General features: G+C 44.1%; 1 protein-coding gene across 1 annotated transcript; it reads right to left on the bottom strand.

Annotated features, from left to right (window-relative positions):
- Window positions 1-3,748: 3,748 nt before the first annotated feature.
- Window positions 3,749-52,411, bottom strand: SNX2 (sorting nexin 2). Its single transcript, XM_066603117.1, has 15 exons — window positions 52,254-52,411; window positions 35,366-35,483; window positions 31,697-31,860; window positions 30,192-30,258; window positions 27,763-27,806; window positions 25,986-26,127; window positions 23,528-23,606; window positions 21,373-21,448; window positions 16,916-17,029; window positions 16,592-16,685; window positions 13,582-13,787; window positions 11,580-11,723; window positions 6,409-6,489; window positions 6,241-6,312; window positions 3,749-4,245 (listed from the first exon to the last, which is right to left on the bottom strand). Exons 1-15 carry the CDS (start codon window positions 52,359-52,361, stop codon window positions 4,195-4,197), a joined length of 1,560 nt encoding a protein of 519 aa, XP_066459214.1. The 5' UTR covers window positions 52,362-52,411; the 3' UTR covers window positions 3,749-4,194.
- Between the last annotated feature and the right edge of the window lie 69,485 nt (window positions 52,412-121,896).

Here is a 121,896-nt window from a genome sequence, read left to right as displayed (position 1 = left end):
CACCATACCAAACTTTTTTTTTTTAAATTAAAAAACACACTTAATCCACTTTTGGTTTTGCCTTCCAAAGCTGCATCTAAAAAAAAAGAATAAAAAAAAAAAACAAAAAAAAAAAACACCTGTGACAATACTAACATTTGGCATTGAAGATATTACTTTATGTTCACACAAATCATAAGTTAACTAGTGTTTAACCACTTCATGACTGCCTATAAATATTTTGATAGCAGCTGCTAAGTGTTGCCTCCTTGTTTAGATCATGATCACCCAGGTTCTGATGATGTATATAGTTTAAAACCAATTATTATAATTACTTTACAACTTCTCAGAAGAGGATTTTCCTGGATAAGAGATGCATCTCTCTGGGACAGGGGCCAACAATATTCTATTTTTCCAGAAATATCACATACATGTAGGAAAAGTAAAGAAGTAGAAACTTATCAGAAGGGGACAAGCAAAAACCCTTTTGGATTTTTTGTAGAAACACTTTTTGAAAGGCACCTGTCATTACTTGTGTGGACAAAACCAGTTATACCGGTAGAACAATGGAGTATTGTACTTTACAAAATGTAATAGTAAATACATGGATCAACTCATCCCTTGAAAAAGTTGGTACACTTTTCCTGTGCCACATGTAAACTCATGATGAGCAGTCCAGCGGTTGCGCCGGACCACGTTCCCCAACACCACTCCTCACTGGCATTGTGACCTGATGACCTAGGAGATGTCAGTGCAGTCAATCATAGATCAAAGTAGGGGGATTAGTGGTGCATGTGCAGTTCAATATAGCGAATCTGCCCTCAAAAGGACCAGACGTATACGCAGTCTCCATCGTCCATGGCATAGTGTCAGAGTTGTGGTGTTAGGAGACCTAGTTCGGCTTACCCATTGGACCCCTCGCCATGAATTGACATGCAGCTTTGGAAACGCTTTCGAGTTATGAGTTGATCCAAAAAGTTTACAAAAGTACCTTGGAAAGGAACAATGCTTCATTGTTTTACTGGTACAGCCGGTTTTGTACACACAAGTGATGCCAGGTTCCCTTTAACCAGTGCAACAGATTTCAGTCAGCTGTATAAAGTTATCTAGAGCTACTCTTACAGCCAGTAGATGGGCTACATATATTTATAGCCCTCCTGCACCGAGCACTAGTTCGTCTACATATTTCAGCCAAAACAGACTTTCATGCTCGTTAGGTCATTCAGGATATTTCTCATATCCAATTACAGTCCTCTAATTTTAATTAGCTTGAAATAGCGGATAAACCCAAGCCGTGCGTGCCTGCTCAGCAACTGCTCCGCCACTAAGGGGGTTGTCTGATTTATAGTTACCAGAATAAGAGGCCATGCAGCTGTCTTATACGTGTAGTTAGAAACCTGCTCACATACTGTATCCTTCTCCAATTGCAGGTGACCCCTATCTGCACAGTAGAAGTATATACCGTAGTCCATAGGGCAATCCTGTATAATGCAATAAATCAGCTTACTGATCAAGACTGAACATGGCATTGGGCCGATTATTGCACTCACTCATGTGAAGGTAGCCTAAGAAACCAGATAATCGCACTTGTCAATGCGTGTTTTACCAGTGGATGCAAAGAGTTTTAAAATGCAAAAAATTCCTCACATCACTTTTGTGAAATTCCGATCCTCTGGAGCTTGCATCACGCACATTGGCCGATCGGCAAGCGTCTCCAATAGGAAACATCGCAATAGCATGCACATCACACGGCATGCAATGTGTTTGACCATCTCATTGAAAACAATGGACAATGCGTTGAAGGACATAGAAAAAAAAAATAAATTAGGACATGCAGCGATTTACCTCGCAGCATTGCTGTGAGGAGGAAAGAAGAAAAATTACTAACGTGTACAATTCCATTCAAAAGAATGACATTCATATTCGAACGAGTTGTGCATCTTGCAAAGCACAAAGCTTGTGTGAATGTAGCCTTAGTCATGTGACTGGCATTCAATTAAAAAGGGTTGTCTGGTTAACGAACAACATCCTTTTACTAGAACTGGCTATAGTAAAATAAACTGGGCTATACTTACCTTTCCACCACTGCTGGCATCCAGCTCTATAGTCCCAGTGGCAATCAGAAGTGAGGAGACTGCTGGCAGCATCATGTTGCAATCCTCCTGGCATCATGGCGCTCAGGATGTAAGAATGAGTGGTTACGCTGAAGCCTCCAATTGGCTGCAGCGGTCACCTAATGTTTGGTGGCAGTAGCTATCACAACAAATGCTGGGACAACAGCACTGGATACTGGCAGCAGTTCATTTTACTACAGCCAGTTCTATTAAAGGTATGTTGTCTGGTAACCAGACAACTCATTTAATAAGTTAGGCAACATCCATAGGCTAGAGGCCCCTCAACACCAAACGGTTATCACTGGATTTTGCAAAACTGAACGATATAATTGACGTATAATTTGTTGAACATTTACACTGAAAATTCAGTCGCTGGCAGTTTGTGCGAATGAATGAAGAATCTGTAGCAATAAGGGCGCCTGCACACTGGCGAGAGAGATTTCGTGCCATGATTCAGGTCTGATATCGCTCTCGCAATCTATGGGAAACCCCTAGATAAGAGTGCTTTTCATGTGAAGACAACCTTGCATCGCTATGGGGAATCCCTTTATCCCATTGCTTTCAATGAGGCAGCAGGGGAATCCTTCATTCCCTTGGGGAGTCCCCTCATCACCGAACACCCTGCCACTGCTGTCACAGTGATGAAGGGACTCCCCTTGGGGATGAAGGAATCCCCTGCTGCTGCTTTCACACCAGCAGCAGAGGATCGCAATGTTCTCCCTTTGTTTTCAATGCTGCCAGCGCTGCTGCCCCTGGCCCCATTGAGAATAAGGTGAAACCCCTGGATTTGACAGAAGGAATTTCCTGCTGCAACTATCACAGCTGCAGCAGGGGGTCACAATGTCCTCCCATTGATTTCAAACCGGAAACAATGGGTGATAGCACAAAAAATGGACATGCTGCGATTTTCTTTTCATGCAGCATCACAAGAGTGAAAACATCTCAAATGAGAATGAAACCATTGAAATTCATTGGTTCATAATCATGCGTTTTCACTCACTCTTGCAGCTCAAGAAAACAGCCCGATTTTCTCGCCAGTGTGAAGGCGCCTTCACAGTAATAATTCCATGATTATTCCTAGTATTCATTTACTGGCATGACATGGTCGTGGATTAATACACCAGTGTGCCCGAGGCCCTACAACTGAAAACCTGCCGACATGCACTGAACTTCTAAGCTGCCTGGGCTTTCCAAAACTGTAAAAGCGACAAGGCCGATTCTGAAGAGTGTACAAATTGTGGTTTCCCACCATGTGGACTGCTATGCATCTTCTACACATGTGAATATATCCCAACTCCAAATCATAAATAAAGGTAGTGGCAGCATAAATGGTCTAAAATGTTTTATTTGTTTATTCCTCCATTCCCAATACAGGCGACGTTTCGACCTCCTGCGGTCTTCATCAAGCCTGTATTGGGAATGGAGGAATACAGAAAACATTTTGCACCATTTATGCTGCGACTACCTTTATTTATGATTGACTCTGTATCGAGCCGTGGCTCAGGTTCCTTAGTGGCGTGTCATACGAATTTTTGTAAGCCTCACCCTTTTGGGTTGATTCATACTTGTGTGCCGCTGACAGGACTGGATTGTATATATCTAACGTCATCATAGTTCCTCCAGACCAGTAGTAACACAATCCAGGCACAAAGGAGTGAGCATTTCACAAGGAATATACCTTTATTATAATAATCACAAAATCATATCATCTGTACAGGAATGTGTAAGTGAACACTTATAAATGCAACAATAATTTGCTTCATAAAGATAAGGTAAATATCATTTGACGGAACTGATTTTTCAAAGAAAATACTTCAAAATAAAACTTTCTTGCTTTCGTATCTGCACTTGATAAATGCAAAATAGTAAGACACATTAGTGTTCAATTCAGCAAAATATTGCAGAATATCATGCCACAGTCCATTGGAATGGGTCAGGACATGCAGCACTCTTATTAAAAAGCAATAGTATATAAAAAGAAGCCACATGTTAATAAAATATAGAGTGGTTTATCTTGATATTTTCTTTGATTTGAAACACAATTTTAATTGTGGAATGGGTGAATGTCAATTGAGGATCTGAATGTGGAATAGTCTTCATTCTAGGCTATGGCTTTGGCTTCAGGTAGAAATGCTTCCCAATACTTTATAAGCTGAAAGAGGTAATGTTAAGAGGATTAAAACAAATTACTGCAATATGTAGAGTTTACGGTAATAGACACACTTACTACTCATGACAGTAAAAATATTGCATTTCAAATCCTTCTTGTGTAATTGTCAGTGCTACACTAACTAATGAGAACGCCAGCAGCTGAATATAGGCTGGACTACAGGAGGATTGTCACCGCTCATCTCTGCTCCCAGAATCACTGCATTCAACCTGCAGAAAGGTTATAAGTCCCCAGATATGTTTAACCCCTAAGGGCGGGGCCATTTTTTCTTTATTTTCCTCCCCTTTTTCAAAAAATTATAGCTCTTATTTTTCAGTCGAAGTAGCTGTCTAAGGACTTTTTTGCAGAATGAGTATTTAAATGCACCATATAATGTGATGAAAAACATTTTCTTAAGTAGAGTAAATAGGGGAAAAAGCAAAAACATGCATTTTTCCCTTGTTTTTACAGTGTATACACTGACAAGACATAACTTTATTCCATGGGTCAGTACAATTCCAATACCCTTTTTATATAGGTGTTTTTTTGCTGTACTACTTTAAACATTTAAAAATATATAATTTGCCACAATTTTCTGACTGCCACAACTATCATTCCATGGATGGGGTCGAGTGAGGGCTTGATTATTGCAGGATGATCTGTGGTTGCTAATGGTACCTATATGACTTTTTAATGGTTTTTAATTAATTTTTTTCTTGGAGATATGGGTGTTTTGCCGAATCTCTGCAAAATATGAATGAGGTTTGTTCATAATTCATCCACAGGGCTTTGGATTTTAAATGCTGTGGATTCTTTGTGCAGAAACTGCATCATTTACTCTGGGTGTGGACATACCCTGTTGGGGAGGTCTGCTGAAGAATATGAGCCTGTCTTCAGCTAAAACCTACCTTTCCAAGGACGACTGAGCGATACTGCTCCTGAATTTCACCAAATTGGCAGGGGCCTTAGCGCCTGGACTCTACTATTCTGACATTTAAAAGGGGTATTTCGGGCACAGACTACCAATAAACTCTAATGTAAATCCTCATCATGAGTCATTTTGTAGTAGGTCCACTGTCCCGGGTCTAGCTACTTTCTTCATTTTATGTCTGCACGAAAAATCCCTGCTTCCTCTGACATTGTCTGCATTTGCTAATTCCTTCCCTGCCCATAGCATCCAACTTCCTGTAAACAGTGCATGGTGGGAGGACAGGAGCAGAAGCACTGCACTGTATTGTGCGCATGCAGTTCAGAGTGCTGAAAAGTCCTGTCTGTCTGGTTTTCTCTGGCACACCCATTGAGGGAGACTGGTGTTAGTAACTTGTAGGACCTGTGGGTGGAGCTACAGCGCTGGTAGGTCAACATGCTCTGTGCATGCTGGAAGATGTAGGCAATAGAGATGAGCCAGCCTACTCGGCCACGCCCCTTTTTTGCCCGAGCACCGCGATTTTCGAGTACTTCCATACTCGGGCGAAAAGATTCGGGGGGTGCCGTGGGTGAGTGGGGGGTTGCAGCGGGGAGTGGGGGGAGAGAGCTCCCCCCTGTTCCCCCCCGCTCCGCCACGCCTCCCCCACCCCCCGGCACCCCCCAAATCTTTTCACCCGAGTACTGAAGTACTCGAAAATCACGGTGCTCGATCAATTACTCGAAACGAGTAGGTTCACTCATCTCTAGTAGGCAACAGTCTGGTGTGCTGTTTACTGCAGAAGTGATACATGTAAACAGCAGCAGAATGGTGACTGCATGGGACAGAGAAAATTGTCCAGAGCAGCAGATGAAAGGTGCAGGTTGTCACTATGCAATTGTACCTCCTAGATTTTAGCATTTTCAGAATTTCTATTTTGCGCCCTGAAAACCCCTTTCAGAGAGGACAGTTCTTCATTAAGGGGATTACAACACTGATGGAATGTAACTAAGACGTTTATGACCCCTATATGTGATACATTTTCCACTGCATTTCAGAGCACTATTCCATACATTAATGAGCTTTATGTTTACCTGTTGTTGTGTTTGTACTAATGATTCTAAATACTTGATAATAACAGTTTTAAAGTCTTTCACACGCTGTTTCTAAAAAGGGAAAAAGAAAGGAGATGAATTGTAAAATCCTTTATGTTAAATGCATATGCTTAAGAGACAACACACGGTCTATAAACTAGGGTATACCTCAAATCTGCCTACTTCCTTCCGAATAGTTTTAGAGATCTGTTCAAAATCTTTTTCTCCCTGCTGGACTTTTTCTTCCAACTGTCAAGACAAGAAATGATATGAGAAAAATAAGCTTTAGGATTAAATATTAGAAAATAGTTTGATCCGGGATTTGACTTAAAAGACTTGCCACAATGACTGCGCTTGTGGATTCAAGAGCTCAAGGTTACCCTCCCACCAGCCTACCCCTATTTTTTGGCTAGAGGTGTTAATTTCTGCATCTATACCTATTGTCTATGGTAGCATAGTTGTTGATGCTTGACCTTATACGTACACACACACTATATACATACAGAACATACATTTGTAGGCACATATAAAACAAAGCTTAACATGTTTTTATGCATATTCCTTTCCATCGGTACAGGTAGGAGCCTAATAAATTCTTCGGTGTGATACAGAGGCATGCGCTAAGGGTCACCGAGCTAAAGAGTGCATTTACTTTTGGAAGGAACAAAATGTAATTTCTTGTATAAAATGTCATAGGGCTGCTCAGCAATCTTTACCTCCACTGTACACATTGCTACAAGTTATAAATTAGACAGTTTGGAGCTGCTTTTATTTACATACTATATAGATGGTGTAGGTACAAGAGGAACCAGCAGCACCTCCTTTTCAAGAATAGCAAAATGTATACAGCATATACATGACACTCAATATTGTGGCTTTGGAATACCATTCCAAAGCCACAATATTCGATTTAAACATCTATACAAAAAGCAAACAGCCACAAACAGCAGAGGACATAACAGACACCATGTAAATGGACTGTAGGCGATGGCAGCAGAGCTATCAGGTACAGGCTGGGAATACAACATTTTATTCTAGTTGTCAGGTTGAAATAGACACAGAACAGACGATGGACAGAAGTTTAACACATCTGAATAGAACAGAAGCCAACAAAGGGAACACAGACAATTCTTACAGTCCACTAGAGAATAAATCATATCCTACCTCTTCAATCTCCTTTACGAAGCATAGGGGAAGAAATGATCAGAAATTCATTGTTTTAAGCTTTTTTTTGTTTTCAACAATCATAAATGCCACATGTATCATATCCAGCCAAGACCACTGCATACACACACAAAAGTTGCAAAATACTATTAAAACAAGGGGAAAATAATGTATTTACTTGAAAACATGTTTTTGTTACAGGACTGCAGATGGTGACCAAAACAGTTGCCAATGCACACTAGAATTTGCAAATAGTGTTATGAATTTACACCAACGTCTCCATTTAACCCTTTCTAATCCAGGTTCCCTGCCACCTGCACTCTTATTTATTTGGGGTTGGAAAGCATGTTGTGGATTCCTTGGAATTATTCAACAGAAATACATAAAATTATCATGACCGTTCATTCTTATTAGCAATTGTTTGAAAACTTAAAACAATTTTCAATCCAGTGTCAGCCCTCGTCAGAGGCTGTTCCAGATATTTATGCTGGCCTGTATACTGTAACATACATATGCAGAACAGCCTCCGAGATTGGAGTGCTGTCCTGCATAGTGTTAGAAACATGGTCGGCCCTCATCAGACACTGGAGCTATGCAGGGAAATCTTAATGTTGGACGAGGGCAGACATTGGATTGGAAAGGGTTAAGAATAGACAAACCACAGCTTTTCTGTGGTTGTAACTTTAAACAAACTGCATTTCACTCCCCTGCAAGTAGCAGGCATACTTGCGTGTCTGCTAGACCTGCCTCTGACACACCTGACTACCAAAACCTGTCACATGGAAAGTATTCTAGTTGTGGGGTCGCCACAAATGCTTGTCAGCAGTCTAGTTATCCCCATCATGCCCAACCTGTTTCATAGTGGCTAGTGCCACACTTCAGCACTCTGACTTTTACACTGCTCTGCCAGGGGAAGATCATAAAACCACCTTAAAAGTAAACTCTGGAGGCCATGGACTCCTTGAGATACATGGAGCTCAAATGCAGCAATCTCGAAATAGAATACTCAGTTTTATGCTACTTGGGCTGTATGTTTGGCGTTCCGAGATGACACTTCTCACTGAGAAGTGGAACGGTCTCGTGAGAAACAAACCAAGTGGCTTTATACGGAAATTTGGAGACACCCCTATAAATGAGTACGGTCTATGATCATCCCCCCCCCTCATACATACATATATATTATTATACATACATACATAAAATAACATTATTACTACTATATATAATAAACGTTTCACAGCTTTCCTAAGCCGTGTCCGATGAATACCCATCTGGTCAGCCCCCGCAGCCACTGGGCTGTGAGGACTTCCCAGACAGTGCCCAGTGGACCCAACACTATCCCCTTCAAATACTTATTCAATCCAAAAACAAACACACACACGAAAGTGAAACATTTGCTGCAACGGAAGAGGACAAAAAATCCAGTAAGGTAATACATGACTGTAAAATGTTCTGTTAATTCACAAAGTTTAATTCAATATCCTACTTCAATTCAGATTGTAATTTCTCTATGAAAGACCCGTCTGATGCACAAAGTAGCTTGCAAATATTTCATATGGTTTCACCTTAGGGAGAGCATCTAGTGAGGAGACTTCTAAGGCCATGCATGCACCTCTGGGCAAAGTTCTGACATTGACTTGCAAGAATGCTGCCTACCAATAGGTGGTGCTGTAAAGGCATTGTCCCATCCTTAGAGGAAAGTGGTATATGCCGCTGTAGGCGCTCTCCTCTATCATAATCCATGATGGTGTACCAGATGGAAAGAGATCTACCATCTAGCAAACATTTTTCTAAAATGTAATTTCTCATTGACTTCTTGGAGAGATGATGTTTTATATACATCTCTCCTGGGCAAAGTGATGGAGAAACACCTAGAGCAGCATAGGTCATAGATCATGAGGCGCCATCTTAAAGGGAGAGAAGCAGCTATTATTTGAAAACATCGTTTCCCGTTTATTTCCTGTAGGACATGTGCAACTTAGGCCATGTTGACACACTCAGGATTTAGGAGTGGCTCCCATGCCCAAATCCTGAAAGAATCCACTGATCAGCTACTGCAAGAAAATGAGGCATTTCACACTCTAGTCACATGCAGCAGGAAACAATCCACAGCATCTTCCTCATTTTCTTAATCCTGCACGGAAATGCCACAGATTAGCCCCAATGAATAATGGGGCTAAGCCATGTGCAAAAATTTTAGTTTCCAGGCTTCAAATTTTGCCGTCAGGTCTCTTTTTTTTTTTTTTTAAACACAATAGGCGAATACTGAACACTTCAAGGAGATTTGCAAAAAACTTAAAGCTACGCTGAAGTGATGGACCAGAAACCAATGTAAACCATAAAAGGTCCTGTATTCCGAGTATACTACTGACTGGCACAGGGATTTTTTTTACTCTTCTCATTTATTTGTATGTATTAGCATGGTGTATATATTTTATTTATTATTGCATTAGTCAGTTCTCATTTGCACATTATTTATCATGAGGTTGTCTATTGATTTACCGTATATACCGGCGTATAAGACGACTTTTGAACCCCGAAAAATCTGCTCTGCAGTCGGGGGTCGTCTTATGCGCCGGTAATACAAAAAAAAAAAAGTGTAAAAAAAAAAAATTTTATTACTCACCTCCCACGGGGTCCTGTCGCGCTCCGGCAGGATGTCGCTCGCTCCGGCAGGCTGTCGCTCGCTCCTCGTCCCCGCCGCAGCATAGCTTTCTGAATGCGGGGCTTGAAATCCCCGCTTCCAGAAAGCTAATACACACGCCGGCAGCCATGACAGCATTGAATGGCTGTGATTGGCTAAAGCACACGTGGCTTCAGCCAATCACACTATTCAATGACATCATTGAATGGCTGTGATTGGCTGAAGGCGCACGTGTTAGCAATCACACCCATTCAATGATGTCATTGAATAGTGTGATTGGCTGAAGCCACGTGTGCTTTAGCCAATCACAGCCATTCAATGATGTCATGGCTGCCGGCGTGTGTATTAGCTTTCTGGAAGCGGGGATTTCAAGCCCCACATTCAGAAAGCTATGCTGCGCCGGGGACGAGGAGCGAGTGACAGCCTGCCGGAGCGAGCGACATCCTGCCGGAGCGCGACAGGACGCCGTGGGAGGTGAGTAATAAAATTTTTTTTTTTTCTCCACTGAATACCGGCGTATAAGGTGACAGTTGGGGGGTCGTCTTATACGCCCCGTCGCCTTATACGCCGGTATATACGGTATGTTTTTGTGTTGTAAGACATTGAGTCAGGTGACTTTCCATATGACTTTTCCTTTTGCTCTCCTTACTTGTATGCGATGTCGGATGGGTGCAGCCATCTCCTAGTATCTTAGGGTGATTTAGAGCCTTGTTTGCAGAGACGGCAACATATTTTCTTAGGGCATAACCCCCTTTACTATTTAAGGGAATAGCACACCTATGATGTAATTTGTACTTGATTGTGTGGTAGATCAATACCCACCTATGTTCAATGTGCAGTGACCCCTTGAGAAAGCAGGTGGTGAAACGCGTTGGGCCTCAGGACTACAAATATTCCAGTAGAGTGCGTTTCTAAGTGTTTTCTTTATACATATTGTGTTTGAAACCTATATACACATGGACTGACTACTATTTTTATGCCCATGGATTGGCTTACTTAAATGTAATATTACCAGATTGTGTGAGCCCGTTTGTATGGACACTGCATACTAGGTTTTTAAAATTTTTTTAGAATGGTGCAGGGATCACTCGGCCGCTCGCCTCCATTCACAGAAAGCAGTCAGTTCATAAATGAAGGTCAGTTTACATGGGCTGGCCAGTCATTCAGTTTTGTGCATGCAGAAACTGAATGACAAATCAGAAGTAACAAATTCTCATTAGTTGGGGCATGCATTTACACTGAGCGATCATCATCAGACTCCTGGCTTAATGTGGTAATCTGAACAATTTATCGGCCCATCTAAAAAGGCCTTTTGTAAAATAAAGCAAATCACTACACAAGAAAACTCAAATTGTATTTACGTCTAATACACATGAAGGTAAGTGATGTTACATTCACAGGTAGGTCAGCAATCTGGGGTGGTGCTGCTGGCTGCTCTTGCACATAACTGCATAAACGTCTAGTGAATTACAGAATGGAGGAGTAGTAGTTAGAAGTACTCCGTGCCATCAGCGCTTTGGGGATAGCATACCTCTCGGATTTCATCTTTTGCTTGCTGTAGTTTGTCGGGTTTGTTAGCGATCTGGAGCTTGGCCTCTGCCTCACGTTTCTTCTGCAGGTTAACCTGGGTATCTTGCCATTTTTGCCAACACTTCATTCGTTGATCGAACACACCCTAGAAATAAAGAAGAAATGATTCTGCATTTCTGCCTAGTATTCCAAATTATTCCTAGAGACACTTCAAATGCATGAGAGAATAAACAGTTCTAAAAAGATTTTGGCAACCCAGCAATGATGACAGGTTAGGTCACCTTGTATGTAATAAGGTGGGGGGTGATCTACAGTTAGGATCTATTCCCACCCCATATAAAGCCAGTAATGACTATTACCTCGCACCGAGCTAGGATCTAATCTGTAAGATTAGGGTTATGTATTTTTTAACTAACAGAATGCCATAACTTGCCACTTTATTCTGTTGCCAAGTAACGGAAATCTGGCATAAAAGATCCACCAGAAGTGTGAAGAGAGAATTATATTCTCGGTCAGAAGCAGAAAAGTTACTTTATTTTGTACAACTCAAACAGATATTTCCATAAATTAAATAGTGAAAACTACCCCCCTTCCCCCTTGACTATAACGAGGGTCCGTTCAACTTCTGGCAAGCACTCCGTCATTTTGCTGAAACCGACAGGATGAGATATCACTGCTTGCAGCGTTTAGTCCTGTCTTCTGAATAAACAAACGTCAGGCAGCAGGTTTTCAGTGCAGGTAAATTTATGTATCCACAGGGGTACAAAATAGACGCTTCTGCATCACACAGAAGTAGCGACGTTTCGACCTTCTCTGCTGGTCTTTGTCAAGCTTGGATCTGAAGAGGCATGGATATTTATACATACTTATAACAAGGCACAGATATGGATGTGATTGGTTCGCACTTAAAAAAAAGTTTGTTTGCTGTTGCAGAATTCCTTTTGTCTAGGCACTGATAGCGGAGTGAAAGTTTTATGGTCCCTGAATTACTGTTGGAGGGGGAGGGGGTGGGGGGAAGGTAGTCAGGTTAGAAATGCTACAAGAGGTGCACAAACATTTTTAGCCAAACACTGATAAGGGAGTGAAAGTTTATGGTCCATGCCTCTTCAGATCCAATCCATAAGCCTGAAGAACCACCCTGCGTTGGTTCGGAAGCTTGCTGTAACATCATGTTTTTTGTTAGCTATTAAAAGGGATCATATCTACAAGATTACATGGTTTTATTGCTGAGAACAATCACATTTTTCATAGATCTGACTTTTACAGACGCAGTGATAACAAATGCATTTGTTCTTTTTTATATTCTTTTATTACAAATATGGCAAAAGGTTTTTTTTTTACTTCTACTTTTTTAAAATTAGTAAAACTTTATTCTTTTTATTTTTTTTAGTCCCCAGAGGGGACAACAACTTGCCGTGCTTTAATTGCTCCTGCAGTATGATGGCTGGATTTTGAAGGCCCCCGTGCATATTGTATTCCACAAGACTTCTGCTCGATTCGCAACCCGATTGGTTGTTTGGGTTGGCTGATTCACAATTCCAGCAACCTGATTGGTTGTCTGGTGAGTCAGCCAACATAAACAACCTATCAGGTTACGAATAAAGCAGAAATCTTGTGGAATATAATATGTGGCCCCCGGATGCCATAACACCTGCCTGGCTTCCTGCGATCTGATTGCAGGGGGCAGTATGGGACAGTGGCATTTAAAAGATTAACAGCTTCAATGAGCCACATGTCTCATCGGAGATGTTGCTGCCGGGTGTCGGCTGTAAGAAATAGCCAGCACCCAGGATGTATGAAAAGAGGTCGCCCCATGATCTCAAAAAGTGTATCGGCAGTCACTAAGGTGTTAAATGTTACACCTTAAGAATGAGATGTATGACATAAGAATTTGATATTTAGGTGTCCATATACTTCCCGTCACACAAGTATTCACAGTACAGTGTATAAATCTGCATCACAAGGACATTGTGCTAGTCTAACAGATGGCACAAAGCACTTACTTTCACAGCAGCAATAAGTCGAATGTAGTCACTGAGGAGTTCAGAAAACACATAAAAATCAGCAAATGCCTGGTCCTGATGTAACTGGTCTATCTTTTCTTCTACTTCTGCCAGCTGTGATAAAGCTCGGGACAGCGCAGTGTGATCCTCAGAATTGCCCAGCATAGCAGCACTCTTTGCAAACGCAGCTGTGTTGGCCGACAGCTCTACAAACAAGATACAAGGGACATGTTAATTTCATCAACAATCATTGTAGATAAAATAACTATACAGAGCACAATATAAAGTGTCAATCTCCAAGTGTAAGCAATCTGAGTAGTACTACAAAACAAACTTATTGGAGACAGATACTTAAGGGGTTTTCCAAGGAAATACTATTGACGACCTATCAGGATAGGTCGTCAACAGTTGACGACCTATCAGGATAGGTCGTCAACAGTTGACCACCTAACAGGATAGGTCGTCAACAGTTGACCACCTAACAGGATAGGTCGTCAACAGTTGACCACCTAACAGGATAGGTCGTCAACAGTTGACCACCTAACAGGATAGGTCGTCAACAGTTGACCACCTAACAGGATAGGTCGTCAACAGTTGACCACCTAACAGGATAGGTCGTCAACAGTTGACCACCTAACAGGATAGGTCGTCAACAGTTGACCACCTAACAGGATAGGTCGTCAACAGTTGACCACCTAACAGGATAGGTCGTCAACAGTTGACCACCTAACAGGATAGGTCGTCAACAGTTGACCACCTAACAGGATAGGTCGTCAACAGTTGACCACCTAACAGGATAGGTCGTCAACAGTTGACCACCTAACAGGATAGGTCGTCAACAGTTGACCACCTAACAGGATAGGTCGTCAACAGTTGACCACCTAACAGGATAGGTCGTCAACAGTTGACCACCTAACAGGATAGGTCGTCAACAGTTGACCACCTAACAGGATAGGTCGTCAACAGTTGACCACCTAACAGGATAGGTCGTCAACAGTTGACCACCTAACAGGATAGGTCGTCAACAGTTGACCACCTAACAGGATAGGTCGTCAACAGTTGACCACCTAACAGGATAGGTCGTCAACAGTTGACCACCTAACAGGATAGGTCGTCAACAGTTGACCACCTAACAGGATAGGTCGTCAACAGTTGACCACCTAACAGGATAGGTCGTCAACAGTTGACCACCTAACAGGATAGGTCGTCAACAGTTGACCACCTAACAGGATAGGTCGTCAACAGTTGACCACCTAACAGGATAGGTCGTCAACAGTTGACCACCTAACAGGATAGGTCGTCAACAGTTGACCACCTAACAGGATAGGTCGTCAACAGTTGACCACCTAACAGGATAGGTCGTCAGTTGATTGGCTGGGGTCTGTTGATCAGGACCACGACTGATCAGCTGAGCAGGAGCATGTTGTCAGCGCCGCAACAGAGGTCTGATCAGAAGCCTGTGCGCTAACCTCCCAGGTAGTGGCCGGCGCTTGAAACTGCAGGCACGACTCTCATTGATATCAATGGGAACCAAGCCTGCAATTACAAGCACCGGCCACTACACATAGGAGGCTTCTGCTGCAACCTCTGTTATTGCGGCGCTGACAACATGCTCCTGCTCAGCTGATCAGTTGCGGTCCAGAGTGACGGACCCCAGACGATGAACTATTGATGACCTATCCTGATGATACGTCATCAATAGTATTTCCACAGAAAACCCATTTTAAAGCTAATGTAAAATACGTAGAGAAAAAAAAAAGGGGGTAGGGGATTTGAGTGGAGCATGTGCCTGGGGGCTCAAAGTCTATTAACTGGTGTAATGGTTTAGAGTTGCTCCCTTCTCTTAATACGGTAGCGAGAAATGCTTTGTTTTTGATGAATATGAAAGGGTGCAGCCAGACCATAAAATTTCACACCTTTCCAGAATAAAGTGGGAATACATGAAGTGAATGTAAGAAAAAAAGTGGTTGTAGGTGCAATCCCTTTTCTCTCCTATAAAGAGGTACGAGACATGTATTGGCTATCCAGGACAGCTGAATACAGGATTTCCTGCAACTGGTGGTCCAGAGGATCAGTAGGGGAGTACAGTTGCAGGCAATATTCCCTCCTCAGTCTCTAGAATAGGATTTTGTCCTGAAACTGAAGGGCCGCTCAAAGTCCTGCTCATACCTTATAGCAGAGAATCGATGGCTTTGTGTTCCTTTACCAACATTATCTAATGTGTTGTCCATGGAAAGGGAAGGATTTTTACAAAATCAAAGAGCTGCGCATTTGGCCATATGGTTTAAAGTTAAAAAAACAAACAAAAAAAAACCTAAGGGAAAAGATCACACATGACAACATGGATTCACGCCAGAAGCCATGTGTGCATTTTGCAGTGGTAGATCACTGGGGAATTCAATTGTATTGCAATGCGCAACTCCACTGTGAAAATCTGCAACAGGTCCACAACTAATGGAACATTCTGTGTATCCGAAAATCCAAAGCATGACTAGTTTTCACTGTAAGTGAATGGTGTTAAGACACACCACTTATACGGTTGGTACATTACTGCAGAATATTGGCCCACATTCTGCTGTGTGCACTCACCCTAAAAAAGGTTCACATCCAACAAAAATCAGTTTTCATAATTCTTATAGTTCTGAAACAAGATCTTCCTCACTTCTTAACTAATATTACATTCTGGGGAAAGTGGAGCATGTACTGAGATGGTGACTACCTGGCTGCACCACAGACATTTAATACCGCAGCAAGGTGCATGTGCAACCCCTGTTCCATTTACACCTCACTGCACAAGGAAAGCAGGAGGAAGGGGCAGCTTGGGACCCCAGTGGGAGTCCCAACGATCATTTATGACCCATCCTGTGAATAGTGTGTTTTCGGGGGGTACATTACCTGGTTTATGTTCAATTAGAATTAAAAGTCCAGTTTAAAAAAATGTTATTCTTTTATTTAAGTTTTTAAAGCATCAGTATTACAGTTTGCAAAAAAACCCATTCATGATCCAAACCTTTACGGTGACAGACCAAGGCTTCAACATTGCCATGCAGTTTCCTAAGTTGTTGATCTAGATTCTCAAACTGCTGCTGCTTTTCTTCAAACCACTGACAGGGAAGAAAAATGAAAAAAAAGGCCAATTTATCAAGGTACAAAAACTATGTTATATTAGATTTACTAGTGGTTGACAAGCTACATACAACAGTGCTGCTCAATAGGCCAAAAAGAATGGAGTCAATAGGGAAATTATCTTACAATCTGCGTCTATGAGCTTAAAATGCGATTGTTTAACCTCCAATGGCCATCATTATACAATTCAAAAAAAATCAGCTCTTACGGCATCCGATTCATTCATCTTGATTGTCATTTTGTTGACAGCGTCTGCAGCCTTGTTTACCATCCTCAATAATCCTGCTCCACTCAACGCCTGGGTGCTAACCGCTCTCGGCAGCTGCAATTGAATGACAAATAAGGGCAAACAAAGCGGTTAAAGGTTAGAGTCTTAGAAGAGTAAGAAAGCGCAAAGAAAAAGGATGTTACATTTTCTCCCTTATATTACATTTCAATACAGAGTAAACTCATTTTTTCTGATTTACTGCCTTTCCCATTGCGGTGGAAAACATGAAAAAGCAGAATGTAATTTACCGCTTTTACATATAGATGAACAAATGTGGCGTTTACCAAAAGGTCAATAGAAAGAGGGCCCCAAAGCTGAAGACTGCTAAATCACGTAGCCAGCATTGGTCTTCCATCACTTTGTGTTAGAAGAATCTTGGGGAAGAAATACAAGGGGGAGGAGGGACAAATGGGGCACTATCTAGTATGGTCATTTTATTCAGAGTGATCAGATTAAGGCTATGCAGATGGTGGTTGTTGAACCTGGTGAAGTTGGGCTAGATAGGAGCACAGCTAGGAACACTTTGAATAGGGGAGAACTATACAAGGCCCTCTGTGGTAGGAAGCTCTAAGTGTCTGCCAAGGCTCAAAACCTGATGCAGCTGGTGGTTCGTTCTTGTGGACTTTGTAGATCAGTGCCTATTGCAAAGTACACCGATAGACGGAGTGCCAGACTTGCTCCAAAGCAAATGAACTTTTATTCAGAAAAATTCCAAGCTACATGTTCCAACTCTGGAATTGAGGCTTTTTCTAAGCTTTCATGACTATTAAAAGGGTTTTTCTAAGGAGAATACTATTGCTGACCTATCCTTAGGATAGGTCATCAATAGTTGACCAAATGGGAGAGGCGGAAGGAGGTTAAAAATGTAAGCTTATTTGGAAAAAGCATTAAAAAACCTCCATTAAAAAAAAAAAAAAAAAAAAAAAAAAATTGCTTGGATGTGGCTTGTCGTTTGGGACCCTGACCGATTAGCTGAGCAGGCGCATGCTGTCCGTGCCGCAAATACAGAGGTTGGAGCTGAAGCAGCAGAAGTCTCCACGCCGACCTCTCTGTAGTGGCCAGCCCTTGTAACTGCAGGTACGGCTCACATTGAAATCAACGCGAGCTATGCCAGCAATTACAAACGCCAGACACTCCTTGAAAAGCCCTTTAAGGTCTCTTCATCAGGCACAACACATGACAAATTACACTGTCATAACAAAAACTGGGCCATAATGCAGAAGTACCGTGCGCGCCTTCAATCAATAACTTTTATAGTTTAAAAAAAAGCTAATTAAGATATATTAGAACATTTTACTTATTCATTATAAGCTGTTCCTTCTTGATCTCTCCTAATTTTATCAAACTTTATCCCATTTTTTAAAATCATATTTTATCATATTTGCTATATACATTTTTCGTATCCTCAATCCATTCAAACTTTGGCTACCCTTTGAATACGTTGATTTTAATGCGAGAGTCCGATTATATATTTTATACGCATTATAAATGCTATTTATTGTTCCGATTTTATACCCCAACTGAAGATTTTTTATGGTGGACATAATTTTCTACATTTCATATTCTGATTATAGTTTATTGCATACTTGCATCGAGTTTACATATTGTTATTCAAATTATTCACAGAAATGGTTTTTAATTTTACACTCAGGTACATGGCGTGTATAGTGCGGTCACTTCCAGCTTTTGGCGCATATGCTGTACGCATAATGCCGTTAATCCGCACAGCAGGGGACATGCGTGTGCCACAGCGTAGCGGTCACTTTCAGTTGTTGGAACAGACACCTTAAGTTGGTGCTCTAATTATATAAACAAACTAGGCCAAAATGCAGAAGCAGTGTATGAAAAACAAGGCACACCCTTATTGCTTCCATAGGACTAAGGGTGCCTTTACACTAGCGATAAAATCGTGTTAAATTAAAAAAAAACCAAAAAAACCCCATAAAATTGTTAGAGAGCGCTGCCAGGAAAAACCTCTTCCTAACAAAATGCCAGCACAGCCAAAGTTTACAAAGCTGCCTCTGAACAACCCCAAGACTTCTGCAAGAATGTCGTTTGGACAGATGAAACCACAGTGGAGACATTTGGTCGTAACACCCATTGCTACGTTTAACAAAAATCAGAGAGTATATCAGCACAAACACCTCAGACCAACTGTCAAGCATAGTGGTGGAGAGGGGGAGATTTGGGTTTATTTTTTTAGTCACAGAGCCTGGGGTTCATGCAGCCATTGAGTTGATCATGAACTCCTCAGTATACCAAAGTACTCGAGTCAAATGTAAGGCCATCTATCCAAAAAGTTAACGCTTGCTGAAACTTCGTGGTCATGCCAGGTTTTAACTAACAAGATAACGATGCCACGCATACCAGCAATTCTATATTAGAATGGCTGAAAAAAAAAAAAAATCAAGGCCAATCAAAGTCCAGACTTCAAACCAATTGGAACCTTAAAAGGGTACCTGCCTTTTAATAGGGCAACTCATATTTTGTATGTTGTGTCCTTGGCTACAAAAATGTTCAATCACAGGTAAATTATCTTGGTAAGTGTGTGGCAACGAGGCCTCATCCTTGCTTTAAGTTTGTCTCATTTCTCCATCATAAATCCCCCGAACAGGACATTCAGTGAACAGAATCAGGTACCAAATGTTGGATGTAGAACATGTGAAGGTCCTAGAAATGTTATAGTCCTGCTGCGTGTTGAGGATTTGTGTCCTGTGATCAGCGTATGTGAACCCCCCCCCCCCCGAATCTGCTCGGACCAGTATGCAGTAACTCGGGAAGAGCGATGCTCGCTCGAGTAACTGCAATAACCAAGAGTGCTTACTGATCTCTAATTGTGGTGCCCTTTACTGCCAGTGGGCGGTTCCAGTGAGTCGAAGAGACATCTCTTCGACAAAGAAGAAATAATTATGCTTAAGGATAAATTTCGTGAGTTGAAACACGACACAGAAGCAATCCCATTAACCTCAAGGTGTGTAGGATGTTGGAATATAAGGATTCTACATTCATGTTAGCCAGGTTGGCACCATTGGAGAGGGGACTAATAGTTGATAGTTTGTTCAGTAGGTTGGTGAAAGCAGCAATTACTGTAGCTGGCTGACTTTCTTACCTGGAGTTTGATGACACCCTCTACCCATTTTGAAATCTCTTTAGTGAGGTTCCTGCACCTGAAATGATTGGACCTCACCGAGGTACTAGGTTTGTTTGTTTTGGGAAGCATATAGAATATTCCAACTCTGGGATTCTCAGGTATCAAGTCCAATAGTTTTATAGACTTCAGAGACTTCTGAAGACCCTTCTCAGCTCCCACATTATTTGTTTTGAGTTGGGACTGGATCCAGTTTGGTGCAGTATCTTGTCAGTTGTCGGGATTCTTTCATCCAGTCTGATGTGTGTGTGAGGACTATATAGCACCACCTTTATCTGCAGGCTTAAGGCAGTCTTCACAAAGGCTATAAATGCTGAAGAATTTCGACAATGCATACGCAGCTAACTGCAAAAGGTCAAATCCACAACCAAATGTTATGGCTTTTGCGGCAGGTTTTAACCTGCTACATAACTTGACATGTTGCAGATTTAGAATCTAGTGCCTTTCAAATACGCTGAGGATTCTGCATGGAATTTTTCTGCTCTATATTCTCTCTGATAAGTTACTGCACCCCTTGGTACACAAACCTTGTCCAGAGGAGTGATCACAGTAACAGACTGTTCTTTCAGATTTTTCTTGCAGCTCCACTAATTGACTATCTTACACACCAAAAAGTAACATTTCATCTTGTTTTTTTTTTACATTTAAAGGAGTGCTGCCCTTCTAAGAACTGATCTCATATTCTAGTTGTGGCAGTAGTTCTAGGGAGAGGGGGGGGGGGGTGTCACATTGCGACATTTTTTCAGCAGACTGTTTTTGCAGGGTGGTTTGCCATTGCCTTCCCCAGTCATCTTTTTTACCCCCCAGCAAGCTGGGTACTCATTTTACTTACCTCGGGAGGATGAAAGGCTGAGTCAACCTTGAGCTGGCAACCTGAACCATTAGTAGTAAAAGGGGTTCGTTTTAGTCTGTATTCAGCCAGAATAGCAAATGCAATATTTTGCTGGTTGTGGGTTACAAGAAATCCGCCCATTGTGGGGACAGACATTTGATAAATGGAGCTAAACTGGTGGGTCACGTCTGCCTTTGGATCACTAGCTATTTATGTCCATTCTGCTGTCAATCAGCTGAACACATTGTGAGGAAAGAAGCACTACTACCCTTACATGAATAATGCTAAACTGCAGTACCAGACCTCAAAAATGAAGAAGAGTAGTGCAGTTTCTGTGGAGGAAAAAAAATATATAGATCTAGAAAACAGGTACACACAATACAGAGACACAGACTGCTGTATATTTAGAATACTAACCTCGGAGCTTTCCAAGAATTGTCTAACATCTGGATCTTGCAGCAGTGCAGGGTGTTTAACAGTTCGTTGCAGATATCTTTTTAGAAATAAAATACATTTATTAAAGCCTGGCTGAGCTTAGTAGAGCCTTGTACTTCAAATTCCAAAGCAAGCGTAGAACTATTATCCGTATAAGGCACTTCTCAACTACTGGAACTTTACGTGTTCTTCACACAGTGCAAACTTGGCACAAAGAACTGCAACAAATCTGCACTGTGTAATCAAGGGGTGACAAGAGGGCTGTGCACTCTATAGTTCAAGTTTCTCTACACAATTGTATTCTTTTAACCAGTCAGTGTATTTTGGGCCTTCAGACCGGACATTGCTCAGCCACATTTAGTGCACAGTAGGTTAAGCCACAGCAGACTATTATCAAAGTGATTTTTCAGAGTTCTGACCAATGTAGGTACTTCTTTCTATACACATTCCTTATTTAGAACATTCAGGCTAAATTAAAAGAATAGGCTTTATTTTTTTGTGCTAACCATAAAATAGATTTTTGAGTACATCATAAACCATTATCAATTTGACACATTACACATTTATTTTAGGATAAATGGGTCAGGACTAGTGTACTTACAACACTTGATGGGACTTTCGGGGAGGGTTAAGAGAGTCAAAAAAAACTTGCAGAATTTTTATTTTTAAACCCCTCCATACACAGAGGACGCCAGCTGTTTCTTCCAGGCGACACTTGGCAAGCAACAGCTCCAGTCAGCCATGCAGCTAATTGCAGCGGTTAACCCTTTAAATGCCACTGTCAATACTGGACAGCGGCATTTAAAAACTCCTAGAATGATGCTTGGGGGTCCTATACAGCCCCCCTGCAATGAGATCGCAGGGAGCTGTGCGGGTATCATGGCAGCCGGGGGCCTTTTGAAAGGCCTCAGGGCTGTGATGGCACAATGCCAATGAAGCCATGCCAGTGGGGTGGCTTGACAGAATGCCTGCCCGATCATAGTATGATGTAATGCATCGCAAGTTGTTGTTCTTGATGGGGATTTAAAAAAAAAAATGAATAAAAAGTTCAACCCTCTCAACCACCTTTTGCCATATTTATAATAAAAGAATCCAAATAAAACAAAAATACATTTGGTATCACTGCATCCATAAAAAGTCTGATTTATCAAAGTAACGCATTATTTACCCCGCAGAACGTACACAAGAAAAAAAGCTTTTTCTGTCTCCAAGAAAAAAAAACTTGAAAAGCAGCAATCAAAAAGTCGTATGTAATCCAAAATGGTAACAACGCAGGGAAAAAAATCCTGAGCTCCTGGATTATGTAGAAGATACCAAAGACAATATCAAGAAGCAAATGAAAGAACGGTACTTACTCTGGAGGAGGGATTATGATCATTTTAGTTGCAGTTTCTGCGCCGTAGAAACAAGATGCAACAAAAGACAGTGGAATTATTTTTTCCCCATCTCTATCCGCGTTGTGTGTGTGTGTGTGTGTGTGTGTGTGTGTGTGTGTGTGTGTGTGTGTGTGTGTGTGTGTGTGTGTGTGTGTGTGTGTGTGTGTGTGTGTGTGTGTAAATCAAAAGTTGAAAAACTAAACTGAAAAAAAAAAAGCTTGGTCACTAAGGGGTAAAAACACCCCCCCACTACAGGGAAATTCAGCCCTGTTACATTGCCAACTGTCATGGTTAGGGCTCAGCTGAGTCAAGTTAGACCCAACAGCAGCCTACTGCTGCAGGCGTCCGAGTAATCATATGATCAGTAACAGGATCATAAGAACCAACAGAAGCTGCAGTGCTGTCACCATTGGCTTGACAGCCTCAGGATGGTACCTATAACTCATCTGCTCGGGCAGCGCACACAAACACCGGGCCACTGCCACATGTCAGTATGAAGCGGGTTGTCCATAAGGAGTTAAGTTGTAACCTGTATTTCCATTTATATTGGCAGCATAGAGCGACTACAGAACTCAGCTGAATAGTTGACAGACATGAGAAACTGGTTATTAGGGATGCCATGGCCAACCGCCACAAACACACACATGCAGGGTTTGTCAGGCAGCAGGTCAGCAGCTACACTAATGGATTTGTATCAGCATAATAAAAAGTTTGCCCAAACTGCAAAATCTACAAAAACTATAATGTCACCCTTATATTACCTTTCCAAAGCAGCTCTTCTCTTTTCAACAAACTCATTGGATGAAGAGTCTTCCTTTCCCACTTTAACTTTAGTCATGCCTTTAGAAGAAAAATATTAAGTTACTAATATCATGAATACCAACATCTGCATTGCTTTTCTGTTGACATGGCTTATTCATATGGTGCATGTATAGGAGAGAGCTGTATACAAGTCAGGCAATGGTTAACATCCCATACAGCCCGCAAGGCCTTGACTGTTCGTCCCAATGTAGTGTGTGGCAGAGTATAGTCCACTGTAGCATCTCGGTGAATGTTACTCACATCATGTATTTACCCTTGTGTTACATACTGCATCCACTGATCATGACAAAGATCCAGATTGGATCCAAAAGGTGAAAGCAGTCCATTAGCATGGCCCGTGTATATTATCCAGCATGCAGTGGATTATATTTTACCCCATATGCAGGTCTGAGACCCTTTAAACATGCAAATAAAACTTGAATTCTAGAAGAAAAATACAAAAAGGCACATTATACTCCCAAGGCCAAAAATTTCCAAAAGGTAGACACCAGGTATATTATGAAAAGGACTCAGCACTTCACAATAATGTGCGCCTTCATGCAATTTTGCATCAAAAGTGTAATGCTATATAAAAGTCTAACACAAATAAAGCCAAATATGTACAAAAGATACTAAACATAAGAGGAGCAGAGTTAATCCATCCCACTTATGTCTACATCTACATTCACAGGTCTTTAAATATTCACCCAAACTGCTACAGACCAAACAATATAAGACTCAGGTACCAGTATACATTGGAGTCAACAATCGCTCAGCCATTAATGAAAACTGCTGAAGCAGATGTCAATGGATCTCCGTTTTTGCAGGTTTCCATCAGTTTGTCAATTTGTGTCAGAAAGAAGGTGGTCCACCATGTTATCTGCCACCACAAAATGCTAAAAAATAAAACAGAAACCTGCTAAACTGGAGGCCTTCATTTTACAAGTTTTCATTAACCCCTTCTCGCTCCAGGGCACAAGTTGACATCCTGGCAGCGGGGTACTTCCCGCAACAGGGTGTGAACTTGCGTTCTGGGGATAGCGCGAGATCATAAGCGATCTTGCGCTATCCGGCAGCAGGAGCTGGCTGTCAGTGATAGCTGGCCTCCCGCTGCAACAGCGGGGGTGCAGCAGAAATGCGACCCCTGCTGTTAACCCCTTTCCTGCCATGATCTATGTAGATCACAGCATGGGAAGAGTTCACAGAGGGAGCACGCGGCTTCTGTGACGTCAGACTCTTGCGATAACCGTGGAGAGCCCAACTGGTTTCAATGGCAACAGGATGCCAGATACCAGCAACCTGCATTGCCAGTGCCTGTGATCACTGTAACAAGCAATAAGGCATTGCAATGCCTTATCATAGCGATCATTGGTGCTATGGTGAAAATCCCCCACAGGGACACAATGTTATAAAAAAAAAATAAAAAATGGGCCATGTCCTTAAGGGGTTAATGGCCAAGAGTTTCCATTCCGGTATCATTCAGGGGTGCCTTTGCCAAAACAGAATGTAAACAGGTCCTAGCTGTGACAATCAGAGCTCATGTCTTCTCCACTGGTAAGAGGGGCAACACCACGAAGAAAGGTTCCTGTATGTCTAACAGGTGGTGGTCTTCCTTCCTGATGCCACTTGCAGCTTCCCCCTTCCACATGCAACCACAGAACCAGGGAGCAAAACCCTTCATACAGGTGCTGCACCCCAAATACTGCACTTAGAGGCTGGCATCATTTAATGCGAACCCTCACATTCTCCTCACTGGAAGCATTTACAGGCAGGATGCGTGACATGAACTCTTCATGGCCAAGGATGTGGCAATCAAACTCACAAAAGGAAAAAAAATAGATCTGAAAAAAACCATGATCTGCTCAACCTTCAGGAAAGTCCAAACACGGAGTGTCTTTCACGCAGCTGCTTTTCCTGCAATTGTGGCTTTAGACCTCATACACAGATTTTGTATCCCTACTGTCATACTTAAGTTTTTAAAGCTTTTCTCCCCCACATAGGATACTAATGAAATACAGCTATGCCAATCAATCTACATTAATGATCTAATGAAAAAGAGAAAAAAAAAAGGAAAAGTGGTAAAATTCCCTGTCAGCTGGAGAGAACACAATCTCAGCTGATATGTATTTTGTATATTAAGTAATGTTCTAGCAAGAGTTTCGCTTGAAAGGAAAAGGAAGAAGCTGCAGGAAGTTACTTTGTTGCATACAGCCTTAGTGCCTTTATATAACCCAATACATTGTTTAAACAACATTTCGATCACATGGCACCCGTTTCCTGCGTGTGGAGAGAAAGGAGATTTCTAAAGAAATCCTACTTACAAATATTCACTCATAAGCTGACTGAGAAAGCATTTCCATGGAAAATGAAATTAATTCTATGCAGTCAACAAAAACCTAAATCAATCAATAACCTTACCTACAATACTTTTCTCTGGAGCTGGAGGCACAATATAGCCAAAGTGCATGTACTTTGTTGCTAATTTACTATGAAGTCCAAGGAAATCACTAAACCTTCTCTTTACAGAGAACTCGTTCTTGTTGAACATGGAGAGAGAAGTCTAGAAAGATTAAGAATATATATTGTTATCATGCCGTTAATCTATCTAGATCTGAGGTGCATATAGCTTAATTTGACACTTCCCCTATATTTAACATTCATAGGTGGAATACCTAAGCCATCCCCTGTTCACATGGTTGCTTTACAGACAACTACGCAATAATCGGGCTGCCTGTCCCTGCAAATAAGACAGTCATATTAATTTTTGCCCCCAAAGAGTTACTAGGTCTTATTTTCAGGTGGTCTTATTATACTTTCCTAGCAGGCTTGGTCCAGGTCCCTACCCGGAGCACCAACACACTTTTTCTTGCAGTCCTCGGCCGACCCGAGTATAAGCCGAGACAATTAGTTTTACCACAAAAAAACTGGGAACACTTATTGACTCGAGTATAAGCCGAGCTATACTCCAGTATATACTAGGTAAAAAAAAAACAAAAAAACCAAAAGCCCTTCATACTCACCTCCCAGCCGGCATCTGTGTGACAAGCTGCTTGAATTCTCCCCGCTGTCATCCCCCGCCGTCCTCTCTGCTCGGCTCTGTCAGTGCTGTGTAAGTAAGCGCTGTGTTTGGATTGAGCACCAACCAATCACAGCGCTTAGTTACACAACACTGACAGCAGGGCATTTGAAAACCGAGCAGGGAGATGACAGCAGGGAGAATTCTAAGGCAGCTTGATTGGCTGTGAATGATCGAGCACCGGCTGTGATTGGCTGACACTCGATCCAATCACAGCTCTTACTTACACAGTGCTGATGGTGGGGGATGACAGAGCCGAGCAAAGAGGACGGCGGGGACTGACAGCAGAGAGAATTCAAACAGCCTGCCGCACCGCTGCCAGAGACACAGACTTCCGCTGGGAGGAGAGTATGGAGTTTTTTTTTAAAGCCTTTCCTGACTTGAGTATAAGCCGAGGGGGGCTTTTTCAGCGCGAAAAAAAAAAAAAAAAGTGCTGAAAAACTAGGCTTATACTCAACTATATACAGTAAATCCACTGGAAAGTAAACCTCAGATATAATAGCCCAACATTAAAGGGGTATCAGAATCACAGGTTATTCTTGCTGACCAGTGGTGGCCTTACCGCTGTAACCTCCATCATTTCTGGCAATGGGGCCTCGTGTCCCCCGCTGTCCTCACTGCAGGCTTGCTGCACCCCTTGCAGGAGTGTGAATAGAGTGAGTGTTGCTCAAGCGTGGTGCCACTCCGTTCATTTCAGTGGGGCTGACGGAAATATCAGAGTGCTCATTTAAAAATGAGTGGAGCACCAACCACACATGCTTGGGCAGTGCTCCATTCACTTTGGCATCACTGGGGGTGGGAGCCGAATCCCCACAGTGAAGAGGAGGGAACAACGGGACCCCCATTCTCAGGCTCGGTGGGGTCTCAGTAGTCAGACCCCCACTGATCAGCAAGCTACCCCCAATCCAGTGGTAGGAGATAATTTGTAACCTTTAAAAAGTTTAACAGAAAACATACCCCCGTTTTCTAATAAGAGGCGTTTCTCTGACCAGGTTTTGTGAAAATGACATATTACAGTTATATGCCCAACTATCAAACTTTCTGGTATAAAGAGATCTTGCCGTATACATTTATTGAAAGTGTGCAATTCGTGACAGGAAGACCAAGAACAGAACTGACCTTGGTTGTTACTTTGTAGGCCATGTAAGCATTCATCCCATCACCTACAATAAAAAGAAAGCCTCGTTATTTGTCAACCCACAAGGTGCAATTACTTGTTAGTTACGGTTATTAGCCCATTACTGAGCCACCAACACATCTTTCTACACCAGCCATCAAGACGTCTTATTGTAGAGCCCAGTGTGTACCACATGTGGAGAGGATGTTCTCAGATCAGATGACTGCATAGTTTCTGCTATAATAGCCGTGTTGGAGGAGCCTCCTGATCCCAGCCTTTCAACCCGTTAGATGTCTTAGTCAATCTACTTTTCCGCAATAAAAACCTTTTATAAAAAGGTCCTATAACGGTTATTTTTCCATGGACGGAGCTCTGTGAGAGCTTATTTTTTGCGTAACGAGCTGTAGTTTTAATGTACCATTTTGGGGTACATACTACTTTTTTAATCACTTGTATTGCTCTTTTTGGGAGGCAAAATGGAGGAAAAAAAAAAAAAATAAAGCATTTTGCCTCCATTTTTACGGGTTTTTTTTTACGCTTTTTGCCATGCAGTTTAAAAAAGGTGTTCAATTTGTTGTCCAAGTCATTCCGAATACAACGATCTCAAATGTGGGATTTTAATGTAAATTTTTTTTAGACTAATTTGGGGAAAAAGCACAAAGGGTTTTTCTTTAACTTTTTTTTTTTTTTAAAAACACTGTTTCTGTGGGGGACTTGCACCATAGCACCTATGATCACTATTATAAAGCATTGCAGGACTTCTGTCCTGCAATGCCTTATTGCTTGTTCTAGCGATGACAGGCACTGGCAATGCAGGACGCCTGTATCTGGCGTCCTGTTGCCATGGCAACCTGATTGGCTCTCTGCGATTACATCGCGAGAGTCTAGTGACGTCACATAGGGAGCACACTCCCTCTGTGAACCCTTTACATGCTGCAATCTACAGGGATTGCAGTGTGTAAAGGTGGGAACAGCGGGAGTGGCAGCACCGCTGTTGCAGCGGGAGGCCGGTTATCAGTGACAGCCAGCTCCCGCTGCCAGATAGCGCAAGATCAGAGGAGATCCTGCGCTATCTTAAGGGCGTAACCATGTCCTGTTGCGCTAAGTACCACCCTGCCAAGATGTACAGTTACGCTTTGTGGCGTTATGAGGTTAAGGCCCTGCAATTTTATTCCTTACAAAGTTGTATAGGACTAAAAAGAAAAAAAAAAAAAAAACTGAGAAAAAATAAAATACATTATTGGTAGATGTATGGATAGCGAACTGTATTATTAAGAGAATAAAAAAGCCAGAATTGCCATTTTAGTTGTTGATCTCTCTTTTGCAAAAAATGAATAAAATGTGATTTAAAAAAAAACAAAAAAAAAAAACAAAACAAAACACAAAAACACATACATAATCCAGAATTGCACAGTGAAAGTCAACTCCTTCCACAATAAAAGAAGCAGTCATACAGTCACGTTAAAGCAACACAAACTATTTGCAATCACCAAAATCCTACTGGGGCTAGGAATAAAGTAACAATACCACACCCCACGCTAGACACCTTAGAACCCAAAAGAGAAAAAAAATAAATAGTAGAATAGTGAATTCTTGTTTTATTTAATTTTTGTTGTTGGAATGGAAGACATGTGGAAAATAGTTATACAATACATTATATATAACCCACCCCCCGCAAAAGAAGAAAAAAAAAAAAAAGAAAAGAAAGAAGCTGTCATAGCCAGGCTGCATCCACACGGGCTGCAAAAATTCGCTACAAAACAATCGCTCATGTAAAAAAAAGAGCCCATTGGAAACCATGGGCTTCACATTGTAGCAATGATTTTGTAGCCATGCGGATGCAGCCCGAGGCCGCCTGCAGACGGCAGGGTCGGATCCGGCTGCGAGAATTCTCACAGTGGGACCCGAGCCCCTGCAGAGAGCAGCACGTCACTCACCTGTTCCCGTGGCCCCGGATCTTTCATGTGCCGGCTGCCAGGCAGCAGGCACATGCACAGACTGTAGCCGGCGGCCGGGGAGTGACATGAGCCCCGCACAGAAATAGAGCATGCTACGATTTGTTTTCTGCGCGTGATTTCACGCAGACAAATCGCGGCCGTCTGCATAGGATTGCGTTTTGTAATGCAATCCTATGTAGGAGCGTACGGGCGGAAATTCTGCGGGGAATCCCGCCGTGGAATTTCCGCCCGTGTGCAAGAGGCCTGACACTGAGAAAACTGGCGTGGAAAAAAAAAAAAAAAGGAACAGACAAGACTACCGTCAGTTGTGCATTCATCAGAGTCATCACAAGATGAATGTCAATTGAATATAACTGGACCATATGTATCCAATAAAGCAAGAACGAATATGATAAGGACTCAACCATGAAGACTAAGTAAGCATTTGTCGTTAAGAATTAGAACTCCAAGTCTGTCATGCTGTTAGTACTTACCAACTTTCTCAGGGTCTGAGACACCAATTTCTATATCAAAGTAATCTCCATTTGCTTCCTCCTCAATCTGTATATAAAACAGATTACATTAGGGTTCTCATTTATAAAAGGACAATTAAAGATCTAAGGAGTCACTATAAGGAAACCTATAGATACGATCGACCTACACTACTCAAAAAAACCGCTACTAGTAGCGACAAGGACACTTACATTTGGTAAGCGCAGCGTTTTTCCTTTTGCTTTCAGCCGCAGGAAGCTGCGGTATTTAACATACCTCAACATTGATTAGGTGTGCTAAACGGGCAAAAATAGAGCAGACACCGCTCGAAAATCGCTGCGATCGAGTGGCTGTCTAAGCGGAAAATAAACGTATGTGTGAGAGAGACCTAAATGAAGGCAAAACTAGACAAGAATCAGTCCGAAAGGATAAGGAGAGAGTAATTGTCTGTGGCCTCCACCTGCAAAACCATTCCCTTGTGGGGGTTGTCTTGCTGTTGAATCTGACTTATAATCACTTATCCTTCGTTAGGCTGCGTTCTGGAATCGGAGAGAAAAGAAAAAAAAAAATAAAATCACATGCAATTTTCAAAAACAGAAGGCATTGGTAAATACCGCATTTTTATTTATTTTTTTTTAAGAAAACCACATGTGGGTTTGGAAAAACTCATGCAATGCTTTACTGCAGTTAAAAAAACCGCAGCAGAAAAGGCCAAGTGTGAACGCTGCCTAACCCTGAAGTTCTACTGTGATGCTTTAGCGCCCCCTTCATTTTTTGAGCACACTAGTTACACACCAATTTTTTATTTTAATGTTACGATTCCAGAGATGAGCAGTGCTACAAGGTCTGCCTGTCACTCCTGCCGGGAGCTGCTCCTCCAGTCCTCTGGCAAAGGAAAAGGAAGTTGCACACAAGCAGCCTGCTGTAGACAGCAAACCTACTACATCCTCAATAAATGAGCCCGGACTAATAGTATACTGCTGTGTATACACTGTATACATCTAAGGCTATATTCACACAATGTTCAGAACTCCATTTGAAGGTTTTGTCCCAGGGCTCGCTCTGGATCACCAAAAAACGTGTCCAGACTGAACCTGGGTGGCTCCATAAACTATTAGTAAAACGGAGACAAAAAGCTGCAAGTGAGACAGCCATTGCTCTGACCCCACCATACACATACATGCTGGGGTCGATGAGTGCGCATGTGTTTTCAATAGAGGGGGGGGGGGGGGGGGTGTAAACATGGTTAGGCAACTCACGTATATAGAGGTGCGCAAACAATTGCATCATGTGCTCTATTTGGTGTTTGGCACTGATGACAGTTGGTAAGCTGCATAAAACCTCTGAACATTTTTTATTTTCTTTAGGAATTAAAAAAAAAAAAAAAAAAACATTAACAGTTACTGGAGGTTTTATGTTGCTAACTTATTGTTGTCAGTAGCAAACACTGAATGGAGCACTTGAGACCATTTTTTTTTTTTGCACACCTCTGTATCTCCATCCTTACCTCATCCCTAGAGCGATCATAAATAACCGGTGCAGAAATACTGATAGCCTCCATCCGTGGGGTAATGAGTGATGTGGGTGTTACAGGAGTGATGGCGGGGCTGGGTTCTGATGAAAGGATGAGGTCCCTCTCTGGACTGTCCAGGGAAACTTCATCTGTAGCTTCTAAAATGAGGAAATATAACATTCAGTGCCATGTATAGTTTAAAAGTACAAATGCAAAATATTCTTAAAATGGGCATATCCAGCAGACATCGCTGGCAGAAAACGGACTATAAAACAGTCAAATAGAAAATAAAGTCCTTTCAAGACCAAACAGGATCAGTGAAACTGGGCAGATGTACATTTATGTGAAAGCACAGGAGTGATAGTTGCCCAGTGGAAAAGCACCCTTTCACACAAGAGTGATAGTCGGCTAGTGAATGAATATGAAGAAAAGAACAAAAAAGATCCAGCGCTCCAAAGCAGACCTTTTTAGCCTAATCAATAAAAGGCTCCTTACATATCAAAAAAACATTTGGATGCTTTTATTGAAAATATGTCCGACGCGTTTCGTCGCATAACAGCGACTTTTTCAAGTGACATAAAACACAATTACTGACCTTATATACTATCATAAACTAGGTCTTACCTATGTGACAACTGCTACTCGTTCCGGCAGCCGTAGCATGACTTCCGGTACACGGGGGAACCTGTGGAGGGCTTCTGGTTCATGTATAATACTTCCGGATTTAATCCCCACACTCGGTTCCTACCAGTGTAATGCATTGCTGATTTGGTCATGTGACAACGCTAGTCACATGATCTCCCAGCGTCGGACGGAATGACGTCAAGACGCTGGGAGATCATGTGACTAGCGTTGTCACATGACCAAATCAGCAATGCATTACACTGGTAGGAACCGAGTGTGGGGATTAAATCCGGAAGTCCTCCACAGGTTCCCCCGTGTACCGGAAGTCATGCTACGGCCGCCGGAACGAGTAGCAGTTGTCACATAGGTAAGACCTAGTTTATGATAGTATATAAGGTCAGTAATTGTGTTTTATGTCACTTGAAAAAGTCGCTGTTATGCGACGAAACGCGTCGGACATATTTTCCATAAAAGCATCCAAATGTTTTTTTGATATGTAAGGAGCCTTTTATTGATTAGGCTAAAAAGGTCTGCTTTGGAGCGCTGGATCTTTTTTGTTTTTTTCTTCATATTCGTTTATACACAGTCGCATACCCACCCAGGGATGTGACAGATCCTTGCATGCTCTCTGCATCGTTTCCTTAACTCCGGATTGGAGAGAAAACTTGGATTAAGCCTTCCAGGAATAACTGCATTTTACATACAACGCCTACCAGGACGTGGAGGTGTAAGGTGGGAGGTCTCATACGAGGTCCACCCACCTACGCCGGGTAAGTCCCGTTTCTTCATTTACTGCAGCATTATTGTATTGGAGTGGGTGGAGCGCCGTCTTACATCGGTTAGTGAATGAAGGTGGAGAGCGCCAGAGATCTCTCCCAGCTGCCCGCCTCCACTCAATGTGAACAGGCAGGTATTCATAGAGGACGACTGCCTGTTCACACAGAGCCAGAAATCTCTGTTGCTTCATTCCAATGAGCTGAGAAGACGTAAAACTAGTAACTAATGAGCAATTTCCCCACTGCTACTCAGGACAGACTGCTGTTAAAATTGCTAGTTTGAGCGATTTTTCGGCCGATAGACTGTGTAAATGTGCCACAGGGTTGGCAAGATACAAGGCAGAAAGAATAAAGATATGATATATAATGGAGTGGAGTAACCACCATACTTTTTAAACTAAAATGCAAACCGCTCAGACCTCGGCAACAAGATGTGTCAGGCATCCAAACTACAAGTTCTGCCCTTTGGTATGCTAGTAAAATGTAATCCTGCTTTTAACCAGTAACCACTGAAGATTACTATGTAACCCAGGGTAAAGTACAGGACTCCGCTGTAACTAGAGCACAGTCACCAGCTATATTAGGCAGGGTGTTTGAGTTTTTAAGTTGAGATAAAGAGATGGTCATTACGGCCTTACATGAGGGGGTACCCAAAAGAAACAAGAATCTCCTTCTGGTGGGCGAGGCATTGGGCATTGGGCAGTACAGGCTTGGGTTGCTAGCTAGTTGTCTGCTGACCCTTCTCAGGCGGTACATCAGCCCACATTGTTGGGGAAGGTTGCGTTAACTGCAGCGATTTTTTTTTTGGCCTATATTGTGATGGATGATTCATGCAATCAATGTATGAACAATACTCATTGTGTCTTTGATGTGAGAGGGGCAGTGCACTCAGGATTGGTCAAACAGCCAACCAAAGTTTTTATGTGAAAGTTTTGTAAAGGTTGTGTCATGATGTACGGAGAGCGTTAAGCAATGTTTGATGAAAAACGACATGACACCCTTGTGATTTTTTTTTCCTACATTTCCTCGGGTTAAATTAGAGCTCAAAAAGGGAAACTTTTTTTTTGCTGATGTTGAAGAGGGGAAACAAAACGGCAGGTACTAAAAGACACCAACAACTAGTTTAAAAAAGGCTTAGAGCAGTGGAAAAAATGTTTGAATAGATGTACTGCTTCAAATGGAGAGTACTCTAAAAAGGAGAATAATGTTTCTTTTTGGTACCCCCTCGTAACCCTGCCCTATTATGATCGGCATAATGGAGCAAACCCAAGAAGTTTGAGAAATCTACCTCTTCTTTCGTTCCCAAACACTGCTCTGTGTGGGCTGTGCAGCTTAGACAGTCCCAGCACTCAGAAGGACTGCCACTGTGCAGACTTCCTAAGCTGTGCCCTTAGAGACCAGGCAGAGTGCTTAAAACACTCTGCCCAATCAGAATATCATCAGTGGCTGGAGAAAACAAGAATCTGAACAAGCTGTCCAGCCACCTGTTACAGCAAGGACAATGCTGGAAGTCTGGAGACACGAGTAACCTACCGGACATCAGGCATGAAGGATTAAACCACACACTGCCCTAGATGAGTAGGACTCTTGATATTATCCCTATCTCTGCACTTGACCTCCAGGGATTGTGTTAAACGTCATAGGAATGCAAACAGTATCCCCTTCTCAGTCCTAGACTACCTGGGTTGTCATTAACTCTTTCCATGACCTACAGCACCAGCAAAGTTGATAACCCTGTTCTGTGCCTTAGACCAGTGTATCTCAAATCCAGTCATCAACTACCCCGACAGATCACAATATGAAGGTATATCACAGGTGTTCTGTCTATGGAAATCTCTGAAGCACTGACAAGTACGTCACTTGTGCAACATTAATGAAATCCTGAAAACATGACTTGCTGGGTAGATCAGACTAGAATTGAAAACCACGGCTCTGGCAGAAATCCCTTCTCTGCTACAGACTACCAGAGTTGGACATTAACCCTTTTACTGCTCTAGATCACCAGGGTAAGGTGTATGGAGCACCAGGATCAGCACAACGAAGGAGCAGAGGTAATTCCTAGTGCAGCTGCTATACTCCAGCGAGCAGCACCAACCATTCAACTGCTTGTAGACAGGGAATCTGGTGATTAGGCCACTGATGACCTAGCCTAAGGCTAATCAATGGAAAATCCCTTTAAATGGTTCTGTAATATACCACTAGGTTGCTCCTTTATTTTCCTATATGTATAATCACTTTAACAACAAAGTATTTAAAAAGTTACCAGCAAAGAGATCTTCCCGGTCATCACTTAGAATAACTTCTGTCTGTTTGGGGCCATTAGAATTTGTACTAAGATCTTCTGTAGGAAGACTGGCAGGCTCAGGAGAGGATGGACTGGACTAGAGAACAAGAGAAAAAGAAGAAGAAAAAAAGTTAACACACTATTCCATGGAGGTTTGTGCCCATCAAGCAGCTGAGTCCATGCTTTTCATAGTAGCAGCAAAAAGGAAATCATGTTTAGTGTCAGCACTTTCCATTTCCTAAACATGAAATTGTAACAATAAGCAAGGAAACGTTATCAGGTCACAATCACGACACCAGCTAAAAACAACACCGCTCCCAGCAGCATCTACAGAACACAACTGCAGCGTAGGATAGACCCCATGCATAACATTACCGACTAAGGAGCCAATAAGTCACGTACATCATATCTGCTTACAGTGGCATCCCCATCTGGTAAAGTGTCAGTATACTGCTAGGATATGCCATCACTGAGGCACCCCAACCACTGGCTGTAGAAGCTTGGCGCTGCTCTGCAGGGAAAACCTGGTGAGCGCAGCAATAAAACGGCAAGATAACAGAGTGCCAGAAGTCAGATCCGCACCTTAATGAAGCAATGGCGGAGCATAGTGATATGGCACTCTTAAAAAGTTGGGAGTAATGCTTTTCCAAAACTACTGTGAAAGGCTGAGCAAAACCTGGCATGAACAAATCCTGCAGTATTAAATCATTCATAAATGTAATGGGCATGGACCTTCGTTGGGCTGGATTCACATAGCATTTAGGTCAAGGTTATCCCGACAATTGGTGGGTATGGTATTGTTTAAGGCCAGCTGGGCTCCTATGAATGGGTTGGTGTATATCCGCTCCGAGAAGAGCCGCATGACGCGCCGGATCCAGAGAGATGAGTATAGGGTCCGATTCCGCTGCGATATTTAGCAGCCGGATCCGATCTGACCATGGACAGGAGGCTTTATTCTTCTGGAAGAAGAGCCCAGAAGAAGCAGTGGAGGTTGCAGCCAGCAGTCTGGATGGGGTGCTGCTCCCCGGACTCTGTCCTGTATTGTCTGCCCACAAATACCTGCTTTTTATATTTATCTGGTCACCTAGCAAAATGCAAGTGAATCCGCGTCCATATGCAATGTAATTGCGCACGCACTGCAGAACGAAAACATCCATAGTGATCAATGGAGTGCATACAAGCGGAATAGGTGGTAAAATAGAACATGCCGCGTTTTTTTTTTTTGAGTGAGCGAATTGGCGAATGTCAATGTATTTGAATGACCGCGTATCACCATGACCGCGATTCAGATCTGTTCAGGTCAAAATAGCCTAAGCCATACTGTAGATGTGACCTCTGGTGCAGTTTAAGGGTTACTAAATGGAATAAAGGAATAGATGGCATGATTAGTTAGATTAAACTGTAGATTCCGATTTAGAAGTAAAAAGTTTAGCAATGTAAGTAGAACTCCATAACCCAGCCGAATCTACGATAAGAGCACAGCCTACACAATAGGATGCACTGAGACTCCACAGATGGATTGTGCTATAAACATACTGCAGATAAGGCAGCGTTTGCATTATTTTTAATCAAACTTGGAGCAGATCCCAAGAAGAAAAAGAAAGGAAGGGTTTTGGCATCGGTTCCAGCTTGCCTTATGCAGTTTCACTACAGGAGGTCACAAAACCCAGGCCTCATACACATCCTAATTGCACTTTAGTGTTTAAGTTGCATTTTTAAAACTTTACTTCTTGGGTAATCATTTTTTTTTTTTTAGAGAATATCAGGCAATATCCCAAAAGCTACCTAAAGGCACAGTACATTCCTGCTTAAACAAAGTCTTTGGTGGGGTGTAAGTGAGCGATCTTAACTATTGTAATTGTGCAACTTCATGAAAACTTCTATTTTCCATGGAAAACAGCCAAAATTGCAAATTTGACAAATTCTGCAGAATCTAAAAAAATTCTGAATCACAAAAAGCAGACAAATTCGTCTTAGACTGACCACTGGAGGTCATGTCTTACTCCCTGCTGCTGACCTAGAGATCATCATGTACATCAGTCCACATCCTCAATGGGACTGAACACCATTTCTCCATCTCACATATACATTAGCACCAATGTTCTATAAGGGCAATTAACCTATTAGTAGATCATGTGTGTGTGTGTGGGCAAACAGTGGTGAGGGGCAGAGAGGGGGCAGGAGCCCAGTGCACTGCTCCTGTCCTGCCTCCTCCCCTTGCAGAGAGGGGCAGCGTATATCGGCCGGGCGTGAAAACCCAACCGATATACGCCCGTCTGAATAAGCCCTAGGTTTGGTCTCTTAGACCTCAGTAAATAGGAGTGTGAATTTAGAAGAATTACAATGCCCTTGGTGCATGGGGACGGCAGATTTTACCTGTGGCATCACCATGAAAGAATACCAAACTTTCTGGAGAGTTTCACAAAGTTTCATTCTGGACACTAAACATATCAGTGCAGATACCCAACAATCTACTGTACCAAGTGTAATTCAGAAGGAAAAGGTTGTCCATGTTGGAGGTGACCACAAGACTGTATATGGCACTATAAGAATAATCGTGCAAACCCCAACCCCACTGGGCAGGTTACATTCCACGGCTAAACTCCACGGTATGCATTGAGTATAAGTCACCTTCCATGTCCTCCAAACACTTGTTTGGCCATCAGCGACTCCTCCGGACCTCTCTGCACTCCTACATGCCTGACCGAGTGTGCATGCCCTTTCAAAAGGGAGAGGGGGAAATCCACTGACACAAACCACTGGCAGCCAATCATCAAGTAGGAGAACAAAAGGACCAGTAGTGTTAAAATCCAATACACTTGCCCTTTCTGCCCCCCTACATCTGCCCTCAGAGGTGTTCATGTAATGTGTATGGCCACTGTTTAAAACCCAACACAATTTACTGTCTTTTCTTTTGCGTTTTCCAATTAACACTAATTAGCGCCACTGTAATAAGTCGGGGGATTTCCAAAACTTTGTTAGTGAGGACAACTTAATATTGCAAAAAAAGATAGGCTTTCACTAGCGAAGAGCACAACGCAGTCCCCGAGCCTGAATATTTAATTATCAATTAAAAAGCAAGCAGCTTTCCAAACATTTGATTACTGGAGGATTTCTGCAGCGTTAATGAGCTGTTATTCTGGGCCGTTACTTAGTTTTTCTTCCATTTGTGAAAAATTATTAGTTTAAAGTGTATTGTTTGTCAACATGTACAATTTGTGTCTTGTACATTAGGATTAGTTCATTAGGCGGGGCTCACGAGAGCGTTAGTTAATAGTGTATTACATGTGCCGTGTACATGCGTATAATACGCGGTGAATGGAGTCCGTGAAACTACATTCATTTCATTCATCCCTTCACACCTGCATATATTCATTGCCTATAAGATGCGCATAAAAAAAAAAAAGAACGCAGCTTGTTCTATTTTAACGTGTATTACGCATGTTAGAGCCATATTGTTCTCTATGGGCATGTAATAAATGCTGTCTATATGCAACTCCACTGCATATGTGCGGTGTATATCAGCAACAGAGTGGGAAATAAAAAACAAACAAGGCGTTTTAAACCAACTCAGGCCTAAACCTATATGCTGAGGCTAACAATTTAACCAGGATGCAGCATCTTTACTTTCATTTTTTCCTCCTTACTTAAAAGGGTTGTCCCGCGGCAGCAAGTGGGTCTATACACTTCTGTATGGCCATATTAATGCACTTTGTAATGTACATTGTGCATTAATTATGAGCCATACAGAAATTATCAAAAGTTTTATACTTACCTGCTCCGTTGCTGGCGTCCTCGTCTCCATAGTGCCGACTAATTTTCGGCCTCCGATGGCCAAATTAGCCGCGCTTGCGCAGTCCGGGTCTTCTGCTCTCTTCAATGGAGCCGCTCGTGCAGAATGCCGGCTCCGTGTAGCTCCGCCCCGTGCCGATTCCAGCCAATCAGGAGGCTGGAATCGGCAATGGACCGCACAGAAGAGCTGCGGTCCACGGAGGGAGCAGACCCCGGCGGCCATCTTCAGCAGGTGAGTATGAAGACCGCCGGGATTCAGGTAAGCGCTGTGCTGTTTGTTTTTTTAACCCCTGCATCGGGGTTGTCTCGCGCCGAACAGGGGGGGGGGGGGGGGGGGGGGGGGGGTGTTAGAAAAAAAACAAAACCCGTTTCGGCGCGGGACAACCCCTTTAAATAAGAATTCAGTTTTTTTATTTTATTTTTTTTTTTTATCTCCACACGTCGCTGTCCGAGGATTTTGCGAGAAGAGTTGTCTTTTTCAATGGTACAATTTAAATGTACCATATAACTTACTGAAAAACGTTAAAAATTCTAAGTGGCATGCGATGGAAAATAAACGCCATTACGCCAACTTGGGGAGGAGAAGGTCTCGTTTCTATGATGTACACTGCAGCAAAAAGGAGATGCATGATACCTTTTTTCTAGGGGTTAGTATGATTACGACACCAAATTTTTATATCTTTTTTTGCTGTACTACTTTTTTAAAAAATTAAGTATTTTTGGAAAAAAAAAAAAAAAAAAAAAGAGTTTTCTTCTGCCATCCTCTGACAGCCATAACTATTTTCCAAATGAGGGCTCGTTTTTTACAGGACGTCCTGTAGTTTTTATTGGTACAATTTGAAAAGACATTTGTACTCCATCTATTAAACTTCTTAGAGGCGGGGTGACAAAAAGAAAACAAACAAAAACAAAAAACACAATCCTGATGTGTATTTTTCTGAAGGCCCCTGGCTGCCATGGTAACTGAACAGCACCCCCCCTATCCCAAACACATAGGCAGGGGGCAGTGATATGCACATGTGACAGGCATTCCAGTACGCACATGTATGTAGTATTCTGGAAGGCCACGGCACTTCAGAATAAACACACTTTAAAGTTTGACTCCAAAGGCACAGCAAGTCAGGACAGCTCCCTCCCTACATGATGCAGGCGGGAAGAGGCAGGCGCAGCGCCAATCCCCTGACTCGGAGTGCCCTTCTGAGGCAAGCTACAAAGTAAATTTATTCTAAGTGCCAACGTGTTTCAGACCCCCCCCCCCCCCCAGCATACATGAGACTGGTCATACCTGCACATGGTCATGCCATCCCTAGTTTGGAGCAGCATGAACCTGAGGACAGGTTCCCTTTACGAGTAACATACTGTCACTAAATAAATCAATATTACTAATATTAACACTATATGAGGGACAGATTACAACCCCAGATCATGACAACATAATGCCATCATACGGTTAAAAGGAGGGGGGGGGGGGGGGGGAGAGCCACACACTATACAAAAGACCAATATTACCCCCATACAGTGGTAGGCACCAGCTCTACAGAGGGCACTGCAGACCATATAAGTGGTATTATAACCAGTGATCACAGGCACCGTCCTCCGACTGGGGTTTGTTCAGTATCTCAACCAACGCAGATGCCATCATGCTTTCTCCTGTTTACAAGTTGTCTGCAGAATTTGATATTTTTGACTCCTCAATTTCCCAGCCACCAGCCTTTGTTTTCCAAACCTACATAAAGCTTTCCACCCAGTAATAATACCTCATGGCTTCAATTAACTGTTAATGCCCCTGATGGCCTAAACTAACTCATAGGGTGCCATTACACAAGTGCTAGTGGCTATTGCTAGCATGCATGTGTTTCCAACAATTGCTGGGCTGCACTTGCAACCCCCCCCCCCCCCCCCCCCCCCCCCCAAGGACCCAGAAAGACCCCTATGACCGAGGAAGAAATCCTAAATCGAGAAAATCCTTAACATTAACTGGCAGTGCCAACCACCATGCCCAAATCTTAGCAACTGAAGACATTCTGATTAAAGGCTTTACAGCTCCAATGTCGGAAGACGTTCGGCAGGGTATTCTTACTGTAGATTACTGGCCGCTCTGTTGTCGGGGGCCTCTCCAGCATGTCACATACCACATGCCAGCCAGCAGATGGCGCCATTGTATAAGGGCAGAAAGAGAAAGCCCCCTAGGAAACTCTGAATCCAAAATTGGATTGCAAAGGGTTAAGGTGCAACCAGTGCCCGACTGTAGGAACTGCCAAAGACTTCCAGGACAATTTTCCACACAAAGAATGCAAAAAAATCCTGTCCTAGAACCGCGGTGTTACAGGATTGAGAGGTCTTATAGGAGCAGATAAATATGGGGAGATAATAGGTTGGGAAACTCAAAATGAGCTCGGAGAAAAACATGCACCTCCCTCCAAAATGTGGGCACTTCAGGGCGGGACCATACAAAAAGTAAAACTGTGCCATCAGCCTGACAGCGACATAGTGGTCAAAGGCGGAGACTCTTATACTTGTAGGCACACCTGGGGCATAGCGTATCCTATGAAGATATATCAAGCACTGACTACAGTTGAGCAGTAGCAACGCTCCTCCTCATCCCAATCCACAGATAATTCAGGCATCTGCCTGTGAGGGGAAAGTAAATAAATGGTGGGGGGGAATACCTAGAGCGCATTTTGATAAAAACTATACTATAGACTTTAAATGGGTTGTCTGGTTACTGGATCGTCCATCTTCAATAGGACCCCTGTGTGAAAATAATATACAGATGGCACACTTACCTCTCCATGGCCAACGGGATCCAGCGCTGCAGCATTACCACCCACTTTCCTGGTATTGGCGCTCACATCCCGAGCTCCATGATGCCAGGACTTAAAGAATGTAACACTGCAATCTTTCATTGGCTGCAGCAGTCACATGACTTCCTGTGACCTCTGTCACAACAAATCCCAGGACTGCAATGGGCTTCAGCGCTGGATCCCTGGGAAGGGGCAAGTATATCTGTTTACTTTCTCACACGGGGGGACTATTTAAAAGGGGTTATCCAGTAAGGCCGGCTTCACACCAGCGTCAAAAATTGTACAAGATTTGTGTGTTGAGACGCACAGACATGAACGGGGTCATACACATGAGTGATGTTTCCCTTCATGGCACCATGATGTGATGCTATGCAGGAAACACATCGCAGCATGTTCTATCTTGTGTGTGACCTGGCATCGCCGGCCTCATTGAAGACAATGGGAGAAACTCTGCAATCCTCTACTGCAACAGTCGTGGTGGGGGATTCCCCGAAGTGATGCGGTTTTGCCATGAAAATGCCTCATCCTCTGGGATTCCACATGGATGGTGAGTGCAATATGGGGGAGGGATTCACGGCCCCATATCACGCTCGCCCGTGTGAAGTTAGCCTGACGTGACACCCCCTTTATGCATCGTCGGCCCTGCAGCTCTTTAAGCCGTCCTAACTTTAGTCCCCGGCCGAGTCTTCTTGTTCCGGTATTGTACAATTTATGTCTTAGAATGGCGTGTCTGAAGCCTAACGGTCAGATCTGCTGGATTACTGTATGCCGGATTAGTAAACCGAGAATGTGCGCTGTTTGTTAACAATTTGCGTGCAAATCCAAATTTGCTGAGACTCTTCTTTTAGTCGTTTGGTTCACCAAGAGACCCTCGGGCCCAGACAAAGATGGCCGAACTGCTTCTCACTACCTGATGCACTAGTAGTAGAGATGAGCGAATATACTCGTTTCGAGTAATTACTCGATCGAGCACCGCGATTTTCGAGTACTTCCGTACTCGGATGAAAAGATTCGGGGGGTGCCAGGGGCTGGAGGGAGCCCCCCCCTCTCTCCCTCTCCCCCCGCACTCACCCACAGCGCCCCCCAAATCTTTTCACCCGAGTACGGAAGTACTTGAAAATCGCGGCACTCGGGCGAAAAAGGGGCGTGGCCGAATAGGTTCGCTTATCTCTAACTAGTAGCCTTCACCGAATGGCCAGCACTGCCCACAAGAGCTGCATGCGTCGTCTTAGGTCTACCGATAAATAATAATGCAGTGTGCACATCAGGTAGTCAGAGAAGCGGGCGGCCATCCTTGCCCAGGACTGGTAGGTCACTTTAGGAACAATTACACAGAGTCCCAGAAGTCAGACTGGGTTCTATTTGATTTTCATTCTTAAAAACCTAAAGGCAGAAGGAATCTTCTAAAAGCTGCATGCTTCTTATCCACGGCCCGAGCACCGGCTCAGTATCTTTAAGACAGACACTGGCCTTTATTCAGGAGGCTGGAGGAAAACGCGGGTAATGAAGTCAGACTGATAAATAATTCAGAGCGCCAACCACCTTCAGCATTATACAGCACTTTGGGTCAACTCCCTGCGAATCAGACTGCGCCGTAAGACAGAGGAGACGACGGCCGGAGGAGCAGACTCTTTACTGAACTATTACATTACTGTCGTCATTCATAAGGAAGGCCTATTACTGACTGCTGGACACATGTCCGGCGTTGGTTCACACGCTGCATGTGTGAAAGTAATAATGCATATAGATGAGCGACGTAGTGAGGACAACGGCCGCTGGAGTGTGGATCACAGCAACCAGCGCACGTGTGTCCAGCCTAAAGTGAAGAAGAACCGAGAGCACTCGGGGTGATGGTTGGGGAGAGTTCACACAACGCTATAGTATCGGCTATGTGGCTACACTGGGGGCTCCATGACAGCTGCCGAGAACAGAATGCGGCGGAAGCCCCAACCGGAACCAACGGGGCCATTCACTTCTGTGGGGCAGACACCTCTTTGGGGTCCGTTTTACAAGGTCCTCCTTTGTTTCCGTTAGGTTTAGAATAGAGAACAGTTGACTGCGCCATTCTCAGGGCGGTGGAGTCAGTAAGCCAGACCTCCGACTCCTTCATACACCACTTATGTTCAAGTGAGAGTTACCTGGATTAAAATGGTAATCAGGCATTTCATCACCATTGGGCCGATTTCACACAGCAGGATTTATGTGTTGCAAGACGCACAAATATGAACCCCATTCTATTGAATCTATCTTTGGCGGCCCTCACATCATATCGCCCATTGTTATCAACGAGGCCGGCGGCAGCATCGCACCGTGTGCTAGGTGCAAGTGAGTGCAATGCCGGGTTTCCTACTGAAAACACAGACGATGGAACACGCCACGATTTCTTTCCTGCATGATAGTGCAAGAAAACATTTCTCAGGTGTATGACCCCATTCAAAAGAATGGGGGTTCATATTTGGGTGTCTCACATCGCACAAATCTCACGCCATTCTCTGTGTGATGACAGTCCTACGTCTACTGACTGAAATAAAACGGATTACTAGTACTGAAAAAACAGGTTCAGAAACCTCCAGAGTGTGGAGAAGTACATAACTGTACAATAGGAGGCCTTATTAGCTGCCACTTACTGATACTGGAACCAAGATAGGCAGCACTGACATCCGGCCAGAACGCCGATAAGATCTATTTTTTAGATCTTGGTTGGAGCTTTTCAGCTTTGGTTGCAAAATCTACCACGTTACCGAAGGGTTAAATGCTGCTAAAGATCTTCATCACTAGACGGATGCAACTTGTGGCAGCATAGACTTGTAGGAACAGCGTGCAAGGCTGAGAAAGTGGCCATCATCTGTAATACTCTACAGCTGCAGACTTTGGCACTGGAACCAGATAAGACTTTACAAATCTCACCCAAGTGCGGCAGCTTTCCCCACGACGATGGACCAGTGATGCAGATTTTAAAATTGGCCACATTTACATTTTTGCTGTTTATTTTACCCACAGATTTCACCCACACAGGAGGAGGAGTAAAATCCATGGTGAATCCACAAACCCCCATACTACACATGCAGACGCAGCGACAAATAAATCCAGGACACACGTACCAACCATGAAAAAAAAAAAAGTAAAAATCAGCAGGAGGTGAAGCCTCATAAATATAGTGGACTGCCTCAGTGCTTGCGCTGCAACAAACAATCCAGACTTTCTACAAAACTGACGTGGGTGAAGTCAGCTCATCTGGCGCTATTTTATGCCCTTTGAGAGGGCAGCATAAACCATTCCCTTGTATAGGCAGAACAGTGCATGATCACAGCCCTGGGGGACTTATGGACAGGATAGGCGATAAGTGAATGCGGGGGTCTGACCATAGTACCCCCTACTCCTTAGCGAGAACGGAGAAGCAATGTACACAAGTGTGGTACTGTTGTACCTTGCCACCACCGAAAGCTAGGGGCTGACAGGCTTAGCTGCAGGAAACACCCCTTGTCACGCCCCTAGCTTCCCATTGACTCATGGTATAGCACCAACTTTGTTAACCCGGTGTGCAAGACACCGTGGCTGGACATAGGACGAAGGAGGAGACCGAGACTGGGAGTCAGCGGCGGATTGAGGGTGACTGTGGCCACACCAAGGACACTGATAGAAGAGTGGGGTTGGGACCATGGGCAGAGATACTGTGGCTCCCACTGTGAGAGAGTGGGGGCAACAGCGTGGCTGCACAGAAGCAGATTGTGCAGCGGTGATGTTCCTGGGCTAAGGGGCTGACCGGGACTCGAAGCACCACTGGTGAGTAGCAGCCGCTTACTGTCCCTGTCCACCTCGCAGCGCTGCCACTGTCTCAGGGGCCGACCGGGACTCAAGCACCGCTGGTGAGTAGCAGACTTCACTGTCTCAGTCCGCCTTGCAGCGCTGTCACTGTGTTGGGGGCCAACCGGGACTCCGAGCACTGCTGGCGAGTGGCAGCTGTTCACTGTCCCCGCCCACCTTGCAACGCTGTCACTGTGTCAGGATACACAGTATGCTGCTCGCTCCCCTGGGTGTTACTGCTGCATCTTGTCTCTCAATCGGCATCTAGGGGCATGACAGGGGTGTTCACTTCTGCTAACACCTGTCACACCCCTAGCTTCCGGTGGTGACAAGGTACAATAGTACCCACAAGTGCTTCATTCACTTCTGCAGGAGGCAGGACTTGTCTCCATAGAAGTACCGGACAACGCTTCTTAACAAGGGGTCCTCGAGCTTTGGCGCTCCCTGCAATCTGCTGAGAGTTTAGATATTCGGCCACCACTAAGACACTGCAAGGTAAATTGGCTGCCCGACTCCAGGTACACGTACAAAACTAAGCCAGCGGGTGGCACTGTGCCCAACCCCAATTCTCAGGAAACAGGCGCACTGTATCTTAAAGGGAACCTGTCCCATCCCCACAAGCCCAGTTATGGTTCCATTAGGGGACATGTCACCCAGTGAAGTACAAGCAATGCACGAAACTGACCCTTCAGGCCGCAGAAATGTACTAACTCTGACTTATAAAAATAATTATAAATAGGGTATAATTAATTCAATGCAAAAATAACTGGATTATTTTATCCTAATGGTGATGAACAGCTGCATGTTACCATTTTACTATAGTACATCTATCACCTAAGAAACATAAGTCATATATGAAGGCGTTGGGGACCGGTCTCTGGTCAAACTAAGGAGTTGGAGGTTTGGCTTTTCGATTACACAGCTCTGCTGAAAATAATCAGATTTTCATGCACCGCGCGATCTTCACCAGGTGATAGCACTGCATCATGGGAGCAGGAGAGTATATATATATATATATATATAAAAGTTACATCACCGGGCTCCCTGTCAAACCCCCCTAACAGCACTATAACTTAGTTTATGGTGCTATGGGGATATGACAGGTTCCCTTTAAAAGGTGTTGTCCCACTTCTAGCTTTTTTTTCTGAAGAAAGCAAACAGCTCCGTACATTACGCAGTGGTCTGGGTTGGTACTGCAGGTTGATGAGTGGGACTCATTCTATATAGTATCAACCTGGGTCACTGTGCAATGTACAGAGCCGTCTGCTTCCTGCATCAAAATAGCTAGAAATGGGACAACCCCTTTAAGTGGGAAAAAAAAAAGGTAGATACCACTAATAAAAAAAACATTTTAAAAAGTGCAACGCTTGCGTTAAGTAGCACAGCCCTTCTCAGCTAACCAAGATGATGGGACCAGCTCTATGAATCTGATAGAAGGTAGGTGTGATTAATAGGATGCACCTTGGCAAATAAGGCGTGACAGGTAGTTATGTAACATGGTGTCCTCCAGCTCCCCGGTCAGGGATTGGGTAGTGTAATAAGTGGGAACAGGACCTTACTAGCGTAAGTTAGTAGTACATTTACCAGGAAGAAATACAAGATACACAGCTGTCACTGCAATGTAATCAAGTATAAAGAACCCGTGGTGGTGAGCCCAGACAAGGGAAACCCTCTGCCCTACTTGTACCCAGAAGTTACAGACTAAACTCAGAAACAGGAGGACTGGGCAGAACCGTCGTTAGAAGTAGTACAGGGCAAGAAGTGCCATCAGCGGAGACAACTACTGGGATCTACAGGGGACCGTCACCTCTAGCCGCCCCCCCCCCCCCCCCCTTACATGACCAAGGGTGAAGCCCCAGATCTGACGGGTACAGAAGGCACCACGTGGCTGAGAACAGCTGGATGCTGCCGTGTCGGATGGCTTCTAAGGAGCCAACTTATCTGTGGCCAGTAAGACTTCTACAGGGGTCTGCCCACCACACATCCACAGGCCGTGCCATAAAGTTCTGTTAGATTCAGGCCCCAACTCTGGTACCCACCAAGGTCTGACTGACCGAGCCTGGCGGCACGCAGCCCTGGCACTACGCAGCCCTGGCACTGCAGACACCTACACAGAGCTGCTGTATACAGACCTCACTGTATACAGTACTGTGCTGAAGTGTTAGACATCTGGGGAAACATGCTGTAAAGTAAGAATGCCTTCAGGAACAGAAGTATTAGTCGTTTATCTTGGTTTGTTAACAAAATGCAAAGTGAACAAAAAGAGAAATCTAAAACATCAGTATTTGGCGTGACCTTCCTTTACCTTCAAAACAGCACCAATTCTTCTAGGTACACTTGTACAGTCAGGGGTATGATCAATTATATCAAAGAGGTGATAATGATCATCAGTTTGATATAGAGGTTGAAATGGTCATTAAACGGAAACCGCTGTGTAGGAGGCTTAAAACTAGGTGAGCAACAGCCAAACTCTGCAACAAAGGTGAGGTTGTGGAAGACAGTTTCATCTCCCACATCATGGCAAGACTGAGCAGAGAAACCAGATACAAGGCAGTTATACAGCATCCGCACAGCATCTCCCTGGCAACGGTGGAGGGCGGTGCAATAAGGAGGGTCTGCGGCCCGCCGTCGAGCACGGTGGAGGGCGGTGCAATAAGGAGGGTCTGCGGCCCGCCGTCGAGCACGGTGGAGGGCGGTGCAATAAGGAGGGTCTGCGGCCCGCCGTCGAGCACGGTGGAGGGCGGTGCAATAAGGAGGGTCTGCGGCCCGCCGTCGAGCACGGTGGAGGGCGGTGCAATAAGGAGGGTCTGCGGCCCGCCGTCGAGCACGGTGGAGGGCGGTGCAATAAGGAGGGTCTGCGGCCCGCCGTCGAGCACGGTGGAGGGCGGTGCAATAAGGAGGGTCTGCGGCCCGCCGTCGAGCACGGTGGAGGGCGGTGCAATAAGGAGGGTCTGCGGCCCGCCGTCGAGCACGGTGGAGGGCGGTGCAATAAGGAGGGTCTGCGGCCCGCCGTCGAGCACGGTGGAGGGCGGTGCAATAAGGAGGGTCTGCGGCCCGCCGTCGAGCACGGTGGAGGGCGGTGCAATAAGGAGGGTCTGCGGCCCGCCGTCGAGCACGGTGGAGGGCGGTGCAATAAGGAGGGTCTGCGGCCCGCCGTCGAGCACGGTGGAGGGCGGTGCAATAAGGAGGGTCTGCGGCCCGCCGTCGAGCACGGTGGAGGGCGGTGCAATAAGGAGGGTCTGCGGCCCGCCGTCGAGCACGGTGGAGGGCGGTGCAATAAGGAGGGTCTGCGGCCCGCCGTCGAGCACGGTGGAGGGCGGTGCAATAAGGAGGGTCTGCGGCCCGCCGTCGAGCACGGTGGAGGGCGGTGCAATAAGGAGGGTCTGCGGCCCGCCGTCGAGCACGGTGGAGGGCGGTGCAATAAGGAGTGTCTGCGGCCCGCCGTCGAGCACGGTGGAGGGCGGTGCAATAAGGAGTGTCTGCGGCCCGCCGTCGAGCACGGTGGAGGGCGGTGCAATAAGGAGTGTCTGCGGCCCGCCGTCGAGCACGGTGGAGGGCGGTGCAATAAGGAGTGTCTGCGGCCCGCCGTCGAGCACGGTGGAGGGCGGTGCAATAAGGAGTGTCTGCGGCCCGCCGTCGAGCACGGTGGAGGGCGGTGCAATAAGGAGTGTCTGCGGCCCGCCGTCGAGCACGGTGGAGGGCGGTGCAATAAGGAGTGTCTGCGGCCCGCCGTCGAGCACGGTGGAGGGCGGTGCAATAAGGAGTGTCTGCGGCCCGCCGTCGAGCACGGTGGAGGGCGGTGCAATAAGGAGTGTCTGCGGCCCGCCGTCGAGCACGGTGGAGGGCGGTGCAATAAGGAGTGTCTGCGGCCCGCCGTCGAGCACGGTGGAGGGCGGTGCAATAAGGAGTGTCTGCGGCCCGCCGTCGAGCACGGTGGAGGGCGGTGCAATAAGGAGTGTCTGCGGCCCGCCGTCGAGCACGGTGGAGGGCGGTGCAATAAGGAGTGTCTGCGGCCCGCCGTCGAGCACGGTGGAGGGCGGTGCAATAAGGAGTGTCTGCGGCCCGCCGTCGAGCACGGTGGAGGGCGGTGCAATAAGGAGTGTCTGCGGCCCGCCGTCGAGCACGGTGGAGGGCGGTGCAATAAGGAGTGTCTGCGGCCCGCCGTCGAGCACGGTGGAGGGCGGTGCAATAAGGAGTGTCTGCGGCCCGCCGTCGAGCACGGTGGAGGGCGGTGCAATAAGGAGTGTCTGCGGCCCGCCGTCGAGCACGGTGGAGGGCGGTGCAATAAGGAGTGTCTGCGGCCCGCCGTCGAGCACGGTGGAGGGCGGTGCAATAAGGAGTGTCTGCGGCCCGCCGTCAAGCACGGTGGAGGGCGGTGCAATAAGGAGTGTCTGCAGGCAGCAGTGAAGCACGGTGGAGAGCGGTACAATAATGAGTGTCTGCAGGCAGCAGTGAAGCACGGTGGAGAGCGGTACAATAATGAGTGTCTGCAGGCAGCAGTGAAGCACGGTGGAGCGCGGTACAATAATGAGTGTCTGCAGGCAGCAGTGAAGCACGGTGGAGAGCGGTACAATAATGAGTGTCTGCAGGCAGCAGTGAAGCACGGTGGAGAGCGGTACAATAATGAGTGTCTGCAGGCAGCAGTGAAGCACGGTGGAGAGCGGTACAATAATGAGTGTCTGCAGGCAGCAGTGAAGCACGGTGGAGAGCGGTACAATAATGAGTGTCTGCAGGCAGCAGTGAAGCACGGTGGAGAGCGGTACAATAATGAGTGTCTGCAGGCAGCAGTGAAGCACGGTGGAGAGCGGTACAATAATGAGTGTCTGCAGGCAGCAGTGAAGCACGGTGGAGAGCGGTACAATAATGAGTGTCTGCAGGCAGCAGTGAAGCACGGTGGAGCGCGGTACAATAATGAGTGTCTGCAGGCAGCAGTGAAGCACGGTGGAGAGCGGTACAATAATGAGTGTCTGCAGGCAGCAGTGAAGCACGGTGGAGAGCGGTACAATAATGAGTGTCTGCAGGCAGCAGTGAAGCACGGTACAATAATGAGTGTCTGCAGGCAGCAGTGAAGCACGGTGGAGAGCGGTACAATAATGAGTGTCTGCAGGCAGCAGTGAAGCACGGTGGAGAGCGGTACAATAATGAGTGTCTGCAGGCAGCAGTGAAGCACGGTGGAGAGCGGTACAATAATGAGTGTCTGCAGGCAGCAGTGAAGCACGGTGGAGCGCGGTACAATAATGAGTGTCTGCAGGCAGCAGTGAAGCACGGTGGAGAGCGGTACAATAATGAGTGTCTGCAGGCAGCAGTGAAGCACGGTGGAGAGCGGTACAATAATGAGTGTCTGCAGGCAGCAGTGAAGCACGGTGGAGAGCGGTACAATAATGAGTGTCTGCAGGCAGCAGTGAAGCACGGTACAATAATGAGTGTCTGCAGGCAGCAGTGAAGCACGGTACAATAATGAGTGTCTGCAGGCAGCAGTGAAGCACGGTGGAGAGCGGTACAATAATGAGTGTCTGCAGGCAGCAGTGAAGCACGGTGGAGAGCGGTACAATAATGAGTGTCTGCAGGCAGCAGTGAAGCACGGTGGAGAGCGGTACAATAATGAGTGTCTGCAGGCAGCAGTGAAGCACGGTGGAGAGCGGTACAATAATGAGTGTCTGCAGGCAGCAGTGAAGCATGGGGGAGGTTCCTCGTAAGTTTGAGGTTGCATTTCAGTAAATGTAGTTGGGGGTTTGTTGAGGATTAATGGTGTCCTCAATGCTGAGATATACAGGCATCATGTAATATCAGGGAGGCGCCTGCTGTGGAATAAGCTTGCAGCCAAACAACCCCAAATATCCAGCCAGTGTGATAACCATCGTACTACTGTATAACCCAGTAAGAAGAACAAGGAGTCCTGGAAGTGATGGTATGGTCCCGCAGAGCTCTGATCTGATGTCATCCAGTCTGTCCAGGATTACATGAAGAGACAGAAGGATTTGAGCAAGCCTACATCCATTAGTTCTTGGAGAACTAACCTGTAGTTAGTTCTCCAAGAGGTTGGAATCACCTCCCTGCTGAGTGCCTTCAAAAGCTGTGTGCAAGTGTACCTATGAGAACTGATGTTCTGAAGGGAGGGGGTCATTACCCCAAATATCCTTGTGATTTACATTCCTCTTTATTTACTTTACATGTTGTTCATTGACACACACAGCCGCTTCCGTTTTTCATCACATCCTCACTTTGCAGCGTCTCCCCTGCCAGAAGTTCTGCCTGCACTGCACACCCGCACTGTCTACAGGACCTCCGGCTGCCACTACCCCAGCAGGCGCAGGGTGTCACGGGGAGGCGGCTGACACCCGGCACGGCAGCACCTGCTCCCCCCTGAGCCCGGCGACTACCCTGCTGACAGCGGCATCCCGGCCTCCTGCCACATCCCCCTCCGGAGACAGCACCCGGCACCCCCAGAGGACGGCCCAGCCTCTCACCTCCATGGTGGACACGGTGCTGGTGAACAGGTCCTCGCCGTCCTCCAGCTCTTCAAAGTCGGTGTGTCTCCCATCTCCCAGCGGAGGCGGCTCCCTCTCTGCTGCCATCTTTCTGTCACTACGACTCCACCTCCTCCTTTCCGGCTGTCACGTGTAGTCCCGTGACTGCCCCACGTGATAAGTCGTCCCAAGCAGGAAGTGAAAGCGACCAATAAAAGGAGTTGAGCAGAGAGACGGTCGGCCATCTTTGAAGAGGTCATGGGTGTGGGCAACTGGGAAATAATCCTCGTGCACAGAGGGGGTTCTTGATGATGAGAGAATCCTATGTCCTTCATATCTAGTGACACGTAGCAGGTGAACTAGGAGACTCTTTACGTATAAGCACTGTATGCCACAATTTGGGATTTAAAAATCAATGAAGTTGGACTGAAAATGGCCAAATAAAATAATTTGCAACTTCCTTATTGTATCTTTACAGTTTCTGGCCCTGGGCGCCTCCAACTACCAGTTCTGTTGGAGTCATCAGACGTAGTCACAACGGTCAGCACAAGGGGTCAAATACGAGTAGCAGGATGTTTATTTTACAACTTTGCGCCAATAGTGTGCGGTAGATGAGGCGTGATCTTATGTGATTCTTCTGGATCTCTGTAGATTACCAACGTCTCCTTAATGTGCTCTGCTCTATTGGCCTTAAGGACACTGCTGTCTCCTGGTTTACCTCCTACCTCTCCAGTTACTTTGTCGGCTCCACTTCCCTTCTGCTTGCACTTGGGGCTCCTCAATGTTCGGGCCTCATCTCTTTACGCAGATGACGCCCAACTATATACTTCTACCTGTGACATCACACATGTCTGTCCGCTGCCTCAAACATCACGTCTTTTCTTTCTGAAACGGAATCTTTCAAAAACCTTATGTAAGGTGACCAGATTTTCCCACGGCCAAAGCGGGGCAAAGGGATGTGGTCAGGGGCGGGACTTATCACGGCGTATGATTTTTACCTCCGTCGTTATAAAATATACACGGCCATTTCAGAAAAGACAGGGAGCAAATTCCGCAGCATTTCTGCATCGAAAGAACAGTCGAAATCTGTATTTTGACTTAAAATCCACTGTGTACCCGCAACCGATTTCTCTCTCACCTCCTCCAAAGGCTTCCCTCTGTCAGGGCTCCCTGCTTTCAGTTCTTAGCGACCTGTAGTGGCCTCACCTGACCAAGCCGCTGGGAACTGGAAATTGGGGAGTGCTGATAACGAGAAGCCTTCGGAAGAGGCTGCAGATACATGGCTGATGTTAAGTCAAAATCCTTACTAATGATACAGGATGCAGTTTTTTTGATGCAGAAATGCTGTAGAATTTGCATCAGAAATTCCTGCTGTGGACATTCCGCAGCATTTTCGCCATGTGTAAAGATATCCTAAGTCAGCTTGAGGTACGTTGCCACGTGCAGAGTGGCCCCAGTAGTAATAGTGTCCCCTATATCAGCCCCAGTAATAATAGTGACCCCCGCAGTGGCCCCAGTAGTAATAGTGTCCCCAATATTGTCCCTACTAATAATAGGGACCCCCACAGAGGCCTCCGTAGTAATAGTGACCCCCACAGTAGCCTCAGTAGTAATGGTGACCCCCTTAGTGGCTCCAGAACCCCCCCTGAAACCCACATACTTACCCTCCTCATGGTCTTCCGAGCGCCACTGCTCCTCCTCACAGTGCTGCTGCGAGCGTAAATGTGTGCGCCTGCAGCAGCGCCTCCTCCCCTGACACCTTCTCCTGCGGAACTAAGAAGAAGATGTCACGGGAGAAAGATCCTGGATGTACACACTGGATGCCGTCAGTGTGTGCATCCGACAACGGTGCCACAAAGTGAGCCTCGCACAGAAATAGGACAAGCTGCAATTTGTTTACCGCGCGAGTTTTCACGCGGTCAAATCGCGTCTGTCTGCGTAGGATTGCATAATTCTGCAGGAAATCGCGTGGCGGAATTTCCGCCCATGTGCATTTGGCTTAACCAGGAGTCCAGCAACATAACCAAACAATCACAAAACACAAAACTTTCTTGCAGCAACCAAACAGAGAACCTGCTCAAACCCCACAGAGAGAGAGAATGAGAACAGAGAAAGCCGAACACACCTAGGAAGACAGCTTTTATGTGTACTAACCTCGAGTGATTATCTGGGTTGCTGACACACAAGCCCAGCTAGCACAATCCCGCACACCTGAGCAGGAAAGCTGCAGATCATATGTAGTACCACAGATCACCAGAAGACAGATGTGACACTTGCATTACAAAATCAGTGTAACCATGATAGCCACACGAATGGCAGCCACGTGAGTATGAGCTCTATGAAGTGTGCGCTGGATCAAGTGTTTCACGCAGTTAGAAATGGCACTTCAACAGGTAGGCCACAAACTCTGTCTAAATGTCTTGCATTTCACAACTATCACTAATGCTGTCACCTCTGTCCTCATCTTTGCTGTTAATATCAGAACCTCTTTCCAACGCCCACATCTGGGGCATTCTATTCACATTAGCCCCTCTCTCCTATCCTCACCCAAGCACAGTTTACATGCATTCTTTACTTTCTTACTAAACATCAAACCCCCTAATGTCACTGACAAACATAACAGCCACCCTCAAAAATCTCCTAACCATCTGCTCACCCTCGCTATCCTGCTGCTACCAGCACCTAGGGATATCTCACACAATCCTGGTCCACGCTCCATTGCTCCTAACTATTACCCCCTGCCTGCCTCACTTAGACACCCCTCAGAGCCCAACTACTAGCCCATATTTACCCTCCCCTGACTCCTTTAAATGTGCGCTCTGGAACTGCCAGTCAGCATGCAACAAACTCCCCACCTTCCATGACCTTTTAACTGCTAAATCTCTAAATCTGCAAGCTCTCACAGAAACGTGGTTACAGCAGTCTGACACTGCCTCCCCTGCTGCATTGTCTTATAACGACCTGCAGCCCTCCTATACCCCAAGATCGGAAAACAGGCATGGCACAGGAGTAGAGGCTCTTCTCTCCCAAAAATGTACCTACCCCACCTGTACCCTCACTCACTTTTCCATCATTTGAGGTACACACACTGCGACTTTTCCGTCTGCTGTCCATGCGAGCAGAAGTCATCTACTGCCCCCCAGATGCTCTGCGCCTGCTTCTGGATCACTTTGCCACCTGGCTTCCCCACTTCCTATCCTGCGAAATTCCAACCCTCACCTTAGGTGATTTTAACATCTCCACAAATAACCCCATCTGCCTCTCAGCTTCTATCGCTGACCTCCTCCCCTGGTCTCTCACAACACACAGCCTCTCCCACTCACAAGGATGGCAATACTCTTGATCTGGTCTTCCTCTGTCTCTGCTCTGCTACCCACTTCACTAACTCCCCTCTCCCCGTCTCGTGCCATAACCTCCCTCTTTCTCTGTCAAGCTTCCTAGTATCTCCCCAGACCCACCTACTTACTGTACATACAGGAACCTTCAGACCATTCACACCGAAAACGTGTCTGAATCCCGATAGTCTTCTCTGTCCCCTATCTCTCTTCTCTCCTGCCCCAATCTGGCTGCTGCACACTACAACACCACTCTCAAACATGCCCTGGATGAAGCGGCACCCCCTGTGACCCAAGCCATCCGAAGCAGACCTCGGTAACCATGGCTCATGCCTCAAACGCACTTCATCCGGTGGTGCTCTAGATGTGTTGAATGGCTGTGGAGAAAGTCACAAAAGTCTGCAGACTTTCTCCACTACAAATTCATACTCAGAACCTACAACCTCACCTTCCACCATGCCAAACAAATTTACTTCACCTCTCTTGTCTCCTCACTATCGCACAACCCTAAGTGACTCTTTGATACTTTTCACTCCTTTCTCAGCCCTAAACTGCACCCAAGTGATGGATCTCAGTGCTAAAGAGCTGGCTGCTTACTTCAAAAAGAAAATCGACGACATCCAGAAGGAAATAACCTCCCAATCCCAGACTAGCCCTAAACCTTGTCTCGTCAGCACTGCATCTAGCTCCTGCTCACGCTCTGTACTCAGACCAACGACAAAGGAAGAAGTCTCCTGATTGCTTTCCTTTGCTCGCCCCACCACCTGCGCTAGCGACCCTCTCCTCTCACACCTCCTCTGATCTCTTTCCCCAGTGGTCATCTCCGATCTTACCACTATATTCGACCTCTCTCTGACCTTTGACATTTTCCCCTCTTCTTTCAAACATGCAATCATATCCCCACTGCTAAAGAAACCGACTCTTGACTCGACTGATACTGCCAACTACCGAGAAAGCTCAAATCTCCCCTTCATCTCCAAACTACTGGTAGACCTGGTTTACTCCTACCTTGTAAGCTATCTATCAGAACACTTTCTTCTTGACCCCCTACAGTCTGGCTTCCACCCTTATACTTGAAAGAAACCACCCTTACAAAGGTGTCAAACAACCTCTTGACAGCCAAATTGAGGAGTGATTTGCAATGTTGACCACAAAATCCTTCTCAGTATGCTTTGCTCCATTGGACTAATGGACACTGCTCTCTCCTGGTTCTCCTCCTACCTATCTGACCGCTCATTCAGTGTCTCCTTTGCTGGCTCTACCTCTCCTCATGTTCCCCATGCTGTTGAGGTCCCCCAGGGCTTGGTCCCCTCCTATTCTCCTTATACACAGCCCCTATTGGACAAACCATCAAAAAAACAAATTCTTCAAACATAATAATAAATAAATATGAAAAAATGATATCTGTGGTGAAGTAAAAGCATAGCATTTCTAAACTCCATAAGGTTAAAACTAGAGATGAGCGAGCACGCTCGTTTAAGGCTGATGCTCGATCAAGCATCGGTCTTGTCGAGTTACTGATTACTTGACTGAACACCATGCGGGGGGGGGGGCAGCAGGGGGGGGGAGAGTGAGAGAGATCTCTCTCTCAACCCCACTGCCCCCCGCCGCCCCCCTGCATGGGGAGAGGCGGAACGGGGCGGGGCTAAGTGCTGATAATTAGCCCCGCCCCATCCCGCCTCCTTTCATTGCAAATAGTGCAGAGGGGTGGAGAGGGGGCCGGAGCTCACTTTCTGCTCCTGGCTTTTCCATCCTCCCCCCCCCCCCGCACACAAGGACAACGTATATCGACTCGGCATGAAAACCGAGCCGATATACGTTCGTGGGAATGCAGCCTTAAATGAGCGTGCTCGCTCATCTCTAGTTAAAACTGATTTAGTCCTTAATGAGTTAAATAGTCTTTTTTGTTAATCACTGTCTAAAAGCCAAAATAGCTCCAATGTGATGCACTGTTGCTGCACAATAAAGCCATACTGTACACAAAACATACAGATAGTGTTCTAGTGATAAATATAAAAATCACTTCATTCTAGCAACTGGATACAATTAAACAAGTGCGCTTTTGATATATCAAGTATATTGTAATAGTCAAAGAATAATATAGCTTATTAAGGCTACTCTATGTTAGATGACACTGACTGTGTTACTGATCTCAAGAGGCCAAACACTGCATGTTTCACAAAGCACTGAATGCACTAATCATAGGGACATAATGCTGAATAGTCAATTAAGCAGCATACACTGAATGCTGAATATACTAAAAAAGTGCTTGTCCATTAGGGTGACTACCCACAAGCGTTTTTTTTACTGCGAAATTCGCAGCGTTTTTTTTTTTTTCTGCAGGGGTCTTTGGGCTATGGGACATATAAAGCTAAAATCGCGATATCGCGGTAAATCGCGATTTTAACATTACAATTCCCATAGACCCCTGCAGAAAAAAAAAAATGCTGCGAATTTCGCAGTGAAAAAAAACGCTAGTGGGTAGTCACCCTTAATTCACTGGAAAGGACCCACTAGAAAATATAATTGTTTTACAATTAAAAAACTTTTATTTATCCTATTTAAAATAGACAAACATATATGACAACAAAAAATTTAATAATACCTCCGTTATCAGTACTGTATTCGCAATAAATGACAGTTATTTTGATACTTGTTATTGCTTATGTGGAGGTATGCGCATATGATAGGGATCACCCTGAAAATGGTCTGTTACCTAGAGATCCAAAGGTCACAAAATAAACAGTTGGCCCAGATACGGCCTTAACTGTATAAAGGATTAGACCGTGGATCTCGTGTGATTATTCCACTCCTTTAGTGCAGTTTATTATAATTTATTGAAACTGATACACTTATAGTTATTCACAAAAAAACGTGGATCTTTGGGAAAATATTGCATTTCTAGGGCGCAGTAATTGATGATTATTGCGATTAATGCGCCTGCTATTTGTTCAAACGATCGACGCGTTTCCTCGGCTCCTAGTTATTTAGCCGATTCATCAGGATCAGAGTATCATGTTTTGATATTATCCACTCAGGAAAGTAAAGCTGGGTGTTTACAAAATCGCAAGAGGGTGCTCAAATTACAATATAGAGCAATTGATTTTCCTAGCAGTTCAGCTTTATAGCCCACTTTGATTGCCACACTAGAGGCTATATTACTGATAGGATGGATATTTGCTCAGATGCAAATGGACAATTAAGTCTATGATGACGTCTGATGAATTTAGGGCGCAATCATAGAGACATGTAGTGCATTGCGGTACTGTCATGCGTGTTGTGTTTGCCACTAAGAAGGCAGTTATAGATAGGTATAGATATTTCCACCATATAGTTCAATAAGGTTATTCCAACGCTATGGAAGAGCTGGGGTAGCTGGATGAGCTGGATAACATTGCTCATTAGAAAGTCAGCTAGCCACTATATAGCTCAATGAGATTATTCAGGCGTTGTGGATCAGCTGGGGTAGCTGAATGAGCTTGATCATCAGCTAGCCACTATCTAGCTCAATGAGAATATTCAAGTGCTATGAACCAGCTGGGGTAGCTGAGTGAGCTAGATAACATTGCTCATTGAAAGTCAGCTAACCACTATATAACTCAGTGAGATTATTCAAGCACTATGAACCAGCTGGGGTAGCTGAGTGAGCTATATAACATTGCTCATTGAAAGTCAGCTAACCACTATATAACTCAGTGAGATTATTCAAGCGCTATGAATCAGCTGAGGTGGCTGAATGAGCTAGATAACATTGCTCATTGAAAGACAGCTAACCTCCTAAACTGATTCATGCCTATGGAGACGTTTGGAGTGTTTGGCCTGATGTTACCCACTCCAAATGTTCACACACACACGCACACATTCAACAAGACAACCGCTGAGATCTGTGTCTCATGATATTCTGGCAGACCTGGTATATGCAGGACTGCCAGAGTTTAAATACAATTGGCACCGCCTCTTCTGCTGAGGGCTTGTACTGCCCTCCACCAATCGTTGCCATGTAAGTCATCAAGGGGCGTTTCTGGGGACTCCGGTCATGTGACCGTTAATAGTGGATGTAAATAACGCGAGATAACGGTACGTGCCGCCGAGTCCGCGCACGCGCACATCGTGCAAGAGCGCAGCGCTTGTAAAAGGAACAAGTCTTATCCCGCTGTGCTCTGCGCCCGATGTATTTGAGCGCTGCGCAACTAAACAGGGGAGAAGGTATCTCTCTGTGTGATAACCTGTTCCGTTTTGACTTGGCATCAATATGAAATCTAATTAAAGAGATCCCTATAGCTGACAAGTGTATTTATTGTCCCTTGATATTTTTCATGAGATTTGGCACTATACGTTATTTGGGTAGTGCATAATAGAGGATAAATAAGAGGATGTCTTGGTAACCGACGATGCAGGTAAGTATCTTAGTATCTCATTGATACCGGTATCGTTATTCTGTTTTATTGTTTATTTGATTCTAACACTTACTGAGGACTTAATCGGTGTACTTATTAGTATCTTTTTGTAAAGGGTGCAGGTATTCCTGTAAAGCTTGTAAGTTGTGATGACCTCAGATAAAGGGGACAAACGACAGACATTCGTTTAAACCATTTGGAGCTACCGAATTGAGGCGAGGAATCCATTGTGATTCTTTCTGTGAGAGTTTGCGATCTAAATGGCCCCTGCGTGCTGTGGGTCTTAGGGCTTCAATACCTTTGAATGTTACTGTGTGGGGGTCATTCCCATGCACGTCATGTATATGGTTAGCCAAACTGGTACTCTCACCGCGGCAGATGTTACCAATGTGTGACAGGATCCTTCTTCTCAATTGTTGGGTCGTCTTTCCAACATAATCCCTTGGACAGGGGCATGTAGCCAGGTATACTACATAAGTAGTTCTACAGTTTATGAAACTTCTTATGGCATACGTGTCCCCCGTTGCCGAACTGGTAAAGGAATTAGTTCTTTCCATGTAAGGGCATGCTTTGCAGCCGGAGCATCGGTACGAGCTGAAGATCGGGTGACTATTTAACCAATTACGTGTATCTGGTGGAGACACGTAATGGCTATGCACCAGTCTATCTTTTAGGCTTCTCCCCCTACGGTAGGTTATCGAGGGTTTCTCAGATAGACAATCAACGAGATCCGTGTCCCGTCTGAGGATATTCCAACATTTTTGGATGATTCCTCTGACTCTACTTGACTTGTCGTCGTAGGTAGCTACCAGTCTTATCACACCCTCATCTTGTTTTTTATTATTTGTTCTTGTCAGAAGGTCCATTCTTGTTTTACCTGATGCTGCTGTCTGAGCTTCCCTAATAACCTCGTCTGGGTAACCTCGTTTCCTAAACCTTTCTGCCATATCTGTGGCTCTTGCCTCATATACAGATTTTTCTGAGCAGTTTCTTTTTGCTCTCAATAACTGCCCTTATACAATTATATTTTCTAGTGGGTCCTTTCCAGTGAATTAATTTACATTAAATGAGAACCCTACTGTCTCAGTGAATAAATGGGTAGTCACCCTTAGTTGGTAAAAAAGAGAAGCCAGAAATATTTTACTATAACAAAAAACAGTAATCACCTCTTTAAAGGGGTTTTCCAGGCAATTTCTATTGATGACCTATCATAGGCCATCAATGGTTGATTGACTGAGGTTTGCAGATGCAACTCCCATTAAAATCAATGTGAGCTGTGTCTGCAATTACTAGTGCTGGTCGCTAAATGGGTAGGAACAATCTGCTTCCTCTCCATATACAGACAAACCTCTAGTTTTGTTGTCTTCTAGTTTAGCCGGTTTCCAGTTGCACTGATTTTTTCAGCCAGAATTTCGCCTCTAGTTTCACTGGCTGCTTCCAGTTTCATTGGCGGTCGCTGGCCCACGTGGCCTCGCTGCTAACGTCGCCCCCGTGATCTCCTGCTCAGCGTCTCCTCCTCCTGATTCTGAACAATAATGAATAGCTACCCACCCTTCTCCAGCGTCGCTGTGGGCGCTAGTAAAACAGTACTGTAGAGTAATGTAAGTGGCCATGTTTACCCAGATAGCACAGTGATGCCACCTGCAGGCCTATGTAACACCACAGATAACACACAGTGATAACGCTGAGGACAGATAATGATGCCACCTGCAGGCCTATGTAAGACCACACGCTGAGGACAGCTATTGATGCCACCTGCAGGCCTATGTAACACCCCAGATAACACACAGAACAGTGATAACACTGAGGACAGATAAGGATGCCACATGCAGCCCTATGTAACAGCACAGAGAACACACAATGATAACACTGAGGACAGATAATGATGCTGCCTGCAGTCCTATGTAACAGCACAGATAACACACAGTGATAATGCTGCAGACCAATAATGATGCCACCTGCAGTCCTATGTAACAGCGCAGAGAACACACAATGATAACATTGAGGACAGATAATGATGTCACCTGCAGTCGTATATAACAGCACAGAGAACACAGTGATAACACTGAGGGCAGATGATGTAGTAGATGTGACCTGCAGTCCTATGTAACAGCACAGATAATACACAGCAACATGTTCAATAACATGTTAAATGTTCATTTATTCTTTACAGTAGTCTTTCATTTATTTTTGTTATTGTTTTTGGTTTTAAAAACCATATTTATTCTCTATTAAATGTGGTTTGGTGCATTTTCTGGAATGTCTAGAACGAATTAATTGGATTTTGATTGATTCCTATGGAAATAATTGCCTCGAGTTTCATTGGTTTTAAGTTTGGCCGATTGGTTTTGGACGGATTACCAACGAAACTAGAGGTTTGACTGTACTGTATTGTAGTGCTGACAGCAAACACGCAAACAGCTGATCGATCGGGGTCCTGAGTAGCGAATCCCAACCAATCACCTCTTGAGGAAGCACAGATCAGTAGAATAGAAATTGCCCTCCTTTAATCCCCTGACAATCTAGCATAGATTTTTTATTAATCCCCACTTGTCTTTATATTCAGGTTGCCAGCGATGATGTACTGCAGCTGATCAGAGGCCTCAGTTGGCACATGCTGCACCTACTGGCATCACCAATTGGGATTGAAGAGCTGACTTTTGTTTTTTTGTTATACATATAGATTTGTAATTAATCTTTTTTTTCCAGCTACCAGACAACCCCTATAAACCAAACCCAGACAAATCCTTTACAGGTCTGAGAGCCAATAATAAAATGCTGTAGGATTGGGTCTACAGTGCAAGAGTACTGCAACCAACAAGGTGCGAGCCTGGCCTTACACTTCACTCCAGAGTAACTCTTCCCATTGCTGGAATAAAGTTTCCATCAATGATACTCATAGCAGTGTACGTCCCTTCCATCTAGCAGCAAAAATTGTGTTTTTCACACTCGTTTTCACTTCCCCGGTCAACAGAGGAGGCCCTCCACCTAGCGAGTAGGTAAAAGCCCCTTATTAATTTTCCCAGTAATGACGCCTGCCCTCCCCCTTTCAGCAGTCAAAGCAGCCTCTCCATAACTTACCACTTAGTCACATCAGAGCTTTCCCAACTTTCTTAGTAGTTATACCAACTGTCAGACAGGCGGATGTGGATCGGCCTTGCTACACACCAGTTTGGCTGTGGACTATCTGAGGTGGCAGCACCTGGGGAACACTATTTTCATGCTTAACTCCTCCAAGTAGGATTCCGGCTTTGTTGCGGGCCCCCAAGCTGTTACACACAAAAATAGTCCCGGTTATGTGGCTGCACTGGGCCAAGGCCCCAGTACCTGATAGTGTGAACAGCAGTGTAGTGGAAAAACAGGCTGGAGTCAGAGCTGGCGGCAAAGGTGCAATAACAAGCTGAAGGTCAGGGCAGGCAGGAGATAATACCGAAGTCCAGAGTACAGAGCTGAGGTCAGGGAACAGAAGTCAGAGTGGTCAAAATTAGGCAAGGGTCAAAACCAGAACAAACAGTACCTGGGGCTTGGTCACAAATGGCAGTATGAGACGAATTGCTTGAGCATCCACCCTAGCGTGTGGGTGCCTAATATACGGAGTGCAGGAGCAGGATTGCAGGGGGACTAGTTATGTCAGTGTACACTGGTCCTTTAAGAGACTGCGTGGGTGTGTGTATGAACCCTATGGGAAGAATTCAGGAAGTGGGCAAAGAAAGCAGCATGGTGCCGACCTCTTTTAGCTGCAGGAGCAGGTGAACTTCGACAACAACCACTGTGTGCTGTCTCTTCCTGGATGGGAGACTTGGAACCGAAAAGTAGCTAGCATCCAATGTGTAAGGATGAGGAAGCAAAGTCTTGTGGCCTCCTTTGCTAGTATCCATCGCATCCTTTTGGCTGATGTTATTCGGTCATGCACTAAACAAAAGTAAAAACCCATTTGTTCTTAAACTAGGGCTGCTTGCTGTGCATGCAATAGTGCCTTTCAGCATCAGTTTCATTGCTTCCACAGTGATGATGCAGCTCATCATTATCTTTGATTGTTTGATCATGACTGTTTAGATTATAGCATACCTCCCAACTTTACAGGGAAGGAAAGAGGGACAGGCAAAGTGGTCCACAAAGTCCAGTGCAGCACTTTTGCTAAGCCATGCCCCTGGTCACACCCATTCGCCATCCCTAACCACACCAAATCTATCAGGAGGTGGTGCTTTTAGGGGTGGGACTCAAAATGTTAACAACACTTTTCCTACTCGGGTGGCTTAACTTATACATGTAAAATGCCTGCAATGTAGCACACTGCAGACAATTATCCCTAAACTAATAGTAAAATTAAGCAATTACAATATTCCAAATATATATTATTGTGATCATTTATAGTACAACAGTTCATTACATAAATACAGTGTCAGAACTAACATCATAACATAAGTAGAGTACCAAAACCAAGCTCATAAATACAGCGCCAGAACCAAGCTCATAAATACAGCACCAAAACCAAGCTCATAAATACAGCACCAGAACCAAGCTCATAAATACAGCACCAGAACCAAGCTTGGTACATAAATACAGCACCAGATCCAAGTACTGTACATAAATACAGCCCCAGAACAACCAAAACCAAGCTCAATACATATCTACAATATCAGAACCAAGCTTATTAAGGGATAAATTGTAAAGTCAAGTCAGCTCCTACTTTTAAGCTTGTATTTCACAGTACAACCTGAAGGATGCGAGTTCTCAGTTCACAAACAAGAATGCTACTAGCTTTCCATCATCACTCTACAGACCATGCAGTGACTACAGGACTGATCAGAGGCAGAATAAACAATTACATTGTAACTCACACGTGATGTCATCTCTAATTAGTGTTGTGGTTTTTCTTCTCCATCTAGTCCAGACCAACATGACAACTTGTCCTGGACACAATTTGTCTCTTCACAGGTTGTCACACGGATTTCTTTGAGTTTTTGCTTTTTATATTTTTAATACCTAAACTTTTAATAGTGCCACACATGGCTTCCCCTAAATACTGTATAACAGTGCAATACATTGTGCCCCTGAGTAATGAATAACAAGCTGCACTGTACCCCTATAATAAATAAGGAGCCATAATACCCCCAGTAGTAGAATATAGCTATACTGTACTCCTGTAGTAATATATAGCCATAATGTCTCCCCGCTGTAATATCCATATTGCTCCCCACCTCCCCCCATAGGAACATATGGCCATAATGTCTGCCTGTAGCCATAATGTCTCCCTATAGAAAACAATAGTCATAACGTCCCCCATAGTAAAACAATGAACTTATTCACCTCCCCCACAGTCCCATGGCGTAGTCTGTGTACCTCCTGGCCTCTTATGGCTGATATCCTGCAGAATGATGCAGACATCATCGCGCAGTGTGCATCACAGAAAAGGTGCCGGGAGGTGTAGCCAAGAGCCCATCATGGTTACAGACACTGGTGCTGTGCACTAGTAGCGCCAAACGTGATAAAACGAATAATGCTGGGTGCAGGAAGATGTGTCAAGAAGTCAGCCAGGGCCAACAGGAGACTGCCTAGGACAGCTGGACAGTGGTTGAAAACCAGGACTGTTCCGCCTTTTCCAGGACGGTTGAGAGGTGTGGTTATAGTGTTATAGGAAAGTCATAGGAGCACCAGTTCATTATGTAGATGGGTGTGCAGAGGGGATTTAATGCAGATTTCAATCGATCTAACAAGATATATGAACAGGAGAAAGTACTGTGCCAATATTTGTCCTGTTATTATTAGCATAAAGTGGTGGTCAAAGGTTGACACATACTGGTGGTTCATTGCTGAACTACAGAATAATATATTCAGATCTTAAGTGAAAACAGCAGAGCTTTGTACTGTACAGTGTTCACGGTGGTTGGACAGAGTAAAATCCCATTAAAGAGAAGATCTCCAAAGATGATTCAAAGTTGAAAGGTGCTAGTGACTCAATGGTGGCCATGCTTGAGATCTGTTTCGCCACCTGCAACAGTGACCAATGTTCCAGTCTCCACTTTTCAGTTTTCAATCAAACTAGCAATTTGCTGTAGTCAGAATTCCTCAAATTCTGGTGAACCTTGTGTACCAGTCATTCTTGGTTAGTTAGGCAGGATATTTAAACTCAGCTTTTTTAGTGTTTTGTCCCTAGGCCAAATTTAGTGCACCTTGGTGGCTTTTTTTCAAGCATTATTTTGCATTGGGAATTTATCTGACAATGACCGTGGATCTTATGGCTTGGCACACCTTCCAAGATGCTATACACATTTATGTGTTTTCTTCCCAGAAACTCAGAGTTCAAATTAATAAATTCATAGAGGAACTAGCCTATCTTATTAGGTAACTTTTCAGTTAATGCAACAGTAATTCTGACCCTCCGGGCAAACTAAAGAATGTGCATGGGCGCCAAGTGCACTATATGAAGGCTTGTGTATCCACACAAGCAGGGGCGTAACTATAGAGGATTCAGGGGATGCGGTTGCACCTGGGCCCAGGAGCCTTAGGGGGCCCGTAAGGCCTCTCTTCTCCATTTAGGGAACCCAGTACTATAAGTTAAGCATTATAGTTGGGGGCCCTGTTACAAGTTTTGCATTGGGGCCCGGGAGCTTCAAGTTACGCCTCTGCACACAAGTATCAGGTATAGCAAACACATAGAATATATAGCAGCACCATCTGTGTATTTTTGCTGATGGTGCTGATAGATTTGGTACCTTGTTGAAACTCTTCTTGGCTGTTTAATTGTATCTCCAGCATGAATTGTTGGCCTATATGACACAAATAAGTATCATATAGCACATTTCTCCACACTGTAACATCCAATGGTGCATGCTATGTTTTCTTTGTCTTTTTATATCAAATCCTCTAGAAAAAATAGTATGCCGCTGTATGTAGATGAAAGTATATGGATAAAAGGAACAGGTACATAGACTACTATGGGTACCATATTAAGGAGTGTGCATTGATAATAAGCCCCTGTTCATGAGTGATGAAACACAATACTTTATAACATTGTTACCCTGATATATTATAGTAAAGTAAGTTTTCTCTATTCTATTTAGGTGCAAAAAAGCACTAAAAAGCAATGAAAAAAACAATTGATCTGAATGGCTCCCAGCATATACTGATCTTTTATCTAGTCCAATAAATATAACTTGTAGTCGACCTAGTTACAGAAAAAGTTTATTTTGTGGGTGAGTTTTATCTTACAAGTGAACAATGTTTCCTTTGTTAATTGTAATTTAATTTTGAACTGATAAATCAATGGAAGAACAAATTGTCTTTTTTAAAATTTGTACTAATAGCTTGTCTAGTTATGTTGGCATGAGATCAATTTAGCTTAATCTAAAAGAAAGTAATATTGATGGAAGCTACAGAAGACCCAATAAGGCTGTAACAACCAATTCATTTGTAAAAAGCACCTGATTATCTAACTGAAAATCTCTGCTCACTGGATAGTTTCCAATGAGTTTACTATAAATATTTTAGAGTGCAGTGATCTTCTGTATACGCTATTCTTGTACTCCTGTTGACTTTGTTCTATGCTCTGTCCAATCAAAAAACTTTACAGTAGTTTGTGTATATAACTAATTATCATTAGCCAGTGAGCAGTAAGACTAGTCAGAGCCAATCTTTAACAGATCTAGGGGTGAAAATAATAGAACCCTTTCAGAATCAGTATAAGTAATAAGTCATTTGACACTACCTTCAGGTGATCTATCACTTCCATCGTTTTTACTTGAATATTTGGGTCCAAATGTTGTTTTTCCGTGTCCGAGATGTTATGTTTATTACCAGAATTGTATTGCTTATGAAAGTGATAGAGGGGTCTGGGTACAGGTTCCAATAGACTCCTATAGAAGTTTATTTTTATAGTTTAAAAGTCAACTTTATTACGGCTTGTCCCAAGATATCAACTAATGCCCTAGTCATTGGGTAGAGGAGAAATATCTGATCAGTGGGTCCAACTACTAGGACCCTAACCAATCATAAGAATGAAGGGCTCATGTCCTCTCATATGAATGGAACAATGGTTGAATATGCATGCTGCCACACTATTTATCTATATGGGTCTGTAGAAGAAAGTCAGGCACTGTACTTGGATTCTCTTCAGCAGTCCATTAGAGATGACTGGTATGGCAGCTCACATGCTCAACCACTGCTCTATTCATAGATCGCCCATAGACTACATTGTAAAAAAAAAGTATGTTGTATGGTACACATTTTATTGTGGTATCTGACTGAAAAGAAAAGTACAACAGACTGCACCTCCTCTAAAGGAAAAACTAGGTTTATCAATCAAAACTTGCCTGGCTGAAGTAAAAGGGACACTGCTCATAGAGTTCTGTAGACTCGGGGTATGTGCCATGAGCATTACCTGGTGCATGTGCTGGGCTGAACATAAACTGCAAACATGCATATTAAGTATCAAGTATCAGGGCCACGGCCATTACCTTCCCTCACCTCCTCCTTCCAGCAGCCACAATCCATGTCTTCCTGCCTCTGTCCCCAGCAGCAGACATCATAGTTGCCATCATCTGTCCTTCCTATCTGCTTCCTGAAGAGTGCCTGCCTCTCAAATGGCCAGCATGTGCACCAAGCCGGTCTATTCCCAGCCAATCCTGATGGGTTCCTGCCTGGTTCTAGCCTCCCTTTTAACCAGAGGATGACTTAGGCCACTCTCACACATGCCTTTTTCACCACGATTATGGTGGCGTTTTGAATGCCGTGGTAATCACGGTATAACGCACCTATGTATTTAAATGGGGTGTCGCAGACAGATGCTAGTTCGCGGCATTTTCTAATGCAGCGATTTTTGAATGCTGTCTGCTCTATTATTTACCGTTTTTAGCGCACCTCGTCACAATGATGGGGTGTGCTAAAACCTGCTTACGACAGTAAAAGCACAGCAAAAAGCCACGATTGAAATCGCAGCGTTTTGCCTCGCACATGTGTGAGAGTGGCCTAAGCAATCAGTCTGTATAGCGTTCGAAGCTGTTTACTGTTCTGTCTAATCTCCTGGGTTTGATCCATGCCCGCCTCACCCAGTTTTCCTGAATTCTCTATTTCTGATCTTGGCTTGTTTGTTAACCACATTTTCTCTGCCAGCTGCCTAACCTTACCTTGACTCTATGACCATATGTCTGTCTACACCTCCAGTAAACCTGACCAAGTTGCCTCTTAACCAAGATTATTCTTGGGGTAATTGTTTGGGGTTCTCCATAGCGAAGACCAGATCCTGATTTGGTGGGCTCAAAGTGAATCTGATAGCTTAAACATGCTGTTCAAACTGCAGGACCTCTGTAACAAGAGTCCTCAGTTTCATTTCCAATTGGATCAATATACTAAAGTGTGGTATCCCATTAGCTTTGTATTTTCTGTTTTTAGAGAAGTATTCAAATTTATGTCTAGCACTAGTTCCTGTTGGTAGCTTTTCCATAGTCCGAAAGAATAAAGGACCCTTTATATAGCTAGATATATTCTTCCAACCACTTCCTACTATTTCAATGGACCATAACCGAAATGAGGATTTCTATTATGAATACACGGTCTTAGCTTTTCTTATTTACTTTGGATCATCCAAATCTGTTAGTTATTTAGTTGCTCATCTTTCTTAGTTCCAAAGTATTCGAAGACCTGCTGTTACAAACCAAACTCCAGTTGCAAACTGAGGCCTCTCCAGTGATCACCAGGGAGTATCAAATAACAATATTCTACAGTGTTTGCCAATACCAGTGTGGATCTAGATTACAGTGTATCACAATTTTCTGGTAGCTCTTCCTGTGCTACATGTACGTATATTGACATTTCATGTTTTGCTGAGCCTGCTGTTGACAGTTACACCTACCCATAATGATTGTCTGATTTAGTTCTGAACATATATTCTCACACATTTGGTTTTATATACTGTATCCTATTGCTGCCAAATCTAAATATAAGTTCTGTTTACAAGGCACTTATTCCAATACTAAACCATAGGGTGTATCAGGCATAGTGACTGTTTTATACAAATCTTGTATATCAGCTATAAGTGTGATAAAAACTTGCATCTGGCTTCTAATGACACAGGTGAGTCTTACGATTCCTTGATGTGATTGTTCATAGGAAGAGAAACCAAGTAATTTGGTAGATATGATACCTTTTAATGGCTAACAAAAATACATGATGTTAATGCGGCACTAAGTTAACCAATCAGAGCATTAGCTTGCTGGAGGGAGGACATTCAAGAAAGCAATGCTCTGTCGGCATGGAGGAGGATGCGACTGTCTGCCACAGCGCCACAGACCATAGAGGAACGCCGGTGGTAGAGGAGTATTGATTTTTTTTTAACTTGTAGTTAGTTTCTCCATTGAAATAAATTAGAACGCATTAATTGCGTTTCAATTCATTTCAATAGGGAAAAGTGCTTTGACATACAAGTTTAAACTCATATGTCAAGGCACCACTGTATCATGTTTTTACATGACTTGGTGTAGCATTTGGTCTATTTTTATTAATCCAATAGTCTTGCCAGGAGACATAGAGCAGTCCAATTTACATACTGTATAATGTGTGGATGCTGCTATAGTGTCTCTGCTGGAATTCTATTATACCATCCATTACCCCCTGGCATTAGTACTAAGCAGCATCCACATACTGTTACATTATGTAGCTTGCACTGCTGTCTCTGTAATAGTCCAGTTTGTTGAAAGCCTAAGGCCTCATGTCCACAGGCAAAAGAAGAATTAAAATCCGCAGCGGACTTTAACTCTTCTCCTGCCCGCGGATCCGCATCCCATAGGGATGCATTGACCACCCGCGGGTAGATAAATACCCGCGGATGGTCAATAAAAGTGATTTTAAAAAAATGGAGCATGAAAAAATCTGGACCATGCTCCATTTTCGTGCGGGTCTCCCGCGGGCTTCTATTGAAGCCTATGGAAGCCGTCCGGATCCGCGGGAGACAAAAATCGGAATTTACTCACCCGCTCCGGTTCTTCCCTTCGCCGCGGCGCCATCTTCTCTCCGTCGCGGACGGATCTTTTTTCTTCGGGCTGGCGCATGCGCGGGGCACATCACCGACGTGCCCTGCGCATCCGCGGGGCCGAAGAAAGAAGATCCGGCTGCGACGCAGAGAAGATGACTCCGCAGCGAAGGGAAGAACCGGAGCGGGCGGGAGGTAAGTTTATTCTTATTTATTCTTATTTTCAGCCCTCATGTCCGCGGGGCAGGAGGGACCCGCTACGGATTCTCCATGGAGAATCCGGAGCGGGCCTGATTTTCCCCGTGGACATGAGGCCTAAGACATAGTTCCGATCATCCCTCAGAACTGGAGTTTGCCAGGCAGGGTTTGGGTGGAATATTATCACTATTAGGGGGTAGCCTAGGTGCAAAAATGCACACGTTAGTGCAACATTTTTGTGCCATGAAGCAGTGTGTTTTGTGTGCGTGTCTGCGCAGATGCTGTGCGTATTTATGCGGGCACCGCTAGTTCACATGGCCAGGAGAATTACCTCGCCCTAATTTAAATGGATATGCACAGCGTTTTGGGCATACCTGCCCTATAGACTCCTATGGGGGCATTTTGTGTGCAAATGTACACTAAAATAAAGCAAAAACGAAAGTTGAGGATAAACCCATTGAAGACAAGGGGTTCTATTCAATGAGTATTTCGTGCACAAATATGTTCATGTGAGGCTGCCATTAGTGATAGAGGGAGCTGGAGAGGGGGCTTACTGTGCTGTGCGTAACTTCATGTGTGCAGTACAGTCTTTCATAAATAGGTGGAAGGTGAATAGAGCTGCTTTACAAGTGGCTGACTTTTTTCTAGAAACAGCACTACTCTTGTCCTTGGATTATATCTTGCATTGAGGCTCAGCCCCATTCACTTCAATAGGGATAAGCTACAGTAACAAACACATGCCAGAGTGGTGCTTTGCCTGGAAAGAAAGCAGAAAGAAACCCTTTTTTTTTTTACTATAATAGCAGTGATACGATAGAACTCTCTGCCAGAGAAATGTTTCATAGTTAATTAAGAAAAAAAAGAAAAGAATATAACATAAAAAGTATACTTGATTTCTGGAGATAGGTTGTTGATTCAGGGATTTATTCTGATTGCATGCTTGTTGTTGGTTTTCCCTTAATATAAGGCACCTGGTAGCTGTCTCATTTTTGTTTGTTTTTACATTCTTCTTCTGGATCATCCTAGAATGAACTTGATAGACTAGTGTATTTTTTCAACCTCGTTAACTTTGTTACTTTTGTTATTCTGCTTTGTGCCCAGTCATGGCCACCCTTAGATATGTAAGTCACATGTGGTTGCAGAAGGCACTGGCACCAGGTGGATGTAGGCTGGGGTGATTGCTTCTGTTAGGTTTGTCTGGCCAAATGATATTCTTCCTCTATGTGGTGGTGTCTTGTGGAGCTACATGAATCATTGTCCTCCTGGCTCCGTCTCCTCCCCTCTAATGTTCCAAGGTGCTATTGTCAGCCCATCCATGCACCTGCAACTCAATTGCTTTATTCTTTTACTGTATTTATGTTATGATCCTGGTTCTGGTGCTGTATATATGTTATTAGCTTAGTTCTGGAGCTTTGTTGATGTTATGATCTTGGTTCTGGTATTGTATCTGTGTACTGAGCTTGGTTCTGGTGCTGTATTTTTGTACTGAGCTTCTGGTACAGTATTTATTCACAACGCTGTTCCGGTGTTAGTATGTTGTTATCTTCCTACTTTCTGCACAAGCAGAATACATGCAGACTGCCTATCAGGGCAGTATATATATATATATATATATATTATATATATATATATATATATATATATATATATATATATATATATATATATATTATGATCTGGGGGGAATATATTTCATCTAAGCTAAGGCTGGTACTATGCTGGTGCCCCATTTTCTCAAAAACTGTCCCTGAGTATATGTGGTACTGCGCTAGTTATTGCAAACAATCAGCTTTGTTAGCTTGTGGCTAAACAAAATATAATTTTTAGATTATGTCAACTTGGGGAAAATTGATTGAACATTATTTAGTTTTTGGAAATAATATGCACATCTGACTAACACTTCTTCTAATGGCAAAATATTGTATGACCAAATGCAGTGTTAAACATTTCATATGGGAATATATATATATATATATATATATATATATATATATATATACTCATATAGGTAGAAAAACATAGTGTTGCGTCAGGTTTTGGTTTTGGTTCACAGAGGTCTGCTTTATATTAGTGCTGTTTTGGATTTGCTTCTCAGCTTTCTCTAGCACTGGTGGGAGTGTTCTGCTACCTGTTGCACCTGCTTAGCAATTAGGGAAGGTTTTTATTCTTGTTTTGGCTATAGACCCGAGCTGATTATTCTCAGTCTTCATCTGATGGTTGTTGGAATCAGAGCTAGATCTTGGTCTCCTATTTCCCCGTTCATCTCAAGCTAAGTAGTGTGGTTATTGGTGGTAGTTGTATTCTTAATTAGTTGTTTGCTTCTGTCCCAGGTAGAGACAGTGAGTGGCCAAAAAATGTGAGTTGGGTGCGATCTTATCAGGACAGGACATCCGCTATATGCATAAAGGGAAAGTTCCCCAATCCATCTGATATACCACACATCTCCTGTGGTGGTATATGTTCTTTGTTCCATGCTGTAAACATAGCCTGGGAACTGAATAAAAGAAAAACTTCTGTATATCTGGAGAAGACTGAGAAAATGTCTTCATGATAAATATTTGTTGCTGATTTAATATTGTATAACCCCCAGTTGTGCAGTGAATTGTGGTAATTTATCGATAGCATAATCCAAGTAATGAATCTGGTGCTGTATTTCACTGTAATCTATGCATGTTTGAAGGTATTTCAGGCTAGTCACTATGAAATCCTCATCCAAAGAAAATATGCTTTCTGTGTAAATTCATCACCGAGTCCTTGATACATGTATTGACATAACTAAACCATCCAACAGACATTGTACTGTATATTTTAAATCCCATATATGGAATAACTAGACTGGAAGTGTCCTATAAAAGAACATTATTTATTTTATTTAGTCTGATTCACAAATGTATCATGAGATTCATGAACTAACAAATACAAGAAGAGACCTTATGCATTAGTTTTGGCTGAGGTTGGTAAAATAGTGTTCTGCCTGATCCTTGTCTATAGACTCTATTTTTTTTTTTTTAGTTTTCTGCTTTTGTATGTTTCTTACCACTTGCCTCCTGTCTTCCAAGCTGCTTATTCACTTATAACACAAGTTATAACATAATACCAGGTGATTCGCTCGATGAGAAACTCAAACATTCCTCCATAACATTGTATTTTTGTATGGCTACCTATGAAAAGTGATACCTTGTATATTGCAAAACAAGGCCTTTCAAAGCATATGCTGAACATGCACGCTACAGCATCCAAAACGTTTGTATGCAAGTCTGTGTATTGGTGAAGACATCTGTTAAAGTGACATTGGTAATGGCAGCAATTTTCTGCCGTTTCCTGTCTTTCAGGGCATTGGTTGTTTGTGACTTGTTGGGTGTTAAGTTAAAACATTTCCAGTTGTCTCAAACTTTTAGGCCGGCTGCACACGGGCGGGTCAGACCCCACATGCGGGATTCCCGCAGTGGAGTTCGACCCGCTGCGCGGGCCAGTGACCCCAGCGTACCTCTCCGCCGTCTTCTTCTCTGCTGCAGATGTGCCGGCCGATGCGCCAGTGCACAGGCACAGTTCAGATGAAGCGACTGCCGTGACCATTCTGCAATGATGATTGCAGAATGGCCGCGGGACGGACGGCTTCCATTGACTTCAATGTAAGCTGGTCGTGCGTAGCCCGCACGAAATCACGGCATGCTGGGATTTCTCCCTTGCGAGCAGAAAATCTAAATCGATTTCCGAGCAGGAAATCGCATATTGTCATAGCATGCAATGGGCTGGATTTGCTGCAGAATCTGGAAGCGGAATCCCGCTCCGGATTTCGCAATGCAAATCCGTCCGTGTGCTGGAGGCCTTACTCCAAATTGTGAATACAGGAGGTTATCAGTACACGTCCTTCACCATACTTATTCCGATATGCCATATGACATTGTCAAATGCTTAACTAAGCATTTAAAGAAAGTATCTCATACCATTCCTATTGAAAAAAGGACCAAATTTGGGATTGACAAGGCAACTGTTAGGTGGATTCACAATGGGCTAAGTGATTTCAAATAGTGGTCATAAATGGCTGCACAACTGGAAGAATTGCCTCAGTTGGGGAACCACAAGGCTCTGTCCTGGGCTCAGTGTTGTTACGCCCGGATTGATGCCACATCGAATTACTGTGGTTCTGGATGGAAAACAAGGTCCAACACGCTCCTAGATGGGTGTCTCTAATAAAGTAAGTGTCAGTGTATGTGTTCCATGCCAAATGTGATTGTTCTCAGTAATAGAAACCTAGAAATCTTGTAGATTTGATACCTTTTAATGCTAACAAAAATACATTATGCCATTGCAAGCCTTCGGATCTTCTATGGACCCTTCCTCAGGATTAATGAAACTGATTTGGATGGGGTATATATATATATATATATATATATATATGTATATATATATATACAAATGCAGAGACGGCACCCCTCTTGACTTAAATACAAATGTTTACATACAGAAATTTGAGACTAATTTGCACTTAATACCAGACAAGATGAGCAGAGAGGTAAATACTTAATTAGCCCACTGCTAAGGAATGTGACAGTTTTATGATGTCTGTTATCTCTCCTTCAGACCTGCACATAAGGGAGATAGAACAATACCTCTGCAGCGCACCTATTGGATGACAGCATTCCTTCAAATCAATGTACAAATTTTTATGAAGTTTTTAAAAAACAATGGGAAGAGAGATAACGCCAAGAGGACATCCCTCGTGACCTCTTTCAGACCTTTCATATTCTCCACTGATGCAAGAATCCTGCTCCGAGGTTCAATCCTTTCTTGAGGTTATCAAAAGTGGCCATAAATTTATACTCCCAAATTCTTCTGTGGTCTGAGTTGCCCTTCAGTAGGATAACTCTCATCTGCTCTATGCTGTGCCTGTGACCACAAAAATGTTTTGCTAGAGGTAATTCCGTCTTTCCCTCTCTAATTGAGTGGCGATGAGATCTCATCCTGGCTCTCAGTTTTTGTCCTGTTTCCCCGATATAAAGCCCCCCAATAGGACATTCACTGCACTGGATCAGGTACACAACATTGGAGGTGGAACATGTGAATGTCCCAGGGATCTTATATTCCTGCCGTGTGTTGGGGATCTGTATCCGGTCTGTGGTCAGTACATATGAGCAGGTCTTGCAGCTTCTTACCTTACAGAGATAAGTTCCTTTTTGTGTGTCAAAGGTCAATGCACTCCTGATTATAAAGTTCCTCAAATTAGAAGGTTGCCTGTAACACAGAAGGGGAGGGTCTGGGAATATGGTTTTCAGATGGTCATCCTTGTGCAGGGTATGGTGGAGTTTCTTTGCGGTTTTCCTTAGTACCTCTAGTTGCGGATTGTAGGTCACTACTAGAGGCACACGATTGTTTCTTTCCTTCTCCTTGTATTGGAGTAGTTGATTCCTGGGTATTCTGGTGGATCTGTTGATTTGGTCAGCAATTGAGGTTGGGTGGTAGCGCTGATTTAAAAATGTCTTTTTGAGATTGTGTAAATGTTCCTCTCTGTCTGTTGGGTTGGAGCAGATCTGGTTATATCTGATGGCCTGGCTGTAGACAATGGACTTTTTGATGTGCTTGGGAACTGTCCCATCCGAGGTATGTGGGTCAATCAATTACTTTTTGGTATAGGGATGTTTTAAGTTGTTTGAAATTTTTATGGTGGTGTCCAAAAAGTTGATTTCTGTATACCAGTAGCTTAATGTGAGGTTTATGGTGGGGTAAAATGCATTGAATCTCTCATGGAATTTTATTAGTTCTTGTTCAGTGTTGGTCCTGATGATTATGATGTCATCAATGTAGCGGAAGTCTGCCCATGGTTTGCTGTGGCAGGAGGCCAGAAAGTCACTCTACAGTTTTGCCAGGAAAAGGTGGGCATATTGTTGTGCCATTTTAATGCCCATGGTGGTTCCGGTGAGTTGCAGGAATATCTCTTTGCCAAAGGAGAAATAATTGTGTGTGAGGATGAATCTTGTGAGTTGTAACACCAATTCAGAGGCAACCCCATTGGCTTCAAGATTGCCTGGCAGGCGGTCAGTCCATCTTTGTGTGGTATGCTAGAGTATAAGAACTCTACTTTCATGGTGGTCAGGAGTGCAACATCTGAGAAGGGACCTACAGTTGACAGTTTGTTCAGTAGGCCAGTGGTGTCCTGCAAGTAGCTAGTTGTATTCCTCACCAGTGGTTTGAGGACACCTTCTACCCATCCTGAGATTTTTTCAGTAATGGTTCCCACACATGAGATAATTGGCCTCCCTGGGTTGCCAGCGTTGTGTAGTTTGGGAATCCTATAGAATACTCCAACCCTATGGCATATGGGAGTCAGTGTTTGCTAACTTACAGTACTGAAGAAAAAAATAAAACAAATGCAAGAAAAAGTAAGAAGAAAGATATAATAGTAAAGTAGTGGAATGTAGTGTAAGTAAATTAAAGAGCATCTGTCACCTGAATGTGTTGTGTGTCATAGGGCATTAGAGATGAGCAAGCACCAAAATGCTCGGGTGCTCGTTACTCGAGACGAACTTTTCGCGATGCTCGAGGGTTCGTTTCCACTAACGAACCCCATTGAAGTCAATGGGCGACTCGAGCATTTTTGTATATCGCCGATGCTCGCTAAGGTTTTCATTTGTGAAAATCTGGGCAATTCAAGAAAGTGATGGGAACGACACAGAAACGGATAGGGCAGGCGAGGGGCTACATGTTGGGCTGCATCTCAAGTTCCCAGGTCCCACTATTAAGCCACAATAGCGGCAAGAGTGGGCCTCCCCCTCCCAACAATTTTAACTTCTGAAAAACCCTCATTAGCAAGGCATACCTTAGCTAAGCACCACACTACCTCCAACAAAGCACAATCACTGCCTGCATGACACTCCGCTGCCACTTCTCCTGGGTTAACATGCTGCCCAACCCCTCCGCACGACCCAGTGTCCACAGTGCACACCAAAGTGCCCCTGCGCAGCACTCATGCCACACCACCCTCATGTCTATTTATAAGTGCGTCTGCCATGAGGAGGAACCGCAGGCACACACTGCAGAGGGTTGGCACGGCCAGGCAGCGACCCTCTTTAAAAGGGGCGGGGCGATAGCCCACAATGCTGTACAGAAGCAATGAGAAATCTAATCCTGTGCCACCTCCATCAGGAGCTGCACACGTGGGCATAGCAATGGGGAACCCATGTGCCACACACTATTCATTCAGTGTCTGCATGCCCCAGTCAGACCGGGGTTTTTTATAAATAGTCACAGGCAGGTACAACTCCGCAATGGGAATTCCGTGTGCACCCACAGCATGGGTGGCTCCCTGGAACCCACCGGCGGTACATAAATATATCCCATTGCATTGCCCATCACAGCTGAGGTAATATCAGGTTTAATGCAGGTGGGCTTCGGCCCACACTGCATGCCCCAGTCAGACTGGGGTTCTTTAGAAGTAGACACATGCAGTTACAACTCTGTGTGGACCGACAGCATGGGTGGGTCCTAGGAAGCCACCGGCGGTACATAAATATATCCCATTGCATTGCCCATCACAGCTGAGGTAACGTCCGATTAAATGCAGGTGGTCTTCGGCCCACACTGCATGCCCCAGTCTGACCGGGGTTTTTAATACATAGACACTGGCAGGTACAACTCCCTAATGTGAAGTCCCTGTAGACCCACAGCGTGGGTGGCTCCCTGGAACCCACCGGTGGTACATAAATATATCCCATTGCAGTGCCCTGGACAGCAAAACTAACATCAGATTAAATGCAGGTGGGCTTCGGCGGTACATTAATGTATCCCATTGCAGTGCCCTGCTCAGCAGAGCTAACGTCACATACAATACAGGTGTGCTTCGGCCCACAGTGCATGCCCCAGTCAGAGTGGTAATATGTACCTTAACAGTAACCGCGTTGATGGGAATGTGGTGGCGACTGCGGACATAGTAGCGCGGTTTTATTTAGTTGGTTTTCGGAATGCGGCCAGGATTAAGTGGACCGTGGCGGGGGGATGGTGGGGGGGCTCTCTTGTTGTGTCGGTAAAGGTGAAATTCTTGGGCTGCCACCAGACGGACCTATGCAAAGGTATTTGCCAAGAATTTTTCATTGTTGGAGGAGGAGGGGGATGTTTTTGAGGCACTACGTGTCCTCTCCACGTGTCCGTGGTTATATGCACCTTGACAGTAACCGCGTTGGTGGGAAATGGCCTCGCCATCATCATGTCTTTGGGAAGCCTCTGTTTCCACACCCCAGTGACATAGCATTAGCAGCGGTATAGGTAGAGCCCTGAATTAGTAACATTTCAGCGGTAGCATTAGGGACAGGCCCCAGTAACATATCATTAACAGCAGTATAGGGGGAGCACAGTATTAGTTGCATTTCAGTAGTAGTAGCAGTCCAGACAGGCCCCAGTAACAATTCCGAAGCAGCAGTATAGGGGGAGCACAGTATTAGTTCCATTTAAGTAGTAGTAGCAGTCTAGACAGGCCCCAGTAACATATCACTAGCAGCAGTATAGGGGGAGCACAGTATTCGTTCCATTTCAGTAGTAGTAGCAGTCAAGACAGGCCCCAGTAACAATTCCGAAGCAGCAGTATAGGGGGAGCACAGTATTAGTTCCATTTCAGTAGTAGTAGCAGTCAAGACAGGCCACAGTAACATTCCAGTTGCAGCAGTTTAGGGAGATAACAGTCTCTTGCACATTTCAGTAGTTGCAGTATAGACAAGGCCCCAGTTACATTTATGTAGCAAAAGTGTAGGCCAACCCCACACACCTTGCTGTACCATGAGTGCAGGCGAAGCCCATAAAAATTACTAGGATTACACTGTAGGCGAGGGCCCCAAAAAATTGGTGTACCAACAGTACTAATGTACCTCAGAAAAATTGCCCATGCCCAACCAAGAGGGCAGGTGAAACCCATTAATCGCTTTGGTTAATGTGGCTTAATTGGTAACTAGGAGGCAGCCCAGATAAAATAAAAATTGGTTCAGGTGCAAGTTTCAATGCTTTAATGAGAATTGAAACGTATAAACATTGTTTACTAAAGTCATATGACTGAGGCTTGTTTTTGATGGTGATAGAGAACGATGCTTCCATCCGCGGGTGCAGCCTACGTATTGTTTAGGTACCGCTGCTGTCCGCTGGTGGAGAAGAGAAGTCTGGGGAAATCCAGGCTTTGTTCATCTTTATGAGTGTAAGCCTGTCGGCACTGTCGGTTGACAGGCGGGTACGCTTATCCGTGATGATTCCCCCAGCCGCACTAAACACTGTCTCTGACAAGACGCTAGCCGCAAGACAAGCAAGCACCTCCAGGGCATACAGCGCGAGTTCAGGCCACGTGTCCAGCTTCGACACCCAGTAGTTGTAGGGGGCAGAGGCGTCACCGAGGACGGTCGTGCGATCGGCTACGTACTCCCTCACCATCCTTTTACAGTGCTCCCGCCGACTCAGCCTTGACTGGGGAGCGGTGACACAGTCTTGCTGGGGAGCCATAAAGCTGTCAAGGGCCTTGGAGAGTGTTCCCCTGCCTGTGCTGTACATGCTGCCTGATCTCCGCGCCTCCCCTGCTACCTGGCCCTCGGAACTGCGCCTTCTACCACTAGCGCTGTCGGATGGGAATTTTACCATCAGTTTGTCCGCCAGGGTCCTGTGGTATAGCATCACTCTCGAACCCCTTTCCTCTTCGGGTATGAGAGTGGAAAGGTTTTCCTTATACCGTGGGTCGAGCAGTGTGTACACCCAGTAATCCGTAGTGGCCAGAATGCGTGTAACGCGACGGTCACGAGAAAGGCATCCTAACATGAAGTCCGCCATGTGTGCCAGGGTACCTGTACGCAACACATGGCTGTCCTCACTAGGAAGATCACTTTCAGGATCCTCCTCCTCCTCAGGCCATACACGCTGAAAGGATGACAGGCAAGCAGCATGGGTGCCCTCAGCAGTGGGCCAAGCTGTCTCTTCCCCCTCCTCCTCATGCTCCTCCCCCTCCTCCTCCTCCTCCTCCTCAACGCGCTGAGATATAGACATGAGGGTGCTCTGACTATCCAGCGACATACTGTCTTCCCCCGCCTCCGTTTCCGAGCGCAAAGCATCTGCCTTTATGCTTTGCAGGGAACTTCTCAAGAGGCATAGCAGAGGAATGGTAACGCTAATGATTGCAGCATCGCCGCTCACCATCTGGGTAGACTCCTCAAAGTTTCCAAGGACCTGGCAGATGTCTGCCAACCAGGCCCACTCTTCTGTAAAGAATTGAGGAGGCTGACTCCCACTACGCCGCCCATGTTGGAGTTGGTATTCCACTATAGCTCTACGCTGCTCATAGAGCCTGGCTAACATGTGGAGCGTAGAGTTCCACCGAGTGGGCACGTCGCACAGCAGTCGGTGCACTGGCAGATTAAACCGATGTTGCAGGGTCCGCAGGGTGGCAGCGTCCGTCTTGGACTTGCGGAAATGTGCGCTGAGCCGGCGCACCTTTCCGAGCAGGTCTGACAAGCGTGGGTAGCTTTTCAGAAAGCGTTGAACCACCAAATTAAAGACGTGGGCCAGGCATGGCACGTGCGTGAGGCTGCCGAGCTGCAGAGCCGCCACCAGGTTACGGCCATTGTCACACACGACCATGCCCGGTTGTAGGCTCAGCGGCGAAAGCCAGCGGTCGGTCTGCTCTGTCAGACCCTGCAGCAGTTTGTGGGCTGTGTGCCTCTTCTCTCCTAAGCTGAGTAGTTTCAGCACGGCCTGCTGGCGCTTGCCCACCGCTGTGCTGCCACCCCGCGCGACACCGACTGGTGGCGACGTGCTGCTGCTGACACATCTTGATTGCGAGACAGAGGTTGCGTAGGAGGAGGAGGAGGAGGAGGGTGGTTTAGTGGAGGAAGCATACACCGCCGCAGATACCAGCACCAAGCTGGGGCCCGCAATTCTGGGGGTGGGTAGGACGTGAGCGTTCCTAGGCTCTGACTCTGTCCCAGCCTCCACTAAATTCACCCAATGTGCCATCAGGGAGATATAGTGGCCCTGCCCGCCCATGCTTGTCCACGTGTCCGTTGTTAAGTGGACCTTGGCAGTAACCGCGTTGGTGAGGGCGCGTACAATGTTGCGGGAGACGTGGTTGTGCAGGGCTGGGATGGCACATCGGGAAAAGTAGTGGCGACTGGGAACCAAGTAGCGTGGGGCCGACGCCGCCATCATGTTTTTGAAAGCCTCCATTTCCACAAGCCTATACGGCAGCATCTCCAGGCTGATCAATTTGGCTATGTGCACGTTTAACGCTTGAGCGTGCGGGTGCGTGGCGGCGTACTTGCGCTTGCGCTCAAACAGTTGCGCTAGCGATGGCTGGATGCTGCGCTGAGAGACATTGCTGGATGCGGCCGAGGACAGAGGAGGTGAGGGTGTGGGTACAGGCCGGGAGACGGTAGTGCCTGTGTCCTGAGAGGGGGGGTTGGATCTCAGTGGCAGGTTGGGGCACGGGGGAGAGGCAGTGGTGCAAACCGGAGGCGGTGAACGGCCTTCGTCCCACCTTGTGGGGTGCTTGGCCATCATTTGCCTGCGCATGCTGGTGGTGGTGGCTCCCCGGCTGATCTTGGCACGACAAACCTTGCACACCACAGTTCGTCGGTCGTCTGCACTCTCAGTGAAAAACTGCCAGACCTTTGAGCACCTCGGCCTCTGCAGGGTGGCATGGCGCGAGGGGGTGCTTTGGGAAACAGTTGGTGGATTATTTGGTCTGGCCCTGCCTCTACCCCTGGCCACTGCACTGCCTCTTCCAACCTGCCCTGCTGCTGCACTTGCCTCCCCCTCTGAAGACCTGTCCTCAGTACGCTTAGCAAACCAGGTGGGGTCAGTCACCTCATCGTCCAGCTGCTCTTCCTCCGAATCCTCTGTGCGCTGCTCCCTCGGACTTACTGCCCTTACTACTACCTCACCGCAAGACAACTGTGTCTCATCGTCATCGTCCTCCTCACCCACTGAAAGGTCTTGAGACAGTTGCCGGAAGTCCCCAGCCTCATCCCCCAGACCCCGGGAACTTTCCAATGGTTGGGCATCAGTGACGATAAACTCCTCTGGTGGTAGAGGAACCACTGCTGCCCAATCTGAGCAGGGGCCCGAGAAAAGTTCCTGGGAGTGTTCCCGCTCCTGAGCATGTGTCATTGTAGTGGAGTGAGGAGGCTGGGAGGAAGGAGGAGCAGCAGACAGAGGATTCGGATTTGCAGCACTGGACGGCGCAGAACTGTGGGTGGATGATAGCTTGCTCGAAGCACTTTCTGCCATCCAGGACAGGACCTGCTCACACTGCTCATTTTCTAATAAAGGTCTCCCGCGTGGACCCATTAATTGGGCGATGAATGTGGGGACGCCAGAAACGTGCCTCTCTCCTAATCGCGCAGCAGTCGGCTGCGACACACCTGGATCAGGAGCTCGGCCTGTGCCCACACCCTCACTTGGCCCTCCGCGTCCTCGGCCGCGTCCACGTCCTCTAGGCCTACCCCTACCCCTCAGCATGCTGTATTACCAGTGATTTGATTTCACAGGCAGGAAATAAATTCGCGCAAGCCTGCAGGCCAAATATAATTTTTTCGCTTTTTTGCAAAGGGAAGGCCCCACTGCATATATTCAATGAACAATACGTTTAATAACTGTGGTGTGGCCCTGAAAAAGTGTCACACAACTTTAGTGTAGCAGAGTTATTAACTCTGGCAGAGCAGGTATTTGCCAGTCAGGAAAGACAATGGCGCAAGCCTGCAGTAAACCGTAGCTGGTTGCGTTTGATTTTTGTACGTTCTCCACGCAGCACACACGTACACGGAGACCTTAGGACTGACACAGGCAGGCCAAATATAATTTTTTCTCCTCCCTCGGACTTACTGCAATTACTACTACTTGAGTGATAGACAACTGTGTCTCATCGTCATCGTCCTCCTCACCCACTGAAAGCTCTTGAGACAGTTGCCGGAAGTCCCCAGCCTCATCCCCCGGACCCCGGGAACTTTCCAAAGGTTGGGCATCGGTCACGACAAACTCCTGCGTTGGGAGAGGAACCATTGCTGCCCATTCTGGGCAGGGGCCCAAGAACAGTTCCTGGGAGTCTGCCTGCTCCTCAGAATGTGTCATTGTAATGGAGTGAGGAGGCTGGGAGGAAGGAGGAGCAGCAGCCAGAGGATTCAAAGTTGCAGCAGTGGATGGCGTAGAAGTCTGTGTGGTCGATAGATTGCTGGATGCACTTTCTGCCATCCACGACAGGACCTGCTCACACTGCTCATTTTCTAATAAAGGTCTACCTCGTGGACCTATTAATTGTGAGATGAATCTGGGGACCCCTGAAATTTGCCTCTCTCCTAATCCCGCAGCAGTCGGCTGTGATACACCTGGATCAGGAGCTCGGCCTGTGCCCACACCCTGACTTGGGCCTCCGCGTCCTCGCCCGTGTCCACGTCCTCTAGGCCTACCCCTACCCCTCAGCATGGTGTATTACGAGTAGAGCAGAAACAGAACGCTGTAATTAAATGTGCCGCTTATTCGCCTGTGGTTGGAGGCTGACTTCACTTACGGAACGCACAGCAGAGCCAGCAAACAATTTTGCGCACGTCTGCACTGTGACATAGGTGCGTATGACTCAGCTAGTGTAATTCACAGCGCAGAAGCAGTCAAGTGGCCAAAGGCCACTAGTATGCCCTAAGTATTTAGCTTCTATTTTTTTAAATGCAGAGCTGGTACAGCAGACAGATAGTGTAGGCAGCGTATATTATGTATACTGTTTCCCTCTGGCGGGATGACGGCGGTGATGTAACGGAGACAGCAGAGCCAGCAAACAATTTTGCGCACGCCTGCACTGTGACGTAGGTGCGTATGACTCAGCTAGTGGAATTCACAGCGCAGAAGCAGTCAAGTGGCCAAAGGCCACTAGTAGGCCCTAAGTATTTAGCTTCTATTTTTTTAAATGCAGAGCTGGTACAACAGACAGATACTGTAGGCAGCGTATATTATGTATACTGTTTCCCTCTGGCGGGATGATGGCGGTGATGTAACAGAACGCACAGCAGAGCCAGCAAACAATTTTGCGCACGCCTGCACTGTGACATAGGTGCGTATGACTCAGCTAGTGGAATTCACAGCGCAGAAGCAGTCAAGCCTGCTGTAACGCTTAGCTGCGTATTAATTAGGACTACTACCCCCAGCAGACACGCAGTACACTGAAGACGGTCACAGGCAGCCCAAATATACAATTTTTCCCCAATTTTTTTGAAAGAGCCGACAGCCTATATAGCCTGTATATCTCTTTCCCTGTACCACTGTCCCTGCCTCACCAGTACTGGCCCTATACTCTGTACAATGACTGCAGACTGAGGACGCAATGCTCTGCACGCCCCAAAATACAAAAAAAAAAGTGCAACACTGCTCACAGCAGCCTCAACAGTACTGCACACGGTCAGATGTGGCCCTAAGAAGGACCATTGGGGTTCTTGAAGCCTAATATAACTCCTAACGCTCTCCCTATAGCAGCAGCATCAGCAGCACTGTCCCTGATCTCTGTCAGAATGCATCTGTGGCGAGCCGTGGGAGGGGCAGATTTTAATACTCGGGTGTCACCTGATCTCCCCAGCCACTCACTGCAGGGGGGTGGTATAGGGCTGGAACATCACAGGAGGAAGTTGTAATGCCTTCCCTGTCTTTCTATTGGCCAGAAAAGCGCGCTAATGTCTCAGAGACGAAAGTGAAAGTAACTCGAACATCGCGTGGTGCTCGTCTCGAGTAACGAGCATCTCGAACACGCTAATACTCGAACGAGTATCAAGCTCGGACGAGTGCGCTCGCTCATCTCTATAGGGCATCTATAATATGTGCATATAATAGTGTGTCTTCACTTAACATTTTGCAAAGTTAAGCATAACATTCAAATTAAAATAAGCAGTACATAAATAAATTAGCATAAAATACAGTAAGTAAAATAAGCAGAATAGATAGTTGCTTAGCGGTCCTTGGGAAGCTTTGTTGGCCGTAGCGCCCAGTAAATTAAGCAGAGCGGCATAGTCTCAAAATGACTGTTTGAAATGAGCTTCCTCCCCTTTGATGATTCAGTGCTTAAATACCTACGGTAAAAGATTTCTATGTTTCCATATGCATTTCAACCATTGAATTTAGCAAAATTGTCTAGCCTTGATTACCCGAATTTGCTGAGTATGCATCCTTGAGAAGTAAGTAAAGATTATTGTTATCAGCAGGGGGGGGGGTGTGGGGGGGGGGGGGGGGTTACCATGAATTTCTGCTTAGTGCTATAAATTCCTGGTTCATATTTGAAGATAGAAATTAGTGTTGGAACCATAAAACTTAATACATACACAAATTATTCTTACAAGAATAAATCCCTGGATCAACATCCCTTCTCCAGAAATCTAGTACTCATATCTGATGTTATTCAAGTGTCTTTCAAGAAAGACATCCAGTCCCCTGTTGAACTCACTTAATGAATCAACCTTTACAACATTCAGTAACAGAGAGCTCCATAGTAGCTTGGCGCTGACAGTAAACAATTCCCATCTATGATGATGAAGGAACCTCCTTTCCTCCAGATGTAGAGGACGTCCACTTGCTATCATTACAGGCCTAGGTATAAAAAGATTAATAGAAACATATCTGTATTGTCCATTAATTTACATTGCAATTAGAACACTCCTAAATTGTCTTTTTTCAAACTTGGTAGTGCAATTCGCTATTTCTCTTAATTATTTTAGACACCCTCATGTACAAAATGCTGTCTGGTCATTTCTCAGTGTTATAAGACTATATTGAGAAACTCCAGGATAGCATCTCTCAGAAAATCTGCAAAACTTACAGACCTATGGTCTCATTTTTGATCCCTTTTCGAATATTGGTACCACATTTGCTAACGCATGCACCAGTTTTGAGAAACAGACTCTGCCATTATAGGATTCCTAAAGGGACTATATTACCAACATTTTTTTGTATTCATTAAAACCAGATAGAGAAACATTTTCAATGTGCATAATAACATAATATGTTAGGCTGAAGAGAGACAATGTCCATCTAGTTCAGCCTGTTTTCACCCCCCCCCCTTTGTTGATCCAGAGAAAGCTGAAAAAAAAAACAATGAGGCTGAAGCTAATTAGCCCATTTGGGGGGAAAAATTCCTTCCCGACTCCATTATGGCAGTCAGAATAATCCCTAGATCAACGTTTTGAGAGTTCCTACCAAGACCCTGTTTTTAATGTCTGCGTCCTAAAATATCATAGCGCTCTAGAAAGGCATCTAGTCCCTCTTAAACTCCTCTATCGCATATGCCATCAACATGTCCTCAGGCAGAGAGTACCACAGTCTCACTGCTCTTACAGTAAAGAACCCCCTTCTATGTTAGTGATGAAACCTTCGTTCTTCTAGATGTAGAGGATGCCCTCTTGTTACCGACACAGTCCTGGGTATAAACAGATCATGGGAGAGATCCTTGTATCATCCCCTCATGTATTTATCCATATTTATTTGATCGCCCCTTAACCGTCTTTTTTCCACGGTGAATAATCCCAATTTTGATAGCCTCTCTAGGTATTCCAGTCCTTCCATTCCATTTATTAATTTTGTTGCCCTTCTTTAAGCTCCATCAAGCACTGCAACATCTTTCCTGAGCACCAGAACTGTACACAGTATTCCATGTGAGGCCTGACAAGTGCCTTATATAACGGAAGAATAATGTTCTCGTCCCTCGCCTTTATACCTCTTTTAATTCACCCCACGACTTTATTAGCTTTTGCAGCAGCTGAATGGCATTGGTTGCTCCAGTTAAATCTACAATCCACTAGTACCCCCAGGTCTTTTTCCATATAAATTTTCCCTAGCAGTACCCCATTTAGTTTATATTGGTAACATCTGTTTCTCCTGCCCATGTGCATAACCTTACATTTATCAATATTGAACTTCATTTGCCATTTTTCTACCCAAGCCCCCAACTTATCTAGGTCCATTTGCAGCCGTACATTGTCCTCCTTTGTATTATTTACCTTGTATAATTTCGTATCATCTGCAAATATCGACATTTTACAGTGCAGTCCCACTATCAGGTCATTGATAAATATATTGAACAGAATGGGGCCTAATACTGAACCTGGGGCACCCCACTAGTGACTGTGGCTCAATTCAAGAACCACTGATTACCAATGCTTTCTATCTCCAAGCTAGTTCTTTATCCAACTACACACGTTTTCGCCCAGACCGAGCTGTCTCATTTCATATATCAGCCTACTATGCGGCACAGTGTCAAATGCTTTAGAAAAATCCAGATATACGAGATCAATAGACTCCTAGGTCTAGCCTAGAACTTACTTCATTGGGAAAGCTGATCAAATTGGTCTGACATGATCGATCCTTCGTGAACCCATGCTGTTGAGGAGTTTTACCATTGTTTTCCTTGAGGTATTCCAGGGGTAATCTCAGAAACCTCTCAAATATTTTTCGAAGTATTGAAATGAGACTTACCGGCCTGTAGTTACCAGGCTCTCTTCTTAACCCATTTTGTATACTGGAAACACACTGGCAAAGTGCTAATCCAATGGTACAACCCGGGTCTCAATAATGTCCCTAAATATAAGAAATAGCGGTATGTCTATCACATTACTTTGATCCCTTAGAACCCTTGGGTATATTCCATCTGGGCTCAGCGATTTGTCGATTTTAATCTTTTGTAACCAGCTCTGCACTTCTTCCTGAGTTAGGCAGGTGATATTTTGCTGGGGGTTCCTTTTATCCCCTGCATCACGTGTGACATTTCTTTTTCCTTCGTGAATACACTTGAGAAAACCTATTTAATAGAGTCGCCTTACTCCCATCATCTTCTATGATTTCTCTTGCATTATTTGTTAAAGGGCCAATGTTCTCAATGCAAATCCTTTTACTGCTTATGTAATTGAAAAATAGTTTAGGATTATTTTTGCTCTCTTTGGCAATCAGTCTCTCTGCCTCAATTTTGTAATTGGTTTTTATTTAATGATTGTAGAATGTTTTATTCTATTGACTGGACATGAATATGAGTTCTGTGACCTGTTATTTTGCAAGGAGGGGAAGTAGATAGTCACAGCTTATCACCTAATATGAATGGTGGATCCTGTGTTATCTACATATATGTGTTACCTGTCAGTGTAATCCTGCCTATAATATCGGTGAGATGATTGCTGCAATGTTTTCTCTACATAAAATGAAGTGTCAGACTGTTATTAGATCAGGACCGTTATTATTTTAAAATATAGATTGTGACCGAATGTTAAAAAAATACCCCCAAATTCTTTGAAAATAAATTTAATACAGGAATGTGATTAATAGAATAGGTAATTTTCTGATGACAAATTCCATTTAAATATTAGAAGTAACAGCTTGTCTTATTTATTACATTACTTCATTTCTGCAGAATTTTTCCCTAAAATATAAATTGTTGTAATTTTTTTGAAAACTTGCTGCTTAACTTATAAGTCTTTCCATATCTTAAAAATAAAAGTGAGTAGCAAAGATAAAAAAGGAGGATGGAGCAAGACCCAGTGAGAGTGGTGAAATGATTCTGGAGTAAAAAGTGTTTTGAATGATGGAGATGCTGCCAACCAGATGACGCTCCACCAAGGTGGGCGTAAGTATAGTGAAAGAGAATGTGGTAAAATACTGGTGGTGAAGGCGCAACACTCCAAGCTAGTTGAAAGCTAATGGTCCAAGATGCGCTAGTGAAAGCACTTCTTTTTTATTTAACAACATGGAGAACCCACAAGTGAATACACGTTTTGAGGTCGAGCCCCTTTGTTAGTTTGGCTGGATTAAACACGACAGAATGCCTGGGGGGGGGGGGGGGGGGGGGGGTGACACAATTCCAAAGGTTTTTGGATGTGCCAGAGGTCCTGTATGTGACAGGGAGGAAGAACCTCTTTCCTCCCTATCTCCCTGTCACATGCAGGACCTCTGGCACATCCAAAACCTTTGGAATTGTGTCACCCCCCAGGCATTCTGTCGTGTTTAATCCAACTGAAATAACGAAGGGGCTCGACCTCAAAACGTGTATTCACTTGCGGGTCCTCCATGTTATGATCTGTATTGAGAGGAATTTTAGCAGTGGTTCAAAGCGAATGATCAATACATTCGGCAGAGGAGGGGAGAAGAAGTAGCTAATAACTGAACTGGTTTGATACTTTGGGGAAGTGGTAGTGTACATTTGGTTCATATTCACCTAATGCCTGTATGTTGAAAACCAATTTAGGCCCAAAAGATTTGTTGATATAAGTTACTATGGTTTCAATGCAAACAGAAAAATTTGTATTTTTACCAGACTTTGGCCTCATGTCCACGGACTCGCACGGTTTCCAAGTGTGGAATACCGCAGCAGTTTCCACCCGTGCCCGCAGCCATGAGGCCTAAAAAGTAAGACACCTGTAAGTAAGTAAGTAAGTAAGACATTTACTCACCTGTCCGTCTTCTCCATCGCGGCCGGATTTTCTTTCTTCTGCACTGTGTGCCGTACGCATGCACCGTGCTTTTTAAAGAAAATCTCCTACTTTCCAACGACATGGAAGCAGTGTCAGGTGTGCCACAGATTGGACGACTTCGATTGACTTCAATGGAAGCCATCCGTGTGGGAAACCGCAGAAAATAAAGCATGCTGTGGGTGGGACTTCCCGTGCGTGCCATGCGCACACCGGGAAAAAAATGACATTTTTAATTACTTGTGGATGCCCAATGAATGTCTATGGGCATATTGAACTGCGGATCGTCCGCACGGATTCCACAATTCAATTTTGCCTGTGGAGATGAGGCCTTTATCTAGTACTAAATTCTGTTTAATAATAAACTTACAAAATTCTAAACATATTCTTATTATTACATCTAATTTTACTGGTATTTCGCTGTATTATGCTTGGCCTTTACCATAGGGAACATGATCCTAGACTTTTGCTGCATGGTTGAGTTTTTGTATTGTTTTCATTGTGAATAATTCCTTAGTTTTTTCAACATTTTCACTTAATCCACATTATCCCATGTAGCAGCTAGAATGACATGGAGCAAAATAAAAATAATGTTTAGTACATTGATATCGTAAATGAACTGGACTAAAGCAAACAGCAATGTTATTTCTTTCTATCTACAGATATCTGTTGATTTATGTGGAAACATGAATCATACATTCGCAGTGACAAGATTTACAGCACAGAGAACGGCCCAGTGTTTTCTTTGTGCATTTACAGACTTTGCTATTTTACAGCAGAAATGTGATACTTTTCCAAGCTCTAATTTACCTGATTAAACATTTGAGAACTAACTTCCTCATGAAGCCTCGCGAAGCACACGATTAAGATACATTTGTTCTTTTAGTAAAGTACATTTTATGTGTAATTAGTTTTTATTAGCTGTTCCTCACAAATTTTCGTATACTTGTATACAACAATATGAAGTTTAGGGCAGATAAAAATAATCATAGTGAAAGCCTTTTCGTCTATCCAAATAGACAACAGGTTAGAATAATACTTATTCATGGAGTATAGCTTCCTCTTCTAGAGGCGGATGTCTGGGAAGAGTTGCAAATAGAACTGGATGGATGGGATTATGGTGATAAACAAAAATAGGAAAAAAAATTGTTTGCACCAGCCACTTATTTCTGAAACAATCCCCTAATTCCCATTATCCACCTGTTATTCAGCAAAATAATGCAATGAACAGTTTAAGTAATTATTATTAAAGGAGATGTCCCGCGCCGAAACGGGTTTTTTTTTTTTTTAAACCCCCCCCCCCGTTCGGCGCGAGACAACCCCGATGCAGGGGTTAAAAAACCCACCCGCACAGCGCTTACCTGAATCCCGGCGGTCCGGCGTCTTCATACTCACCTGCTGAAGATGGCCGCCGGGATCCTCTGTCTTCATGGACCGCAGGGCTTCTGTGCGGTCCATTGCCGATTCCAGCCTCCTGATTGGCTGGAATCGGCACGTGACGGGGCGGAGCTACACGGAGCTACACGGAGCCCCATAGAGAAGAGGAGAAGACCCGGACTGCGCAAGCGCGGCTAATTTGGCCATCGGAGGGCGAAAATTAGTCGGCACCATGGAGACGAGGACGCCAGCAACGGAGCAGGTAAGTATAAAACTTTTTATAACTTCTGTATGGCTCATAATTAATGCACAATGTACATTACAAAGTGCATTATTATGGCCATGCAGAAGTGTATAGACCCACTTGCTGCCTCGGGACAACCCCTTTAAGTAATGATAGTTTGGTCTTAACTTTTTCCATAGGGACAGAAGATGTTTTCCATGCAGTGTTGTACGGTCATGTATTGGGCTCATCAGAGGAAACTATTCTGAGGGTCTGCTGTCAATCTGCATGTCCACTTCCAGTTATAGCCTAAATTGTAACTGTTACCACTGGGCAGATCATATTAAAGGGAATATCTGAGATTTTTTTTTCTGTAAAACCCCATTCCCCATGCCACAATCAGGTACTCACCTCTCCCGGCATCTCCCACTCCATTGCTTAGTCCTCCGTGCCCAGTGTTTGTTTCCTGCTGCAATCAGCCTGTGTACAGGACATCACAGGCTGCTGCAGCCAATGACAGAGCTAGGCGATCGAACATTGAGCTCTGTCATTTCCTGCAGCAGCCTGTAAGCTTTATGTCATAGGGAGTTCTGGAATGGCAGCTCTGGACACAGCAGAAAGCCGGAAGAGGTGAGTATATGACAGCTTTTTTTTTTATAAAGGTAATAAGTGATGGCCATTAGGCCTCATGCCCATGGCCGGGTCGGATTCCGACTGCAAAATCTCGCAGTGGAATCAGACCCGGCATCCCCCAGAGACCCTATACTCACCTGTCCAGATCTGCTGCAAGTGTCTCACACGGCAAGCCGGCGCGCATGCGCAGTTCAGTGCATGGTGCACTGGCGATGGGCTGTGACACGGATTCCGCGATACTCCCAGTGCCCACAGCGCGGAATATCACGGGACGGATGGCTTTCATTGACTGCAATGGAAGCTGTCCGTGCGATTTTCTGCACAAAATAGAACATGCTGCGATTCTCTCCCGTGAGCGGAAAATCGCAGTTGATTTCCGCTTATGGGCAGGGCAGAAGCTGTTAACACAGCATGTGTATGGGCAATTATTGCTGCGGAATTCACGCCCAGAATTCCGTCTGTGGGCATTAGCCCTTAAATTGATTATCCAGCTGGGGGATTGTCCAGGGTTAGAAAAACACAGTTACTTTCTTCTAAACACAGCACCACGCTTGTTCATTTGTTGTGTCTGGTGTTGCAGCTCAGCTATCAAACAGAAAGAAGTCAGCTCACCCATTCTTCCTAATTCAGTTCAGCCAGTTCAATTCACAGGAGTACAAGGAAAAACAGTGGACTGCTGGTAATTGTGTTACTCCAGAATGAATGCATAAAATTCCATTATTTCCTTAAAAATGTAGCTTTTATTTCTTAATCCATAAAATCAGTTTCCATGGTGTGTTTACCATAGCGCCTACTTGTTTCTAGCGTTACCACTCTTAGGCATATAGCTCTTACTTATGAGTTCTGTTATGTAGATGCTCCATTTCACCACTCTGCCATTTCATATTCTGATCATTTGTACCCCCTCAGTTCTCACGCTGTCCAGATTACGGTATGTCACTGATCACGTGATGTTACCTCCTTCTGACTACATGCCCCCCCCCCCCTGAATAAAGATGTGGTGCATCTAAAAATTGGTACCAGAAAGCAGCTGGAATAAATAAGATTTGATGAAAAAAGCCAGAGGAGAACACAAGTGGCAAATGTGAGTATGGTGACATGCCATATGGCTCATGTTTAATTCTATCATTTCATGGTGTCAGATTTAAACCAACTTCAAATAGGGTTGCCTTCAGCCTGACCTTTGGAACCAATTCTTGTGTAAGAAACTGGATTCACCAGAGGATTCCTCCATTGTACAGAAGTAAATGTGCTAGTCCAACCCTGATTCCAAGACTGGGCAACTGTAATGTTGTGTGAAAAGAGAGAGCATTGTAAGTTATCACAACATGAATCACTATCTGCATGCCCCAATCATAAGCGGGTTCCCTGCTCAAGACCCCCTCTACGTGTCAGGATGTAGAGTCCTGGCTCCCCATGTGTACTACAAGGTAAATGTAAGCCTAGACATGGCTTTACTGGTAATAATAGATGATTGCTGGGGGTCACAGAAGCCCACACCAATTTAAAAAGGAATTGTTATTATGAGACATCGCCTCTACAGTTTTACAATAGAGTTTAGAAATCCATAGAACCTAACCAGGTGTGATGGATGGAATATGGGTCATCTCATGATCACAAGCACTGGCATAGCTATAGCGGATGCAAGAGCCCAGGCCCAGGAGCCTTAGGGGGCCCATAAGACCTCTCTTCTCCATATAGGGAGCCCAGTACTTTGAATAAAGCATTATAGTTGGGGGCCCTGTTACAGGTTTTGCTTTGGGCCCTGGAGTTTCAAGTTACACCTCTGTGTTAAGAGAAGTTGGGGGGGCCCCAAGATTAACCTTTGCACCCAGACCCATAAGCCTGATCCCAGGGGTTTCCATGTACAAGAATGGCAGCTATTGGATCAAGGTTCTCTTAAGAAGGACCTTATACTGCATATCACTGCTATCACAATGTTAATTTACAGTTTGATTGTTCGCTTCATGCTGTTGTAAATGTTAACTAACTTCTATGAAGACTTATTGTGCTTGTCTCTCATTTCACAGGAAGACAGTAGGATGCCCTAGGTCTTGTCAGCTGCAGCGTGCAATTCATTTGTGATGTAATTTGCAGATACCCACAGCCTAGGAACCACATGAAGAGAAAAGACTAGTTTAGATACAGTGCACTGAGGACTGATTGACATCAAGCTAAGATAGGATAAGTATACTGTAAACTGTAGCACACTACCAGGTATAAAACACCACCAGGAAAGAGATTGTCACATACTGTTATACTGATACTAATTTAATGAAGGTATTTACAGCTAAAATCTGCATGTGTTGCTTCACTAAGGGGAAATCCAAATCACGCCTTGTGTATTCGCCCTAACGGTATGGGATAGTTGATGTCAAAGGGCATGATCATTTTAGTGTAAGCTTAGCTTCTCTGTACAATTAACTTAAAGGGGTTGTCCCGCGCCGAAACGGGTTTTTTTTTTTTCAACCCCCCCCCCCCCCCCCCGTTCGGCACGAGACAACCCCGATGCAGGGACTTAAAAAAAAAAAACACAGCGCTTACCTGAATCCCCGCGCTCCGGTGACTTCTTACTTACCGGTTGAAGATGGCCGCCGGGATCTTCTCCCTCGGTGGACCGCAGGGCTTCTGTGCGGTCCATTGCCAATTCCAGCCTCCTGATTGGCTGGAATCGGCATGTGACAGGGCGGAGCTACATGGAGCCGGCATCCTGCACGAGCGGCCCCATTGAGAAAAGAAGAAGACCCGGACTGCGCAAGCGCGGCTAATTTGGCCATTAGACGCCGAAAATTAGTCGGCTCCATGGAAACGAGGACGCTAGCAACGGAGCAGGTAAGTGAAAAACTTCTTATAACTTCTGTATGGCTCATAATTAATGCACAATGTACATTACAAAGTGCATTAATATGGCCATACAGAAGTGTATAGACCCACTTGCTGCCGCGGGACAACCCCTTTAAGTTAACTTCCACTGTGTTTCCACTTTCACATTTAGAGTACTTTCACATGGGATGAATTAGCCTGCATTATGCACCACAAGGCGCAGTTAATTTTGCACCAAAATTGGAAGCCTCCATGCATATTCTGATGCAGAGATGAAAATGTCTTAAATTCTGCAAGCAATTCCGCATCAAAATCCGCATGTAGGTTTTGGAGTGGTATTCCACAGTGGCAGATTATAGTGCAGATTGCAGAATAATTGCACTACTGTGTGAAAGCCCTCAAGGGCAGCTGACCACTAGTTATTCTACATTACAGGCTTGCACATGACTCTGACTGAGTGATTGTACATTGACACAAATCTGTATCTTGGCTGCACTGCTTACCAGTTTGCAGCAGGCAGCTTACTTACATGCAGCTGTATACTTCAATAATACACCTTGAGTATGCACTACCACCACCAGTACCGTTGGGCATGGCAGGCTACCTCTGAGGCCTTAGTCACACGGGCGTTTTTTCCCACGATTTGCGGAGCGCATGACGGATGCGCATCCGCAAATCGCGTGGCCGAAAAATCGCCCCAAAAAACTGCTCCTAGCCGCGTTTCATTGGAAACGGGCCGGAGCTGTCCAGGGCATTGAATTCAATGGAGACGGCAATACAGCCGGCTCCATTGAAAGCAATGGGCTGCGGGCGATCTCACGATGAATTTTCGGGAAGGGCTTAAAAATATAAGCCCTTCCCGGAAATTAATACAGAAATGTGTAAAAATAAAAAAAAAATATATACTCACCTGGTCCCGGCAGACGGAGTTCAGCCACGGCCGCCGGCAGTTCTCCTGAACTGCTGTGAGTAGTATTCAGCAGCCGGGGCTTTAAAATCCCCGCCTGCTGAATGAGCTGCCTCTGATTGGTCACAGCCTCACCAATCAGAGGCAGCTCTCACTCACACCCATTCATGAATTCATGAATGGGTGAGTGAGTGCTGCCTCTGATTGGCTCAGCGCATGTCAGTCAGCTGAGAGCTGCCCCTGATTGGTCCCTGCACTGAGCCAAAATTCATCATGCGATCGCCGGCAGCCCATTGCTTTCAATGGGCAAACATCATTCTTCTCTGCCACAGCTTTTACAGCTGTGGCAGAGGAGAATGATTTATCTACTATATGTTCTCAATGGGGTTGGCGCTGCTGCCGCCGGCCCCACTGAGCGCATATAGAGAAGAGAACAGGAATCGCAGATCGCAGATAGGTGCGATCTGCGATTTCTGTTCTATAATTTATCGGACGAGCGCATAAAAAGCGCTCATGTGTCCGATACCATTGCAAAACAATGGTTTTATAAAATCGCCGGACGCATGCGCATGTGCAAATCACGCGAAAAAAAGCCCGTCTGACTGAGCCCTGACTCTGAGTCTCTGCACTCCAGACAATCCTGTGTCACAGGCTCATCACTGCCAGGACTGCTTGCCCCACAGGTTGTGTCTGAGACAAGATGGCACATGGCACAGGAGGAGAGGGGCACATGCAAGCAGTGATCATCACTTGACTCATCTGCTTTGCTACATGCTAACCCCACCCCCTCCTCCAACAGACCAATTGTGCACAGCTGCTAAGAGAGACTATAGTCAAGCAACCTTAGTCGAATCCTGAGCCATTACTTGACCTGGTGAGAGGAATGTCAATGTCAGAGGGTCAGTGCGTGCGAGAATGACATCATGTATGTCCTGGGTTCCTCCCCCTACCTCTGATTGGGTATATCTATGACCTCCTGTGAATTTTAATTCACTACTAAATATCAGATATAGTAGCAAAAACAGAAACGCTAAAATGTTTGTTAGCTTCATGTTTTATATAGTTACACCTACTCATACTTGTGCAAAGTTTGGCCTCAGATGAAAGAAATCTTCTGTATTAGCATCTGTAAGACCAATGCCTCCATAACATTACTGTCTACAGGTGGGTATCAAAGGCTTGGCTAGTACTCAAGGACTTGACTTCCACTGAAGCCACTTTTAGGTGGTATTAGAAAATATTGGAGAGAATAACTATTCGTATGCTTTCCCCTGGGTCGTTACCTTAAAGTTACCTTTTGGCTGGATCTCCACAAGGGGAATCAGTTTTCTTGTGAGATCTGTACAATGTTCAGCAAAGCTTTGAGATTTACACCAAAATGAAACAGTAATAATCCCAATTTGTAGCTTTAAGGCATACCATAAATTTTACTAATGTCTACTATTTTTTTCCCATTCCTAAAGAATTGAGACAAACATTCTTTACGTTTACTTTGCCAGTGAGAATTTTCTAAGCAAAATACACTCATATGATTTGTGAAAACATTTAAATCTGGCAATGTAATATAATGTATTATTATTACTTTTCCCAAGACACAACTTTGGAAATGACCGTTGAAGAAAGTACACAGGGCTGCCTCAGCCCCAGTCCCCAGTGTGCATTTATCTGCATAGAAATATTACTCACAAAACACAGATGCAGTGACAGGCATTGCTCAGAAATGTGTGGCACAGAAAGTAAATCAGCCCATTCCTAAAAAGGTGATGATTAGTACAGGTCAGAGGTCATGGCTTAACAAGAGCTAAATCCAGTCCTTACCAATTTCCATGCCACATAGCCCCGTAGATGACTTCATACCATTATTTTCATTAGCAAACCCTATTAAATCTTTGAAACATTTAGGCTTCAATAGCCCGCCTGGACAAATCTCATGCATGTCTAACACAATGTTAAGTTCCACATCTCGTGAGTTGAAATACATAAAAAAATGTAACAAAAAAATAAAATAAATCTGTTGTAAAAGAGACACAAATCTGGACAAATGTATAGTTATGGTAGTGTAATATGTTAGTGTATCTGTTATGTTTAGTCTAAATTACTCACTTGCCAGAGTTTAAATTAATCATATTCAGCTGGGGGGAAATGGTATTGAAAGACGGGAGTGGAAGTACATGAATCAAATCACAGGGATTGTGTCTGTGCTAATATGGATCCTCACAAATTTGTGCTTGGAAAGTTTCAGCACTCTATTTGATTCCTTATATTATTTGTTCATTTGTATAAAACGAAAATTAATGCATAGTGAATGTATATGGAAATATATACTGATTTTGCCATAATTGTTGAATAGTGAAAACTACTTATCACTGCTGGTTTTAGGCTTTAGTTCATATCTTAACTAAATGTTGCACTTTTTATGACCCCTCTTAGCCACAATGCTTTTTGAACACATTTGAAAACTGCTAGAAGTAGATCTAAAGACTGTCTAATATGTAACACAGAGTGCTAAGGCAGCAGAAATACAGTCCTAAGCTCTTGCTCACAACCTGAAGGTTGTGGGTTCAATCCCTGCGTGGTTCAAGAAGCCAGCTCAAGGTCTACCATCCAAGGTCGGTAAAATGAGTACCCAGCTTGGTGGGGGGTAAATAATAAATAAATTACTTGAAAGTGCTGCGGAATATGTTGGCACTGTACAAATAACAAGATTACATAGTAAATGTATGGTGATTACAGGGGCTGTCCAGGATTATTTCTGACCTAGCCTTTAAAAAGTTTGGTACCGTGTTAGCCAGTAGAGCAAAACATGACTGTTCTCAGCAAAAAAAAAAAAAACTAGGTAATTTTGTAGATATACCTTTTAATGGCTAACTAAAAGACATGATGTTATAGCAAGCTTTCGAACAAAGTAGGAACCTAAAGTAGCCATTAAAAGGTATCATATCTACAAGATACTTTGTTTTTCTTGCTAAGAACAATCACATTTTGACCTATCCTCACCAGCTTGAGTCTGGCTGGTGGGACAATAGGCTCTGTTTACGGGGAGATATCAGCAACATAATAGTTTACCCTGTTTATAATATCTAGTCTAGCAAAATTTGGGAGAGCTTTGTGGTACGTGACAGCTATTAAACTTATATAAAGGGTTTTATTATTATTCACCTACATGTTATTTTTTATAATAAATCACTATTTTATTTCCTATCCAGGATTTGTTTTAGCCCTCAATGCTGCACAACAGTTCAGTTCTTCTACTTCCCTGCTTACAATTATTTTTAACCCATCTTCCCTAGACCACTTGGGATATTTTAACCTCTTCAAAATATTAAACCCACCAGTGATGTTGGCATTGGCCATTTTAATACTATAGATTATCAGAAATTTAACTGCTAACGCCTTCACAAGCATTGACTAGCAAGGACGCTAACATTACCTCTTTCATTGCTCTATGCCAGTGGTTCTCAATGTGGGCATCATTGAATTCTTGAAATACGGATTCATCCCTTCTCCTACAAATGGACAGCTTCCCTTCTGCCTCCTTTGTGAAAAGGCATTTTCGAATTAAGCTATGAAGCCTTCAAGACTGAGTGATCACCTTGCAAAAATGCATTCAGACAAACTGGGCAAGCCTATTTAATTTTTCCAAGGTTTAAAGTCAAAGTTTGAGAACCGCAGCACCGCAGGCAAGCTATTCCGAAAATCTGCTCTCAATGCTTACAAAAACCTCCTTGCTTCCTATAAAGCCTGTTTATTAATAGCGCAATGTGGTAAATCACATACTATTGGGGCAACACTAGTGTTACCCACAGTTGAAAAGATTGTCAGTACTATGCTGGGGCCTGACGGGTGTGCCATGGTGAAACCGATTCCTTTGAGTAATGACACAGTTTCAAGAAGAATTGACGAGATGGCTACTAATGTGCAAGTAACGCTATTCGACGTGTTAAAGAACACAGAATTTGTAATGCAAATTGACGATTTAGAGACAACAGTTAGAGACAATGAAACATTGGTGCTACCTTAGGTTTGTTTCATTAATAAGAATGAAGAGGTAGTGAAGAAACTGTTGTTTACCATAAATTTGATCACCAACACAAAAGGCTCCTCAATATACTAAAGAGTGGAAGAATTTTTCCCAGAAAAAAACATCCCTTTAACAAACGTATTTGCTTGTGCAAGTGACGGAAGCTGCATCCATGATTGGTTAATATTGCGGATTTATAGCCCATTTAAAATCTGCCATACCTGGCTTAATGGCAGTCCACTGTGTAATCCATCAGCAGCACCTTGTTGCTAAACATTTATGTGAGAGATTGCATGATTCTCTGCGCTATTAATTAATGCTGTTAACAAGATAAAAGCGCACTCTTTGAAAGAATATGTTTTCTGCAAGCTCTGTCAACACCATGACAAAGAATTCAAATGTCTGCTCCTACACACCGAAGTGAGGTGGCTGTTAAGAGGAAAGTGCTTACAATGCTTCTATGAACTATTTGACACAGTAGTTGGGTTTCTTTGGCTGATTGACCCAAGCATTTGTGATGCAATCGAACTACGATGTCTTGACGTTGCCTATCTCACAGACATATTTGACAAACTCAACGAGGTCAACACAAAGCTACAAGGAGACAAAATGAATTTCTTTAAGGCTAAAGGTATAATCTCTTACTTCGTTGCCAAACTGGACCTTCATACCAATAACCTGAGTCAACACAAGCTCTGTCAGTTTCCGAGTTTTAAAGAAATTGCACACAAAGACGGAGACAAACTTCAAGATGCAGTCTTAGATTCTTTTGCTCACACGTCAAACAAGCCAAAGAAGACATGCAAACTAGTTTTCATGATCTTTGTACCCTTGAAATACCAACGTGGGTATTCAATCCATTTTCAGCAGACAGAGGAGAATTTCATCCCAGATTACAAGAGCAATTGATCGATTTGAAACACAATAGAGAAGCACAAGCACTTTTCCAACAATGTGGCTATGAATGTTTTTGGGTGAAAGTGAAGAATTGCTATCCTATCCTGTGGCAGGAAGTTAAGTTGCTTGTGTTAGCTTTTCCATCTACGTACCTAGTGGAAAGGGGCTTCAGAGCAGTTCAGCAGCTCCTGACAAAAGCGAGAAACAAACATCAGATATATGAAAGAGGCGACTAGAGACTGCGGTTGACGAAGATAGAACCACATACCGCGAAATGGGTGTCCGCTCATCAAGCCCAAGGCAGGCATTAATGACACAGATTGATTGAGGTAAGCATTATTATTATTAGTCAAATATTATTGTTCTTGCATTTTAGCCTTCTGACCATTAAAGGGGTTGTCCCGCGCCGAAACGTTTTTTTTTTTTTTCAACCCCCCCCCCCCCCCGTTCGGCGCGAGACAACCCCGATGCAGGGGTTAAAAAAGAACACCGGACAGCGCTTACCTGAATCCCCGCGCTCCGGTGACTTCTTACTTACCCGGTGAAGATGGCCGCCGGCATCTTCTCCCTCGGTGGACCGCAGGGCTTCTGTGCGGTCCATTGCCGATTCCAGCCTCCTGATTGGCTGGAATCGGCACGTGACGGGGCGGAGCTACACGGAGCTACACGGAGCCCCATTGAGAAAGCAGAAGACCCGGACTGCGCAAGCGCGTCTCATTTGGCCATTAGACGGCGAAAATTAGACGGCAACCATGGAGACGAGGACGCCAGCAACGGAGCAGGTAAGTGAAAAACTTTTGATAACTTCTGTATGGCTCATAATTAATGCACAATGTACATTACAAAGTGCATTAATATGGCCATACAGAAGTGTATAGACCCACTTGCTGCCGCGGGACAACCCCTTTAATGATTAAGGTGTATCTTGCATTTTCTTTATACGTTGTATGTTACCATCGAATGATAAAGATGGTATTATTGCTTGCTTCCCCCCCAAAATTGTCTTCTGCAATAAAACCTATTCATTATTGTATCCACAATGAACCTGTTTTTAAATATTTCGCACCTACATTTTAGCTGCTAAAATTTAGCTGACTAAAATACTTTGGTGATTTTTAGAGACATGTTTTCACAATTAATGCTAATTGGTTAAACACTATCAAACTTTCCCGAAAAAGTATCCAGTATTTTTTAATTTGTACTTTGAACTTTGTAAACTAGGTAAACTTTGACTGGGTTTAAACTAGTAAAGCTTGGGGAGTGCTGGCCACCATCCCAATACATAAAGGGGTCGCTGAGCTGAAAAAGGTTGAGAACCGCTGCTCTATATCATGTTTGTATTAATTTCCACATTACTGTAGATCAGCAGGGTTTTTACTATCAACACCTAAACTACTTCAGCTCACCTGGGATATTGCAGCACCATTTTACTCCTTAGACCATCAGGGAGGCAAAATTCTGTCATATTACAAATCAAATTTTGTGGGCTGCCATGATTGTTCTGAACCTTGTGTGAAATATTTTTTAAACAATAAATAACACACTTTTTTCCCCCAAAATTATTGGCTGAACTAATTTTTATAATTAGGATGCAACATATATTATAAACACATGAAAATACTCTTAAAGTATGTAGTTACAATATGGTGATTAAAAGGCTACCCAAGTGAAAACACATTTTCTGTTCCTGTCCCCCTCACCTCATTGCCTGGCACACTCTGGATGTCTCCTATGTGTATTATATACAGTTAGGGCCAGAAATATTTGGACAGTGACACAAGTTTTGTTATTTTAGCTGTTTACAAAAACATGTTCAGAAATACAATTTTATATATATATATATATATAATATGGGCTGAAAGTGCACACTCCCAGCTGCAATATGAGAGTTTCCACATCCAAATCGGAGAAAGGGTTTAGGAATCATAGCTCTGTAATGCATAGCCTCCTCTTTTTCAAGGGACCAAAAGTAATTGGACAATGGACTCTAAGGGCTGCAATTAACTCAGAAGGCGTCTCCCTCGTTAACCTGTAATCAATTAAGTAGTTAAAAGGTCTGGGGTTGATTCCAGGTGTGTGGTTTTGGATTTGGAAGCTGTTGCTGTGACCAGACAACATACGGTCAAAGGAACTCTCAATTGAGGTGAAGCAGAACATCCTGAGGCTGAAAAAAAAGAAAAAAACCATCAGAGAGATAGCAGACATGCTTGGAGTAGCAAAATCAACAGTCGGGTACATTCTGAGAAAAAAGGAATTCACTGGTGAGCTTGGGAACTCAAAAAGGCCTGGGCGTCCACGGAAGACAACGGTGGTGGATGATCGCCGCATACTTTCTTTGGTGAAGAAGAACCCGTTCACAACATCAACTGAAGTCCAGAACACTCTCAGGGAAGTAGGTGTATCTGTCTCTAAGTCAACAGTAAAGAGAAGACTTCATGAAAGTAAATACAAAGGGTTCACATCTAGATGCAAACCATTCATCAATTCCAAAAATAGACAGGCCAGAGTTAAATTTGCCGAAAAACACCTCAAGAAGCCAGCCCAGTTCTGGAAAAGTATTCTATGGACAGATGAGACAAAGATCAACCTGTACCAGAATGATGGGAAGAAAAAAGTTTGGAGAAGAAAGGGAACGGCACATGATCCAAGGCACACCACACCCTCTGTAAAACATGGTGGAGGCAACGTGATGGCATGGGCATGCATGGCTTTCAATGGCATTGGGTCACTTGTGTTTATTGATGACATAACAGCAGACAAGAGTAGCCGGATGAATTCTGAAGTGTACCGGGATATACTTTCAGCCCAGATTCAGCCAAATGCTGCAAAGTTGATCGGACGGCGCTTCACAGTACAGATGGACAATGACCCCAAGCATACAGCCAAAGCTACCCAGGAGTTCATGAGTGCAAAAAAGTGGAACATTCTGCAATGGCCAAGTCAATCACCAGATCTTAACCCAATTGAGCATGCATTTCACTTGCTCAAATCCAGACTTCAGATGGAAAGACCCACAAACAAGCAAGACCTGAAGGCTGCGGCTGTAAAGGCCTGGCAAAGCATTAAGAAGGAGGAAACCCAGCGTTTGGTGATGTCCATGGGTTCCAGACTTAAGGCAGTGATTGCCTCCAAAGGATTCGCAACAAAATATTGAAAAAAAAATATTTTGTTTGGGTTATGTTTATTTGTCCAATTACTTTTGAGCTCCTAAAATGTGGAGTGTTGGTAAAGAAATGTGTACAATTCCTACATTTTCTATCAGATATTTTTGTTCAACCCTTTAAATTAAACGTTACAATCTGCACTTGAATTCTGTTGTAGAGCCTTCATTTCAAATCCAATGCGGTGGCATGCAGAGCCCAACTCGCGAAAATTGTGTTACTGTCCAAATATTTCTGGCCCTAACTGTATATATATATATACTGAGGGACTAGTTACATGATGAATGAAAAAAAAAATCCCCAGAGTGTCCGTTGACTGAATAAGATTTAATATTTGGCAATGAAATGTAAAATGATTTCTATTTGCATCTGTGTTTTTGTCGAGAACCTAAGACTTAATTTAGATGGAAAGTGCTGCACGAAGCTGGTGCAGAACAAATGTGTCTAGACATTAGAAATGCTCCATATTAGCATCCAGTAACCTTCCACTAGTTGTCCCATTATGACCAGTTAGTTTTAGTTCTTAATAAATCTCATTAATCTTTCTGTGTAGCTAGAGCAGAAGTGAGTAACTAGATTCCCATCACAGAAGGACTAAGTTGAACATGTTTCTAACAAATCATGACACATGTCAACACTAATATGGTTATTAATCACTTGCCTCTGACTTGTCATAGTATTAATTACAATGGTATGTTCAGCATCATCAGGCTAATTTAATTGCTGTACCGTCACTTGACTTCATACACAAACTACTGCAACCCCTAATCACTCCTACTCCTCTTATGATAACATTCATCAAAATACATAAAAAGAATAGCCTATCTGTCTCAGCCTTCACATAAACTTATAGGAATTTCTGCTTATTCACCCCTTACAATATAAATAATAAGAGATCAAAGTCAGGGATTATAATGTTTCGTTGCAGTGCTACAAAGACATATAAACTTTAAGAAACTGCAAGACTAATTGCGGGTCACAGCCCGAGTCTTTGTCTGACTGCTGTTCATAGTCAATAAATGATGTGTGAGTGTAGTAAGCAACTTGCATGAAGGGAGTGATTTTGGCAAATCCATCCCATTCCAATACTGACATTGTGTATTTTTGGCGTATTTGTCTTAATCTGTTAGAGATATCGTTACTGGGATAGACACTTGCAATGAAGGGCAGATTGGAAGCATCAATGTTAGAGATGAGCGAGCACCCAAATGCTCGGGTCTGCGTTATTCGAGTCGAGCCTTTTGTAAAATTCGAGAGCTCTACTCGAGTAACAAACCCCATTGACTACAATGGGAGACTCGAGCAATTTTGTATGTGGAACGCAGGGTCCCGATCTTTTTTTTCCCCTTGGTTCGTCTCTCTCTCTCTCTCTCTCTCTCTCTCCCCCCCTTCCCCTGCCAAAAATTTTCAAATGATGCGTGCTGCGTCGCGGCAGGGAGGGGCCAAAACAGGCATGTCACAGCAGGGAGGGGCCAAAAGCTGGGGCGGGGTCGAACGTGATTTGATGCTCGTTCGAGTAACGAGCACCATCGAGTACGCTAATACTCGAACGAGCATCAAGCTCACCAGCGTACGTTCGCTCAACTCTAATCAATGTCTGTTGTATGTCTATTTTGAAGAGAACTACCACTAAAATATCATTTTACTGTAAGTGGAACTGATTTAATTCAAACTAAAAAGCTTTAGACTTTATTTACTTTGTATATGCGTTTTAAAGTGACTTTCAAGTGCATAATAGCGTGTTATGTATTTTTCCTCAGTACTTGTTCCCTGGCTGCTTTTTAGCTCAACTCTACTGTATTAGGAGAGAGCTGTGTTCTGTGACTATAGTTTAGCTACATTGTCTGGGACACACCCACTGTCTGATCATTGGTTCAAATAGGCAATGGAAGCAGGGGGTGTGTCTCCCTGAACCAATGATGAGACAGGTGGTTTATCCCAGACTACTTCAGATTAGGCATGGTAGCTAAACTATAGTTTTACATCACAGCTCTCTTCTAATAGAACTGAACTAAAAAAAAGTAATTGAGTAAAATCTGAGGGAAATAAATAGCAGGTAATCTTCCCCCATAGGTACTGACTTACATATCAATTTTGAGCTCCTGACCAGGGGGTTGCTTGATTTTATTGATAAAACCAAACATATAGGCTTCATTGTTTTTATGTATTAATAAGTAATTTACAAACCACTACTCTGAATTGCTGTACTACGTGTGCAAGTGCTCAAAGATGTAGAACCTTCTGGGGCAGAGGTATATGAAGTGCAAAGGTAGGAATCTTACAGGGGCCTTGTCCTGGAAGGGCACAAAGTTCAGAAAGGAGGACACAAGTATTATAAAAGGAACTTTTTAGGTGAGGGGCCTTCATAAGATTTTGCATTGGGGCCTCTATAAAGTGATCAGAATTGTCAAAATGCACTCGCTCCCCTTCTGTAGAAGATGTTTGGCCTTGGCATCTGTATTGTGTCTGACAGTGGCATGGAGGGTCATTGAGCAAATGTAAATTCTTACTCTACCTATTAACTACCATACTTGGCTATATTGGGCATCCTCCTCCTGTGGAGGGTACCTGAGTACTGTAGTAATTTTGGTCTGCTCAAGGTTGATCAAGTTGTTCTGACCTCCTGGCTATTCCTGACTTTGTTCCTGTTTTCACTGCTGACATCTGCTTGTTATACTGTCTACAATTCTAACTGTTGCCTGCCCTGACTTTTTGCCTGATTCACCATGCTAAACTTGTTCTCCATTATCTCACCTCTGGCTTGTTCCCCTTATCAGTGTATGCTGCCTGCCCTGACCTAGACTGTCTGACTACGCTCTTGTTAACACTCTCAGGTACCGCACCTAGGCCTCTAGTACTGCTAGCTGCCATGGTAGTGGGACACCTTCCTAAGTAATAGCCTGGGGTCCCTGCAGCGAAGCTCACATCTCAACGTGTGGGGTTAAAGAGTGAAGACTGGGGTACCTCAGGATTTCGCACAAAGCCAAACCAGCCTGTGGCTCAGTCGATCTAGGTAAGTGATCCTGACAGTTATTTCTATTCTTATCTTAACATGTTTGAAGGTATGGACTTTGCTGCAGAGGAACCATCAGGTCACAGTTCTCACGGTAGTCTTCAACCAGAGGCAGGTGTATTGAAAAATCAGAAAGGCAGAGCAAGATCAGGCTCAGGAGCAAAGTTAAGTGTCAAGATGTAGAAGTACATCAGAAAGGATACCCAGAATGGGAAACAAAACAAGTAGTTGCTCCAGAGAGCAGAAAGAACCACATGTTCATTCCAGTGAGCTACATCAGAACCAGGGCACCAGCTGAAGGTCAGTTGCAGGAGTAACCAAAGTAGACCAGGATAGGGTCAAGAAACAGCATCTTGCCTCTTGGCCCAGTAATGATCCTAACAGCAAGCAGGATATAGGACCCAGGATACATGATGTTGTTAGCAGCTTAGTTGTTGACGAACATCCATGTTTTTCGTTTTGCGCTGCTTCTTTCAGTTGTGTGATATCCATAACTTTGCACTGGGGCCCAGGAGCTTCAAATTACGCCTCTGAATACACTGGTAGCACCTTAACTGAAACTGAGAGACATGTATCAGCAAATTTCTATAGAAGAAGTTTCCTAATAACTGGTCAAAAATGTATTACATTTCCACCAATCTTAAAGGGAATTTGGCAGGTCCTATCAGCACCATATGAGGTGGTGGTGGGTATATTACCTGTAGTTATTCTTCTTTGCCGGTCTGTTAATTCTGGGTCCCATTATCGGTCATCAAAGAAAATGGGTCACTGCAGTTTTCTAACTAGCTAATGCATACTCTACACTGCTTTCTGATTGGCCATCACTGATCATGAGAGCAGCCCTGGCCAGTTAGAGAACAGGTACAATGCATTGGTAGTCTAACACTACCATTGCACTGTGGGAATTAGTTAGTCTGAAGATTGTGTCGGCCATCTTGGTCGGTCAAAAGCAGGTTCCGGAACCATTAGATCAGAGGGCCGGCGGAGCAGAACAACTAGAGGTCACATACCGCCCTACTCTCTGGTCCCAGGCCTGAATTTTGTCCCGAAACTAAAGGTTGCTTTAAGGATTGTGCTATACTGACACAAGCTACTGTATATGAAGACATTTTGGATATTACCACTTATGTTATCTTAAAAGGTTATTATTAAGGAAAGATAAATCGTTACAGATAGGTAGTTTGACGTATTCTGTATATTTCTTATCACTGGTGAATACCAGTTTTATGACACCGTACTGTACAATGATACATCCTGGAACATATTTCCTATTTGGCACCAGTACAACTTATAGTAACAATATCTTTTTCGACTATTTCCACATCATGAAACAGTGAAAAAGAAGAATGATTTCGCATGCTGCTCCTCTCATTTGTGGATCTGTTGCTGGGCTGCAGAAATCAATAGTGATTTATTGGCTTTTGTTCATCACCCACTTTTGCAGTTCCAGTCTAATAGTTTACACCTGATAGCGCCTTTGTGATGTTTGTGACAGGACCCACACAGTAAATAATGGTGGAACTGTGAAATGAACATGGGGGAACACATCATTTTAGCTTGACTGAAAATCTTCGAAGACAAATAACTTATTGATAGATTTCATTTCAATCTGTTGCTAGAATGAAGGATAGTAGTTAGTGGTCATCTGATGTAGTTCGGACTAATTAGATGTATGCGGCTTAATGGCTTGAAAATTACAAAACAAGTTAAGAATGATTTAGTCAAATGAGCGTTGTTTATCTTCCGTTAGGTCAACGAACCGACTAATTCTAAATGCACTGTGCTACCATGCTTGTAACCTGAGATTATAGACTGCGGTACATGCTTCACCATCAGCACCATTGAATATAATGCAGGCACATACATAAAGACTGCCACAAACACTTTTTACTGGTTTCCTTCATGCCTGACAGTTTACAGCTGGGGAGCCTTGTTCAGGTTGTTGTAAGCGTGCTCTGGATTTATAAACATTTTTATACACATGCTGTTTAAGGCCTCGTTCACACAAGCGTGGTTTAGCGCATTATCGGCGCGTGAAAAGATTGTGTCTAATAGAACCAATGGTTTCCTATAGAAGTGTTCACATGAAAGAATTTTAGATGCGCAAAATACTCGCACCTAATAGAGATAGAACGTGTGATTGCAATGCTCATATTTAAGATCCGTGGTGTGTGAAAAGATAGGGCCTGACCTATCTTTGGTGCGAGCTGCACGGGAGTTTCCATAGACTCCTATGAGAGCTGGACAGCTTGTCTGAAGAAGCCCTCAGGGGTATTCCTAACTTAAGGACCTTAAGGACGTGCCCTTTTTACTCCCCACTTTTAAAAAATCATAGCTTATTTAGGCATCTACACAGATGTCTGAGGGCTTGTTTTTTGAGATACAAGTTGTATGTTTCAATGGTACTATTTCATGTAGCCTATAACGTACGAAAAAATGTTTGAATTTTAAGTGGAGTAAAATGGAAAAAAAGTGCAATTCCGTAAAGTTTTGGGGGGTTCTGTTTCTATGGGGTACACAATGAGCAAAAAAGAGATGACAACTTTATCCTTTTTTTGCTGTACTGATCTTAAAAAATAAAATATCTGGAAAAAACGAAAATAATTTTTTGCCACTATTCTTTGACAGCCATAACTTTTTTTTCCGTCAACATAGTTGGTCAAGGGCTCGTTTATTGTGGGATGTCCTGTAGTTCCTATTGGTACCATTTTGGAGTACATATGACTTTTTGATCGCTTTTTATTAAAATTTTTCTTGTAGATGAGGTGACCAAAAAAAAGCGCGCAATTCTGACATGTATTTTTTGTTCCCGACAACTTTACCATGCGGGATAAATAATTCATTACTTTGATAGATCAGACTTTTGTGGATGCAGCAATACCAAATATGTTGTTTTTTTTTGGTGGATGGGGTGGGGGGTTATTTAGTTAGAATTTTTTATTATATACATGGAAAATAGGTTTTCTTTTAAACTTTTATTACCCTTTATACTGAACTCCAATTGGGGCTTTTAAATGCTACTGTCAGAATTAACAACGGCATTTAAAGGCTTAATTGCCGTCAGGTGTAAGATACAGCTGACACCCACATTGTAGGTTGTGAGATCAGATTTTGATCCCCCTCCGTACTAACCCTGAACCGCCAAGACGTAACTACGTCATGGGGCGTTAAGGGTTAAACATTTATAACATATTCAAAGAATATGCCATAAATACCTGATGAGTGGGGATCTCACCTCTAGCACACCAATCTATTTAAGCGGCTGCTTTCTATATAGTATTTAATGAAGAGATAGCCATATTTGCGCACACTACTCTCCATTGTAGTCTATAGGGGTTTTGGAATGTCAATCCCTGCACTGAATTCTACTGAGCAGCCACTAGACAGATGAATGGGGGTCTTGGGGCCCTTTATCCCTTGATAGGTAAATTCTCCAACTGTGGCATTCATGACATTCTGTGGAAAATGAGAATAACACTTTAAAAGGTATCTGTCATCGCCTTTGAGTCACATAGACTACTTTTTGGGGCTTAAAGGTGAGAGGTTGGGGAATACGGGGCGCTCTTCAGACTCACCGGGTCCCTCTTTCCAGCATTCTCCCTCTTGAAGGAGCCCAGTGACGTCCAGTAAAGTGAATGAAGGAGCCCAGTGACGTCCAGTAAAGCTGTCACATGGGCTTGCAATGTAAAATGATAATGTATTTATAATAATTGTCCCATGTAAAAGGGCCATGACTTGAAGAGTTTCAACATGACTGTACTGAGATAATTAGTAGGTGGCATGCTGCAGAATGTATTAAATTAGTCGGAATCAGATCAACATAATGCAGCTCTAGCATCACCAGTCAAGATAGTGGAGATCAGCTATTAGCTCAAGTGTGTTGGGCCTCTTTCACACAGCTGTATGGGTTTTTATGCATGGATAATCACGGCTAAAAATCGCATGAATGAAGAATAGCTGCAATGTAATCTCAATCTTAATTAGCGTTTTCTCGTCCATTCACACGGGTGGCTGCGGCGTATCGGTGAAAAAATATGCTGCAGCACGGAAATCCCTTGGTTGGCAGAAATCCTCGGAATGACTGCTAATGCTTAAATAGGGCAAGCTGTCTTCTTTTCCCAGCATTGGACGCAGCTCAACTCCCTCTTGCTCCCTTTTTTCCCCAGCTCCTATAGGAATCTATGGGAGCTGCCAGCGTATCTCAGCAAAAATAGGGCAAGACCTATCTTTTCAGTCGCCGTATAAAACCGGTCGCCGATGTGTTATTTTTTCTTGTCACAATTGTTTTACTTGCCTAAAAGTCGCTCATCTAAATGCATATGTTGGAATCCAATGCTTCAAATGGTGGTGATTTTTGGACGCAGCTACAATAGCTGCGAGTATACAGTTGTGTATATTCCCTCTGCCCAGCGACACCTGTCAGCAACATTAAATGCGGTAATTGCAGGTAGTCTGCTTGGCTTGTGTACAATGGTATTTATAATGCCACTCTTGTTTTATTTTCAAGCAGTAGTTCAACCAGATGAAGCAGAAGTATGAGCAATACTCTTCAACAGTGAATGACTTAGTTGAATAAACCCTAACAAGTAAATTATCTTATTCTATGTGATCGATATGCAGGATTTGGAAACCTGACTAACTAAGAATGCAGAAGAAATCTTGAAATATTCTTCCAGAGAATTCCTTTACTGCCTGAAATAGATATTTTTGTCCTGGTCAATTATTAAACTAGAAAATCCTTAGCCATGTGACAAACGATATTGCAATACAGCTAGAATACTAGACAATAGTGGTTGACACACCAATATGACTCGCTTTGTTGACAGTAACATCCCTTGAGTTTTGCAGTTACTCATTTAACCAGGTACATAGTCTTCTTGTGCTGACCTGTAAGACTATATTTCTCAACTCTGGTCTTCCGGTGTCCCCATCAGGTCATGATTGAGGACATCCTATAGTAAGAACAGCTGTATCAATTTCTGTGGCTCCGACAATAATTACATCACCTGTGCAACACTGAGGAAATCTCGAAAATGTGACTGGTTGGGGAGTCATGAGGACTGGAGTTGAGAATCCCTGCTCTAAGAGATACAGAAAACATATTTCCTCCTATTTTCAAGTTCTGCACATATACAAGTTCTGTACAAGAACCACAAAATAACTCCTTCACACTCCAGGACGCGCAGTTACTTCCTGAGTGTGCAGGGTCTGTTTGGAGCGGGATCAGGAATTCTACTCACTCCACCTGCAGTACCGGTGCAGTGCAAAGTCTGTGACCGTTGACATCTGCACCGTTGTGAGAGTTCAGCGATCACAGACTCAGCAGTGGCTGCCGCTGCCGGGCGGACCAGAGCTGCAGGCGAGCTGAGTGGAATGTTTGTAGGGATGTTGCCTGGCCACAGGGCAGTAGGGAGGTTGCTATTGGCCCTTGGCTGGGTAGCATCCTTAGGACTACTACGAGGGTCACTATTAATATAGGGCCACTATAGGAGACACTGTTACTACCGGGGCCACTATGGGGATCACTGTTACAGCTGGGGCTACTATTGAGGTCACTTACTACTATGGCCACTATTACTACTGGGACCACTATGGGGGTCACTATTACTGGGGCCATTATGGGGGTTACTTACCACTGCGGCCATTATGGAGGTCATTATTACTACTGTGGCCACTATGAGGCTCACTATTGGGGCTCAATCACACAGGGGTAAGCATATTTTGGTCATAAAAATACACTGTATATTGGCATGACCAAAAACACTAACACCCACACTTTTCGGGCACTCTGGCATGTTTTTATGTTCACAAATACACTGCGTATTTGCACACACAAAAAAAGAATGTAGACAGGCACATTGAAATGCGTATTCACTGTATATTTGTGCCCACCTAATCACTTCAATGGCCTATTGTTGTGCACATAGGCGGCACCAAAATAGGTCATGCTGCATATTTTTTCACACAATCGAACATTCAGTGAAAAAGTCAGCTTATGTGAATGAACCCATTGAAATCAATAGCTTCTGTTCACTTGCGTATTACACGCACACAAATTGCATGTCTAATTCACTGAGCAAATTTGCTCATGTGAACCAGCCCTTAATATACAATTACAATTAGCCCTTTGAATGAAACCATAGCGCTGATGTGCCCCTCGGTTAAAACGAGTTTGATACCCCTTATATAGTGCAACTTGTTCATTAACACTATAGAGGTAATATTTAATAATGGTAATACTTGGTCCCGGTATAGAAGTCTTATTTGATACTACATATGTTTATGAATAAGGTTTTTGAATGTGTGGGTGGGGGTGAGGGGGGCATACAGCGTGCCTTGGCACTTGTGCTCCTGACCTTCTAAGACACTAGCAATGCCCCTTGGAAGCAGTTGAGATTAGTTCTGCAGTCCTCTCCACAGCAGCGGAGTGGTGTTGGTAGCAAATTTCAGAATCTTGGGTCCCACTTTTAATTTTGCCCATGGTCACACTTTGTCTAAAACCGACCCTGAAGAGGAGGCATTGTTTTGGCAATTTGCCATTAACATACACCATTTTTTGTTATCTTCTGAGGTATTCTAGACCTATAGTATACAGAACACCAGAGAAACTTGAACTTGGGAACGAGAGTGAATGAACCTCTGTCTCTTGGGAACGAGAGTGAATGAACCTCTGTCTCTAGTATGTTAAATGACTCAACTAGTTCATTTTTATTCATCATAAAAAGTTGCCCAGAGTTTTACTTTAATTGTAAACTTCTAGAAGAGGTCTTGGATCTGAATCTTCTGCATTACTTAGAAACCTCCAACCAACCAGATCCTGTTGAGGAAGATATATCTTACTACTGTACTAATTGATCTATGTCAGTGAATAATATGATGGCACTTAAAGCGCACATAACACTATAAATCAGAATGCTGTCTTTACAGTAACAGTAGATTTGGTTTGTTAACTAGAACGGCTGTCAACAAATCACTCAAAAATAGGGAATTTGCCAATGGAAGCTTTCTTGCTATTAAGTCCGAAGAAGGAGGCCTACAGAAGCTCCTTACAGTAGTCAGTAAATCCTCCTATTACACTCCACTTGTTTCAGATGCCGTTGGGCTGACAAATTACCATCCTTGATAGCTTAGGTATATTTTGCAGACTACGAAATATAAAATAGTAAATAGATAAGCATTTTGTTGAACGGCATCTATTCTTATCTACATTGTATCTGTAGGGCTTTAAGTAGCTCTGTTATTGGGATTAATCTTTTTCTCCTCTCAGCTGGATAAAAAATGAAGTCCAGAGGAATGTTCATTACCTTTACGGGATGTGTTGACTGCACTGATTCGTCATCTGCCAAAGTATGTACACTGGCTTCTGTCTCATAGAGAGACCTCTGTAACTGTAAGTAATTGATCAAATTAGCTTTCATTTAATCCCACACTGCTCCCGTAACCAATGAAGCTTGTTATCCTCCTGGAAAAACAGTTTATTTAAACTATTGGCATGACATAATGAAAACCATGCTTAAATATAAATGAGGATGGCAAAAGCGCTTCTTTGCACATAGGCCAGGATGTTTTTTCACCTCATTAGTTAGATAAACATGAAAAACTATTTAAAAAATTACAATTTATTACAAATAATTATGTTACCAGTTTGGCTTTCCAAACTAAAGAAACAGAAACTAATACAATGTTAAATTAACATAAAAGTAGCAATAAAGTTAAAGGCAACTGTGGTATAAACCCTACTAAATAGGTGATGGGGGCAAAAGACTGATGAATAGTGCTTTCCAAAAATAAGTATGTTAAGCCATAAACTTTCCCACGCCACATGCAAATGGCCACGGTTCGCCTTAAAAAGACGTATGTGCAGGCTTAAAGCCCATTAGTGAAGTCAGCGAAAAGGCATATTGGCCGTCACTAAGCACTTAAATCTTTCCCACGTCGCATGCAAGAGTCCATGGGCCGGTTCGGGAATCGGGCCTGAACTGTCTCTTCTTGTCAGAGTTTTTTGCATAAACCTACCCACCTCGAGTGTTGCTGTGTAGTTCTTTTAGCTTTCATGCATGTGCCGAAGGTTTGCCGACTGGCACATGCATAGATGATGTATACCTTTTGTGGGCACTCGCCAACATGTCATATTTTCGCGCATGTGAGACGTTTTTATATCAAAACCACCTCGTATCACTTCTGGGAAGTAACGATCCTTCATTGTAGAGATCCTCCTTGCAGCGGAGGATCGCAGATTGTCTCCTATTGTTTTCAATGGGGAGACCTTGTATCGCATTGCACCGCATGCACCTAGCACGAGGTGCGATGCTGCCGCCGGCCCCTTTGCAAGCAATGGGCAATGCGATACGAGGGCATGCTCAAAGATAGGACGTGCCGCAATATGTTTCCCGCATTGCATCTTGTGTATGACCCCATTTAAAAGAATGGGGTTCATATTCGTGCAAGATTTGTGCACCTTGCAACATACAAATCTCATGCTATTTTCTCGGCCGTGTGCAAAACGGCCTAACTCATGCATACATTGCAAACAAAAAGAAATGGCGTTTTAGCCCCATTGACTTGGGGTAATCCTGCTGTGGCTGAAATATGAGAGTTAGTTTTCGATTTCCGCTCCAGATTCTGTGGTAAAAAAATTTTGGATTCGCAATACCCAAAATTGACACATTTGAATGTAGCCTAAGGGACCTTTCACAATTGACAGAATAGGCTGCACGACGCACCACTTAAAACCTGCCTGCAGCTCTGCATCAAAATCCACGGTTAGACCTGCAGTTTTTGGTGGGGAATCCTGCAGCTGCGATTTTGACTGCGTCCTCCGATGTAATTCCATCCTGTGTGAAAGGTCCCTAAGATGCATCCCATTCATTTGATATCTACCTTACTAAAAAAAGAAGGGACATGTCACTTCATGATGTGAAATTCACTGATTAGTCCCAGCAGTGGCAGGTCTGCTTACCTTGATGCGGAAAACCCTGTGTAAGCATGCATTTAGGGGCCTATCACACGCCGCGGAATATTTCACAGCAGTGTTGCAGAATATGCTGTCTCTGAATTAGGCACCAAAGTCCGCTAATTGCAGATTTTGATGCAGAATTACCTGCAGGATTTTTAATTTTTCAATTCCGCACCAAAATCTGCACATTAGCAGCGTGGATTTTGGGGCTGAATATTCCGCTGAATTTCCATGAAAGAGGTTGTGTGTGATGAGACACCTTATAATCTGAGGGACTGTCGGTCCACGACCATGGAGAAGAGTTAGTCTACTTTCACACCTCGGCCCGATATAGCGCTCGTCAATGTGCATTTTACCCGCGGATGTGAGGCACTTCTCAGGCATAAGATTCACGCGTGATAGAAAATCGGAAGTGTCTCCCATGGGAAACCTTGCATTGCACTCGCATGCAGATCATAAGAACCATGCAATGCATTTAAGGTCCCATTGAAATCAATAGGCAGTGCGTTCCGAGGGACACGAAAAATAGGTTACGCCACAACTTTATTTCTCACAGCATCGCTGAGAGGGAATAAATCGCTCATGTGTACCACTTAGAGATGAGCGAGCGTACTCGTCCGAGCTTGATACTCGTTCGAGTATTAGGGTACTCGAGATGCTCGTTACTCGAGACGAGCACCACGCGGTGTTCGAGTCACTTCCATTTTCTTCCCAGAAAAGTTTGCGCTGTTTTCTGGCCAATAGAAACACAGGGAAGGCATTACAACTTCCTCCTGTGAAGTTCCAGCCCTATCCCACCCCCCTGCAGTGAGTGGCTGGGGAGATCTGATGTCACCCGAGTATATAAACTGGGGCCGGCTGCGGCTCGCCACAGATGCACGCTGAGAGACATTAGGGAAAGTGCCGTCCTGCTGTAGCTGCTATAGGGAGAGTGTTAGGCTGTTATCTTCGTCTTCAAGAACCCCAACGGTCCTTCTTAGGGCCACATCTGACCGTGTGCAGTACTGTTAAGGCTGCTTTTAGCAGTTTTGCACAGTTAGTTTTTTTTTGTATATCGGGCGTGCAGAGCATTGCGTCCTCAGTCTGCAGTCATTTTACAGAGTATAGGGCCAGTACTGGTGAGGCAGGGAAAGAGATATACTGGCTATATAGGCAGTGGGCTTTTTCAAAAAAATTGGAAAAAAAAATCTTTAGGCTGCCTGTGACCGTGTTCAGTTTACTGCGTGTCTGCTGGGGGTAGTAATCGCTGATTAATACCCTAGACTGCTACTACTACTGAAATGGAACTAATACTGTGCTCCCCCTATACTGCTGCTAGTGATATGTTACTGGGGCCTCTCTTGACTGCTACTACTACTGAAATGGAACTAATACTATGCTCCCCCTATACTGCTGCTAGTGATATGTTACTGGGGCCTGTCTATACTGCAACTACTACTGAAATGGAACTAATACTGTGCTCCCCCTATACTGCTGCTTTGGAATTGTTACTGGGGCCTGTCTTGACTGCTACTATTACTGAAATGGGCGGTTGGGCAGCATGTTACCCAGGAGAAGTGGCAGCGGAGTGTCATGCAGGCAGTGATTGTGCTTTGTTGGAGGTAGTGTGGTGCTTAGCTAAGGTATGCATTGCTAATGAGGGCTTTTCAGAAGTAAAAATTGTTGGGGGAGGGGCCCACTCTTGCCGCTATTGTGGCTTAATAGTGGGACCTGGGAACTTGAGATGCAGCCCAACATATAGCCCCTCGCCTGCCCTATCCGTTGCTGTGTCGTTCCCATCACTTTTTTGAATTTCCCAGATTTTCACAAATGAAAGCCTTAGCGGAGCATAGGTCCCATACAAAAATGCTCGGGTCGCCCATTGACTTCAATGGGGTTCGTTACTCGAAACGAACCCTCGAGCATCGCGGGAAGTTCGACTCGAGTAACGAGCACCCGAGCATTTTGGTGCTCGCTCATCTTTAGTACCACTATATTCAAAATACGAGTTCATATTTGCTTGAGTTTTGTGAGTCTCACTCACAAAACTTGTGTGAGATTAGTGTTCGGGTGAAACCAGCCTTAGAAAGAATAAGGGCTTGAACACACAGGCGCATGTGAAAATACACTCGCCGCTACGGAGCGTCGAAAGATAGGTCCTGCCCTATTTTTTCTCGCACTTATAAAAACTAAGTCCGAGAAGATAGGGCAAGGCCTATTTTTTTCTCGTGCGCAGTAATATCACACGATAAACACGGCCGTGAAAACGAAACCATTGAAATCAATGGCTTTATTTGACACGTGCTGCCGGTGTGATTTTCCCATCCGCAAAACATGACAAAATCATGGTCGTGTGGCTAAGCCCTTATCCTCACAGAGAGCTACATTATCAATGTGCTACAGCAAAGCCTTGATTATAGTAAGACCCCAGCAAGTCACATGTATTTACAATTTAGATATAGTTCTGCCGCAGCTCCACTATGGAAGAGCAAAGCCGCTTTCACACCGCCAAGAAAATCGCATTAGATTTGTGTTTTGCGAGACACACAAATCTTGCACGAATATGAGTGAATGGGGTCATATACATGAGCGATTCCCCCCCCCCCCTCCCGCGCGCATCACGGGAAAAAATCACGCATGTACTATCTTTGAGCGTTCCATTAGAGCGCCATGCCATTGTTTTCAATGGGGCTGGGAAACACATTGCACAGTGTGTGAGGTGCTCATAATGTGATGCGAGGTTTCCCATTAAAAACAATGGGAAGCACTTGCTGGAGGACCGCTACCCCCTCGGAGTGATGCGTGGCGTTTTTGACACAAAAACGCCTTGCATCCTGGGAATAACGGCATGTTCCTGAGCGCGATATCGAGTTGAGTTTCACGGATCAATATCACGTTCATCCGTGTGAAATTAACCTAATGGTGAGGCTCATTATGTGGAAACAGACGTACTGGTTAATAGCGGTAATGAAAGCTCGGTGTCAGCAAAAAACACCCATCCTTTCAAAAGTGCAACACTTGTAATCCTCAACTGCTGAACTATCCCAGAAAGAAATCTTCTATAAAGTTGTGTGAGATTGTTTGAAATATGCAGAGATTACATTTTGATTTAATCCAGAAGGATGTTCTCGTTTTTACATGGAGATCACCTGCCCCCTGCTGGACTTGTATGGCATGTGTTATATTCCGTTAATGTGAATTGCCAGAAATAGTTGTTTAAATATCCTCATTTATGATTTCCTAAATCTTTAACTAGATTATTAGTGAATGAGGTGTAATTATCATGTGATATTATAGCGGCCTGGGGATTCGTGTAACTGGAACTCATACAGATTTTACGGTACTGATCAAGGCTTGTGTGTTTATTTAGATATGTATAATTAGAGATTAATTTTCAGCAAATGTCAGTCAGTCATCACTTTTTATCCATTTGGAAATATCAGTCTGTCATCACTTGTACATTTTTTTCATGAAAACCATTAGCTTTTGTAGTATTTGCAAAAATTTAATTGTGGTCAATGGGAGCTATTCTTCATCGCACAGTCACAATTGCTACTGTTGTATGTGATGAGTAAGTACAACCCCAATTCCAAAAAAGGCGAGATGCTATGTAAAATGTAAATAAATGTAAAGAAAAATAGGATGTACTAATTTGGAAATCTCATACAACCATATTTTATTCACTGTAGAACATAGAACACATATGAGAAGGTAAAAGTGAGACTTACGTTCATGTGGGCAAATGAGCACCAGGTCCACATGAACGTTACCGTGGATAGGCAACACCAGGTAAAGCAACCACAGATTAACACCTCCCCCTATTTTCTAAAAGGAAGATGACCAAAGACCTACCTGAGCGGGGACATTGCCCCAATCGGGGGCGGCCCAGCAGTCTTCGGTTTTGGGCCCTTGCTGCCCCTAGGAATCCATGCACCCAGGCTAGGACGCATATACATGCCAACACCAACAGGGACAACTAGACAGAATGAGACAACATACAGAGCCATAATCACACCATGCAGCAGCCAATAGGCAAACACTAGTAGCAGATGTTAATGCTATAAATGCCAGGTATTTGTTGACATTTTGGCCAAAATCTGGAAGCTAGAGGGCCACGTCACTGCTAGTCCCTATACTAACCAGGAGTCCAGCAACATAACTTGGGATGTATTAAGAGAAGCATAGAGTCTAAATCACGTGAGGTAATTATCCCCCTCTACTCTTCCTTAGTCAGACCTCCTCTGGAATACTGTGTCCAGGTCTGGGCACCCCACTTTAAAAAGACATAGACAATCTGGAGCAAGTTCAGAGAAGGGTTACCAAGAAGGTGAGCGGTCTGCAAATCATGTCCTATGAGGAACAGTTTAAGGATCTGGGAATGTTTAGCTTGCAAAAAAGAAGGCTGAGAGGAGACTTAACCCTTTCCAATCCATTTATTTTTCTCACCCATTCTCCCCAGCTTCAAATAAATTGGAGCTGGGGAGAATGGGTGAGAAAAAATACATTTTCCCTGCACCCTCCTGAACTGACAGAGTTCAGGTGGGTGCAGGGAGGGACCTGCTTACCTGTCCGGCATCTTCCGCATTCTCCTTCTGCCTCCGGGCTCGGCGATCATGTGACCGCTGGGGTCAGGTGGCACCTGGCGGTCACATGATCGCCAGGCCGGGAGACAGTAGGAGAATGCGCAAGATGCCGGTCAGGTAAGCAGGTCCTCCCACAGTGCAGGCTCCCAGCTTGGCGTTCATGTGACCGCCGGGGGTCAGGTAACACCGGCGGTCACATGATCGCCGACCGGAATCTCTATGCATTGCATAGCGCTAATTGAGCGCTATGTAATGTGTAAAGGAGAAGGCAGAAAGGGTTAAAAACCCTTTCTGCCTTCTCCTCGAGGGTCCTCGATGAGGACCAGTGCAGGAGTGCATCTGCACCCGATGTGTCTGACGATCGAGTGCAGATCCACTCCTGCACTGCAGTGTCGGGCCTGCCCCGACATCGGAGCTGTGGAGGGAAATTATGATGTCGGGGCAGGCCTGACATTGGACTGGAAAGGGTTAATAACTGTCTACAAATATCTGAAGGGCTGTCACAGTGCAGAGCGATCAGCCCTATTCTCATTTGCACAAGGAAAGACTAGAAGCAGTGGGATGAAACTGAAAGGTAGGAGACACAAATTAGATATTAGAAAAAACTTTCTGACAGTGAGGGTGATCAATGAGTGGAACAGGTTACCATGCGAGGTGGTGAGTTCTCCTTCAATGGAAGTGTTCAAACAAAGGCTGGACAAATATCTGTCTGGGATGATTTAGTGAATCCTGCACTGA

The sequence above is a fragment of the Eleutherodactylus coqui genome, chromosome 5 (assembly GCF_035609145.1).
Source record: "Eleutherodactylus coqui strain aEleCoq1 chromosome 5, aEleCoq1.hap1, whole genome shotgun sequence".
NCBI classification, from domain to species: Eukaryota; Metazoa; Chordata; class Amphibia; order Anura; family Eleutherodactylidae; genus Eleutherodactylus; species Eleutherodactylus coqui.
Note: the sequence above shows the minus strand (reverse complement) of the source record. Positions and strands in the feature narration are given on the sequence as shown.

Excerpts from the sequence above, each read along its gene's own strand:
- SNX2 (XM_066603117.1), bottom strand. The coding sequence starts at position 52,361 with ATGGCAGCAGAGAGGGAGCCGCCTCCGCTGGGAGATGGGAGACACACC. Across the intron at positions 27,807-30,191 it reads CTCAGACCCTGAGAAAGTTG|GTGATGGGATGAATGCTTAC; the intron begins GTAAGTACTAAC and ends TTTTTATTGTAG. Across the intron at positions 6,313-6,408 it reads AGGAAGTAGGCAGATTTGAG|AAACAGCGTGTGAAAGACTT; the intron begins GTATACCCTAGT and ends TTCCCTTTTTAG.